This window comes from Saccostrea echinata, unplaced genomic scaffold (assembly GCF_033153115.1).
Source record: "Saccostrea echinata isolate AGI-Se365-2 ecotype Australia unplaced genomic scaffold, CSIRO_AGI_Sech_v1 ptg000016l, whole genome shotgun sequence".
Lineage (NCBI taxonomy): Eukaryota > Metazoa > Mollusca > Bivalvia > Ostreida > Ostreidae > Saccostrea > Saccostrea echinata.
The window spans coordinates 8995236-9139414 of NW_026889765.1; the positions used below are offsets into that span (position 1 = coordinate 8995236).

Consider the following 144179-nt stretch of genomic DNA (forward strand, 5'->3'; position numbering starts at 1 on the left):
GATGATGAGAAAAATTGAATTATTGTCCTCATATTCAGACATATTATGTATGTCTGATAGAATAAGGAAAACTCAAGGTGACTTGCTGATTTGGTATGTGATGCTGTAAACCAGCTTTTATTCATGAGCGAGAAATTTCCACGAGTTTCGTGACCTTCTTCCATTGGCGAATATTTTTTGTTGCGAATTAATTATTCACTTTTGTATTAATGTAGAATGTAGGCTCAGTAATACATTAGTAGTTGCGGATGGTTTCCAGACTGAAGTATCGTGAATAAAAGATGTCGCGAATAATAGTTGGTTTACAGTATACAGGTTGAATAAATGGAATTGCTATCACTTCACTGTAGGTTGGTCTTGGCATCATGTTCAATTCTGAGGTCATTTTGTTCAATTATTGATTATACATGATCATTGCATCCCCCCTCCCATGTATAGACAGTTTATTGCCTTTCTTATTAGCTATCCCAATCACCAGGGTGTGCTAAGGTGAAAAATATAACTGTTTAGACTTCTTATAGGGGACACACCATATAGATCAAAACCAATAACTTGTGTTTGACACCTATTGGCATTTTTATACTGTTTGGCAGATATCTGAGATATATCTCATCAATAAAAACCTAGCCAGAGGGCATCTGCAAGAGATGATGCTGGCCAAGTGTTCGCCCTGGTCTCATTTCATTGTTCCTGGTTCTATTTTATGGTCAGATTAATCTTTTAGATAAGGGAACTTTTTGCCATGTTTAGTAAATCAAAAAAAAAAAAGGCAGAATTATTCTGAATGCATTAATGTGTATGGATTATTTGGAGGGGTCCAACTTGTAGCAGTCCGTGGGGAGAATGTAATTATTTCAAACTGGAGGGCTTGTCTGCCATATATATTGTGTGTGTATTGATAACGATTCCTTGTGTCATCACTGGGAGATGTTTTTGTGCTGTTTTACATTACTTCAAGGTTATTTTGTGTGTTAAGGTGCTTTGTTTCAGTATTTACAGTCACGTGTCTATATTCTGCGACAAATATAATCTTTGTCAAATTGAAGTGTGCTGCTTAAATTGTTGGACCCATGCTTAAGAATCTCATTCACAGAAAATGACTCTTGAATTTACAACCTGAGGATATAACTATTAAATTCTACCACCTATCTTATAGTGATTGATTTGAACCAAACTTAGTTTTAATTGTGTATTGTGTACAAATTCAGTATTAGTTTTGCAACACATAAAGGAAGTGAAAGATATATCTGTAGTATAGAATTGATGAAAAGCTATAATGAATGGAAAATCATCAATTGTGTTGAGATGTGTAGAGAGGTTTATGATGCACAGTAGAGATTACAATCCATTAGCTGACTTTGTAGAAAATAAAGGGCTTGACATAGATATGGGCATCAGAGGATGCCGATTTCTGTTATATGATGCTCTGTCAACACAAGTTTTTGCATAGTGTGACTTATGGTTTGATGGTCCTCGAATAACTGATTTTGTATCTCTTTGTAAGATACCAGAAATTTTTAGAATTATTATATATATTATCTTCTGATTTATAAACTGGTTTCAAAATTTCTAAAAACATTTATAAACCAAAAATATATCAACAATTCAAGTGATTTCCAATAAGATCTTGCACAAATGCCTGGTAATGTACCTCAATTTTTGTGACAAAACTAGTAGTTGCAATATTTCAATCACAAATTCTTGGAAAGAATTATATATTATTGAGGAATGTTTTATCTGAACCTTAAAGTTTTTGTGATGTAATGGTAGTTCAGTTGTCTATAAATAATTCATTAGTGACATCAAAATACAATTGTGTACCAGTTAGATGTCCCCAGCTCTTTGAACTGTGTGGGCAGTAAGTTTATAGCTCCATGCTGGCCTGAACTTTATGACACAACTTAAAGAATTCTAGACTGTAAATGACAATTGTTATTTTTCTGTGGGATCCATTAGGACCCAGCAGGAGGGGGTGTTGATATTGAAGTGTTTCTAGACTTTCCCCTGGTATGAGACCATTAACTTACCCCAGGGGTGGTTTATTTGTATCCATCACTTTGTTATTACAGCACAGTGGGTAATTTTGCATCAGCTATCATTCTGTGTTATTTAAGCATTATGGGTAATTTGGAGGGCCATTCACTAAAATAATAAAATTGGGAATTTACTAGCTAAGGTATTTTAAGAATACAATGAAGATTTATGCATCAGTATTTATATCCACAACAGAATGCCTAATTATAGAGTTAATTTCATTAATCAGGAATAGGAGAAATATTGTGACAAATATTTCCAACCCCATGGGCTAAAGACCAAATTGAGTTATTGACTAAGAACCCTCCTTGTCAATAGTCAATTTCAAGGATCACAAGGGATAACACAGTGTTGACCATAGAATGATGGTATTTATAGCCCACCAGGGGTCCCCCCATGTCTCTTTCACCTGTGCACTAATGGCTGTGCTAACACATTTAAAATGAGCACCAGCTGTACCAGTCCGATTACAGAGGTTAACACAAGTCCAGCTTGGTCACAGTTTGAATTTGGACATTTGATTAAGTGCCCATGAATTTTTGTATATTGGAGATTGTATAATTGGAGATGTTGCTTCGTTAGATGGATGTAAGAAATGTGTTTTCAGTGCATGTGTGCATAATGTAACTTGAAGATTTTTGAGTTTATATGTGAGTTATAAATTATTGATGAATAATATTCTTCCATGTGAATCTGGTCTGCTCAATCTCTTATCAGTATATTGTTTTGAGTGGAAATCATTATTGTGCAGTAAATGATTTTTTGGTGAAAAAAAACAATTCTTAAATTGATGAAGATCAAAATCAGAAATTTGTGCTGATGTGAAAAGGAAAAAAAAAGTAATATTCTGTGGGTAAGAAAATGGTTTACCTAATAGCCTTGAAGCTGAAGACTATTTAATTAAAGGAATGTGTATTGCGATAATTACTAGTATCTTCCTGAAGAATCTGTGTTATTTTTAGCTCAGAGAATTATCGTTTGTAACAAATTTCTAAAAGGTCTTTGGGTGTTACTTAGAAAATTGTCTCTAATCTATGCGCAATGAAGTTGGGGTTCAATTGTGTACGCAATGCATTTGCAGGTTTATAGGATATGATAGTTTGTGTTTCACGCAATTAACAATTAGACGGGGAGCTTGTATATATACACCTGAGGGAAAATTGAAGGTGGCCTACATTCCAACATGTGCTGGGGACTGGATTCCTGGGAGGAAAAGGTTCATCAAAATATCTGACCTTCGCATCCATAGCTAGAAAAATCAATTTTTTTCACAAACCAAGATGGAGAGAATTGAAGCTTGTAGTGGTCTTGACAAGTTTCATTGAGGAATTTACAATTATAAACATAGCTTGTTTCCATGACAATCTGTTTCCCTCTGTCTCCTTGTGGAGAGTTGATGAATGTCTGCAATAGGACTATGTTGATGACATGTAATAGCTTTGGCTTCAATCAAAAGAGGGAGAGGATAATACAGGAATGGGAAAGGAGGACCGTCATTAATCGAGAGAAAAAAAATTGCGAAGGCTTAAACACTGAGATGTAGCCTCAGGAACTGTAACTTGTTAAATTCTTTAAGGCTACGAAATTGCGGGGAAGGAATTATAGAAGACTGATGAAGAATTTCTCTCCCTAGTTGATATTGTGACAGTGACTTAAAGTTGATGAATTTAGAAAGATTGGATTTCCGTGGTAATGGAATGCCATGTCTCGTTTTTGGTGCCTGTACAAAATTGTGATACTGTTTTTTGTCATGATAGTTTCTATTACCATGTTCAGAGACAGTGTGAATAACATTAATCAATGAGGGATTTCCATTTTGAGCTACTGCAGTTTTTATTGCATGGCCGATGTTTAAGGCTATGAAGGATTCTGTTCTGAGCTGTCTGTTTGGGGGATTCTCGGGTCATTCCCAATGTGGACAGGAAGCCACTGTCCCCAGGGATCGCAGCCCTCACCAACGTCAACCCACAGCAGCCATGGACTGGAATGTAGGTCAAGAGAGTAACAGGAGGGGGCCCACAAAAAAGCTCAGCAGGGGGTCAAGCCCAAGGAAACCTGAAACTATTCCACTGATGGTTTCAACCAGTCAACCTCAAAAGCAGAGACCTCAGTATTTGCTGGACCTTAAGAGTGACACTCCATATTTAGAATCTGACCTTGTGATATCTAGATCAAGGACACCTGCCTCAGATGTGAGCCATCAACAACAGCCTCATGTGCTAAGAGCAGAAGCGGATGTCCATCAAAGTTACCATGACAACCATCACTATGATGATCTCCCAGTCAGGGGAATTTTGAAGAAGAAACCTCACTCTTACATGATTTCACCAAGTTCTGTGTCGAGGACCACCTATGAAAATGCTAGATCTCCGGAGAGTCCTATATACTTGTCCCTTCAGTCAAGATCAGGGGCCACGAGTCATGACCCTCAGGCAGCAGACAAACCCATTAGACCAGGGGAATTGTCCCAAGAGTCTATTGACTTCTGGAACTTCCTGCTGAGAGAATTTAGAAAGGAGGTAAATGATTTAGTGTGATGCTTCTAAGAAATTTTATTTTAGCACTGTGTATTGACCAAAGATCATATTGTAAAAGCGAAAAATTGGAGGTTTAAAATAATAATGAGTCCAGTGAGTGACATTTTGTGTTATTTATGGTAGGTGATATTTTAGTCCTCTATAGATATTAAAAAGCTGTGCTTCAAGAAACAGCTGATTAATTGAGTATTTGACATTTTAGAGAGTATTTCTGCACCCAAATCCCTGTTAATTCCGTGATACTGCAAAAGAACCACTAATTTGTGCCAAAATAGATAAAAGTTACGTAAGAGAAAAAAATGAAGCACGTTATCTTTAATGAGCATTATGGGTAACACCTGTAGATGAGTTTGTCTTTTGCCGGGAATATTACAAAGAAATTATGTAACTATATTTGTTATAGTTAATTATTCATTCTCCCCATCATGATCTTGATGGTTTTACATCATTCAGTAAGCTAATCTCCATTCATCAATGTAGTACATGTACCCTGCTAACATTTAACTATTAACAGCTTGATGAATTTTCAGCACTCAGCAGTAGATGTTCCAGTCTTACATATGTTCTTAAAGGATTGATACAAATACAAATTTAAAGAGCGAAAAATTGATTTTCACGTAATATAGAGTAAAAACTGCCGAATCCAACACCTGTGCAATCTGTTTCACTGTGAATTCAGTCCCAATTTACTATATTCCATGTTACATGTATTTACACTGTGTAATCTGACACCATGTTCTAATCTGACACAAAATTTGTCTCCCAGAGCATGTTGGATTAGACAGGTTTCACTATACTCAAGTATGTCTTGTTAGTACGGGAAGTTGCATTATAAATGATATATATTAACCTATGAACATCTTTGCAGGAAAGTGCCAAGAAGAGGGAGGCTTTTCTAAACATGCTTTCCAAGCGATACCCTCAGTATGCCGAGCGGATCCATCGCCCCTCCAGTGAAAGTGGATACCCTGTCCAGGTAAATAGCAAATTTTACTTATATGCATGTATGTGTAAATTACTGAGAGAGGGAGGGGGGATGAGCTAACTTCATCTACAGAAATGACCAAAGCATGTTTAGTAATGATATAGTAATGTGTGTATAAAATCATATATTTAAAACGTCATAGTGACATTGCTGATGGAATACTTATAGCAGTAGTACTGGGTATTGGCTAGAGATTTCGTTTTGGGATATATTGCGATATTTTTAACTGTATTGCAATGTGTATTGCAATGTTTTCAACAAAAATTTAAATGGCATTTTCTTATTATATTATCTTCTTTTTACATGTAGAATGTACATATCTATGATAAATAACCAAAAATAAATATCTTGTTGATTGAATTACAGTTGTTCAACTAAATACACCCATACAACAGCTTTTGTCTTACAGTTCAGCATGATCGCAAACCTTTGTGATAACTTTTCTTTATATTCTATGATAGAATTCCTGAGTCCAAGCATTTTGTCAGTATATCAGTATTACAAAAACGTATTGCAATACATGTACGATATTTTTTGTCAACATACCGCAATATACCAGAATATCGGTATTATTTCCTAGCCCTATTTAGCAGCCATACACTTTACATGAATATTGAGATATATTAAATGTGATGAATTTTCACATGATTTTACAGATATTGCTACAATGTTTAGTTATACATGTGTATTTAGATCTTTCACTTGCTCACTTGCCTTTAAACTTAGAAGATTAGAAGAATGTCTCAGCTGATCATAAATTATAAAGGTTTTTTTGTAAAAATTTCAATATGCTTGAACATGAAGGCTCGTAACAACATTACAATGTTCAGAGTTAAAAAAAAAACAAACGAACAGACAGACAGACAAAGTGGTTTTAAAATTATGAACATGCCAGGGAGACCACGCAATATTTTGCATCATTAAGGAGGAACATTCCTGGTCAAAGAGAGATAAATTTAACGTGTTCCAAACTTGGCAGTGTTCCTACCAGTATAAGACTTGCATCATAGTTTCAAAACTTTGACATTATAGTAATTACATCTTTTTCTTTATAATAAATACAGTCAAACCTTGTTATCTTGAACTCGATGGGACCGGTCATGGAGAAAAAACTTTGAGATATCCAAGGATTCGAGATATCAGGGGTAAATTACCGGTACTTAAAGAAATAGAGTTTGGGACTTTCAAATCACTTCGACATATCCATGGTATTCGAGATATCAGTGTTCAAGATATCAAAGTTCAACTGTAATCAAAATTTATACTTATAAGGAATAGATAGTTTCATTGAGCCTATAATAATTTGATTCAGAAGTTGCAGTACTGTAGCATGACATTATGTGTGAGTATTCCATCACCTTGATAAATTTACCAGAAAGTAGTTATTAAGGATTCATGAGAGCACAGGTATTTTAGAAATGTGTTAAGGAGTACCTGAATATCAATTACAAAGCATAGTTTACTTTATATATTTGATTTATAACAATAACTTATGAAAATGGTGAGTGGTAATAATTGTGACAGAAAATAAATGTGTTTTACAGTACATTATGCCCTCGTTATGAACTTATTTTGCATCAGAACTTGTGCGTTATTGGTTTTTCTCATATTTCCGTGTATTTATGCCACAAAATTTCATAAGTCTCTTATTCAAGTCCAAAAATTGAAGGATTTGTTAGCATTATAATTCATTTATTCCATTAAATTAGCACATCATAATTAACACTTTTCAAAATGAAGTGATAAACATTAATATACCGTTATCATGAAAAGTTATATTGAAATATGTCAGCATATTATATATATTAACAGCTTCTTCGTATTAATTATCAAAGGTAAAATTATATTTCATGATTTATTAAAATTCATAATTAGTCAATGTTCATTAATTAGATATTTAACTTGGCAAAACTGTAGAATTAAAGCCATGAAGAAATTAGCAGATTCTGCACCTTCTTCTAACTCGATCATAGGACTTGACTTGTATATATGGCATTATACAAGGACTTGTCTTAATTGTCACGTAAAATTATTATAGATTTATATGTCGGAGCTTAAATAGTGCACTAAATCATCAACCAATTGTAATTTTCAATGTGTCTATTACTATTAACCAATAGATATGAATTTATGCCCCCCCCCCCCCCCCAACACACACATGCATACACAAAAGTTAGAAAAGGCATGTCCTCAGCTTGACTTGGAATTACAGCTCTGGACTCTTTTCTCTTTCAATTTTCTTTAAAAATATGTCATTCTGAAGAAATTTGACTGAAAGATATTGAAGATCTGTTGGAAGAAAAGAATTAAACACTCCATAGTAGTATTTAATAAGCTGAGAGTACAACAGTCCCAGTGTTCAAGTAGAAAAATTGGTTTTGCTTTTCAGGCCTTGAAAGTTTGTTTAGACACAGATTTTGCTCAGCGCATACCTGAACAAGGTTTTTACCTGCATGGAGAAAGAAAAAAAACAGCCGACACACGCCAGAGATCATTTTTAATTTTCTCGTATATACCAAACATTTTATGACCCATGATGCAACAACTCATTTAATAGCCAATTTATCAATGGATCGTTGACAAGGCAAACATGCCTAGTATTTAATTTCAGGGAGAAAAGTTATTTTTTTGTGCCTTTTCACTCACAATTTATTACTTGTCTTTTGTCTGTTATGACAGATAAGACAAAATCTTTAATAGCCTTTGTATTATTTATTTTCTGTACATAGAATTTTTTCCCCATTGTTTGACTTCCAGGAAAAATAAAAAGATCCTGCCACACAGTTAATACAGGTGGAAATAATTTTAAAGCTTCAGAATTACTTTGCTCTTGTTTAGTATCTAATGCTAGTTACTTTGGTTGGGCTTCCATCATTAAGTTGATTAATTTTGGGGGTTGAAGCAGATTCAAGCCATTCAATGTTTTCTGATTTATTGATCGTACAGATCGAGTGACAAAGACTGACATTGAATCATGCACATCAAAAAATCCAGGAATAAAAGTGTAAATATGAGATAGCCTGCTTCCACAGCAATCACCCATCAACATTGAACTGTGTGTACTTTTGTTTTTCAATCTTTTGACAAGGGGGGCAGTGACGAAAGCTTTTGGAGTCTTATCAGCTGTAATCATTGAAGGAGGAAAAGAAATTGGAGACAAAAAGCAAGATTGTTTGTTTTTTGGTTGAGGAGGAGAAATTATATCCTCTTTCTTGCAGTTCTCAGGTTTAGGAGGGTGGATATTGGATTCTTTCATCCTGGAAATCACAGCAACCCAGACTGCTCCAAGTTTTAATGGGTTGTGGAGTTTATCAGTATGAAACAGTCTAGCAGATATCATCCAGTGACAACCAAGTTGTTTAATGCAATATCTTTGAGTGCAAGGATTAATATATATATATACACTGATGCCTCTGTCTGACATCTAAGTGTTGGAATCAACAGATATCAGAACTTGGTAACTTGAAAAGTTTTCAAGCTTTGTTTAAAGTTAAACAGATCATCTTTTTGAAGTTTTCAACTTTCCATTAATGTGAAAATTGAAACAGAAAGGAGGAGATTAGTTAATGGGGAAAAGAGGTTACCTTCAAATTAAAGCTAATGTGAAAATATGGACAGATTTTATGGCTAATGGAGAAATTGAGTTCGAGGTTGTCAGGCAGATAGCAAGACATTATGATGTAATTCTAAACAGGAAGTGCATCGGAACTCTTAAGGAAATTCAGCCGTCGTCTGTCGGTATTTGTTGAAAAGAGGATTGACTGAATGTAACAGGTGTGTCTCAATGCAGGGACTGTAGATTCTTCTGACAAAGCAGTGTCTCTCAGAGAAGATCCGTAAAGTTATTGCGTAACCCACATTGATTTCATTTGTCTAGGGGTCACTGGAGATTTCACACATTTATAACAATCTGTGGCAATTACTCTGTGATTTACAGGGTTTTGTTGAAATTTCATGTCGGTGTAACCCTAGTTTTGTTGTTTTCTCGGATTTTAGATCAAATATGAATTCGACAGAGAGAGTGATTTGGAACTTACATAATATGGTGAGAAAATATATTTTATTTTCCTGTAGAAAAGATCTTTAAATAAGATTTTTTTGTCTTTTATATCATGTAAATGGTGGGATCAGGTTCAGATTATACATCAATTTTAAAAAATGTTCAATTATTACAGATATATCTAGAAAATAAACATCAAAGAAGGGCTTAACTTTATGCTAATATTTTATCACATTTTAATTTCCAGCAGAAAACATTACTCTAAAGTATGAGCTATAAATCGTAATCATCAGGCCCAGGCATATGATGAAAATATTTCAAATTTTTCTTCATGTAGTATCTTAACCGACTTGTTCCCTCTCTTGGCCTTAATTTTCATATCTTATACAAAACTTTTGCATCATGGTGTTCATGCAGGTCTATTCCCGTACACATCTAAAAATGCACGATTTGTCTTTTTGCTGACATGGGGTACCATTTCTTCTGTAAAAATCAAACAGAGCTGTGACAGCTAAACTAGACAGCCTACAAAGAATTCCTGTATCCATTAAAAGTGTACTTATGTTCCATGATCATCATACAGATGTTTGGGGTTCTTCTTGTCATTTTATCTGATTTTGGGGGGGAATTATATTATTTTTTAGCTCCCCATAGATTTCAAGCCATGAGTCATAGCATTTTTTGCATGTCAATCTTGTATTGAGTTCAGGTATGTTGCCATATTTGAAAAAAAAAAAGTGATATTGATTTATTGTTTGCTTTCTCCGGGGGAATTTAAATGTGTGCATGTTGCATTAAGATAAGACAAGACGAATGTGTCATGTTTTTTTGAAATGCATGCTAGGTTGTGAGATTATGTCAAATTTAACTCACATGACTTCATAAAATTTCAAAGATTGATGAAATGCATATTTATGTTCAACGTTCATTTTTAAATTTTTAAGCAAAAAAATCATTTTTCTAAAAACGTTTTAACATACTCCAGTAACAGAAATTGTTTTTTGATGTTTATGATGAATATTTCCTTTCTACTGTGAAATCACTAATTTTCATGAGGGTTTAATTTTTGTTGTGTTCATGGTATATATGAAGAGACCCACAAATTCATGTCCTCCAGGAAATGCAAAACAACTCAGCACTTCTTCATCCAAGAAATCAAATCCCCATGAACCAATAATTTTTCTTCAAACCTCGAAAATTTGACCCCACAAAAATATATGATTTTACTGTATATAAGAAACAAAATAATATAATGAGAGAGAGAGAGTTGAAATCTTTACATTTTGTGCAAGGAGATACCAGAATAATCTTAAGAACCTATGACAAAACATTTTGCTTTGGATTTCAGTATATGCAAAGTATGGGATACTAGACATTTCACTTTTCAAGATCATGGTGACCTATTTTTTGGACTGTATGAACTGGCCAGATTTGTGAGATGTGAAACGGAGTCCATTACAAACCTAACATACAGATGGTTACACAGACAAACAGGAAACAATACTCTTTTAAACAACCAGACATGGAAAAGTGTTTTATTATCAAAGAATTATAATACAAACTTTTTTAATGACAGTAAATTGTATTTATTCTCTAAAAACAAAAAAAGAAAAAAAAAGAATGCTGCCAAGGATTTTTTTGGGGGGTGGGGGGATTTTGGTGTTGGGTACTTAATATGTTATATAGGTAGATACAGGTAACAAGCCATCCTTGACATTGATATACTGCATTTGGTTTTAGAATCGCCGCCCCAGAGACCCACATCGGCGAGCTACCACAGTGGTGACTTATAACCCGGGCTGTGAGCAGGACTTTGACAATCGGTCAGACACCATGTCCAGCTCGGAGGGACCGACACTGAGGCGAGGGGGATGGATGAGGAACAGCATGCCAGTGATGAAATCCCCACCAAACATGTACGACAAAATGGCAGGTTAGTCACAATGTCCTGAAATCCAGTTTAGAAAGTCAAGAATGAAAAGCAAGGACAGTGCAGCTCATCTGTGTGAGCCTATGAGGCCCCTGCAAAATCTGACAAGAGAAAATGTAGTAGAAAATTTGCCCACCCATAGCTGCAAAATTGTGAAAAGTAATTGAGTAAAGTGGACTGAACAGGTTCATATTGAGGTGCTGGGCTTTTACATTTGTATGGCAAAGTAAGTAGGGATAGAAAGTCAGAAATGAATTGCCATAAACATACTATGAAACTATAACCATTTTATATAGATAATCTGCAAAGAGTACGTGGTGCACATACTTTTTTTGAACAAAAATAACTACAAACCAAACTAGGTCTTTGGAGTTCGGTTTAAAAATATATCTATTTAGACAAAATGTAAATATTTTCCTACATTTTCCCAATCAGAAGAATAGTTAAAGAGACGTTACAATTTGCCAGAAAAGATTATCTGTGTGTAATGAAAAGTGGTCATGAAGTTGGTTATAAAAAGAAACTGAGCAGTCATTATAGGTGAGGGCTGGCTCTTCTCAGAATCTCTGGTGGGTAATTTATCAGCAGTTAAATTCCTACTGAGCCCCAGTGAGAGATCCCTGGTGGTGGCAGTGATACTAGGGTTTTTTTTTCTGAAGATGATAAGACGCTGGTGGGGGGTTGTCAGGTATACATGAGGTATTTCTGTGGGGAGGCAGACAAGAATGAAATATAGGAAGACATTAGAAGTTTGAGGGAATGGAGAGATGTCAGGAATTTCTGAAGATCCAGTATGGATTTTGGGTGTATGTGTAACAATGTAATCTAAAACAGCTTCAAAAGTAATTCTCTGATAATCATTGTTGTTATTAAATTGTGTGGTATGTTGGTATAATGTCAAAGATGATATATAGCTAAGAGTATCATTTTCATAATTAAAAGACACACAAACATTTTGTTGGTACATTGTATATTAATTCTGTAAACGTCATATTATACATTATTGTCTTTGTTGCAGAAAAGATTATTACTTCAATTACAGTAAAACAGTCGCTTATAGCAAACATGCTTATAATGAATTGATGCTTACTGGTACAGTGAATTGATTTTCATTCCCTGTGACTTTAAAGTACATTTGTACTCTTAATGGATATAACAAATAATGCTTATAACGAAGCAAAATCATCTCTTCCAGGCACTTTATTATAAGCTTATTTTACTGTAATGACTTTGTGAACTCAAGACAATGATTATGCAACCCAAAGAATGTAGGACAGTATCTACTTAAGCTGGAAATTAATGGCCATATAAATATATAATATTTCTTACATCATTGTAGATATCTAATTATATTCATAATTTTGCTGATTTGTTATTTAGGTGTTGTATTTTTGGTGGTCGGGGACCAGACAAAGAAAGCGGAACTTCCAAATGAGATAACCCACCTGGACACGGTGAGAGCATTGTTTGTCCGATCATTCCCCAAGAAACTGACCATGGAGTATCTGGCCTCCCCCAAGCAAAAGATCTACATCTTGGACACAATGACAAATATATACTACCAGCTGGAGGATCTACAGTAAGTCTTAGTGGTGGATCAAAGTTTTTGTGGGATGTTGTTTAATTGTATGAAGCAAAATCCTGGAAGTTAAAAAGAAACTCTGCTTCAATAATATAGTATTTTTGCTGGTCAATTATTCTTTAGGGACATCAAGAATCGTACTGTGTTACGACTGTATAATTCTGACAGCGAAGACCCTCAGCAAGTCCGAGAACCACCCCCAGAGGTACGAGGAAAACAAATGCAGGTGTCCAGGGAACCCACTCCTCCCAGAATTCCAGAACAAGTATGGCTGCTAGCAACAATGAATCTGATAATAAAAAAAGTTGTTTCTGATATTTGGGACTGTCAAGTGTTTGTTGGAGTGTTAAGGCCAAAAATATTTGTTTTGTTTATGATGCTGTATAATAGTTTTTTTCTTTATATCACAATTATTGCCAAAACATTGTTAATTTTAATTTGCGTAGTCCTAGTTTTGCGATTGTCACAGTGGTTAAACAGAGTATTTATGTAATACATACAGTGTACAATGAATGCCAATTTATTCGAATTTAATTTTTAACAATCCAAAAATGCTTGCAAAGAAAGCAAAATTGGATCATCACGAAAATAACCAGCTATATGCTATATACAAAAGAAAAGGTCATTATTGTGTCATTCTTTTTTTTCAGGGTAGAAGATCACAGACCCTCCCTACAGGAATGACGCATTCCTATCCCCCATATCAAGAAAACCAGGTGCCACATGGGACAAAGTCAACAGATAGGTCAAGGTCACTGCCCAGAGGTCAAGGACCAGACTATGGATACATTACATATCATTCCACAGACAGAATGCAGGTAACAATGCATTACACATACACAGACAATAGTTACACAATCATTGTTAATGTGTTATTTACCCTATCACTGTATTAAACTTGTGTGATTTTGTTTAATATCACTGTGTTTAACTTGCCAGTGTGATTTTGTTTAATATCACTGTGTCAGTAGAGTGAAACACAGTGATCCTCCATAAACAGCACAATATATCAAGTTAATATAATATGTGTTTATGTATTGTTATTTTGTGCTAGTATTTGCTTTATTTTGAACATGCATTTCTTATAAGAGCATGAAAGCTGAAAATATGATTTACTAAATTGTTAAACATTTTAAATCAGTTTTGTAAAAATTATTACAGGGAATACTAATAAGAGGTTTGATTATCACTTTTGTTTTGTTTCATTGTTCTAAATGTTTTGCATTTTAAATAATATTTTCAGAAAAATCAAGTGATTTTTTTATCTGAATTAATTACTTTCCAGTTTAAACTTACCTTTTTTGCGTTTTTCTCCAGAATTCAGTAGATGGTCATCATTACCCATCCACCTCTCCGGATCGTCCGAATCTTCGCCCCATTCCAGAACATCGTCACTACCTGAATGGACATTCCCATGGTCATGAGATCAGGCGTTCCCCGCCTACTAACAGGAGTCGATCAGCTGATCCATACTACAGGGACCTATCACCCCCAGCACATGCAATCACTGCCCCTGGAGCACCCCCACAGACTTACATAGCTACAGGAGTGAGGGCAAACACCATGGTCTCCCCACTCAGAGCAACAGGCCCCTCAGGTCAAGATTCAAGTGAGTGAATCAAATTGTCTCTTTTTAAAACATATATATGAAAATTCAATACATCGAGTTACATATATTAAGTGCTAGCACAAGATTATTGCTGATGATTCAGAAAAATCAGTGATCATAAAAAATGAAGAATTAAGCCAATGATTATAAATACAAAGAAAAATTAATTACTTTAAATCTTTATCACTGTTAAATATTCCTAAGTATATGCAAGGAATTTATTATCACATAATTTTGCGAGACGCACCAAATAGAATTAATGGCTTTTATTTTTATATTGCTGAAATACACATATAAATCGCAGTCCACTTGCGAATTCATGTTCTCCTGATTTTGACTTCTATTAGTCATTTCATGATAAGTTCTTGCATAAGATTAGGAACCTGCAGTATATGCCATGTGTATATGTGAAGTTTTTCTTTGTTAGGAAACTTAAATCGTCACACTTTGGCTTTTACTCCGATGGGAGAACCCACGAACGGAACCATGCGATCCCAGAGTTACCGCGTGCCCTCAGATTCCAGCCAGCATATCCCTCAGAGACCTAGGAGTGTCACCCCACAACCCTACCCCCAGGAGGAAGTCAACCAGTAAGATTTCTTATCAATACCCTCAGCTGTCACACCTAAAACTGGGACTAGGTAGGGGCCCAAAAATAAAGTTGCAAAAATTTAGTCCAAAATTTATAACATCAGTATTAGTGTATGGAAATGAAAATCATTGTCACAAATGTATCATTCAACCAGAACATACAATATTTATTGGGATGGTTATGCAGAGATATTGTGAGGAGGATAAATGACTGTAGAAAAACATTTTAAAATATTTTTATACTTGAGTCATTCATTAGTAATATATTAAATATTAATTAAAATTCAATAGTATATTTAATTGAAATTGCATCCGCAAGGAACTTCTTATTTTTGAAAAGTACCACATGTTTCTAATCTTTCAGAAAACCCTGCTGACTGACCAATACCTTGATTCAACTGGCATAAGCTTGCTTAAGAATTACAGTACTATGTAGATTCTACACTTGAATTACGATGTAGAATTAAAATATCATTCCACTGGGGTGCCCAGTCATCAAACTTAACTGGATTTTGATCAACTGCAGTGATCACATTTTGACTTCTTTTTATTACATGTATCCTTGTACTGTAGATTTCGTATGGACAAGATGGAGGAGCAGATTGCAAGCCTGGCAGCTTGGGTACAGACCGCCGTGTCCAGTACAAGTCGCACTACCAGTGTCCATAGCAGTCACACCACTACTCCATCTGAGCAGCCTAGCTCAGCTACTAGTAGTAAGTTATCTTGCATTAACACCACTCCATCTGAGCAGCCAAGCTCAGCTACTATAGTAGTAAGTGATCTCACAATAACACCACTCCATCTGAGCAGCCTAGCTCAGCTACAAGTAGTTAGTGATCTCACCATAACACTACTCCATCTGAGCAGTCTAGCTCAGCTACTAGTAGTAAGTTATCTCACTATAGCACCACTCTATCTGAGCAGTCTAGCTCAGCTACAAGTAGTTAGTGATCTCACCATAACACCACTCCATCTGAGCAGTCTAGCTCAGCTACTAGTAGTAAGGTATCTTACCATAACACTACTCTATATTAGCAATCCAGCTTAGCTACTAGTAGTAAGTTATCTCACTATAGCACCACTCTATCTGAGCAGTCTAGCTCAGCTACAAGTAGTTAGTGATCTCACCATAGCACCACTCCATCTGAGCAGTCTAGCTCAGCTACAAGTAGTTAGTGATCCCACCATAACACCACTCCATCTGAGCAGTCTAGCTTAGCTACTAGTAGTAAGTTATCAGCAATAGACAGTAAATTCCTCACAGGAATCAGGTCAGTTACTTTATCTCAGAAAAAAGACAGCTAATCTTTCAGAGCAGTAGGCTCAGCTACAAGGGGTGTACTATATCACCTCTCTCCAAGCAATGTCTGCTCAGTTTATAGCAGTATCTCACATGGTCACTATTACTCCATCCAAGCAACTAAGCTCAGCTTGTAGACATTGTAGTAATTTATCTTACCTAAACATTACCACTCCATCCACCCAGCCTGGTAGTGTGATATAATATCTAGCCAATTCATACTATACTGTCAATTTGGAGTTAGTCATCAAATCACTTGACTTCAAAAACTAGTTCTAATACATGTACATGTAGTTCCAGTTCCCTCTTTTTTAAAATGCTACACATGTAAATATATGTGATTGTAACCCAATGTCACATCATACACAATTTCAATAGTACATCTAGCCCCCGAAGAGCCTTTCTCAGTTGTATGTACATATGTACCTGTAACTATGTAAAGTCTCATTAACCTTATATATGATGATTCTCTTATTCCTCTGTGTTTTCCATAGAAGCCTAGAATATTCTGTATCTTTCTTGCTTTAGTTGAGGAAGCCAGTCTCTTACCTGTCAGTAGAGGTATATAAAACCAACTGTTGTGTACAGCATGGACGTGGGATTTTTAGTTTTTATTGTTTGAGCTTTTGTGAGATGCAGTGAATTTTTTTTCCCTTCAAGTGTAGACTTATTTTACATCACCAAAATTCCAGTTTAATTATTATTATTTTTTTTTAAATTATTTTAAATGCATTATTTTGTTATTGTTCATCAGTATTGTATTTCCCAACAACTGCACATTATGAATGTTCTTGATTATAATGTACATTGTACATGCATGTATATGGTTAATTGAACGTCTTTGAAGTTTTCTTCATGCAATATGATTAACAAATTATTTGAAAATTTGTAATCTGTTCTTCTAATTTTTAATTTTACTGATCAATTTATTATTTTTAATCTGAATTTAACTTTTTAGGATTTTTAAATATTTTTTTTTTAAAGTACATGGTGCAACTGCTTTTTAATTTATGCACTATGACTCGGACAATGATAAAAACAACTACATATACTTATTTTGCAGCAATTTTCTATCAAAATTCTTCTACTCCAAATTGTCTTTCATGCAAAATATGGAAGTGCATGTGATAAATTGATTTATAATTTGTTGATTCAGTGAATGTTGCTTTCTCATTATAAAGCTATACATCATTCCACTTCAAGGTCTTTCTGACATTTCGGGAGTCACACAGAAGGCTGTGACCAAGAATCTGAAGGATGGAATTCTGACGATAAAGAAACAGGCATCTCATCTAAAGGGGGATCTCCGACAGATTCGACGCCTTCATCAGCTGAACAAAGAAAGCCTGCAGGAGTCGATACACGACACCATGAAAAAAATAGCAGTAGGTTTCCATGGTCATGTTCACTAAAAATTCATTTCATTTATAATGGGGAAAAATCTTGTTAACAGTCTTTTATTGCGAAGTCAAAATCAAATGCAAAATTTTCAACCCCCAAAATTGTCCATTATTTTATAGTATCTGAAAAAATGGAGTGAAATTGACTGAAAATAGATTGAAAAAGTCAGAAAATCTATGACTTTGTTGCAGACAGCCTTACGAAGTGTACCTGGTGCAGAACATCAGTTGCTACGACAACACAGAGTGGAAGCAGATACCACAACTCAGAAATACCTGGAAAAGAAATGTCAGGCCAGCAAAGAACTCAGGTAAGGGGCAGGGTTGTCAAGAAAACAATTATACAGGACAAACACTATACACTGCAGCCCCATGTGTATGGCAGGAAAAGTGTTTCATGGGCAATATTTATGTGAAGGATTTTTTCTTGCATATTTGTATCCCCCCCCCTTTCTGTAATTTCCCACACTAGCAGTATTTCAGTATTTTACCTAAGTACCTCCACATGTAAATTTTCCCATTTACAGTATTTCAGTTTTTGTGCTGTGTTTTAGTGATTTTGAGTGCCTCCACATGTTAATTGCCACATACACAGTATTTCAGTTTTGTGTGTGTTTTAGTAACATGGAGTGTCTCCACATGTAACTTTTCAAATTTACAGTATTTCAGTTGCTTAGTTTTACAGTTTTTCAGTTTTGTGTCATAGCTTAGTTTTACAGTATTTCAGTTTTGTGTCATAGCTTAGTTTTACAATATTCCAGTTTTGTGTCATAGCTTAGATTTACAGTATTACAGTTTTGTGTCAAAGCTTAGTTTTACAGTTTTTCAGTTTTGTGTTTTATTATAGTTTTACAGTATTTCAATTTTGTGTCATAGCTTAGTTTTACAGTATTTCACTTTTGTGTTATAGTTTAGTTACAGTATTTCACTTTTGTGTTGTACTTAAGTGTTACTACATTTCAGTTTTATGTGCTGTATTATAATGATCTGGACTACCACCAATGTAAATTTCAACATTTACAGTATTTATTTTAGTTTAATGCAGTAATTAAGTTTTACAGTATTACAGTTTTACGTGCTGTATTGCAGTGATCTGGAGGGAGCTGTAGAAGAGTTGAGGGAGGATGTGATTTCACGTCAATGTCATGTCAACATGTCTGATGTAGAGGGCATGGCCCTAATGCTGAGTACAGTCACCAAGACATTTGGGGAACTCAAAGGTTTGTCCTGAAATGATATTAATTAATTTATCTGATCCTGTATCAAGCACACCTCATAATGGTTCAGATCCCATATAAAGCACATTTCATAATGTATCATATCCCATATCAAGCACTTCTCATAATGTAAGATCCTATATCAAACACATAGTGTAATGTATCAGATCCCATATTAGCACATTTTCAATATCTTTTCCAATCTTTGTAGCTGCTTTCCCAGAAATGCAAAAGGATCTGAAGAAAGTAATGGCTGGAGAAATGGAGATTGTTGTCACAGAAGAAAAGTAAGTGTGAGAAACTGGACAAACTTGATCTTGCTGAAAGTTGTAGTAAATCTAATTAATTACAATAATTTTACTCCAAAATTTTGTTTTAAAATTGTATTCCTTTGAGAGATAAAATGTTAATACAGAATAGAACTATGAAATAATGCATAAACTTTAGTAAGATTAAGTCAAGGAATTACTGTAAGAAAATTCCGTTCGTATTCTGGTTGTTCACAGATTTCTGAAAGAGGAGCCCGAGGCAATAGAAGAAGCTTTAAAGCGATGTAAACGTTTAACTGGTACCCTGTTCACTCTCAAAAGGTAAGTTGACCATGATGTAGTATGTATAAAGTGTTCAAATAAAGGGCCACTTCCTGGAAATAATTCAGAAATAAGGTGGACCCTTTAAAAATTCTTCTCTAGAACCAAATGGTTGGAAAAGAAAGCCCATTATGTTTATATGTTCAAAGTTTTTCAAACCTTGACACCAAAGCTATGGAGAACTGTTGAAAGTTTTTAAGATTTAACAAAACAGGAATTAAACAAAAATTAAAGATTTTTCTCCAGGTCAGCAGACCTTCAAATTACTATTAGTCAAGTTAATATGCAAAAATGTTCATTTAGTTAAATACCCCCCCCCCTTTTTTTTTTTTAAATCCTCAATGGCTAGCAAGGGTAGGCAAAAGATTACAAGATTTTTATATAAGATTTTATACAAAATAATTCATCAAAAAAAGAAATCTTTAAAGATAAAGAAGCATAGCTAAAATGTCCATATCTAAAGAAATGGATCCTTCAGTGATATCAACATGTTTTATGTAGGTGGCATTATGGAAGTTTGGGGAAGGAGGGGAGGGGGAGCAAATTTATTCTCTGTTATGATGTATAGTACCATAAATAATTTACTACTAAATTTTTAGGTTAGCATCAGTGCAAGAGCACAGAGCTCCTCAGGTTCCCACAAAGCGTGTGGGAGGGAAGATTCCATCAGAAGAGGACAAAAAAGCTTTGTTGGAGAACATTAGGGCCATGGTCCCCGATCATCAAACCCGAGTGTTGAAGTTAGAGGTACGTTACATGGAAGTCAGACTGGCTCAACAATAATATCTCTTGAGTCAGAGAACTTTTACATTTCTGAAAATTATGAATGAGAAAATGCAAAAAACTGTATCCATCTGCTTTGATTGTGGAGATTTTAATTAATAATCATTACATAAGAAATTTTGACAAGTCCTATAGCTTTATCTCTTTAAAGATGTCTTCATGTGTACCCTCTTCATAGATAATTTTTGTTTACAGGCAGCTGATGCATCTAGACAACGAAAGAAAAACATTATCACACAACAGGAAGCCCTCAAGTTTGGAAAGTCTTTAGAAATTGCTACACGTCTGCTTCGACCCAGCAATAAGGAGTCAGTATCGTCTGCTGATGATGGAGTCACCAAGTCGTCTGCTTCTGAACAAGTTCCTGCTGGTCAGTCTTCCTCCTCAGCTACCTCAGTCAGCGTGAAACCAAACACGGTGTTGTCATCAATTCCATCCTCAGCCATCACAGCTACATCCATCTCACCATCAGAATCAACTGCTGTCAAGTCAGATAGGTCGCCATCTTCTCGAGAAGTTTCGGAAAAACAGAGTGAGGAGTTTGTTAATCAAGAAGATGACCCCTGTCTACAGGCAGCACTTCTAGCAAAGAAAAAGGATATCGCTAGGGCAGCATTTTTTAGTTCAATGACCACTCCCCCTACCTCACCCTCACCCTCGGATGAATTGAAATCTTTCTCACCACCTAGACCTTTAATGGATTATACAGTTCATATATCACAAGTGAAAGATTCCAGTACTGGTGAAACTCAGTACACAGTTACAGATGGACGATTTTCACAGGCTTCTCATTCATCCGCGACTGCTCAACTAGTGACGTCTACTACAACTGCCACCCCCACAGGAAGTAATGCCATTTCACTGGCGAGTACTCGATTAAGTCCAACAAACATTCCAAGAATCTCCTCTATAGTGAAGTCAACAGAAACAGTGGAATCATCCAAAATCACTAGAAAAATAAGAACCTCCACACCTATTGCTAGTAAAGATAGTGAAAAAACGGTTTCGAAAATTCCTAGCCTTAGAAAAGATGGACAAAGTGAAAGTAGCAGTGGACCAGATGTACGGCCTAAAAAAATACCTCCTCCCCCACCCCCAAGGAAAAGCAGTCGTTTACCAAGTCCTGGGGTCAAAATGGACACTGAAGTTTCTCAAAATGGAAGTGTGTCTATAGTTTCATCCAAGCCAAAAATTCCCCCCAAAGACATAACCATCCTGGGAGGGCACCAAATGCAGGTGAAAGATTCTGGAATTGGTACCTCCACCCCAAAGTCTAGCATTCTTCCAAAACCTTCAAGTAAATTTGAGAAAGGGATTATTGAGGCCATAGCTGTCCAAAATAAAGAGAGTTTTAAGGATAGTGGAACAAAATTGGAGTCCCATGAACAGACATTGTCAGAACAAGAGGCACAAGGGGCCAGAGCTAAAATGCCCCCTCCCGGCAAAAAACCCAAACCACCCCCTCCTCAGAGGAAATCTAGTCTCTCTCATTCTGAAGAAAAATCACAGACTCTGAAAACAAAGGAGGATTTGTAGGGTCTAAACAGAGGAAATTCAGACTTAACACATGGTGCTGATTAAGATGTTGTTTTGCAACAGTTTAACCTCATTCTACAAAATTAGGTCTCTGTGATCTTTGACAAAGTTTGATGTAGTCAAATTACATATTTATAATTTTGTTAATTGATAACTTAATTCAAAGATTGAGTGTTGTTGACATATGGGCTCTTTCTCATGTGTTTTTACATGTTTACATCGACTTAGAATTATTTTTTTCTCACATCTACCTCTGAATAGAAAGGATCCTCCTTGTTCAATTCTAGTCAATTTCATGCAGAATGATAATATGGTGTCTAAACTTAAATGGTTGTGTTTTTTGCATGCTTATTAATGAATTATTGATCAGACAATGAACCATAGCTGAGCTTGAATTTTTTTCATACAATGAAAAAAATAAAATTTTGAAACTGAAATGCTTGTTTTGACTATTTTTCACATTTGCATAAAACTTCAATAATTCTCACCAGCTGCTCATCTAAACTCAGTTCTGGGAAAATAAACTACTAGTAATATTTATATTTTTTGCCAAACTTTGTCAACCCATCAAAGGTAACACATTCTTATTTTTAGGGCCCCGCAAGAATTTGCGGGTGCCCTATAGTAATCACTCTGTCTGTCTGTCCGTCTGTCATTCTTCCGTCCACAAATTTTCTGTTTTTTTCTAATAACTTTTTTTAGGGTTGACCAATTAAGTTCAAATTTGGTATGTTGGTTGAATAAGTAGTAAGACATATTTTGATGCTAATTTTGGTTCTCTGTGTCATCCAGTTTGGAGCTGGGGTGGTGGGGTAGATTCCTTAACTTTATGAAAGAGTGAATCGGCAAAGAGAGATAACTGCTGAGAATGTTCCTATTGTAAACTATGAAAGGCTGCAATGAGTCTCTTGGGATTAATGAACTTTTCTCTTGAAGAAAATCCAAAGCATTTATCTTTATCTGTCACATTGAGATTAATTAACACCTCTGTCTGCAAATGAAGTTTGTTTTGAAGTTAAGGTCAATTCTGAATGATGTTTACATTCTCTGATATGTGGATTTAAATACATGTAATGTTCATACTTTATTTTGGTAAAATACACAATGAGTTATTTATGATTTTATTGAATTCTACAAACAAGATATAGATAAAGATATCTTTTTTATAATTATTTTATTTTTTTTTTTTCTATTTTTCTTTCTTTTTTCTGCCTTAGGTAAATTCAAGAATACTATTTATTTTAAGAGGTAATCGGATAATAACCTCATTCTATCATTGCTGAAAAAGTTCTTGTTGTAAATTTAGCATAATTAATCCCCTGGGATTAATTATCTTGCTGGTCACAGAAAATTTTAGAGGGTTTATTCTGTTTCTGTCACTTTAAGATTAATTAACACCTTTGTCTGCAACTGATGTTTGTTTTGAAGTTAAGGTCAAGCCTGGGTGATATTTGCATTCACTGAAGACTGGCATTTTAGAAAACACATGTATGCTTCATTCCTCTTTAAATATACAATTAATTGAGTCATTATAGATATGATGTTTTTACTGCCTTATGTAAATACAAGGATACTATTTACAGGTTGTTGAATATTTAGCAGTTGCTGTTGCTTATTCTTCTTTATATATTTTTAAATATTTCTAATCAAGTAAAATTCTCATCCCGTAATCTACACCCTTATATTTCTACCCCTTGGCGGGGCCCTTGCTGACTGGTCAGATTTCTAGTGTTGTAGTGCATTTAATGAATTTTTCCTCTTTATGGTGACATAAAAGACAGGAGGTCCATGGGCCACAATGCTCACCTGAGTCACTATGGCCCTGCCATTTTCCAGCAGATTTTTTATCTGTATATATTCCTTTGTGAAACTTTGATCACTTATTATGGCCCAACCCTACTTCTGGTGTCATAATTTGAACAAACTTGGCCATAACTCTTGAATGGTTGGTGCAAGGGCTCTCATATTTTACGTGTATTCCTTGTGACAAGACTTTCCCATGGGCACCATTAATTTTGACCTTTTACCTTGACCTTGAAGTTTGACCTATTTTTGAAAAACTTTAACATTGGCAAAAACTATTGAGCTGGTGCTAAGGTTTTCATATTTTCTATTCCTTGTGACAAGACCTTTCTTTGGGTACCAAGAACTTTGATCTCTTGACCATAACTTGCAAATGAGAAAATTTAACCTTTGCCATAAGCTAATTTGCGGGCGCATCAGTGTTTAAATTCACAAACACATCATTTTCTTTTAAAATCCTGTGTAAAATTTGATCACCTAATACGGCCCCAACCTACCCCCATGGGTTGGGATTTGAACAAACTTGAATTTTACACTACCTGAGGACTCAGTACTAGTATTTATATGTTTAAACATCCAATGCTGTTAATGATAGGAAAATTCTGTAGTTTGTAGGTCACCTGAGTCAATCAGTTGACCTATTGCTGTCATCTGTTGCCCATTAACATTTAAACATTTTCAGCTTCTTCTCTAGAACCGCTGAACCAATTTTGGCATATGGTATCTACGGGCGAAAGGGAACAAAAATTGTGAAATTCATGGCCCCCATCCCCTGGAGCCTGAGAAGTGGGCCTGTATTTCATGATCTGATTCTACACTGTATAATGAAGCTTTCAAATAATTCATCAATTATCCCCCCTGAAAAAGGAAGTGGCTCTTCATCTCAACAAATTTGAATCCACTTTCCCCAAGGCGATTTTGGTTGAAAGCTATAGAGATTCTTGAGAAAAAGGTCTAATTAAAATGTGAAACGTTGACAGACAGGCAGACGAATGATTGACGGACAAACCATGATGATAAACATTCATAAATGAAGAAGCTAACCCTATAAGAGGAAACATAAACTGGGCAAGCCTTCATCATTTCAACTGGACTTGGAATAAGAATCATGGACTAATCTTTATGTCACAAAGAAAAATAACAATATTTTGATATAAAAAAATTTATTAACAATTTTAATGACTTAAATTGTTCATATACATATCTCTCATTACAGTATTTATAATATGTCAATATGATTGCATCAACTCACAGTCTCAAAATGCACACATCACTTAAATAGGTTAAATAAGATATAAAGAATGTGGACATATTGGTTTTTCTTTTGTCAAGGAAGCCCAGTTGTCAACTGTTTTTTATTCCTTCACATACAAGAGAGTTCCTATGTTGTATAATATCAATTCACTGAAAATACAGATTGTATTACATAGTCAATGTGTACATGTCATATACCATACATGTACATCCAGTAGGTGTCACATACATGTACATCCATAATATTAACTCATTTTTTTTCAGTTATTTTAACATGATTTTTTTATAATCTTAAAGTTTTCAAAAAAAAAAAAAAAAAAATGGTACACAACTGACATCCTCTAGCTATACTTGGTACCCTATATTACAAATAAAAGTAAAAAAGTTGATAGGTTTTCGGTTTGCCTTCAAAAGCTGATCTCCTGAGACAGAATATTTGCATGTAAGTGGAATTTTTTCTTATCAATAGCTGTGTTCTGATTGGATATAAGAATACTCATTAATGTCTTTAAAAATCCTACATCGGCTCTCATTCCTCTAACTGTATCACTGCTGTTGGAATGTTTTCCCACTGCAAGTAAATCAAAACCATAAATCAAATCTTCAGTTTTCTGTTCATCAGTCATTTATTGATTTAAATAAATTTAAATGCTTAAAATATCAAGTTTAAAATAGATAAATAGCGTTGCTCGGTCCATTTTTGAACGACCATAAACTGTTTTTCAAGCATGGTAAAGGGAGATAATGTCATAAATGATATATTTAACACAGCCTCCTTCTGATGTTTGGTGACCTACTGACCTTATTGTTTTCTTCTCTTTGCTTTTGACTTCTGGGCGTGCTCTGTTCAGTACTTTTAAGAATTCCGAGGTTTTGGATCTCATACGTGAATGGATATAAGCCTGAAAAAATAGATTTCTTCCATGTTATACTGCTGGTAATCTATGTTTAAAATTTTATAATGACTTCATATCTTTCAAGTTCAAAATAGAGATATATCTCTAATACCTTAATTAGAGCACAATGATAAGGCCGCTATAATTTTGCTATACAGTGGTGTTCACAAAAGACAATGCTCAAAACACCACAAGAATAAATACACGCATTTTTTTTATATATACCTTAGAACACTTAATGTGGTAATGCAGGTAGTCTCGGAGTGTATGAATGAGGTTAATTGTGTTGTCCCGAGCAGCCTTGCTAGTGTGGCGAGGAAATAAAACTGAAAATAAATATAAATCATTTTAGTTTTACTATTCACCATGACTATCCATTCAGTCATTCTGTAGACATGATCACAAAACTATTAAGTTCACATCACAGTGTTTTTTTAATCAGATTCCTGACCTAGGTTTGAATTTGCTCAATTTTACCCATATTTTTCTAAACACAGTGTATTCTATTTAGTGCCTTCGGCGGAAAGCACTTTCCACTTTATCAAGTACATCGCTAACTGTTATGCATGTACATATTTATCCTTTGCATGTTCAGAAAGCACTAAATAAAATCTTGGCCAACTTGCTGTAAAATCAATTTCCGCTAAATATCGTGCATGCTAAATATATTTACAGTATTGTTTTGAATTTGTGTGTTCTTATACCCATTTCTTTATTAGTCTATCATTTAAGATGCTTAACTGTAGATTTATAGTTTTGTCCTACCATAAAGTGAAACCCGAAGAAAAAAAAAATGAAGTAAAAAGAAAGTTGTATTCAGAAAACAGTCGTAATTAGGAGTTGAGTAGTTATGGAACAGAGTAATAAAACAAGCCCAAAACTTATTCAGATTTACTGTACTCTGCTTTAAACAATATATAAAATATTTTATGAAAAAATAAAACTTCAAAGTTCAAAATTGCTTCCCTTCAGTGATAATACTGCTCTGTCAACATACCGAATGTAATGTAACCTATGTTATCCCCAACACGTGCGTCAGTGCCTGCTAACTCTTGGGGAGGATCCCGGTGAGAAAATAGCACCTGGGGTGCCTGCTGGAACTTCCTACGACCCTCCTTAAACTCCTGCAACACAACAACAGATTTAGAAACTAAAAGCAGAGAAGATTCACTTGCCCACTTACCTTTCAAATAAAATCCCACATATAGAGTCGCCTTCATTTTCTTGACATACATGAAGCTCATTTAACATCTGTCAATTGAGAACCCTTGTGTCAGATAAGAGTGAATAGTACACCAAATTATTTCTCTATTTCTCAGGGTTTTCCTTCAAAGTTGGCACCAGGTGAATTCCTGCCTCCTATTTAGTGTATGTATGATTAACTCACAAAGACTCTCCTAGTGGATTTGTACTTTGTGCTCCACGTGGAAATGCCCCCACCCCCACCCCCCAATTCATAAGAATTTATTGGCTACTGTTTACGTTTGGAAAATTAAGTTAAGGAGTACCTTTTCCCACATTCTCCCACTTTACTAGTTTTCATTTGCCAAGATTTATTTTCCATTGGCTTGGTGACTGTATAAGAAAAATATGAAAGTGAAATGTTTGATTTTGTGTCAGTGCATCTCTGTACATACCTGCATAAAAACTTTTCCTATAACAACATCGTCATCATCCCTAAATATTGTGCTAAAAATAACTGTCACTCTGTCCTTCTGTGCATCTACATACCTAATAAAGAGTAATAAATGGTTAATACTCCAAAATTTGAAGAGACCTGTATACATATAAAATACATGGTTACTGTCTTGAAATATAAGAGATACTGGGCGAGATAGAAGGCGAGGCTTGCCTGGCCTTCTTTGCATTTTCGATCCAAGTCCAAATATCGCTTATATTTCAAGACAGTTATCATGTATTTTATTTATCCTGCAACATAGATTTACAGTTGAACTCCAAAATGAGCTACTGTATACAGGGTTATTTTTGCCCCCTGTTATTTTCGGCCTTTCACACTTCCAAATAATTTTGCCCCATTTTAAATTCGCCCAATCACAATTCTGTTTAAGAAATTATACTGTGTTTCTTGAATTTGCTCCATTTTAAATTCGCCCAACTGTGAGTAGGGCGAAAATAAAACGGGGGCAAAAATTTCCCTGTATACATTACTTTTAACAAATTTTGGATCATCTCTGCAGTTGAAACTATGATGCCATGGTATAAACAATGCAATATAGATGATGTGAAATTAAACCCATTCTGAATACTATCATTAGTTTTTAAAAATGTTTAAATGCTTATACGAAATTTAAATCAATTTCTTGCAGTGTGAAATTAAAACCACCGCGATTGGTACTTTTGAGAAATCGTGAAAATTTAACACCATGGAATTAAAATGACTTACAGTATATAATTTATGAAATCTCAATTGTGTGGGGTTTTTTTGAATAGGGAGGGTGCTTTTTTTTCTCAAAAATTTTCTATTCAATATTTTTTAAAATGCTGTTCTTTGTTCATTATGAAACAGAAAAAAAATCTGTGAAGGAAATAAATTCATTTATATTCTAATCTGTACTTTAGGAAGTAGGAAATTAGTCTATAAGTTAATTTTCCTTTAACTTCCTTAACTTAAACAAATTTTCAAGAATAAAGTTATGTTTTATTCTAAATATTTGAAAACATTTGTCATGCTATTATCAAGAAATAAACATTGGAAAACTTTCCTCATTGCACTGAATATGCTATGACAATAGGTATAACACACCAAATATTTATGCTTTAAAAATATGTTTAGAAAATATGCCATTACAACAATATGCCAATAAAGAACATATGGAATCATTTCCTTTGTGCACTGAAAAACATCACTGATTTCATCCCATCTCAAATCACCTTAAAGTTAAGACTTTTAGTGCAAAGGGAAAATATTCTAATAAAATTGGTGTCTCTATTGTAAGTACATTCATTTATCAGAAGTTTAGACATACATTGTCTCGTCATTATATCAGAAGTTTAGGCATACATTGTCTCGTCATTTTATCATCAGTTTAGACGTACATTGTCTCGTCATTTTATCATCAGTTTAGACATACATTGTCTCGTCATTGTATCAGAAGTTTAGACATACATTGTCTCGTCATTATATCAGAAGTTTAGGCATACATTGTCTCGTCATTTTATCATCAGTTTAGACATACATTGTCTCGTCATTTTATCATCAGTTTAGACACACATTGTCTCGTCATTGTATCAGAAGTTTAGACATACATTGTCTCGTCATTATATCAGAAGTTTAGACATACATTGTCTCGTCATTATATCAGAAGTTTAGACATACATTGTCTCATCATTTTATCAGAAGTTTAGACATACATTGTCTTGTCATTTTATCAGAAGTTTAGCCATACATTGTCTCATCATTTTATCAGAAGTTTAGACATATATTGTCTCATCATTTTATCATCAGTTTAGACATACATTGTCTCGTCATTTTATCATCAGTTTAGACATACATTGTCTCGTCATTTTATCATCAGTTTAGACATACATTGTCTCGTCATTGAATCAGAAGTTTAGCCATACATTGTCTCGTCATTTTATCATCAGTTTAGACATACATTGTCTCGTCATTTTATCATCAGTTTAGACATACATTGTCTCGTCATTGTATCAGAAGTTTAGACATACATTGTCTAGTCATTATATCAGAAGTTTAGGCATACATTGTCTCGTCATTTTATCATCAGTTTAGACATACATTGTCTCGTCATTATATCAGAAGTTTAGACATACATTGTCTCGTCATTATATCAGAAGTTTAGGCATACATTGTCTCGTCATTATATCAGAAGTTTAGGCATACATTGTCTCGTCATTTTATCATCAGTTTAGACATACATTGTCTCCTCATTATAGCAGAAGTTTAGACATACATTGTCTCATCATTTTATCAGAAGTTTAGACATACATTGTCTCGTCATTTTATCAGAAGTTTAGCCATACATTGTCTCATCATTTTATCAGAAGTTTAGACATATATTGTCTCATCATTTTATCAGAAGTTTAGACATATATTGTCTCCTCATTTTATCAGAAGTTTAGACATACATCGTTTCATCATCCCTGTACTGGATAACTGCCCTTTTGTTACCAGTGGCTCCCTCTTCTTGAAACTGGAAGTATTTCTCAAACACTGATGCAAAGCAGTTCCGCTTCAGTAAGCCGACCTTTGTGACCCAGTCTTCCCAATCTTTCGGCACTTTTTCAAGGTCAAACACCACTGACACATTATAACCTTAAAAACCACAAGAAACAATTTTTTGGATTTTTTTCCCCCTCCTAAATTCAAACCGATTTCAGAAATAATGAAATTTGTGATCTTATCCTTTGTGAATTATCAGATGGCATAAAGTTTCAGTTTACTTAAGCAAGGATATTAAGCAGTTAATACTTTGTTAAAACATGTTTTCCAGAATTGTAATGTAATCTATGATAAGTTTCTTTAGACAGGGATATTGAACGGGGAAGGAGAGGACAAGCTGAAAGAAAAATTGCTTAAACTGATTTTATTCCTTAAAATAAAAAAATCTGCCTCCAAATTAATATGGGAAAAAACATTGCTGAATACTATACAGTATATATCCAGAAATGATTAAACTCTTGATCACTCTATTAGTCCTTGATATTTTTCACAAAGACTGCATACAGGGAATTTTGGGCCCCATTTTCACCCCTTTTGCCCTTATCATCAGTGAGACAAAGACAGATTTATATCTCTTTCAACACAACTGTGTCTTGATGAAATTAAAATGGGTCAAGTCATCTTCCAAAGGGTGAAAATAACACAGAGGAAAAATAACCTTGTATACAGTACATGCTAATCCTTTTTTAACATTTTTTCCCCTAGAGGACTTGGGATAAGAGGCTGACCTTGTAAAGTCAAGATCATATATTAATTTTTTTTTATTTCCTGTATAAATAATCTGATTGTGATGAAATAACTTCTCTTTAGGTTTAGATATGGAACAACATGTGTCAAATTTTTTGTGCTAAATACTGATAAAAGGAAGGGTTGTTTTTTTTAAATTTGAATATATGAATATGCATGGGGACACATTAAATATAAGCCTGAGTATCAAATAAATTAAAAATTACCTTTATCACCTACACAAAATAAATTAAAATAATTTAATAAAATGTAAACATGTACCATTACTTAGCACATTGCTGCAAAACACACAGACACATAACTTATCACATGATAAAAGCAATTTTATGTAATTTTTAAAGCAAAATTTATACATATATGTCTAGCAATAATGTTTATTTGTATTTTTTAAGTCATCTCTTAAAATTTCTAATGCAAACAAAATATCTTTACTAAAAACAGAGAAAGATTTACATCGGCTGTTAATTAAACAAACTTCCAGCTAATAGCATGTAAAAGAAAAGTAGGCAAGCCTTAAACAGATGACATTTTCTTTTCTCAGAGAATGAATTATGCCTCAGTAACAAAATATGACTGCAAAATAGATAAATTTTTGATAATTCTCAGATAATTTCTTACCCTCCTCTGGGGTGGCTAAGTAGTCTCCGTAAACTTTCTTGATGAGCTAAAACAAACCAAGAATAAATCTGTTAAAGTGCCTCCACCCTCAAACTTTTTATGGATTCAAACTAGGAAAAATGCACTAATTTCAACTTCATATACATCTACATAATTGATAATCACAGAAAATGTATAGGGCGTCATCTTTTTAAAAGATGTCAGGCATACATAAACAGACATATATATAAATGTGTTAACATAAAAAAATCACACATTTTTTGGTAAACAGCATAATCAGAAAATGTGTAAAAACTGGTTCAAATGACATGTAAGTGCTTCTAAAAGTTTCATATAATTGTTTCTTTAATATGTGCATATTTAAATTGTGGATATCAGGGAAACCATTATATGACAGATACAATCGATAAAATACACGAATTCATTTTAGAGCACTATAGCTCTTTGCACAATTTTTTTAAGAGTAAATGACTGGTTAATTATGAAAAATATCAATTTTTTTACACTCTGTACTAAACCATATTTTTTTTATCGTACTTGCTGGTAAACAATCCTACAAAAGATATGATTCTATTGGGCAAAAAGTTTTATTAAAATTTTTGCAAAAAATAAAAAAACTGTGTCACATGAGGGTTGAGGAAACTTAATCAAAAGCAGAAAAAAAAATTAAATCTTGTATCAAAAAGAAAAAAAAAAATCATGGGAAATTCATCATACGTTGTAAATATCTCATTATTTTCCTGCAGAACAGGACCATGAGCTCCTCATAAAAGGGTGATGCATGAAAATTTATACTTGTCATATTATAATTTTATTTACATCATCCCCTCTCGTCCCTTTCAATGGAAACACTTCTGATCATTGTTGAAAACGGAAATTTCCTCTACCTAAGGTTATTTCTCCCATCCCCAGTTTTAAAGAAGAAGCTGCTAAAGTAATTAACTTTAAGGATAATTGAAATGATTCAGATGATGCAACACACTTCAGGCAAGAAAAACAATTTTTTTTCAAGTCAAATCCTTTAACTTCAAAATATTCAAACCTAGAACTTGACAGCTATAGATTAGCTCATCTTCACTGCAAAGGGTGATGATCTGTTCCTCTTCTATTTTCACCAGAAGAGGAGTGGATCATCACCCTTGGTTAGCAAAGATGAGCTTAGCCCAACAGAGAATGCCTCTGAAGAGTTTACTGTTGTCAGACAGTCTTTGATATTGAAAATAAATCAGAAAATTTACCTCATCTGCTCCATGTCCCTGTAAATCTTTGTAAAACTTCAAGGATATGCTGACCTGAAAGAATATTTACCATTTTACTTATCTGATTTATCAGAGTATTTATTATTGAATATATTTTCATAAACAGCATATAATTCCTCCTGAAATATATGCAAGATGTTTACAAATTTCTAATTTTATAAATATTAATGCTATATTAATTGCAATGTCAAATTTATACATGTATAAGAAACGTATCAATGTAGACTCAATTTCCAGGAAAAAAACTTAAGGAAAAAAAAGGTTTCTACATGTATATATATACATGTATACAAAATGCCTCATCCTTTTCTCTTCACAGATTATGATATAATAAAGTACTGGAAAATTGTGCTATTAGTCACAATGTTTCTTTGCATTTATCAGCTAACTAAAACCATATCAGATACTGTAAATCACACTTTATTTGCAAGAACTTTATTTTCCTGTAATTATGTGAGACTGTCTGCTCACAAAAATTTCATTCTTGCATATAATTCCACTATTTCAAAAATTAATATATATAGAGCAATAACCAAAATCCGTGAAAATTTTGTTTCGCTTATAAACACCAAAACAACAATCTTGTGAATATAAGGTGTCATGAAAATTTAGTGATCTATAGTAGTTTTTTTGTTGGTTTTTTTTAGAAAACATAAACATTAGCTATGACACTTACCCTTATTTTACCTTTATCATCATTGGGATTAGAGATGTGATACAAAACACCATCAAAGTCTGAAATAACATTTTTTAAACAAAATTAATTCAAAAACTTTTTTTTTCTTTTTAAGGAATAATATTATTATCACAGACCATTGTTGAGAATTTACGGAAGCCGGTAGGTGCCAGGTAGAAAAATATTTTATCTGGCGGCCGCCAGAAAACTTTCTGGCGGCCGCCATATAATTATCTGGCGGCCGCCAGATAAACAACTGGCGGCCGCCAGAAACCTATCTGGCGGCCGCCAGAAACTTATCTGGCGGCCGCCAAATAATTTTCTGGCGGCCGCCAGATAAGTTATCTGGCGGCCGCCAGAAAGTTATTTGGCGACCGCCAGAAAGTTATTTGGCGGCCGCCAGAAATTATGTGGCGGCCGCCAGATATTTATTTGGCGGCCGCCACATAATTTCTGGCGGCCGCCAAATAACTTTCTGGCGGCCGCCAAATAAGTTATCTGGCGGCCGCCAGATCTTTTTATCTGGCGGCCGCCAGAAAATTATTTGGCGGCCGCCAGATAAGTTTCTGGCGGCCGCCAGTTATTTATGTGGCGGCCGCCAGAAAGTTATCTGGCGGCCACCAGATAAAATATTTTTTCTACCTGGCACCAACCGGCTTCCGTAAGAATTATATAATATCTGGTATTTTCTAATAAAACACCGAACTTGAGGACTCACCTGCAACTGTTATATCAACATTATCTGGTTTATTACTGTAAATAAAATTAAAAAAGAAAATAAGTGAGTAGCATAAAAGTATTCTTGTAGCCTTACAGAAAAAATTACAAAGATACGCATCTAACATTTTCCAAATCCTGAACTAGCCTCAAAGCATATAATAGCAATCAAGTGCCTTTAAAGTTTTCAACCAAGTGTGAATTCATATTCATTTCCAATCTAATTAAAATTAGATGTTCCGAATCCGCTATCGCTTCTCAAACATCTAACAACATCCCATTCGGGGTAAAGTCAGAGAGACTTTTCGATTATGAATAAACATAAAAATTTTTGCCAATCAGATTCAAGCTTCTGTATACAATTCTAAAATTAGTTGTATGGCTACATCATAACATTATTGATGCTCAGTAGACTGTCTTACGTTGAATTAAAGTAATTTTGGTATAAATTGAACTTATAGTCCGCCAAACTGACATTCTTACCTGAATAACGCAAAACGAAAATGCGCAAACTAGGCATATACGTCTATATATTCTGCACGTCACATTCATATATAGCACGGTCTTTACCATCCATATTTTGTTTACTACAAAACACCTCAGGCGTTTAGGTTTGGCAGTAAAAAAAGAAACGCATTCGAACTATAAGCCAAGATTTTGGAGACGTTGATTTCATTGGGTAATCAAAAGGTCGCTCTGACGTGACCCCGAATGCGATGTTGTTAAATGTTTGAGAAGCGGTAGCAGATTCGGAACATCTAATTTTAATTAGATTGTATTCATTTCATACAGTTTAACGCGTCATTTACCAGTAGACAATCGTTATGTTATCTTTATGAAAACATCGATATCCGAGTTTTGTTAGGCTAATCCTATTTAAGATGTTGGTAAATCAGCATTGTCTTTAAAATATTAATTCATCAGCTTTATCAAATGAAAATAATATATTGGACCCGGTGTGCAGAACACGGAAGTCTTTATTGCCTGGGCTAATTCTACATACCCCGCTACTGCATTCTGGAATTTTAATGTCAGCGTTTCTTCTACAATCCTGTTGTTGATTTCCAGTAAAATCATTTTCTAACTATCAGAAAATCACCCCAATAATTGTATATTGAAAACTTTTTTCCTTGGGGTGTTACCATCTAACTTCTCACAGGAAGTTGATTCACGGAAATAAAACGGAAACTCTGATTGGTCAATATTCTTTATTTAATCCGTTCGTACTTGCACTTATTCGTTTTTTTGGGAAGGGGGGATCTCTTTAAATTACGTAATATGACAGCTAAGCGTATTTATATCCTTTTTGAAAAATAAGGATATAAAAAAAAATCGATTACCATGAAAAGAATCGCTTCGACATTTCAGAGAGAGAGAGAGAGAGAGAGTCTTAAGAAGATTTATAAATATTTGAGATTTAAATGATATACTTGTAGAGGCGTTAAATCAAAACAAATAAAATAGATTATGTTTTATTTAATGCCACATTTTTTATTCAGTTCAGAATTCGAGTTTCACATTCTCATGGTGGTGAAACCTGTAAAAGGTGCTGATATGGTGGTGATACCTGGAGGGAAAAAAGCACTGACCAAACTTTGGATGACTGCACTTTAGGACATGCGAAAATTGCGACAAAATAAACTTTCAAAACAAGCATTTTTCTTTTAATTGCAGGAATATTCAACATGTATTCTACAACTTTACGTAATTACATTAAATAAAAGTATGTATATACGAAGTACATACATAATACATAAAAGTATGTATATATACGAAGTACGAAGCTGTTTTCAAAGGTGGGGGTCATCACAATATCTTGAATCTCCGTAAGATAATGAGGACGCCCACTTTTTCACTGACTTTGTACATAGTCAGCGCATGTTTGTCTATTTTTCTTCGTTTAACAGTAGTTGTATATATGCATTAATAATATTGTGTCAAAAGAAGATTAATAGACAAATATGCGCTCATGGTTTAAAGGAGAAAAAACTGTTTCTTCTTACATTCGCTCTCACTAATGTAACCAAGGAATACGGCATGTTGAATATTATAATTCACCACGTGATTTCTTATCTCGGTTAACTCTGTGAATACTTAATTTCGTCACGTGACTTGTAAGATAGCATGTTTTGTGCTAACTAGGACACTGTTCTCGAACACGTTGAATTGTCAAGCATCGATTCAAAATATTCTTTACTTACGTGTACGTGCTCATATTGTTAATTTCGTTTTGAAACCTGTGTAAATACTATAGCAGTGTACTTGTGCCATAAAGGATAAAGAGAGAGATGGGAAAGAGTGATCATGTATTTTAATACATGTCATGGTTATTTATCTAGTCTAATTTTAGAGACACAATGTTAGCTCCACCTCTCATGCATACCTAATGTTTAATCAAGGGCAGGTAAGTGTAAAATCTCTATATTTGGAAAGGAGTAGGGACAAAAAACATAGAATTATTCGATTGTATCACAGTCTAAAATCATTTTAACATTTAAATTTGTTGCCAAATTGATAGAATTCCATAGTAAATATACAAAAGTGAAATAAGGTTAAGATATAAAAGCAGCAGAAGCGACGGAAAAGACCCAAAACCGGGTGTTAAGTGCAGTTATCCAAAGTTTCTGGGTATGCTTAGCAGAAAGACAGCATACATATACCACATATATGATATTTTTGTTAATGTAAAATATTTTACATTTCAACAATTATTTGAAACTCGGTCAGAAAATATTGAAGAGGTACACAATCACATTTAGATATATGCATATTAAAATAATAGCAGCATACTATAATATAGTGTAAAAGATGCCTTGAATACAGAGGGTTCCAATGGACGATGCCTTGTCCAAGACACGATGTAGTTACGATATCGACAGATAACTTTTATATAATTTTCTATAATATTTTTCTAGTTTTGTGTGTGTATAAGAATACTTTATGTTTTAAGAAGTTTTCCTTGCTGTCAATATCCATGATATCGTACCGATATCGAATCATGATTGTTCAAAGGATTATGATTTCCACTGTTAATATTGTGTTTTTAAGTATGTGAGTTACTTGAAAACTATCAGCTATAATGCTTTCCCTGTAGTGTTGATATCGTCGATATCACGATGTCGCTTCGATATCGAATCATGTTTGCTCAACCATTGGTAAGTACCGTCCCTGTTACTGTGTATGTGTGTCTATATTTAAATACTTTACCTTAATTTACGAAATTGTACTTTCCATCGATAACCTCGATATCGTATCGAAATCTAATCATGATTGTCAAAAACATAATGTTTTACCAACTTTCACCCTACCACAAAACCTTTTAACCTAACCCTAGACAATTACTTCTCAAACTGTATTTATTAATGCAATATTTGTGCGTATTTACCAACTTTCACCCTAACCCAACACGTTACTCTAAACCTAACCCAAGACAATAACAACCCCTAACCCTTTGTATGTCATCCTAATTTATTTTCATATTCATGACAATACTGAGTCAATATCTACATCGCTTATGACCTTGTAAAATTATGTTATACCTCATTTTGAAAATGAATTATACAAAAAACATAGCACCAAGTCTCATGTATGGTATCAAGTGTTTCCTATTAATAATTACTGATCAGGATCGATATCGATACGATATCGGCATAATATTGTCGATATCGTCGATATCGACATCTTATTCGTTCGTGGACATGTATGACTGACTTGCACCAGAATTTGAAATATTTGACATTTCCACGATTGTCTAAAACTGAGTTTAAAAATTGGAGAGGTATACAAACCTTTTTTCCATGTCACTTTTAAGTGCATGGGGGGGGGGGGAGGGGTGGAGAGGCGAAAAAAACGTACATTACGAATAATTATGTACCTTACACAAAATTAATAGACCATAATGATGAAATGAGTTACTGACATTTTATATTCCAGTTTTCAGAATCATTTTACTGACTTGAACTAGTATTTGCACATCACTATTGGTCATAATCCAGGTTATCTTATTGTCACTGTCCAAGTTAAGAAAATTCTTACAGGATTTGTTTATTAATTAATATTAAACATTTCCTTCATCTTTAACATGATGACATGAGAGTAGAAAATGTTTCTCGTCGTCAATTTTATTATTGTTACATCTAGTACAGTTTCTTTCTTGTTGGGGAATGCTTATATTCCGTCCTCTTTATTTATTAACTCTTTACAACTTACTGAACTGTGACGCAACATACACTTAATGTTCACGTCACAGAAATATGACGTTACCTTTTCCTCGCAAGCACTTTATAGCGAAGGTACAAATTTCTCTAAAGTTTAGCTTAAATAATTATGACGTAATATTTTAATAAGATTATATCTTTTCTTATTTTATGAGATTTTAGCAAGTATAAGTGAGAAGGGAATTGGCATTAAATTGAAGATTACATTTACTTTTGAAAGTGCGTGAAAAATGCGTGATTGCGGGGAAACTGTATATGCGTGATTTTGCGTTAGAAATAGGAAATGTTATATGCGTTAAAATGCGTGACTGCGGGGAAGAGGGTTAAGTCTATGGACTGATATATGCGAAAAAGTGTAAAACTTTTCCTCTGCTCAAAGTTTGTCGGTAATTTAGGGTATTTTTCCTGACCAAAAATTTTGTTTAAAAGTGCTGTAGCAACTTAGCTTTTTGTCAGAATGAAATACAAGTTAAGAATTCTATTCTTTTAGCATTATTTAAGTAAATAATCTTTAAGTGCACATTTGAATTTATGCACTTTGATTATTTTATCATTAAAACTTTCTATAAAACATTTTTATAAAAAATAAGAATTTTCCTTTGGATCATCATTGAAGACGATTTTTATAGAATGTATTTGAAATCTGATTAATAACATTTCAGTCTCTATATTTAGTATAAATCTCTGAATTCATTATTTGCATTCAAAACATATTGGCAGAATCGAGGAAGAAAAACGCCCCTTCTCCGAATAAAACATGGTACGAGTTAACTCTTTCAACCGATAGATGGCGATGCCTCACAAAAGAAGGATTGTGATTGGACAATTTGACTTGTGGTTCAAATACTAGCGGGTGTTGAGTAGTCATGAAGTGGGGATAGTGTTAAGTGTAACGCCAGATTGTTTATATATTTTTTAAAAAAATTTTGAGAGAAAAGATGCCAAAGGTATTCCTTTGTTTTTTATCTATTGAAAAAAGAAGTGATTTTAAAATTGATCTTTGTATTTGAGTGATAAAATGAGAGACAAATGTGTCGTCTTTTTTGTTCACTAAATCTTGATCAACCATCATACCATGTTTTGTTTTTCCAAAAATAACATCTAATCGTGGCTTTTATATTATTCAGATGGAGGGAAAATTGTCACTTTTGGCGGCATACGATGATATTATGAGGAAGTCCAGAGTGCTGCAGGCAGGAGATGAAATAGGTGAACCACCCTTGTAAATATTGATAGGGTCGCTTTGTTTGACAGGTCTGGTACAATCACTAGATTTAGCTACGTAGCTTGAATTACCTACATAGCTTTATTTACCTACCAGAAGTAGCTTTATTTAGATACTAAATAGGTTAACATGAGCACAATGTAAAGTAATCATACTTATCCAGGTAACGGGACATTTTGCCCCGAGACCATTCGCCCCCAAAGACCTTTCGCGCCGAGATGTTTCGCACTATATTTAATCTGCATTGTCTATAACCATATATTACGGTGTTTTAAGATAAATATTTATATATAAGGTTAATATTGACTTTATTAAAAAATGTTCTAAAGTTAAGTAAAAAAACCTTTCATGTTTAAATTGTTGAAAATAGGCTTATACCGTAATTAAATGTATAATATCCATGTGCAGATATAATTATGTTTATTCAGCAATCATAATTGTCTGATAAAGTTTTGTAATTAAGGTGTTATAACTAGAATTTGGAGACTCTCCGTGTCAAGATAAAGAGGAGAATTTAATTATGAGACGGATGTCAAGTTCATTTTAGCGTTGCTCAATAGGATGCACACTAACTCCAATTTTCTTTGCTATTTTGAGTAATGCTATATAAGTATTTATCAAAAATATATGTCTCAAAAAAATCTTTTGATATGGCTCTAAATTCGCTTTTGAGTACATCTGGGAGGACAAATAAAGAATTCTGTAGACATGGTTTTTTTTTCCTTAGATTTCTTTATGTGTATTTGAAGTTCTGACTCTAAATAGGACAAAAAAATGTTTGAATAGATAATTAAGTCAAAAACAAATATTTTATCGATGTTTGAAATGTGTATCACATAACACATGGCAGACATATAACGTAACATTACAGACGTATAATAAAACGTGACATGATTAAATTACATTTCTGATGAATTGCAATACAAATAATCTGTAAAAAATAAAATTAAACAATTCCTTAAACAATGCAAATTTTTTTTCACTCTTACGTAGAAGAAAAAAGATTTTTAAGCTACTTTTGATGCACAAACTGATGATCGTAACACTGACAGACTCCTCTACATAGCCAGCCAAATCAACCATAAATTTTCATTATTTTATCAAAAAGATAATGTTGCCGTAAGAAATGGACATTATTAGGTAGGTAATTTTAGCTACGTAGCTAAATGTACTGATTGTATTGGACCTGTTTGAATAATTATATCATGATTATTTGTTTTACTCTCATAGATATAGAATATATAGAGGATATTCAATGTTTTGTAGATGAATATGGAATTTATTTCACGAGTGGGACAGGATTTTTTGATATTTTCACGAGTGCGAAGCACGAGTGAAAATATCAAAAAATCCTGTCTCACGAGTGAAATAAAATCCATATTCATCTACAAAACATTGAATTTTCTGTTTATTACATTTTCTTTGATTTTCCATTTGCCTCTGTCTTTTCTTAACACAGTGCCATAGGCTTGACGTCATAGTTGAGCGGTTGAGACGTCATAGCTTAGCATGCAGAAAACATTACATAGCATGGATTTTAGCAACATATTTGGGAAAAAATTTGCAGTTTTAGCTCTATCAAGATGCTTAGTTACTATCTCTATCTTATGACAGGCCAGAAATTATTTTTTACCTACTTTGATATCCTTTCACACTGTGAGAGAATATCATTTTGGTATCCTTTCACACTGTGAGAGAATATCACTTTTATTCAATAAATAAATCACAGTATTTCACTGTTGAAAATGTAATAAAATCCCTTTCCATTTATTTGGTAAAATGAAAGACAAATGTTTGTGATGTCTTTCTCAAAAATCATTATTTAGAAATTCAAATCAAAGGTTTTCATTCCATTTCATTGCTTAAATCATATATTATTTTTAGTTTGTTGATTTTAAGTAGTGAGAGTAAAGCAAGATAATTATATCAGATTCATATGTAGTTCATATGCAATAAATTTAAAATGACACATAATTTTGAAACAAATTGACTGAGTATTTTGTAATTATTATCAGAATTTCGAAGATTTGTTCAGAACCAGGAACAGTGCAGAATCAAATGGCAAAGTTCAGAAGTGGAGGTCCAACATCTTCATGAAAGAATTCGCCAGTTAGAGTCGGATAACAGTGGGCTAACTTTTAAACTCAAGCATGCTAGAGGAGTGATCGAGGAAGAATTAGAAAAACAAAGGATTTTAGAACAAGAAAGAGATGAACAGGTATTAAAGGGGATTGAAACTTGAAGTGTGCTTTTGATAACTAACAAAGGGTAGTACATTATATTAAAATTGGACATGAACAGAGACTAACCTAGACCAAAAATGTAAGGAGACATCACTTCTTCCTCAGGAAAATTTAGAGAAAAGTTTCAAATTCTAGGATCACTTCTTAATGCTTGTGTTATGAAGTGCACATATGTTATTAAACTTAGAATTATTAGATACATGCCATTGATGCCAATGTATATGTACCTTAAATACATGTACATGAATTTCTCTGTGTTAATTTAACATCCAATTCCGAAGAATTAAAAATCAAAGAGACAAAAAAGGTAGAAGTTCTTTATAGAGCTGAAACGAATACCAAAAATCAATATTTGAATATTCGGGACTACTATTCGATTTGTATTCGAATATTCGTCGATGTTATATGTAAAGTATATCTTTCTAAAATGTTATAATACCTATACCATTTGCAGACCAAAAAAAAATTGTATATTACGTATATAATAGGAGTGGGACGATCCACCGGTGCACCGATGCATCACAGTATTCACTTTGACGATCTACAGATCGATTCATCTAATTTAGTATCACGATACCTGACCGCACTTTGTTTTTAATTTCCAAAAATGTCCGGGCTTTAGAATTCGAAATTTTTAGTCCTTTAGTCTGTATCATCAAGACGTTTAAACAAACACAAATAAAGTACAAACGTCTTGCTGATACAGAATTCAAGATATAAGCGTCAAAATGGAGTCAGACACGCCGGATTATATTAAATTAACTAAAGATTTCTGATTAATTTTAATATAATTGACTGTAATTTGAGTCAAGAAACTTGAATTCACAGTTCATTTGTTGAATTAGTTTATTTTCATACACTGTTATGTTCCAAATTAAATGTTCTAAAAAAAATTTCTAGTTTTACTTGGTTTTAAATGTATCGTGATATGTATCGTATTGCACCTAAGGTATCATGATATGTATCGGATCGGCTAAGTTCAGTATCGTCCCAGCCCTAGTATATAATAAGAAAATTTATAACGATATAGTTACCTGACTTTAAACTGTCCATTGTTAAAGCTTTTTCTCAAAGAAAATGGAAAACAGATGATATTTTTTCAACAATGTTCAATGGTGCGGATCTTGCCCTATTTAGTATAGACCTTATTATATCATGCAAGATAGATTGGTGGGAAAATATGTAAACGTGCTAAAATAGGAAATTATCTTTACATGCTAAAATTTATTAAAAAAAATCTTTGCATGGAAAATACAGAAAAGTCACAGCTTGATAGTAAGAATGACATACATGTATGCTGTAGAAAAAGTCGGAAGTGTGAAAATCTATGTCACCGTGCGTTACTGGGGTATTCACATTACGCATTACTGAACATGCTTATATCATTTTAAGAGGTCAGTGTGTAAATAAACATGTTTCAAAGAAATTAAAGTCAGTAATTAGTTTTTAAGATTATTTCTTTTTAAAAGATTTAGTGACACCCGTGATAGAAAATGGCGGGGCCCTTCTGTCATTCTCTGATATCACCATAGAGATTTAAAAGAAAAATATTGGCCATATTTACCAGATGTTTTTGATAGATTTTCATGATTTAAAGAAAGAGAGGGTTGAAAATTTTAAGGCAACTTAAACTTTGCTTTTGTGATAAAGTTTGGAGCTCAAAAGCGACTTTTTTGCCTCAGCTGACCTCTAGGTTAGTTCTTGATGAAAAAAAAATGTATGTTTAAATACATTCATTATCTCCTCCTGATATTCTGTAATTGGTTTTGAAAATACATCTACGCCTTTCAGGAGCGACAGATTGGACTAATCCGAGAACTTCTAAATGACCGTAATGGGCGGCGAGACCTGAATGAGCAGGAGAGAGAGAAACTCTTCATGCTGAGTACCACTCATAGGTCACATCTCGAGGGCTCGCCTTCTAAAAGGTAAGGTATATTAGAACCAACATTTTGTAGGACTTCAGGGTTGTCCCTGGGAGTTGAAATAGCAGGGGGCATTAAAAAAGTAGAAGGGTGTGTGGGGTTCATCCCCTAACAGGGGGTTGAGGGGAAATACCGGGGGATTACTTCATTATACATGTAGGTGGGGAAATTCCCCGGGTCTTGGGGACAACTCTGAAATTTATCCTCGCAATGGATTTACTTCATTATGAAATAAAAGGCATGAAACAAACAAAAAGGGGTTTAGTTAGAGCTAGTGACAAAGGAACAGAAAAGCTCCTGCAACTTGAATAATAAAATGATATTAGCCCTGTCAGATTCAATTCTTGTATAAATATGAATATTTTTCTGCGAATTAAAACATCATTTTCATCCGACCAAACTTTCTATATACATAGATTAGTCACAAAATAATGTCCTCTTTTGTTTGGATTTTCTTTATGTATAGGAAATCGGAAAGTTCTCACTGGGAAAGAAAACGGTAAACTTTGTCTGCCTTGCATGTCTGTCAAGTTTTGAAATTGTAAAACACATTTTCAGTCTGCTTGTAGATGTACTCTTACTTTCAGCACTGAAATGCTTTGAAGTGCATCAGATCTTTGACATGGTGCTTTTTTTTTTCCTTAAAAAGAAAATTATTGTGTAGATTTACAATATTTCTTAGTGTATTAAACCCTTGCAGAATTTCTTTTTAATGTTTAATTGAATGCTTGTATGGCATTTGTACTGCCTTAAAGAGCACGAAGAACTTTATTTTTTTACAATCAGATATAGAAAGCTAATCAGTATATGTGATTTGAATCATGCATACACAAGTGCAGTTATATCTACATGATCTACATTAAATATATTTTATATATAGATGCATGGATTTTTAATAAAACTTTGCCCCACTTCAAAACATCCTAGTCCCAGTTTCCAAAATATAAAATTCATGGATAATGTGAAGTGGCACTGCATGTATTATCTACCTTGCAGCTTGCTGCTCTTTTCTAAGACTTAAATAGTTACCGGTAATATAAGATTGAAGAATATAATTGGAGTTTTAAATTAATACAATTAGAAGTGTTTCATTAGCTTTGAAGAGAGAGGGATACGATGTATGAATTTAAGAGGTACGTGCCAAAGATGGCCAGGATTCTTGAAGCATGTACTTTATTTGAACATTGTTAAAATTATAGCTGTTAAAATTGATTATGAAATGTGTGCTTGTAATATTTACTCTTGCAGATTTATCATTACTAATAAACTCTTTATATTGATAATTTTGCAAACCTATTTTCTTAAATAGATTGCGTACCATCAATGAGTCTGCTCATTCAATGTTGTCAGATGACGAGTACGACAAAACTGAAGATGACCTACATACCAGTCGTCTACGAAGTGGTCGCACTTTTAAGCGACCCTCAGCTCCACCACTGGAAGAGGAATTCCCCAAGAAAAGGAAAAGTGGGGATGAGGTATCCATACATAACGTGTTCAAATTATAATGTATTGGTGTTCAGGCATCGGATAAAAGTGGGTGATCTAAGCCCTCAAAAAAAAAGAAAAAAAAAGGAGACATATTAGGCTTCGAATTAAACAAAAATGCTAATGCTAACCAGATTTCTCTCTGAAAATAGGCTTTCTCTGTTCATTGCAGAAAGACAGTTCTATTATCACCACGACGACAGTGACAATTGGAGCAGACGGAGCACCTGTTGCTGCGGAAACAGAGGTCAAGACAGTGAAAACTCTTAACAAGAGCTTCAGTGAGCCGGCCCTTGACAAACACATGGCTGCCCCTGACAGAGATGCAGGTTGGTGACAATGAATTTTACAGGCAGATGTTTATTTATGATGATTTGTGACTATTATCAGTTAAGTTAGTCATGCTAGTCAAGTCCAATATAACAAAAACAGAACTAAGATGTGTTTAGAAAAAAAATGGTCATTTTGGTAATGTTGAATGGTGATCTTATAGACAGTGAACCGGAATCGGAGGATTCTTACTACGGCACACCCAGGAATAACAACAACAGGAGGAAATCCAGGGGAATTCTCAAAACCACACCATCTGAGTATGTATAACAAGGGGAAAAATGCCCTAGTTCTAGTACTGTATAGTTAATGATTAAAATTGTCAAAAAATCATTGACAATCGTTTGTACTATATCTTTATATGTATACATATTGCATACATATAAAACAACATACTGTAACATAAACTAGTCATCACAACATGATAATGGGCCAATGAGATGGTAAATATCTTTGCTAAAATACTTTTTAAAAAAAAATTGAAAACAACCTGCTTTTTACAGAACACCACAATTGCGTAAGGCCAATTCTGCCAGTAAAGGATTGAACCGAGTCCACGTATTCATGTCCAAGACGGTTATCAAACCAGAAACCTGTGTTCCTGTAAGTTGTTTAATTTGTCCTCTTATTTCTCCGTCCATTAATAATCTGAATTTTTTGGAAATGGGGATTTGACATGTCATTTCCTCAAAAGACATTTTCATAAGTATGTTCTGAATGGTAAAACCCATAGGGTTTGGAATGGATCAAAGGACATTACTGTAAAAATATATTTAAGCTGTATGATATTTGGTGGGAAATGTACGATATTTGATGGGATTTGAAATGTAAAAAAATAAAAGTGTAGATTTGATTTGGTACATTTCTTGATGTTCTAATTTATTTGTAAATATATTTGTATATGTGCAAGACATTTAGCGTTGTACTTGAATTAACAGAAGTTGCTTTCCGCCAAAGACACTTAAAAGAATACATAGCCAAATGTAATAAATTCACAGTATCTTTGAGACAGTATTTTCTAGATGCAAAATCAAGAAGATAAGATATTAATTATGGGGTAATTCATTGGAAATATTGGCATTGGATTCATGTAATGATTTGTTCATTTATTTTTCAGTGTGGAAAGAGAATCAGATTTGGTAAACTAGCAATGAAATGTAAAGGTAAGGGCTGAATAAGAAGAAAGGGTTTCATCTGATCTAGTCCATTCAATTAAGAATGTATTTAATAGCTACCCTATTTATATGGTATAAACTGGGTTGGGGCACAATATGCTTTATAAGCCACAAAGTGAGTGATTTCCTTGATAAGATAACTAATTTACTTCAAAGAAATAGAAATGATAGGAAGGTGTAAAAGGTAAAAAAAACGGATAAAGGACGAGATCAAAAGATTAATTACTGACAAAAAAAATTAAATAAGTCAGGGAGAAGGGGGGTGGGGGGATAAAGAGTCAAAAAAAGTTTCCAAGCAGTGTCTGTAATCAGGTTGCAGTAGAATACTTGGGGTTCATGTTTACAATATTGTGAAGTATATTGTGCATCTCTATCATCATTAAGTTTACTAAGACATGAATTCAGCAGTTGTATACACTATGCTGCCTCTTTTGCACTGTAGACTGCCGTTCCACCTGTCATCCAGACTGTAAGGATAATCTCCCCTTGCCCTGTATACCCTTAGCACCTGGTACACCTGGTGGCCACAAACTTATCGGGGTGAGTTCCTCCTCTGTATGGACCCTAAAGTTCCAAAATTATTTACTCCATGCAGAACATAGAGTTTGTTATTGATAATTAGGGCTATTCCAGGAAAAATTGTATGGGAGGGTTGGAAGGCACTTTTATTTTTACCCCACCACCCATACATTTTTAATTACCTTCTATCCCACCCCCCATCAATTTAAAATTGCTTTTGATACAACCACCCATCTAAATTTAAAAAAAAAATTGTGTCACATATATATATACAATAAAATTTTATGTACTTTTTTCAGGTATTGTAATTTATCTGACTTCGAATGAGTGTTGGGTTTTGACATCTATCCAACCATGGCCCGTTTTACAAAAGAACTTATGACTAAGATCAAAATGTTATTATGCAAGTAAATTTCTTTTTTGCATTACTTTAAAAATGTTTTAAATTTTTTTTTTTTTTTTTTTAAAAATAAGATAGTTTTATGCCAACAATTTTTTTTTTACAGAAACATATGTTTTGTAAGATTTTATGAACAACTAAAGTTTTTAGTCTTAGTAATAAGTTTTTTTGTAAAACAGTTCCCTGTGTTCCTGCTACAGCTTAGAAAAATTTAATATGTTCCTTTAGGCCTATGATACACACCACTGAAAGCCTTTATTATAGTGATTTTGTATATCTGTTCTGATGCATGACTTTGTAGTCTGTAAAGCTAAGTTAATAGGTAAAGCTTTTACAAGTATGTATACACAATGACATTCCTACAATTAATTAAAATTAATATTGTAAATTATAGCCTAGCTATCCTTAACAATTGTTGTTCACCTTGTTCATAACAAAATGATTCCTGCTTTTTTGGGGGGTGGGGGAGTAAACTTCTGTAGGCAGTGTCTGTGAAGTGAAAACTTTGATTAAAAAAATATATTTAATGAATTCTAAATTCCATCTAACAACTTAGACCATTGGTGCATACAAGTTCACAAGTTGACACTTAACAGGTAAAGGACTAGCATGTTTTTGACATAATATATTTCATATTGTTTTCAAACTCATATCTCATCTTCCTTTTACTCTGTATGTGGTATAAAGTAAAATATTTGACTTGCAAACTCCGTAGTCATGCTCTAAAACGTTCATTATCAGATACGTTTTTTTTCTACTTTCGGTTTAAAATAAAACGATCTTTCTGATTGTTTCTAATATCATTTAATTTACCAATGTAATCATGTTTGATTAAACTGGCGAAAAGAAACTGGGCCAGGGAGTCCAAAGCACAACTAATCCGTTTTCCAATCCCCCACTCTCATTGCAGTCACAGTTGCACATGCTTTTATGGTTATCTGCCCTTGTTTCCGTTTTGTTCGATTCTGCTTTCACTTTCAATGTAAACACACTTCACAACTGTTTAGGACGAAAATATCAGTATTTACCGATTTATACAAAATGAGAGGGAAGAAGTACTTTGCACTTGATTATTTGTGAGGGTAAATACAACCACCCATCTAAAAATATATCGAATGAGGACAACCACCCATACAAATTTAATTGCTCCAGACCCACTACCCATACAAAAATATATGAAGTGCCGTCCAACCCTCCCGTACATTTTTTCCTGGAATAGCCCTTATTATCCTCAGAGTAGCATCAGACACTTTGTCAGAGAAGGGTCTGTTAGGCCTTAAATCTCTTGTAAAGAAAGACAAGAGGGTTTTTCTATTAGAGATAATGATTTCAGGACTGAAGAATGTTTATTGTAAACCAACTTTTATTCACATCATCTTTTATTCGCAATTCGTCAGTTTGAAATCAATTCGCGACGATTAATTTTCACGACTAAGGAAACATCCTCTATAAATACAAAGCAAAATAAATGGTTCGCGGCGATTAATATATTCATGAGTTAAAGTAGGTCGCGAAACTCACAGAAATTTCTTCCACAGGAATAAAAAGTTGATTTACAGTATTGAAATTTAAACATGTTTTAATTCAGTTATTTTTTATGTATTGTCAGGGAATCATAAGTGATTATGCTCCTCTAGAGAAACCCATGATCCCTGCTATTGTGGTAAGTACTAAAGATTAACGTTACTTATCTCTGAAATTTTATGAAATTTTAAGCAGAATGTAATGTAAATTGTAAGTTTGTGTAATGTTCACATTGTAGGTACATTGTGTGAATGAAGTAGAAACTAGAGGACTCAATGAAGTGGGAATCTACCGAGTCCCTGGGTACGTATCGCTAAGGTTTGAGGGGGTGGGAAGAAATTATCATGAAGTTGTTATAAAAATGTCTATCTGAAATGTTTTTCTTTAGAGAGTCATGTGACTAACAAATGAAATGAGTAAAAATTTATCTGAAATGAAGATACATGAAACACTTTTTACTTAAAGATCTGACTCCCAAGTCAAAGACCTGAAGAAGGAATTCATGAAGGGAAAAGGTGTGCCAAATTTGGTAAGTGAATAAACCCAAATGAAGAATTTGTGATTTTTTTTCCTGATATAACACATGTAAGAGATTAATAAAGAATTCCTTGTGATATTTCAGTCCCACATTGATGATATCCATGTGGTGTGTGGCTGTCTGAAAGATTTCTTAAGAGGAATGAAGGAACCTTTGGTTACATTTGGACTCTGGAAGGATTTTGTCAGTGCTGCTGGTAAATAAAAGATAAAGATCTGGTAGTTTTGAGAGAATTGGAGATGTATGTACAATTAGAAATGTAAAAATCTGATCTTTTTATCTGGGCCTTACAGAGAACAGGGACCAAGCCCTGGGTCTGTCGGAGGTGTATCAAGCCATAAGTCAGCTCCCTCAAGCCAACAAAGACACCCTGGCCTTCCTCATTCTTCATCTGCTGAGGTACAGGGACTCTCAAGTCCTTAGCTTTTTTATATACCAGGAAAACTTATCATAAGGATTGCACATGTCCTGGGGTCATTGAGGTCAATTTCTGTTGTGTTTCAGAGTTGGAGATAGCCACGACTGTAAGATGCCTCACAGTAACTTAGCTAAGGTGTTTGGACCCACGATTGTAGGGTACTCTGTTCAGGACCCAGAACCATTACAGATGATCAACGAGACCAAGTACCAGGCCATGGTAGCTAATCCTTTCACAATACTACTCTCCTTGCTTCTTGTGTATCTCATAGCAAAGAATTTGTTTTGAAAATGAACTCTGTCGAAAATATGAGATATTATTATATAGTCTAGAAATAGTCCCTATATAATCTATACAAACGCAAACAGTTCATAATACTACATATTCACTGGATTTGAAGCTGAATTCACCGGAGGGTCAGTGCGCGTGCAGCGGCATTGTGACGTCACAATCAATACCTAAAACAACGCGTTGAAAACAATGGTTGCAACGGCTGGAGCCAGCTGCATATGCTGTATATCTGAGCAGGAAAAGTTTTAGGCAAATTTCTCGTAGGATTATTTTCAAAACATTTCTATGTCTTGCACCCAGCGGAAGGAAAACACGAAAGTTATAAGTTAAAATCTGGAATTTTTTAAAAATTGTTCTACGACAGAAGTTCGTTAACGAAAATGGAGTCATCTTGCAGCCTTCGATGTCTTATTCATTCAAATCCTGACTATATAATAAAATAATTATGGACTCTTTTGGTGGTGAATATGGTTTGTTATTCACCAGAAAAATATCAATATTGACCGAGGCTTCGCCTCGGTCAATATTGATATTTTTCTGGTGAATAACCTCGGTCAATATTGATATTTTTCCGGTGAATAACAAACCATATTCACCACCGAAAGAGTCCATAATTGTATAATATTAAATATATTTTTTGTAATTACTGAAAAAATGAATATTGTTTGCTTTAATGGGATAAATTTTTACCTCAGCATCAATGAATTCTAAAGATAAACATGTTATTAGAGTAGGTAAAATTATTCTTGCTCATCATGTGTAATCATGCTTGACATTAATTTTTGTATGTGTGATGTCTGTTTTCAGGTGATGGAGAAGTTGTTCCAGATTCCTGTGGATTACTGGGAGTCGTATTTGAATGTGGACGATGAGAACATTTATCCTAATCAGTACAACACACCACAGACACCAGAGGGAACGAGTGAGTTACTGTAATACATCATTTTAACCCCCTAGTGAACCTCTGACAAAAATTACCCCCTAGTGAACCTCTGACAAAAATTACAGATGTTAGAACTTAAACTATTCAGTCAGGTGACTTGATAAGAAAATTTTCAGCATTTGACAGATTAAAAAAAGTCATGAAAATGTAAATTTTTTTTGGTACTTTGTAATGCAGTGCCCCACAGTCGATTGGGCCCACTTCATACACCAGGGTCACATGACTTCAGGAGCAAGACCTGGGGAAAGAATTCCTTCACACCAAAGTAAGTACTCTGAGGAAAACAAACTGGATATTTATGACTATATGTATAAATGTTCAGGTCTTAAATTTTTGGATTGTAAACTGTCCTTAGAAAGAAAAAGCAGTAAAAATTTCTGACTGATACATGCATTTTGAATGAAAACATTTTTATAAAATTCAGTTGTTTTTGAAATGAACTTATTGTTTTTAGCTCACCTGAGCCGAAGGCTCAAGTGAGCTTTTCTGATCACATTTTGTCTGTAGTCCGTCTGTCTGTCTGTCTGTCCGTCCGTCCGTCTGTAAACTTTTCACATTTTCGACTTCTTCTCAAGAACCACTGGGCAAATTTCAACCAAACTTGCCACAAAGTATCCTTGGGTGAAGGGGATTCAAGTTTGTTCAAATGAAGGGCCACGCCCTCTTTCAAGGGGAGATAATGAAGAATTAGTGAAAAATTAGTAGCATCTTTTAAAAATCTTCTTCTCAAGAACCACAAAGCCAGGGAAGATGAAACTCATGTGGAAGCATCCTCAGGTAGTGTAGATTCAAGTTTGTTCAAATCATGACCCGTGGGGGTAGGGCGGGGCCACAGTAGAGGATCAAAGTTTTACATAGAAATATATAGGAAAAATCTTTAAAAATCTTCTTCTCAAGAACAGCAAAGCCATGATGAGTCATATTTATATGGAAGCATCCTCAGGTAGTGTAGATTCAAGTTTGTTCAAATCATGACCCCCGGGAGTAGGGCGGGGCCACAATGGAGGATCAAAGTTTTACATAGAAATATATAGGAAAAACCTTTAAAAATCTTCTTCTCAAGAACAGCAAAGCCATGATGAGTCATATTTATATGGAAGCATCCTCAGGTAGTGTAGATTCAAATTTGTTCAAATCATGACCCCCGGGGGTAGGGCGGGGCCACAATGGAGGATCAAAGTTTTAGATAGAAATATATAGGAAAAACCTTTAAAAATCTTCTTCTCAATAACAGCAAAGCCCTGATTGATCATATTTATGTGGAAGCATCCTCAGGTAGTGTAGATTCAAGTTTGTTCAAATCATAACCCGGGGGGGTAGGGTGGGGCCACAATGGAGGATAAAAGTCTGAAATAGAAATATATAGGAAAATATGTTCTGATGAAGAACTGCAAAGCCATGATTAGTCATCTTGATATGGAAGCATCCTCAGGTAGTGTAGATTCAAGTTTGTTAAAATGATGACCCCAGGGGATAGGGATTGGCCATAATGGGGGATCGAAAATTTTACATAGGAACATATAGGAAAATATCTTCTTCTCAAGAACTGAAAATCATGTTTAGTCATTTTGATATGGAGGCATCCTCAGGTAGTATAAATTCAATTTTGTTCAAATGATGACCCCCGAGGGTAGGGTGGGGCCCGATAAGGGGATCGAAAGTTTTACATAGGAACATATAGAAAAAAATTTCTTCTTTAGTCATATTGATATGGAAGCATCCTCAGGTAGTGTAGATTCAAGTTTGTTCAAATGATGACCCCTGGGATAGGGAGGAGCCACAATGGGGGATCACATTTTTACAGAGGAATATATGGGAATTTTTTAAAAAATCTTCTCAAGTACAACGAAGCCATTTGTTAAAACAAATTAAACAAATTATATATTGACATGGAAGCATCATCAGGTAGTTTAAAATTCAAGCCCCCCCCCCCCCTCCCCCCCCGTAATCTTTTCAGTACTGAACTGATTTGTGCTTTTGCCTTGCCAATGTGCTCAGGTGAGCGATGTGGCCCATGGGCCTCTTGTTTAAAAATGTCTTGCAATGGCTAAAGCTGAATGCTTTGGTGTATATATCAGAATAGTAATATAAACAATTAACAAAGCTACAGTACTTGTACATGTATTCAGAAAAGTATGACAAACTCCTATTTATTACTAGATGGTCTAGACTAATGTTTAGTTTTCAAACATCATACACTGTATACATCACTATATCATACACCTCATCATTAAATAGAGCTTGTGCAATTACTTCATTATCTGTTGGATTTTTTTGTTCCTGGTTTAACAGTGTTTCATATTATTCAAAGTCTAGCCAGGGTTTTATTCTGAATATGTTGATGTGTTGGCAATTCTGTTCTCTCTTACTCCATAAAGTAGATTGCTTCTTGAAGTTTGTAAGACTTCATTTTTCATACAGAAGTGATGATTAAAATGACATCAATATGTGATGGGTCTTGTATGTTTTTTTTTTAATATTTGACAAAGGTATGCTCTTTGGACAGAATTCAGTTGGTTAAGGTACATTTGCAACTCTCTTTTAGCTGTTAGAAGAAGGTATGTCTGTTCTGTGTGCCAAAGAAACTTAGTTGAAAATACCAGCATGTTGGGTGAAAAGCACAAGGAGACATTAATTTAAACTTTGATTTTCCATCAGATTCCTGATAGTTTACTCATCAAAGGACCCTTTATCAGTGGAGTTTTCTTCTTTAAAACTTTTATTCTGTGAACGCCCATTGTCCGCTGCAGTCTATTTCCTATTTTAAACATTTCATTAGTTCTTTTCCAACCTTGTATGGAATACGTTGAATTCTTTTTGGTGGTATATTAAAGATGATTTGTATGGCCGCATCTATGTAATCATCATACCAGCCCATTACATGTATTAAATTTGTGACTTTATGTCTGATAATTATGTATAAAGATTTCAAAATTACCATGCTTGCTCATTGCATTTACATGTACGCACAAAGGAATTTCATAATTTTCATCATGTCATGCCTGCAAATCTTGAAAAAAAATGTGTCTGTACTAAAAAATCCTATAGTTCCATCCATATATATAACTATATGTTTCTTATGCAGTCAAACTTCATTATCTCAAATGCATAGGGGATGAGAAAAACTTAACTAAAGGTTAAAATACACAAAGGAAGAAGTGGTTGGAACCTCCAATTCACTTTGACATACCAATTTGAGACATTCGAGATACTGAGGTTCAACTTTTGTAACTTTATATTTGATTCTCATATCTAGCTAGCATGGCTTGGGAAATATATATATTCAGTGAGTAGAAATAAGAAATATTGCATATCCTTGCTTGGCAGCTCTATATTTGCTGTCATATATAACACTGTATATACATGTACTCTATATGTCTATTATTCTAGAATCTTGGTAGAAGGAACATATTAGCGTACATTTTTGTGTTTTCTGTATCTTTGGTGTTTTGTCTGGCAGCTTCTTATTGTTTGTGATTCGTATCGTGTGTTTTGTGTCTGGCCAGAACTATGGGCCATTGACCTCTGGTATCTTTGTAGTAAGGGCAAGAAAGGTCGCCTCCTTCCTCCTCTTGTTCCAATGCCACGTTCTGTCAGTGAGTCCAAGATATAAACTTCAAGGTATTGAGATGTCACAGGGTAAATAAATGGTACATTTTTGTAAAGGAATGAGTAACTTTGTACACACACACACACTCACCCTCACATACGCACGCACCATCACATGAGGAAAGAGCTTGATGATAGATTAAATGCAATGAATAAATATGGAGGTAGTTTGTAGTCTTGGGAATTAAGTGCCCAAACAAATCTACAAAGTAAAAAGTAATAAATATTGAATGTCTGAGAAATATGTGTGTGAGGTAAGTTTTGGAATTATGCATAAAAACCTAAATTGTATTTTTTTTTCTATTTACATGAATTAATGTTGCACTTTTCACAATGTCACTGGCTATTGGTCATAAGCATTTGTTATAAATAAAAAGTTTTTAAAAAATTTCTCTCTCTAGGTTCTCCAACAAAAGCAATCAAGTCAGTAAAAAGCCAAGTCATTTCTTTTCCTCTCCAAAACTCAACTGAGCATGACTTAGAGTGCAGTGAATTTGCAGCCACTTTAACATGTTATGGAACGTCACTGGTCAAATTTTAGAATTGTAAAAGAATTTTCTACAGCAGCGGAGTGAATCATGAATTTTCTTGTAAATTAAACATTTTGTTGGTAGAAAGCACCATTTGTAGAAAACCATATCAGGTAGTCTTTGCAACCAGCATCTTTGGGTTTCATAACCAGCTGTACAAACTTGTAAAATTAATTAGATGAAGTATCACATTGTAGTGTATTTAGGTGTTTAAAGTGTAAATAATTGTACAGAAGGAACTTAGATGCCACCATATGTGTTCATGAAAGTCAGAATGACATCTACAAAGTGTGTGATTGCCCTCAGGGACACTGGAAGTGTAAATACTGTATATGTAGTGTCAGGGCCTGTACTGAAAGTTTGTTTGTTTCCGCCCTATGCAACACACCCTTTTCACATTGGACTATTAAGCAAGTATGTAAAAATTCTTTCTTGTATGTTTGGTTTTTTTTGGTACCAATATGTAAAAATAAATATACCTGATATATGATCATTTATAGTTTTCCCTTGAAAATTTAATGTTAAAGAGCACTGAATGTTTTTTTCATGGGAAAATCTGGAAACAGAAATTTTTTTTTTATTTATCAATCTGGTATATGTGTTGATAATATAAATAACATTCACAGACAACATGATTCTAAAACTAATGGCAGTTAATAAATTTTTACTCCTAATGACTTTATAAGAAACTCATTTTTGATACTAAATTAAAAAAAAAAACATAAAACAAGGCATTGTATACATTTTTTTTCTTGATTGTTATATAATAAACATAAATATACAAAGTGGAAATATGTGTTTTCTTTTCCTTTTTACCTATTTTAATGAATTTTAGAGCTTATTTTAGATAAAAGTATATCTTCAATTCTGATTTATATACAGTATGAAATATCCTGCATATGTATTGCAATGAGAAAATAAATATATTACTGATTATTACATTTTATCGTCATAGATAGGTAGCCTAAAAATTCACTATACATTTTATACTGATTTTATGGTTAGGAGTGACAACTAGATATTGTTTTGAAAGATATACTACTGGCATGTATATTGGTAAGTTTAACAAACTTTCAATTCTCTCTTTCTTCTTTCCTTCATATCTGTTGTAAACTACAAATTGTGAAGATGAAAAAAATTTGCTATTTTGTGCTTTGATGGTTAAAAAAAAAAAAATTAAACATGTATTTTGTCTTTATGCATTTTTTTTAAAAAAAGAAGATTTTAGCTCTTGTGAAATCTGTTAAATAAATATAACCTGGAAGACACAAAGGAGTTGTCTTGTTAATTGAGGTTTCACTCTGAAAAGTCCCAGGTCAGTTTATCAAGGAAATTTTAAAATTGTAATCCATGGCTTACATAGAGAGAAAAGGTGATATGGCCTCAAAATCTATTGGTTCTTCCTCTTTTGAAACTTGATTTATTGCATCACAAAAGAGTGTGACTGTCATGGATATAGATACAGTGATATGACCCCCAAATCTACAGTTTTCTTGTTCTTATAGTGAAGTATTTGAAAGTATGTTGAAAACTGTATGGATTATAGCATTACAGAAAAAAATTGTCATGGATATACATTCAGGCACATACAAAGTGATAGGACCCTAAATTCTATGTCCTACCAAATTTGACAGTACTGTATTACTTTGAAAACTTTTTAAAATTATCGGGTCGCAACAAAAGTATTAATCACAGACCAATATTGTGATTAATATAGGGCTCCCACATTTTGTGTGGGGTTCTACTAAGATGTTAGAGAAAATGATCTGAAAAAGATGGAGAACTCTTTAAAACAAGAGGCCCATGGGCCACATCGCTCACCTGAGCACACTGGCTAGATTAAGGCACAAATCAGTTCAGTAATGAACGTGGGGGGGGGGGGGGGCTTGAATTTTAAACTACCTGATGATGCTTTCATGTCAATATAACAAATGAATTTGTTGTACTTGAGAAGATTTTAAAAGAATTTTCCCATTTATTCCTTTGTAAAAATTTGATCCCCCATTGTAGCTCCTCCCTATCTCAGGGGTCATCATTTGAACAAACTTGAATCTACATTATCAATCCCCCATTGGGCCTCACCCTACCCCCGGCAGCCATGATTTGAACAAAATTGAATCTACACTTCCTGAGGATGCTTCCATATAAATATGACTCTTCATGGCTTTACTGTTCTTGAGAAGAAGATTTTTAAAGATTTTTCCTGTATATTTCTATGCAAAATTTGGATCCTCCATTGTGGCCCCGCCCTACCCCCGTGGGTCATGATTTGAACAAACTTGAATCTACACTACCTGAGGATGCTTCCGTATAAATATGACTCTTCATGGCTGTACTGTTCTTGAGAAGAAGATTTTTAAAGATTTTTCCTATATATTTCTATGTAAAATTTTGTTCCTCCATTGTGGCCCCGCCCTACCCCCGGGGGTCATGATTTGAACAAATTTGAATCTACACTACCTGAGGATACTTCCATATAAATATGACTCTTCATGGCTTTACTGTTCTTGAGAAGAAGATTTTTAAAGATTTTTCCTATATATTTCTATGTAAAATTTTGATCCTCCATTGTGGCCCCGCCCTACCCCCAGGGGTCATGATTTGAACAAAATTGAATCTACACTTCCTGAGGATGCTTCCATATAAATATGGCTCTTCATGGCTTTACTGTTCTTGAAAAGAAGATTTTTAAAGATTTTTCCTATATATTTCTATGTAAAACTTTGATCCTCCATTGTGGCCCCGCCCTACCCCCGGGGGTCATGATTTGAACAAATTTGAATCTACACTACCTGAGGATACTTCCATATAAATATGACTCTTCATGGCTTTACTGTTCTTGAGAAGAAGATTTTTAAAGATTTTTCCTATATATTTCTATGTAAAACTTTGATCCTCCATTGTGGCCCCGCCCTACCCCCGGGGGTCATGATTTGAACAAATTTGAATCTACACTACCTGAGGATACTTCCATATAAATATGACTCTTCATGGCTTTACTGTTCTTGAGAAGAAGATTTTTAAAGATTTTTCCTATATATTTCTATGTAAAACTTTGATCCTCCATTGTGGCCCCGCCCTACCCCCGGGGGTCATGATTTGAACAAAGTTGAATCTACACTACCTGGGGATGCTTCCATATAAATATGACTTCATGGCTTTACTGTTCATAAGAAGAAGATTTTTAAAGATTTTTCCTATATATTTCTATGTAAAACTTTGATCCTCCATTGTGGCCCCGCCCTACCCCCGGGGGTCATGATTTGAACAAAGTTGAATCTACACTACCTGGGGATGCTTCCATATGAGTTTCATCTTTCCTGGCCCTGTGGTTCTTGAGAAAAAGATTTTTTAAAGATGCTATTCATTTTTCACTAATTCTTAATTATCTCCCCTTGAAAGAGGGCGTGGCCCTTCATTTGAACAAACTTGAATCCCCTTCACCCAAGGATGCTTTGTGGCAAGTTTGGTTGAAATTGGCCCAGTGGTTCTGGAGAAGAAGTCGAAAATATGAAAAGTTTACAGACAGACGGACTACAGACAAAATGTGATCAGAAAAGCTCACTTGAGCTTTCAGCTCAGGTGAGCTAAAAAAGAGAAGAAAATAAAAATTTCTGATAACTTTTATTTATACATAAATAAAAACAAGCAATAATAAGAAACTAAAAATACCAACAACTGTATACATAACAAAAGTCACTGATTAAAAGTTACACTAAGCATACTCTGGTGCCCCTGCCGCAACCATCTGACGTGACAACCACTCGATGCCATCTTGGAGCCCAAAGCCACTCTTTGCGTCACATGCTTGGATGTGCCAACTACGATTACAGCACAACTTAAAAAGACCAAAGTTCCCTGTGATTGACTCTATGCTCACACACGTTTCCACATCCTGCAATGTAAAAACAGATTTCGGTAAGTGTTGGCTGATGGTAAATGAACCTGTCGAAATACATACTGTGATTTCATCATTTTTCATTGATTACTGATTTTGGTTGTGTTCAAGGTTGAGTCAGGCCACAAAATTAGACTTCATGTAATCATGAACTACCATTACAAATTTTACAACTAAAAGAATAGAGCAATGAAGTTCTTTATGATTTTACATATCAACGAAATACTGTAAAATCCCATATTTTTGTGGGATCAAATTTTTGTGGTTCGAGGAAAAAATATTGGTTCATGGGGATTTTATTTCGTGGATGAAGAATTGTTGAATCGTATTACCTGTGAAAAATAACATTTTGTGATGGACATAAATTCATGGGACTCATCATACCTCAAAAAACCAGAAGTCTCTGATGAGACTGTAGCTCTACTGGTCTGTACATATAACAAAGGAAAAGTAGCACTTGGTTTTGAAACTTTGCAACATGCAACAATAAATAGAATATATATTTTAATGTAGTCTACTTCTGTGCCAAGTTATATTGAAATAAAACGAAAACTGTTGGAGGAGTAGTGTTTTGAAAGTATTTCAAAGAAATTTCTATTTTTAGTAACCATGACAACACCAATCACTGAAATCAAAAACCGATATACATAATATGTATCATAGTGTGTGCCAAATTAGATTGAGATCAGACCAAAACTGTAGGAGAAGTAGCATTTTAAAGGAAATTTACAGAAATTTCTATTTTTAGTTACCAGGGCAACACCCTTCATCGAAATCAAAAACCAATGCACTAAAATATGTATCTTAGTGTAGTCTACTTGTGTGCCAAGTTATATTGAAATCAGACCAAAACTGGAGGAGGAGTCGCATTTTGAAAAATTGTTTACAGACGGACGGACACCTTACTATCGCATAAGCTCTTCTGGTCTCTGACCAGTAGAGCTAACGAAAATAAACCCCCCCCCCCCCCCCCCCCCCCAAATTAGTGATTTCACAATATTTTTTTTTTGGCCAAGCCATGAAATTTGATCACCACTAGAATTAATGAAACCACAGACAAAGTACCCCCCTAACTTTGAATTGAATGTGGACACATAGAAATACATCAGAAAAGATTAAAAGCAAATAACACAAAACTAAAGTTACTGACCTGTTTATTGGCAAAAATGAGTAATGAGGCTTCTTTGAGCTCCTTTTCTTGGACAAGTTTAGCGAGCTCATTGAAAGACTCAGCAAGACGTTCTCTGTTACTGCTATCTACCACAAAAATGACAGCTACAAGAAGAATTGAAACAGTTTTATACACATAAGATGTAGAACAGATATGATAGGACCATGTACACTTTATATTTATTTTTTATAAAGCAAACAGTGAAATACGGGAATTCTAAAATAAAGATATTATAATGTACCCCAATATCTTATGATCTTGCCATGAATAATCTTATTAAGAACTCATGTAATTTTGACATTTACATAATTAAAACTTTGAAGTTTACAGAACATGTATTATTCCATATTGGAAGAGGTAGGGGACATGAGCAGGGATAAAGTTCAATAGGGAAATGGGCAGACTGTCCATTATCAATCCTGTATTTATAAAGGAATTTTGTACTTAGATTTCTTAACTCTTTTACAAGTAATAGCTTTTCAAAAAGCTTGCCTGACTAATCAATCAATATCTATGGAATGTATAAGCAAGAGAGGTGCTAAACGTTTCCGTCATCAAGAAGCGACAGAGTTGTGAAACTTTTTTAAACAAGATGTACAATTGACTTTCTAAAATGTCATAATCAAATACTACAGATTAACGAATATTTAAGACATGCCACTATTTGGTCATTTATTAGTTAGCCCACGGGCTGACTAGTTACGTTGGGATGAAACTGCAAGTGAGCTAGCGTGCATTGGAATTCTGGTAAAAATAGTCTGTTTTCTGTCATTCTCCACGACTAAGTAAATTGTGAACAGTTTTAACAGGGAAAGTTGTCTTGAAGTGTTTGAGACAAAAATGCTTCAATGTTGCTCTAGGACCCAAAGTAGACAGCCTGTACACTTTATAGCTAGAGCAAAACATGATAATAATCCCCCTCGGACAAAACTCGCGCAATGATGGTCTTACCATATACATATATTATAAATGAATTTAAAATATGTCTTTTCGTACAGTTTTTAAATTGTTTAGTTTTTCTTTTCAATCAATTTCAGGACCTTTCTCATTTCTTCTATAACAACGTGCTTTTCATGAAATGAAAACCAGATCATGATGTCTTCTTCATTTTGCCGATTCTTTACTTAGAACCTTATGGGAGTGAAGCTCATTTCTCTACGGGTACTGACATACACTCTAGTCACTGTATTTAAAGGAAACCCTTGTTTATCACAAAGCATGAAATAATATGCTACTGGCTGACTTTCTTAGCTTTTTAAAAACCTAACCTTGTAACGTACATTATTAATAAATGTAATATTGAAAGAAATGGTGGAAAAGAGACTGAATCAAGAAGGGATGACCCATTTACTAGGTTGAGGGAGTTTGTTTATGATTGGACTAGTCCACTTAATGGATAACTGGGAAACAAAATAGTAAGAATAATCAGCAAATCCACTGCTTTAGTGTTGCCTGCCCATATACATGTACAATGAGTTCTTTTAAAAAATGAGATAAAATTTGCAGGTAATATAAAATCTGAAGCTTAAGAATCAGGTTAAAAGAACAAACTTTATTTCCATAGAAGTTATCACACCCATTCAATAGAACAATTCAAGAAAAAGGTGCAAAGATAATTTATGTGACATTTGGCGCGAAAAGATTGTGTCACCCCTTTTGTAGAAGAAAAATGGACTGATCCAGTAGTTTAGAAACGCAGAAAAAATGTTACACGGACATGCCCGTACAAAGAATAAACATACATCCGAAAAACTGAAAAAATTAAACACATCATTATTTTGCATCAGTAATATGATTCTTTCTTCTGCAAACCGTATTTGTTGAAATGCAGGTAACAAATTCCGATGTAAATCAGCTTGCACAAAATCTAGTTCATTAAGAATGATCGCTTAGTTTTGGACAATGGAAAAATTAATTATATTGCCTGATGCACATGGCGTCAGGCAATAAATAGATGCACATGTATATAATGCCATGCCTTGATAATTTCCTATATTTAAAAAAGAACTGTTTATCAAGTTTTTTGATCAAAAGCAGAATTAATCAATTCCCAAACTTTCATTTATGGAAGCATTTTTAAAACACACTCAGTGAAAGAAGCACATTTTCCCCTACCTTGAGTATTGAAGAAGTAGTGCTTCCAAAGAGGACGGATCTTCTGTTGTCCTCCGACATCCCAGATTGTAAACTTAACATTTTTATATTCCACAGTCTCCACATTAAACCCTGAAAATGTATTTTGAAATGAAGGAACAATACAGTATTTTACCAATAGATCTTTAATTCAAGGGGAATAATATACATCATAACAAATGGTGTCTCTGATAATCTTAAAGCCTGATATCAAATCCTATAGATTTTAATTTGATTAATTGGTGTCTGAGATTAAATTATATTGCTTTCATTTCAGATATTTATTCTTTTCCAGAGAGAATTTATTTTTTATGCAAACTGCTTCAAAAACATTTTATCATGGTATCTTTTGCATTATTCTGCAATTTTAGTGGAATCTTCTTCCATCAAAATAAAATTAATATGTGTATACAATAACACACACTTATAGCGAACACACTTATAAATAATGAATTGACGCTTATAGCGAAGTGATTTTCATTCCCCATGGCTCTAAAATATGATGTGAACTTACTGGACAAAACGAATTACGTTTATTACGAAGCACTTAAGTATGTCCCTGGCACTTCGTTATTAGCGTGTTTTACTGTACATTGTATCTTTCTAAAACTTATTTACCTATGGTAGGTATGGTGGTGATGAATTCATTCTCCTTAAGTTTGAATAAAATGCTGGTCTTTCCTGCTTCATCCAAGCCTAAAATCACAACCCGCATCTCAATTTTTGGTCCTATGTGAACTCGGTTGTCCTGTTAATAAACTTGATGATTCTTTTACAAAATTACAGCATATAAAAATAGACCTATAATATGACCAAACACTAAATTTACTACTCTTCTTTACAACTTCGAATTTTAATGATTTTGTACCAAATTCTTAAAATTGATAAACCAAATCTTTGCAAAATTATCTATTTACAATTATGAATAAAGAAATTAAAATCACGGTAGTTTCTTATAAATAGTTTCTAGTAAATTCTTAAAATACAGAAACATAATCAAATGAAGAGATAGTTTATGCTGAAACTCAAAACAATAATTGAGAGGACATTTCTTTGTTTCTAGAATCTCTGAAAAGGTATAAAATATATTAAGAATGTTGTGAGTATTACCTTGGTAAATGTAATCGGAATGTTGTGAGTATTACCTTGGTTAATGCAATTGGAATGTTGTGATGTATTACCTTGGTAAATGTAATGGGAATGTTGTGATGTATTACCTTGGTAAATGTAATGGGAATGTTGTGATGTATTACCTTGGTAAATGCAATTGGAATGTTGTGATGTATTACCTTGGTAAATGTAATGGGAATGTTGTGATGTTTTACCTTGGTAAATGTAATGGGAATGTTGTGAGTATTACCTTAGTAAATGTAATCGGAATGTTGTATTACCATGGTAAATGTAATCGGAATGTTGTGATATATTACCTTGGTAAATGTAATCGGAATGTTGTGATGTATTACCTTGGTAAATGTAATCAGAATGTTGTGATGTATTACCTTGGTAAATGTAATCGGAATGTTGGGATCTAATGGCAGTTGGTCTGGTATGTCTGAGAACTGTTGTTGTTGTTTCTGTATAGTGTCAAGTAATGTCTGTACATCATGTTTTGCCAGCAAGACTTTGGTGTCATCCTGAAATCAATTTACACACTATTTTTTAAGACATAGAACGATGCAAATAGGAAATCATTCTCCAAAAATCCAAAAGAAAAAAACATTGGTGGTTCCTCTTCATATACAGCTGCTGATCTATAGTTCATTGGTCTGAATTTTTTTAAAGATTTTTTTTTTCAGTCTAGCAAACAACAGGTCTTTAACTAATTCTCATGTCCTGTTTGAATACCTGTGTTTCACACCAGTGAGCTACATATCTACAGCTACAGTAAAAGATGTTTATAACAAAGTACCATGGACGACCAACTTTGATTCGATATAAACATAATTTGATTATATCTGTTAAGTTCACAATACAATTTAAAACCGTGAATTCATTATAATGAAGTCACCTATAAATATGTTTTACTGTACTTTATATATGCTCACAGTCTCTTGATAGGATACCAGTTCAAAATAAAGAAAAAGTATGGATATAGGTGTAACCTGTTGTAGCGTTCCCTCACACTGGTGACAGACGGCAGACACCTGTGACAAGAGTGTAGCCATGTCCTCCTGCTGCTGCCTCAACATACACAACTTCTCTCGGATGTGAGCATCCACCGTGGTGAAAGCAATCACTTCCTGTCGATTCAGAGCTGTACGGAGCTCATCAAAATGGGACTTGATTTTTTCTCTGGCAAGTTCTGCTGTTCCCTGAACCTAGAGAAAATGGTTTTTATCATTCTAGGTATATAAACTGAGTTCTTAATCTTAACCATTCTAAATAATTACAATTTATTTTATACTGCAGATGCATATATTGCCTGAGTTGTGAAACTGGAGTCTACAACCCACCCCTTGAACACCACTGGTTCCATCATCATTCTGAACTAACTGTGCACCCCCTTCCACCTGTTGAATGGTTTGACCCAGCTTCCTGGCTGATTCGGCAACTTCCTCTCCAAAAGATCGGATGTGAATGACAGCACTGGTAATGGATCGTCGTACATTCTCTGCCTCTGTCTCCAGGAGAGTGTGCTGTTACATGCAGAATAGTTAGAATTTGGTGGATTTGGAATTTGCTAGCATTATATCAAATAAACAGGTATCTCCATAAGGTATAGAAATTATTGATGTATAATTGATGACTTCGGTATCTCAAACATCAGTATCTCAAATACTATGGAAATGTCAAAGTGATTTTGAAGTTCCAACCCCTTATTCCTTAAGTATTTTACGATATCTGGAATCCTCCGATATCTCAAAGTTTTTTCTTGGTCCCATTGACTTCGAGATAAGAATTTGATTGTATCACCTAAATATCAAGAATATTTACAATAAAATTCTCAGAAAACTCTGACAATGGTTACCCTGTGTTTGACATGTCTTCCATAATCTTTACAGATGTAACACATCAGTGGTGAGTTTTTACATTCCTCCTCCAGACAAGCAAACTCCACTAGATGCATTGGGTGGAATGCACACTTCGGATTCTCTCTGGGTTTTTCTGATATTGGAACTCTTTTGTGTTTAGTGAGGGTTCTTGTAGAGTGAGTCTGTTCTGAGCACTCCACACATAAATGGGTGCAGCAAACAACACAGAAGACAATTGCTGTATGGAGTTCATTCTCGTCACAAGCAATTCCAAACTATATAAAACAAATATAATATTGATGTTTATATATATACAATTTAATTCATCAAAAACTTGAAAATGAACTGGAGAGATATAAAGTTATACATTAATTATTTAATGGATGCATGTGCATTCATAGATAAAGAAATATAAATAAATGACTGAATAAGCAATAAAATTTGTAAGATAGTTCAATAAAACTCATAATGTATATTGTTGAATATTATATCCATGTTAATTTAGTGTATAATTTAAAAAATTCCCAAATAATCATTCAAAAATAATAATTATTTTAATAATAGTACTTGTCTCTCTTTGGCTAAGCTTTCCTCCGAGAAAGTTGTCTTGCTAGTATGACTTGCAACTGGGTATTTGAGTTTTTCTAAGAGTTCAAGAAGAGCAAAGTTTTTCTTCAAACCCCAGACACCGGAATCTCCAATCTCAGTTGGTTGTCGATCGAATGGACAGTGGAGTGCATTGCCATTGAGAGGAATTCGTGTCAGGCATTGGTGACAAACAGTGTGACCACAGACTAAAAGTCGAGGGACTTTGTCACCTTGGAAACGGAATACTTCATTGCAAACTCTGCATTCCAAGATGGTCTGAAAGCATTAGCCACTGTTAGCAAAGAGAGTTATAATTCCTTTGCTGAATTTTGCTAGAAAATTTCAAGTTACCCTGTTAAAAACGCAAAATTATCCGAATTGAACACAGGTATTTTTTCATTGTGCACTATCAAACCATCATTTTCCCTACAAGTAATTACTTTAAAGATATTGTAAAATTAAAAACAATTAAAATATGTAATGCAGTTCGAATTTCCTCGAAATTATTGGGTGTTAGCTTTGCATGTGACAATTTCAAACAAGTAACAGATCAAAAATGTTTTTCATGTTTACATTATCTGTTGACTCATCACTTGATCGTCCGCCTGTCACGTAAAGCCCAACATTAGGCGATGTTCCACAAGCCATTTGACATCCGGAAGTCCCAATCTGGCCAATGGCTCCTGTCTAATTCATCACCAGTTAATTCGGTCCGTAAAGTTTCCATGGTTTTATTTATGTTATTGGTTTACATGTTATAAATTTTCAGTTAGTCAATTTTAAATAATTATTTTGTCAATGAAACAGCCAAACCTCGATGAATTTAAAACAAGAAACAATTTTGAATCAGAAGACTCGAAAGCATTGCGCCTACTCAGCTACTGACCAAAACAAAGCCATGTGTGCAGAGAAAACAGTCGTGATTGACGGTTTCACAGGTAAAGATTAATGGCATCTTTTGAAAATATATGATTGTAAATTAAACATAATATCATTTTCCATGATGTATTTTCCAAAACCCAGATGTTCAATAGTGTTTTAACTTTGTGATGCTCAGGCCTATATATGCATTCGAATTTCCTCATTCCATGTGAAAATCATTACTATTCAAACCTTACATTTAGCTGCAATTGGTGCCTTGAGAAGTATAGGTAAAAAAAGTGAAAACTGTAATTGTATTCCGTATATTTCCTCCTTTGAGTTCAGTTAATAGGTACAATCTTATGATTGTATCGAGGTTTTACCTCCACATGCTCCATCTATGTATAGACCATACGTGGCCAAAATAATGATTTTAGATATTAATGTCTCTTACCAAGTCTCTGTCAAATATATACAGTATACCACTGATTTAAATCACTAAAGCTGTCATTTATGGGCTTGTTTTGATGTACAACACTAATTTTTTTTAAGCTTGATAATAAATAATATATAACATTAATCTTCATAATATATACATCATGATGTAAGAAGTTGATTTTTTCTAGTGTTACAAACAAAGTTTCAAGAGTCGAGTAAACCAGGACACAGCCTTTATGTAAAGGAACACCAGGGAAGAGCCAGTACACGACCTAAAGACAAGACATTGTTTGTTGTAAATGTACCGCCATACTGCACACAGGTATCTATTCAAAATATGCTCACTGTTTCAAGTAACTCTAGGGATTAATTAGTGTATAACTTGGTTATAAGGAATGTGTAATAAGTAAAACACACTTATAGCGAAGTGCAAAGCACAGACAATTTTGATTCATTATGAAAGTAATTTGTTATATCCATCAAGTTTTGGAACCACCATGAATGAAAATCACTTCACTGTTAGTGTAAGTCCATGATAAGCATGTTTGCTATATCTGTGTTTTACTGTATAAGGAAATCTTGATTATCAGGAAACTAAAATTTTAAGCATTAGAAAAAGTGTGATATAATCCGAATTCAAAGTAAATTTTTTCCTACCAATTTGTGTCACAATCAAAAGATGCTCTATCCTTTTCCTTTTGAACACAGTCAAAATTAGAGGAAACTGCTTTGATGCCATTTGTGATTTATTGGAGAATATAAATGGCCATTGCAGCTCTTTGATCTTTGCAATAATTTTATAAGAAAATGATATAATTATCCACGAAATGTTTTTTATCATTATAATTTCAGGTGAGCATAAGAAAGGTGTTCTCTGCGTTTGGAGAAGTGATCAAGGTTTATATGTATGACAAGCCTCACAATGAGGATAAACAGCTGAACCAGTCCAAGTATTTTCCAGACACCCCACAAGTCAAGGTAGAGTATATCATTGTCAGTAAAAGTCTATCTAATAGCCGGCTTTAGAGAATCATGTCAGTATATGAATGTAAGTTTATATTATTTGAAATAAAAAAAAAATCTGCTTTGTAATTTTTGTACACTGTGTATCATGTAGGTTTGTACATAATGGTACAAACATGTATAATTACTTAATTTTCATTTCAATTATGGTAGGTTAAACTACATGTATGTTCCATCATTTTTTTTCAACAGTTTAACAGTCCTACCAAACAAAGAAAATTTTTATTCATTAATGTTCAATAGAGGCCAAATTTTTTGTAATAAATGGTACTGTATAAGTGGAATTTTTAGCGAGACCCATATTTATTTATTCCAATAAATAAGTATATATTTTTAGCGAGAAAAATTATTTAAGTGATTTTATAATGTTAAGAAAGATATCTTTAACAACCAATATGGAATAAATTGTTAGCGATCTCAAAACCCTCACTAATAATGCCAAAATTGGATCCTTGCTAAAAATTCTGCTTATATGGTATTAAAAGAAATTGATTATTTGACAGGGATGTACAATCAGAGATTTGATGTCCATCACTTTTGCAGGGTTTTAAGGTGGCCTACGTTGTCTTCAAGAAGGCTTCGTCAGTTCAGAAAGTCAAGTCTCATCCTCACGACAAAATTCTCACCCTTTCCTCCGACGAGGCCCCTATTCTGACTGGAATCAAAAGTAAGAAATTAAGAGGAACGCACCACTTAATTCTCCTATGTGTACATTGGTAGCAAATACATTCTTTTGTAGATTCTTCAAAAGTCTATTTTCCTTAGTGTGACAATTTTGATCATTATTTAACCATTCTCTCCAAAAATTTTATAATACAGTCTTATTAGCATTCATTACATACACATATATTGTTCATGTACAGTGAAATCATTTTCATGTCCCCTAGTTGAAGATTCAGGGGTGTATAGTTTTTGGTCTGTAAATCCATCTGTCTGTCCACAAAAATGTTAGCCTTGCCCATAACTATTGAAAGGTTGGTTCTAGGGCTTTCATATTTCACATGTATATTCCTTGTGACAAGACCTACCTTTGGGTACTAACATTTTTGACCTCCTGACCTTGACCTTTGATTTTGTTTTGTTTGTATGTTGTTTAACATCCCTCTCGAGAATTTTTCGCTCATATGGAGACGCCACCACTTGCCGGTGGAGAGCTGCAAATTTTGTCCTATACTCGGCACTTACGGCCATTGAGCAGTGAGGGATCTTTTTCGTGCCAGCTCCTACTGTGACAAGGAACCTAAGTTTATACGGTCTCATCTGAAGGACCAGTCTCCACGTCCCACAGTGGGATTGGAATTGCGACGTAAGGATCAACTCCTTATGCAGGGACTCTAGAGCAGACGCTCTAACCACTGCGCCACACGGGCGACGACCTTTGATTTTGACCTATATTAGTAAAACTTTATCCTTCTCTATAACTTTTGAACAGTTGGTGTTAGAGCTCTCATATTTCACTTATGTATTCATTGTGGAAAGACTTTCTGATGTCCGACCTTGACCTTGGAATATAACCTACTTTTGAAAAACTTTAACCCTGGCCATATTTTCTGAATGGTTGTTGCTAGAACATTCATATTTTGTGTATTCCTTGTGACAAGGCCTTTCTTTTGGTACCAACATTTTTGAACTCTTGATCTTGAAGTTTGACCTATATTTGAAAAATTTTAACCTTGGCCTTGAACTTCCATATTGAGGCATCAGTGTTTCACATAACATCTTGTTTTTTTTATTAGTTTAAATTTAAAATAATAATTAACAGAATGGCAGAAAGAGTACAGAGATAATGTTTGTGACACACAAGAGCTACAAACAGAAATAGATGAATACATGGCAGCTCATGATGAAGAACAGGAGAGAGAGAAGAGGCTGGCTCTGGAACAGGAGGGGGTGCCGGACGAAGACGGCTGGGTCAAGGTGACCCGGCACGGCAAAAACAAGGGGGCCCCTCGAACAGAAACAATGGAAAAGAAGGTTACAGCTAAAGACAAAAGGAGGCAGACGGAAAAGGTGGGGGCATATTTTTGTTGAACTTAACAATTAAATATATGAATTCTGCGGATTTGTTTTATAATTTATGTCCTGTGACTGTATAGTGTCATTTTGTGTAATATTTTAGCTTCATTTGCAAAAAGATATAAAAAAAAACTTTAACCATTGAACACAAGAGTTTCAAAAAAAAAAATCATTTGTAAATTGTTTGGAAACATTCTCTCCTGGTAATTTAATCTGGATATTTATTCTTGAGTAGTTCTGCACTTGTAAATGTGTTTCTTACATTGATTTTATGATGAACAAATTCTTGCAGACAAGTACTATTACATCATGTTTGGGCTACATGTATAATGTAAACCTGCCATTTCTTTATTTTCAAGGAACTGAAGAATTTTTATGCTTTTCAAATGAGAGAGTCCAAAAGAGACAGTAAGTTTTTATTTTTTTTCCTAACACATGGATTACTAGTATCATGATGCTGTTATTATCCCCTCGAAACAAAGTTGGAGAGGAATAGTAACATGCTTTTATGTGGGTGAGTCCGTACCTGGGTAAGTTAAGCAAGTTATAATTGATATTGGGTTCGATGTGCTCATTTGTGAGGGGATGCTCTGCTTTGAGGAGCCCTTGTTATTTTTTTGTGATATGAATATACATGTTCATTCCAGAAAACATTTCATTCTGAATTTTTTTTATACGCCCGTCTTAAGACGGGACGTATTATGTTATAGCCTTCATGTCCGTCCGTCCGTCCGTCTGTTAGCTCTTTCGTGTCCGGCTCATAACTTTAATACTATTAGACCTAGAATTATCAAACTTTTTCAGCTGATACTTCCTGTGTAGAAGGTGTGTCGCGCATTAAAAGTAGGTCGCTCTGACTTTTAATTAAGATGCTATGGCCAAATATGGAAAAATCCTGTCTGGCTCATAACTAGAGAACTATTAGACTTAGAATCATCAAACTTGGCCAATTTATGCATCTTAGGTAGAAGGTGTGTCGCAACCTATTTCAAGGTCACTGTGACCTTTAATTTAGTGAAATTTTTTAAAAAAAACTGTGTCTCTATTCTGTTAAATTACACAATCCCCAAAAATGTAAGAATTTTGCAGTATCCTTATTAAAAAAATGTTAAATCAAGAAAATACTTTTTTTTTTCATTATATACTTTACAGCAATCTATAAAAAATGTAATGTTATAAGAGAAATTCCACCTCTCCCATGGGTGTAATCATCAAGCACTGGTCAAGGAGAATTTTGATAACAGAAAATTACATGTCAAATTAGAGAGAAATTAATGAGTTTAGTGTGAGGAACTAACTGGTAGAGCATCTCTGATCAAACAGGTGTTATCTATATCTCCTGGGAATTGGGCAAAGGAATCAGCCTTGGATGAATCTAGTTGGCTAGCCTTTTAACTTTGGTGAAAAGTAATTAAAACTAACTTGATATTGTATAATAAACTAATTTGATATTATATAATATACTGGGGGGGGGGGGGTATTGAAATCAGCATGTTGGGTTGTCTGTTTGTCAATATGAATTGCAGCTTAAAACCAGTCTGACATTAAATCTCAAAGAAATCATCAAGTATTTTATAAAAAAAATGTTTTATGGTAGATAGTTCCTACAAATCTAAGAGTCATGCAGTAACCTTATTAAAAATACTGCATCAAGTTTACACAAGTTTTTGGTTTTTTTTGATAAATCTTTGTAACAAGTTAAAAAAAAAATCTGTTTTCAACGGAATGACATAAATATATGCATTTTTAGCTCTTCTGAGCCAAAGGCTCAAAGAGCTAATGCTATGGCCATTTGTGCGGTGTGCGTAAACTTTTTAGAATATGGGCCATAACTCAAGAACCCCTTGGCCAATTATTGTCAAATTTGTCACAGGGTATCCTTGGCCCAAGGGCTCCCTTTTATACTAAAACTGGGGTTGTGACCCTTTAACAAGGGGAGATAATTAGGAAAATAGAAAAAAAAAACTGGTTGCTAAAAAATCTTCTTCTCAAGAACCACTGGGCAGATTATCACCAAACTTATACAAAAGGATGAGGATATGTTGTAGATTAAAATTTGCATGGGGATTTACCCTGGGGCAAAGAGCGTGGTCTCAAGGTCACTTCAAAGTTGACCAAAAATTACATTTTATTAAAATGTTGATATTTTGCTTACTATAAGGACTAGGATCATCAAATTTTGTCAGTTGGTGCATCTAAGGACCTCATATCATGTTGACTCAAAAGTAGGTCACCGTGACCTACTTTTTAAATTTTGCGGCCATTCTTTTTCAAAATGATTTAGAGGCATATTTTGAACAATTTAAGGCCTATGATCATCAAACTTTGTCAGTTGATGCATCTTGGGTCTTCAAAGTACGTCAACTAAAAAGTAGGTCACCTTGACCTACTTTTTGAATTTTATGGCTAATCTTTTTAAAAACAATTAAGGTTATTAATTCGAATACGGGGAGGCTTAGAATCATTAAATCTTGTAAGATGATGCATCTTGGGGCCATAAAACATATTTATTAAAAAGTAGGTCACAGTGACCTACTTTTTGAACTTTTGCAGGCATTCGATTTCAAAGCGTTTTAGAGGCATAATTTTGACATTTTAAGGCCAATGATCATAAAACTTTGTAAGTTGATGCATCTTGGGTCCTCAAAAAAGGTCAACTGAAAAGTAGGTCACCGTGACCTACTTTCGGAAAATTTATGGCTTTAATAAAATATTTCAGGTACTAATTGGCTTAGAATCATAAAACTTTGTCAGTTTATGCGTCATGGGTCCTCGGAGTACAACAACTGAAAAGTAGGTCACAGTGACCTACTTTTGAAAATTTATGGCTTTAATCAAATATTTAGGGTACTAATTGGCTTAGAATCATTAAACTTTGTCAGTTGATGTGTCTTGGGTCCTCGGAGTACAACAACTGAAAAGTAGGTCACGGTGACCTACTTTTGAAATTTTATGGCTGTATTTAGTATTTTCAGGAATTATTTGGCTTAGAATCGTCAAAATTTGTCAGTTGATGCATCTTTGGTCCTCGGAGTAGGTTGACTGAAAAGTAGGTCACGGTGACCTACTTTTGAAAATTTATGGCTGTAATTAAATATTTTGGGTACTTATTGGCTAGAATCATCAAACCTTGTCAGTTGATGCGTCATGGGTCTTCGGAGTAGGTTGACTAAAAAAGTAGGTCACCGTGACCTACTTTCGGAAAAGTTATGGCTTTAATAAAATATTTCGGGTACTAATTGGCTTAGAATCATAAAACTTTGTCAGTTTATGCGTCATGGGTCCTCGGAGTACAACAACTGAAAAGTAGGTCACGGTGGCCTACTTTTGAAAATTTATGGCTTTAATCAAATATTTCGGGTACTAAATGGCTTAGAATCATTAAACTTTGTCAGTTGATGCGTCTTGGGTCCTCGGAGTACAACAACTGAAAAGTAGGTCACGGTGACCTACTTTTGAAATTTTATGGCTGTATTTAATATTTTCAGGAATTATTTGGCTTAGAATCGTCAAAATTTGTCAGTTGATGCATCTTTGGTCCTCGGAGTAGGTTGACTGAAAAGTAGGTCACGGTGACCTACTTTTGAAAATTTATGGCTTTAATTAAATATTAACAGGTACTAATTGGCTTAGAATCATCAAACTTTGTCAGTTGATGCATCTTGGGTCCTTGGAGTAAAACAATTGAAAAGTAGGTCACTTTGACCTACTTATAAAATTTTATGATTATAATTTTAAAAAACATTTTAGGTATTGATTGGCTTAGAATCATCAAACTTAGTTGATGGGTCCTCAGAGAATGACAAGTGATAAGTAGGTCACCATGACCAACTCTCAGGTACTAATTGGCATAGAATCATCTTGGGTTCTCAGAGTGTGAATTGGAATTTCAAGGGTTTATGTAAATATACAGGATACTTCAAAGCTTCAAATAGAAGTGATAGGTTGTACAGTTTATCAGAAGAGCGATTCAAGGCCCATGGGCCTCTTGTTATTACAATACAGACTATTAAAGCAGATAGTGCAGATCCATTCATCCCTTGGGAGTAATGAATGGACATGCATCCAGCTGAAGATTATAATTAATTAGTTCAATGTATAGGAAGGCTAGCTGTCTCAATCATTTCTGTTAGAGCATCTCTGATCAAGCAGCTCTTATCTGTATCCTTTGGGAATTAGACAGAAAACCTGCTTGTCAGTTTATAGCATATGTCATTTGATGGCCAGCCATTTATTTTCAAAATTAATTTGGTATAGATTAAATTGTTAAGACTATTTTGATATTGTTTAATTTGAAATTTTTATTTAATTTTTTGAAAATATCAAATAAATATGAAAGATGGGGGGAGGGAGGGGGCTGCAGATGGGCATTTGTCAAGGTGTAACACAACCAGTTGAGAAATTTGTTATAATTAGTGCCTGCACTACAGGAAATGTATAAACATCAAATATTATAAGGAATGGAAAAGTCATGGAAATCTTTGAATTAAGGTTGACATGATTTTCTTGCACCCTAAACTGTTTATGATAATTGAACAACATTTGACGGGTGTATCATGCTGGGGCGGGGCACTTTATTTTAAAATGGATTTATGTCTTACTTTAATTCAAAATCAGTCTAGTAAAATTCTATCATCATTTGTTTATGTTCAGTTGACTTTGAAATATTTCTTTATTAAAGACAGTAATTTTTATATTTTGGTAGAATAATCTGTTACTATTCATTTTGCAGGTATTGCTGAATTGCGCAAGAAGTTTGAAGAAGATAAACAGAGAATTTCTTTAATGAAAGCATCAAGAAAATTTCGACCTTATTAAAAACATGTATGCATATAAATAAATGTGTTTTGTTTTGTGTAAATTCTAATTGTAACACACTTTCTGGATTATTATCTTCTTGCAGTGAAGTTGGAGGGCTGGGAGATAGTAATTTGTCGTTGAGTCATTTGCTTAAAATCGAATATGCGCTCTTGCAAGGGGATTCCCAGCATTGCAGTGCCCTTGTCAGGCCCGTAGGAAGCAATTTCAGTTGGGGGGGGGGGGGGTACAGCCAAACATTTTTAGTTGAGGGGCACTATCAACTACCAAAAATTCCTTGACAAGCAAAAATAAAAATGTCATCAGACGTGCCCCCCCCCCCCCTTTTCCTATGACCATGGTTGTTACATTTTATATACGCAAAATCTAATGATACACTTTATTGGTTTAATATTGAAATCATTATTGACTGATTTAAAACATGTATTACAAAAACTCTTTGACAGCAGCTGTAACAATCCTATTCCTTTAAATGAAAAATATTCTTAATTATTATAAGAACAATGGCTCAAAACAAGAAATTTTGAATGTATCTTAATCATTCTGTTTAAGCGAATAACAAGGATTATTGTATTTTTTATTAATAATCTTTGTGTCGTGAACAATGAAAAACGTATATCGATAGGAAGTAAGAATTTATTGTTTGTCAAAGGTCTTATTAATTAAAAGATTTTAAAAGAATTTAAAATGTTTATCAAAATCTACATTACATGGAAATTTCAAGTCTTTTGGTGTCCTACATGTACCATAGGAGAAATTGCTAATTTGTCCCAAAAATGGAGCCGTAAAACAGAGTCCATCTTATTTCATAAAAGGAATTAAAAAAACATATTAAAAAATATAGTTGGAAATGACATTAAGGTTTGATGTCTTTGACATAATTTCTGTAATGCCCTTAAATTAATGTACAGAATTTTTTTTAGATCGTGAAAATGTACGTTTTTTTTTTGTTTTGTTTGTGTGTGTGTGTGTTATTTTAAGCCTCTTTAGACATGAAACGCAAAAGCATGTGTTACTATAAATAGAACAAATCCTTGGTTCTGTTATTATTATTATAGGTTTTAACCTTTCATTGACCAAAAACTGCAAAATTAACATTTTATGAAAATCTCCGACCCTCCTTCTGATATTTTTCATTATTTTCTCTGAGACACTTAAATATTTAATTAATCTTCTTTCTTAATATCTGGCGAATGAAGGGCGTTACTCTATAACTGAACCTTACTAAAAATCAAACTAATAAATTTACAGGTTCAAATTGAATGATTTTTCTTTGACTATGTCTCTTTCTTTCAAATCACTGAAAAATAAAACGACAGTGATTATTATAAATCTCTATGAAGTCAAATCTCTGGTTACAAATTGAAAAAAAAAAATGAAAACTGAATACTTGTGATACCTTTAAAATGAAAAGTTAATAAGTCTGACTGATTGCTGTCCAAATCTCAAATATCTCGTAAAAAATCCCGATTATATTCATGTCTTTCCAAGGTGATCATCATTTACAGAAATTAGCAATTTCCTTCGACAATTCATATTAAAAATAGAATATCAGTTATAAGAGACCAGAAATATTAGATTCCAAAATGAATTGTAAAATCTATTCCGTCGTCGCTAGCCACTTTATATTTGATCGTCAAGTATTGTGGATTTACATCTATAAAACAGTATAAAACATAAAATAGCCATGTGTAAAACATGTGATAAAAGGAATCTCCCATGGTTTGTGGTTGGATAATTTATGATTTTTTTTAAATCCAACTTGTGTGTTTTTATCCCCTCGCCAAGGCTCGGGGATAAAAACACACAACTCTTTGGATAAAAAAAAATTATATCTAACCACAAACAATGGGAGATCCTATATAGATGTGACAGTAATATATTTTGCCACAGGAAATTTTTCCGAGAGATTTGCACTGGATATCGCGCTCGAGCGATAGACAGTTTGCTAACACCTTAACGTAGTGTTGTGTACAGACTATGGTGGCATATTTCTGCCCCATGTGTGGAAGTTATTTTTCTGTCAAATATGTCGACATGCAAGATAAATATGTTGGCATGCAAAATAGTTATGTCGACATGCAATTTAGCTATGTTGACATGCAAGATAATTGCAATCAATTAAGAATTATAAAATTTTTTTAAAAAAATCTCAAATATTCCCCACATGTGACTTCCAACATGCTAGATGCTACTTATTCATGTCGACATGCAAGTTATTTATGTTGACATTCGAGAAAAATATGTTGGCATGCAAGTTATTTATGTCAACATGCAACTTATTTATGTCTACATGCAACTTAGTTATGTTGACATGCGCGATAAATATGTTGACATGCAACTTAGTTATGTTGACATGCGAGATACATATATTGACATGCAACTTATTTAAGTCAACATGCAATTTAGTTATGTTAACATGTAACTTATTTATGTTGACATGCGAGGTCAATATGTTGACATGCAACTTATTTATGTCAACATGCAACTTAGTTATGTAAACAAACTAAACATGCCACTTATTTATATTTGAGACTTTATTAAGACTCTATACGCAAGTTTCTTGATATTTTATGTAAGTGATCATAGATTTTAATTTTTTCCCCATATTGCCAATTTTTTTAAATTTGGTTGCAATAGTTCAATGAGAAAATTGTTAAAAAAGAGATAAAAAACCGAAAACACACGAAATTTGAAAGGGTTTTTTTTGTATTACATTTTAGTTAGTCTTGTGATTTATCAAAGTTAAGGATACTTAACACAAACAAAAATTTGATGCATGGACTGATATATGTTTTTTGACTGATTTTGATTTGAAATGACATATATAGATAATAAATTCCAAAAATATAGAGAAATCGTAAGTTTTATTTGGTGCTTTGATATGAGACTTTGTGTCGCTTATATATAATTCTATACAAAATTTTGCACAACTTTTTAACCTCATGACAAAATCTTATAAAATTCTCCCACTACACCTGGTAAACATTATTCAGGTAACCAATTTAAATATAAATCTATGAGAAATATTGCTGATTTCTGAAAAAAAGTTTGTGTTATTTATCCTTAAGCAACATTTAATTTTTTTTTAAAAATAAATCTTAACAATTCTTGTTTGAATTTTTTTTAATTAAAATCAGTTATGCTTCCAAACCGTAAAGATTTTTTTTTGCAACAATCATTATGCATAGATCCGTCCACAGCATTGACATGCCTTCATTTACACTTCTCGAATCACGGTATTTACTTTAAATTATCAGATTATTTTGTTAAAAAAAGAATTGTTTAGTTAAAATTGTTGTCGACCGCATTGAAATAGTAGCGGATATATATATATATATATATATATATATATATATATATATATATATTAAAAAAAGTAAATATCCAAAAATGAAATCACAAATCGATGCCTGAAGACCCAGGATTGGCGAAAAAGTTTACAGTGAATGAAGATCGCTTTGCGATTTCATTTTGGATATATATACTTTTTAAAAAATATGATCGATTTTCAAAATGATAAGATTTTGAATTAAATGATTAAATTTAAATGCATAAGAAATTATGTGATACACAACTTTGAACATTTGTGCGTAAGTGCTGATTTGTTACTACCCAATTGAGTTCTGTTTTTTTTTCTGTCGGTAAAATTGAAGTTGATTTTAATGATCGAAAATTTATTCAAGCAGATGTTGCAGTTTAAATTATTTTCTTATGAGGTGGGCAACAAAGTATAAATTGCATTTCCTTAGATAAAATGTCCTGGCGATTTAGAAACGTGACTGTAGACTACAAAACGTTTATAGGGCCCCTCTCTGCGGGCGACCTATAGTAATTAGTGTGTCCGTCCTTCCATCTGTCCGTCCGAGGTCTCTTTTAAAGGGTGAAACTATGTTTCAAGGTCAAAGGTAAAGGTAATAGCAGAATTGTATATGAGAAATCTTTGTCCAGAGCACGTCTTTTCTCCCCTTGGTCCAGTCTGGTTCATACTTCACCCACAGAGTGTCTGTGGTCAAAGGGTGTGCAGTGACCTTGAATAATATTTTTCATTTGCTTAATCTTGTTCAGAACCAAAAATAAATGGCTTTATTTTAGGTAAGGGGTAATGAGACTGAAATAAAATATTTATGCCAGCTGGACAATTTCTAAGTTATATGTCAAGGCCAAAGCAAAATTCTCTGAAATGCTTTTCATCTTATTGTCCATTATTTGAGCGGGGCCCTTTGAGATGGTCACCGTCTCAATAATGTCTAGTTGAATTCATGAATTCAGTGATGTTCTACATGAAATAGTTTAAGAATAAAAGGTATAAAGCGCAGTAAATTAATTTGATATTTTAAACAATACTAATTGGAATATAAAATATGACCAAAATCGTAACAATGTCATTTTTATTGTCAAGTAGGTATGTTCTGAATGAGGGAAAATAGATCTAGAGCTTTTATTATTTACAGGTGCATTACATATGATAACTTCAATAAAAACGAACAATTCTATTTTAATTTATACCTTGAAATAAAAGTTTGACCTATAGTTATCTAATGAAATTGCTGACCAAATGCATTGTTTAATTCATAGGAAAATACGCTTTTGTACTCTAACCTCAACAGTATTCATAACATTTTTTTGAATTTATTATGATTTTTAACCTTGATGTTTAAAACAGATTTTAAAAAATCAACAATTACTAGTATTATGTACTATTTACTTTACTAGTAATACGCATTTGCAATTAAATACACAAAGCCTCGCAAAGATACAATTTCTCATTCCTTTTTCAAACAATATTCGGAACATAAGAAAAAGGTACCTCCTTCAAACGACAAGAGTCAAGTAAATGTATGTAGATACATGTAATTTATAAGCGGTGCACATAGTCTGTTATTCGGATAAAGAGTTCTGTTGGTTCTTCTACTGTGTTTGGTGGGTAATTTAAACCGTTTTCCATTCTTATTTGAGTACCAATAACTTCAAATTCCATTGACACACCATTTGCAGGAGGGTAGGCACAATAATCTTGTTCTATGACATTCAGATTATCAGGTACAGGCATTTTATAATTTCTTGTTTGGTAATTTTCGGGCTGAAAATACATAACATCTGGTTTTCCAGACGGACAATCTGCATTGCGGTTTCTTCTAACTGTGTGTTCATTCCAATGCTGTATAACTCTGTTCAATTCTCTGGTGATAATTGGTAAGAAACAATACCTAGCACACTCCAGGTGAACTATGTCGGATGTGTCAAAACACCTATATTATCCATTTCCTTAAAGTAATTTATCTTAGAATTACCACACATTTCTCGTAAACACCGCCAAAATCGCTCTATTCTTGTATTTCTATATGACGATCCATACCTAAAACTTGATAGTCCTTGCAAGGGATCCTGGTGATTCCATCGCAAAGCGTTTTGCAAATCTTGAACTATGGCGTACTCCTGTTTGCGTATACGACTACAGGAACCCCGTTTGTTTCTTTGATATAATCTATATAAAATCTGGATATATACTCGGGGTTTTTGTTAGAATTGCAAGCTCTGAGCCAGAGAATACGTCTTGAAAAGCTATATACACAGCCATGAATGGAAATTCCGAATTGTTTTAACTTGTCCCAGCCATCTAGATGAACACAAAAATTAGGCCCTTCGTTAACGTACCTTCTACACTGAAGACGACGTTCAGACGTTGTCTACGCCTTATTACACCATCTGCGTCCAAAACATTCCTCATCCCTCTAAAGCCCGAGCCTGAAAGTTCATTAGAATAGCCGTTACAATGTCCTCCAAAGTGGCTGGTTGTTTCATCTCGTCAGATTCATTTCCCTTAAAACTCGATGAATTTGTCTCGCACTAAGAGCAATGTTATGTCTGCTCGCAAGAAATCCAATGATTTCCTGAATAGTATAACCAGAGTGGTAATAAACAGCAGTCATTTCATTCCTACTGAGTGATAGTCCGTCCACAACCAGACGTTGAGCCAGAGCAGGTGTATAGATATTTTCACCCATAGTACATGTATTTCTCTCGCTGAAAAAAATTAAAAAAAAAATACTTTATACACAATGAATTTTTGTTTTGCTTTCTACATGTGTAAATGTACATCAAACTAAATCATTCTATAAATACACCACGATTTGGCTTGTAAGAGTTAATTATATTAACAATTTGCAATTCAATTAAACTTAAGTAAGATAGTGAAGTACTAAAAGTACTATGTTTGATCAAATAATAGCTACATGAAGTACACATATTTAAGAATTGGACACTGACCAAAAGAGAAATTGACACCAAAAATTATTATCAGTTAGGATTATACATAAGACCGGATTAATCAACCAAAAGATCTTCATTACATCCAGTATCAGTTTTTTATCAGATCTAAAACAAAGTTTTATCTCGTTAATTGTGTAAAGACAAGATGAACGTTCAGAGGTTAAGCTTCTCATTCACTGCAACCACATATTTTGATTAAACTATACCGTCTTTCAAACAAACAGCATGCCATCATAAATAAGTTGAATGTCGACATATATATGTTGCATGTTTACATAAATAAGTTGCATGTCAACATATTCATCTTGCATGCCAACATAATTAAGTTGCATGTTTACATAAGTAAGTTGCATGTCAATATATTTATCTCGCATGTCAACATAACTAAGTTGCATGTCAACATTAATAAGTTGCATGTAAACATACATAAGTTGCATGTCGACATAAATATGTTGCATGTCAACACATGTATCTCGCATGTTAACATAACCAAGTTACATTTCGACATAAATAAGTTGCATGTCGACATGAATAAGTTGCATGTCAACATAAATATGTCCACATATTTATCTTGCATGTCAGCATAACCGAATTGCATGTTGACATAAATAAGTTGCATATCAACATATTTATCTCGCATGTTAACAATAAATAAGTTGCATGTTGACATAAATAAGTAGCATCTAGCATGTTGGATGTCATAAATGGGCGATATTTGAGATTTTTGAAAATTTTTATAATCATTATTTGATTGCAATTTATCTAGCATGTCAACATAATTATGTTGCATGTTGACATAACTATCTTGCATGTCAACATATTTATCTTGCATGTCGACATATTTGAAAGAAAAATAACTTGCACATAAGGGACAGAAATATGCCACCATAATTTCCGCCCCTTGTGTGCAAGTTATTTTTCTATCAAATATGTCGACATGCAAGATAAATATGTTGACATGCAAGATAAATATGTTGACATGCAACATAACTATGTTGACATGCAAGAAAATTTCAATCAAATAAAAATTATAAAAAAATCTCAAATATCGCCCACATGTGACATCCAACATGCTAGATGCTACTTATTTATGTCAATATGCATTTTATTTATGTTAGCATGCGAGATAAATATGTTGATATGCATCTTATTTATGTCAACATTCAACTTGGTTATGTTGATATGCAAGATAAATGTGTTGATATGCAACTTATTTATGTCGACATGCAACTTATTAATGTCGACATGCAACTTGGTTATGTTGACATGCAAGATAAATATGTTGACATGCAACATATTTATGTCGACATGCAACTCATTTATGTTTACATGCAACTTATTAATGTCGATTATTATATGTATATCCGCTACTCAACATAACTAAGTTGCATGTCAACATATTTATCTGGCATGTCAACATAACTAACTTGCATGTTGACATAAACAAAGCAGAGAGGGGCCCTAAAAACGTTTTATAATCTACCGTCACGATTCTGAATCGCCAGGACATTTTATCTAAGGAAATTCAATTTATACTTTGTTGTCCATTTCATATTATAGAAAATAATTTTAACTGCAACATCTGCTTGAATCATATTTAATTTAACATATTTAATATTGAATCATTTAAATTAACTTTAATTTTACCGACCAAAAAAAAAAAAAAAAAAAAAAAAAAAAAAACAGAACGTGCCTCATTGCACGTATCTTGGGTAGTAACGTACGAATCTGCACGCTCGCACAAATGATCAAATTGTGTATCAAATCGTGTTTCTTTTGCATTTGAATTTAATCATTTAATTCAAAATCATATCATTTTGAAAATCGATCATATCTAAAAAAGTATATATCCAAAATGAAATCACAAATCGATCATATTCACTGTAAACTTTTTCGCCATTCCTTGGTCTTCAAACATTAACGTCGATTTGTGATTTCATTTTTGGATATTTACTTTTTAAAAATTATATGTATATCCGCTACTCAACATAACTAAGTTGCATGTCAACATATTTATCTCGCATGTCAACATAACTAACTTGCATGTTGACATAAACAAATTGCATGTTGACATAACTAAGTTGCATGTTGACATAAATAAGTTGCATGTAAACATAAATAACTTGCATGTCGACATAAATAAGTAGCATCTAGCATATTGGAAGTCACATGTGGGCAATATTTGAGATTTTTTAAAGATTTTTTTATCATTCTTATTTGATTGCAATTTTCCTGCATGTCAGCATAGTTATGTTGCATGTTGACATAACTATCTTGCATGTCAACATATTTATCTTGCATGTCGACATATTTGACAGAAAAATAACTTGCACACATGGGGCAGAAATATGTCACCATAGATTTTTTATCATTCTTATTTGATTGCAATTTTTCCTGCATGTCAACATAGTTATGTTGCATGATGACATAACTATCTTGCATGTCAACATATTTATCTTGCATGTCGACATATTTGACAGAAAAATAACTTGCATACATGGGGCAGAATTATGCCACCATAGGAAATATGCCACCATATAACATTGAAAGTTTTCACCCCAAGAAAACCACTGTCAACCGAGGCGCAGCCGAGGTTAACAATGGTGTTCGAATGGTGAAAATTTTCAATGTTACACTCAACTACATGCAAAATTTCTTATATTTTACTGAATGTTTTATACAAATACATATTACAGTGAACCTTGCGCGCATAAATTCTGCGCAGTCAATATTTTTGGAATATCACCCGTCGTCAAGCAATGTTGACTGTTGCTACGCTGGGAGGCGTGGCTACATTATTCAGCGGGTAATAGTGTTTTTTAACGAATCATATTAAACTAATTTACATGAAAGTATAATTTCATAATTTATTTTGCATGTAGAGGGAAGAAATATGCCACCATAAACATATTTTTGTCTCTGGTCCAGATAAGAACATACAGTCTAAAGAATACAGCAAGTAAGGCAATTCTTCTTTGAGAAGTTGACGAAGCAGAGAAAAATTCGAAAAATACATATATCAGTATGAATAATTTATTTTAAAAAATACCTTCATGGACATATGTCTTATTTATTCCGAAAATTAGACCAAGGAGACCTGACAAACTTGCATTGGAGATGCATTGAAAAAGTATCGACAATAGTTAAAAAAAAAAACAAGATGTGTTTGTGAAACACTGATGTCCCCGTATGGCAACCAATAACGAAGGTCAAACTTTCTCAAATGCAAATTAAATATGCTGGTACCCAAAGTAAGGTCTTGTACCGATGAATATACCTGTGATATATGAAAGCCCTAGCAGCAACCATTGAAAAGATACGGAAAAGGTTAAAGTTATTCAAAAGTAAGTCAAACATCAAGGTCAAGGTCAAATTGTCAAAATTAATGGTGCCCAGGAAAGGCGTTCTCACAAGAAATATACATGTGAAATATGAAAGCCCAAGCACCAACCGTTTAAAAGATGTGGCCAAGGTTAAAGTTTTCAAAAGTAGGTCAAACTTCAAAGCCACGGTCAAAGGGTAAAAGTTGTTGGTATCCAAAGTAAGGTCTTGTTATGGTAAAAATAAATCTTGTTATGGTGCCCAAGGAAAGGCGTTCTCACAAGAAATACACATGTGAAATACGAAAGCCCTAGCATCAACCGTTCAAAAGAAATGGCCAAGGTTAAAGTTTTTCAAAAGTAGGTCAAACTCCAAGGTCAAGGTCAATGGGCTATAATTTGTATATAAAGGAAGGGCTTATCACTAGGATTACATATGTGAAATATGAAAGCCCTAGCACCAACCGTTCAAAAGTTATGGCGAAGGTTAAAGTTGGGTAAAATTTTGTAAAACTGTGTCAAACTCCAAGGTCAAGGTCAAAAGGTCAAATATGATGATACCCAAAGAAAGGTCTTGCCACAAGAAATACACATGTGAAATATGAAAGCCATACTTCCTACCAATCAAAAGTTATGAGTAGTATTAAAGTTTTTGCGGACAAACAGACAGACAGCTGGACAGACGGACGGACAGGGCAAAAACTATATATCTCCGAATCTTCAGGGGCATAAAAATAAACCAATAAACCGCGGATTTTAATATTATAAATTAGTTTTTGAACAGAAACTTGATGCGTGGACCATCAATACACTCGGAAATCAACTTTGTTTTCAAATGTTTATTACACGAGTGTGTCCCATAAATTTGCAATATTTTAAAACTGGAAGTAAAATGGAACATTATACACCATCGTAAACTATACTTGTTAATTATAAGGCGTAAAATGCAAGAATGAATTTAGATAATTGATACATGTAATTTAATCCCAGTTATAAAGGAACTTTTTATTAAATTTGACGTAGGGGCCTATATAGTATAAATTAATGGGTTTTTTTAATCTTTAGTGAACTATTCTCCATTGTTTATTGTCCTTTTATTTCTTTTTGAAGACTGAGAAAAATGATGAATCATTTATTTAACTTCCTATTGATCTCTTTCTTTCGTTCTCTCTCTTTCTCTCTCTCTCTCCAAATACACCTCCTTAGACAGAGAGTTCCATAAAGTTTGTCGTCTAGACATGTTTTGTGAAATGCTCGTATACGTTCACGTTAACTAGATGATTTTGCGATTTGTTAGTGAAATGGTCGCCAGGCGCGTACCCATAGCCAGAACGGTAATGAAGTGTACGCACAGAACTGCACTGGTTTTGGGGGCGCCGTGAGGCCCCAGTGGGTCCAGTGCGAAACCTTGGTGGGGCACAGGGCACCCCCTTATTGTGGTAAAAATAAGTAGGGGTGCCCCGTGTACGAAACAAGTGCCTGTGGCACAGGAGGCGAAGCAAATATACTGGACTCTCTTCTCTGTTAGCAAATCCAAAGGGGGGGGTGCAACCCCCCCCCCCCCCTTTACATCCGCCACTGAGGGGGAAATTTTGAATAACATCTGAAATCTTAAGCTAGTATAGTCACTAGTTTTAGATTTTAGCGGTGTATAGATTTGGTTGGCGCCTAAATGTTTTCACTGCTTTCATGATCAGCCTCGGAAAGTGAGGTGTATTATATATTTGCAGATCGACAAATGTCATTTTCATCTGTAAAAAAAACCATTCTTCAATTTTTGAGGTTAGTGAATGTGTTTCAAAGAATTTCTGTTTACATGTACATTTCGGTAGTAAAACATCAAAAAAGGCTTATATCATTACCATGTAACTGTACAAATGTGTACATCTCAAAGTAAATGCATTAAAAAGCTCGTTAGTACTTATTAAACATGTTATGATAAATTTACACGAAGCTTTCAGTGCATAGGAAACAAAGTAGTCCTTTGTGTCATGTGTACGCAAGTGGTTATACATTTGCCGGATGCCTAACATGAAATGAACTGTGATCGACCGAAGCCGATCACAATAATGGTAAAAAAAACCCCTCGTGATATTAAAATCTTTATATAAAATTTCATCGGCACCAAAAGCAAGTTTTTTGACTTGCCCAGATGGCCCAGCTGTCTAGTGCGAGCTAGCGTTCCTGTACTGCTAGGAGACAGATTCCGTCGAGAGTTGGGGCGGAAGTGGGTATCCTTATAAAAGTGAATTTCTCTGTGCTTTCTACATTAATATTTCTTAACTTAGGGCAGTTATGCTAGTTTAAGAGTTGTTGTAAATTAAATATGCTTTAAACATAAAATTAATTTCATTACAATGTGTATCGGTAACGATTCTCAAATAAAACTAATGTCAAAACTGTATCTCACTTCCATTCTCAATGAGCGTGTAGTGTAGGGCGACGCCTCGAGAATTCCATCGTCATCGAAAGCAAGTTTTTGACTTGCCAAGATGGCCGAGCAGTTAATGTGCCCCATGCCCACCACATATCAAATCAATATGCCCGCTCCACGTGCCATAATGTTCAGATCATATTCAATATGTTGTTTTCATTTGAACAAGCAAGAGGCCTAATAACTAACGTCCCATAAGTATCAAACGACGTCACAATTGTTACGGAACGGTAAAATTTGCTAACTCAGAGAAAATGAAAGGATAAATTTGTTACATGTATGTAGACACTTAGAGGAGTGATACTGAAATATACGGGGTCTTTGAAAAAATGCATATTGGGCTCCGCTTATGCCTCGTCCAATATGCATTTTTTCAAGGATCCCATGTATTTCCGTATTACCCCTCTAAGTGTCTACATTACTAATAATGTAGGATAGAAAACCCAAACTCAGCTTAAATGAAATTCAGATTAGATTTAAATTACATGTAAAATGGACTGCGGAGGAGGAGAAAAATAAAACGTATATTAATCAAACATTGCTACAGGGGAAAAACAACGGCGAAAATAAATACAGTGTTCTTTTTAACTTTACTATTACACAAGTAAATAAAAATATTCAATGTGGAAAGCTTAAAACAAATTTCTTAGAGAGAGTAAAATAATTATAGAGCTATCACTTGAGCGAATACGGGTTTAAAAATTATTGCTTTCGTATTCGCAAAAGACTACTTGTTAATTAGCAAAAATTAGACTGCATCCAAGAAAGGAAGATACCTGTAAATCGATGGAAGCCCTAAATCCCTACTTGATATTTTTGAATACCGTGAAGCAAGAAATTCAGATGGCATATTACATTTTATAACTTTCAAAACGCAATTGATTTAATAGACAAAGTTTTTTTTTTTACTCGAACAATGATTTAATGTAGAAAATATTTTCATAAAGTAAACAAATCCCTTTCTTAAAAAAAAAAAAAAAAAAAAAAAAAAAAAAAAAAAAAAAAAAAAAAAAAAAACAAAAACAAAAAAAAAAAAAAAAAAAAAAAACAACAAAAAACAAAAACAACAAAAAACAAACAAATGTTTAAGATAAGAATTATGACTGCCTCTTAAAACTTTCAAAATGTCAAGAGACATTCGGCATGAATATCCTATTTTTCCTCTTTTATAATAAAAAGATACCTACATATAGCATTAAAAGACGTAATATCAATTAAAAACTATGACTAGTTATTTATCTCTTTGATCAAGATTTCTTTTACATGACGTTCTAAATTTTGTATTTACTCCCACCCGGTAAATTCAAAATTTAGAACCTGACATACACATGCACAGAATCCTTATCTAGATGCAAAATATTTTGTCAATTTGAACCTTTATGTCAATTAGAGATAATTTGCTTTACTCAATATATCTTTGGTTATTATTCTAGAATTATATAATGAAATATTTCATATATCTTTTATCTATCTTGGGGCACATTGAATTCTTTGTTAAACATTATTGGACGACGACATATTGATTGAGATATGTTTACCTCAATAAATACCAGAAGTTCTATACGGCATCTGTTTACAGCTTTCAGAAATAACCTGAATTGAAACTACATGTATACTGCAAATCGCTGAAACATTTTTGCTCGAAAATATGAATCACTCCGACATTTCTGGAAATCTTTCTGATTCATTTCAGGGAAATGACACAACCACAGGCATTTCTTTGCCCGTACCCATTGTGTCAGATTATATGATTGTTCCATTAGGAATGGTTATGGTGATTGAAAACCTTATTTCTATCGGCTTGCTGTATGTCAGTAAACGCATTTTGCTTCCAAATTCGAATCATGTCTCTTAATTTGGCTTTATCTGATTTTCTGACGGGAATTGTCGTTAGCATACCAAATGCCCTGCTTTATGAGAAGTATCACTGTGATATTAAGAATATTCCAGGTTTTCTCTTCAGCACAGTTTCACTGTTTTTCATCACCATGATGAATGTGGACCGCTGTTGTGTTTTCGTCTTGGCAATGCGATATTACTCTTTCATAACAAAGAAACTGATCATCAAAATTTCTGTTGCATTATGGGTAATGGGCCTCTTTATAACTTATGCACTTTTTTCGATTTCGAGGACAAATACGGTCTGTCCTGCTTGAGAATGGCCGTTGCGAAGAGAAATGCGGTGACATATACATACAAAGTATACTTTTAATCATACTGACTCTTAACCTCATCATGTTTCTCTATCTAATTTACCAGATTCGACAGAAGTTGAGTAACTCCGACGCCAAAGACTCTACCCAGTCTATTATGGTTGCTCGAGAGCAAGCAAGGATTTTCAAAAAAAATATCCATAATCATTAGTGTGTTTTTGATGGCATTTTTTCCTTTTATCATCACAATAACTTATCCTTTCGATTCCGACACAGAAATTTTCAAACAAATTTTTGCCATTGTTTCAATGATTTTGCTTTGCAACAGCGTTTGTAATCCCTTTTTTTATGTCTGGAGATTCAGCGAACCGCGATACCACATGAAAAGAATGTTGTGTTTCCCAGCGAAAAACAGGGCAATTAAAGGAAAAAATGCCTATTACTTCATGGATGGCAAGAAAAAGAAATACAAATACGCCTTTCATTCGAACACTGCAGGGAAAATACATGCTATACCTTCTTTCGGAATAGATGGCTTACCTCTCAAATACACTAGAAATGATTGTAACTAATATTATACTATTATTGTACCAATTTTCTGTATACATAAAAGTGTGTTTTACTTATATTTGTATCGTTCCCGTAGCTTTAGTTTATAAACCTATGATGTCAGTGTTACTGTTACCCCCCCCCCCCCCCCGTTTGCATACCTTCAAAAGAATTTCGAAATTAAAGGGTAAGCACGATTTTAACACTATTATTAGTCCCCTACCGGTGAAACCGGAGGGGACTATAGCTTTCCTCTGAGTCTGTCCGTCCGTCTGTCGGTCTGTCTGTCTGTCTGTCCGTCTGTCTGTCTGTGCCTCTGTCTGTCTGTCAGTCTGTCCCACTTGGTTTTCCTCACTTTTTTCCTAAACGCTTGCAGATATTGAGCTGATTTTTGGTATGGGAGTGTATCTTGATGAGTTACAGATCAAGTTTGCATTTCGTTCCGCTTCATTGATTTTTGACGGAATTACGACCTTTTCAATTTTTAAGGGTTTCCGCGATTTGCTTCTAAACGCTTGCAGATATAGAACTGATTTTTGGTATGTGACTTAACCTTGATTACTTATAGATCAAGTTTGCATTTCGTTCCGCTTCAATGATTTTTAAAGGAATTATGGCATTTTCAATTTTTAACGGGAACCAGATTACACTTGCCGGTAGGGGACTAGTATTGCTAATGCAATACTCTCAGAATGCTTGTTTAAATTATTCTTCAAACCGAAAGAAAATCTGTATATCTATTGAATGAAATCAATTCTAAAATTGACCAGTTTTTTTCTTTACTCGAAATTAACTTTGGCCTGTGCTTGAACAGCTCTACATGTACAGCCATATTGTTTACTAATGCAAAAAGAGCTACGATTTGACGAAATTTTCCCGGAATGCACTATATACTCTTTAGAATTTAAAAATTGTACCACAAAAATGTTGTTAGTTACTTGGTAAAACGATCAAATAAAATAACGTTTTTTAGAGACGAAGCCCGAAGGGCTTCTCAGAAGATTTGATATCATCTCGCTGTGTGATTCGGTCACGCCATGACCTCTGACCCCCTAATAAGTTCATACAGAATTGAACATATTTTCCCTTCAATAGGTTCATCTAAGAAAGCAATAAAAGAAAGGAAGAAAGAACTAATGATCATTTGTTGAACTAAGAATAACATATATGTTTCAATAATTTTATCTTTTTCATCGCTTTAACGGCTTAGAAGTTCCGAAACCAGTGTCACCGTGACAGAAATATGTAGACAAGATATCGTCTCGCTGTGTGATTCGGTCACGCCATGACCTCTGACCCCCTAATAAGTTCATACAGAATTGAACATATTTTCTCTTCGATAGGTTCATCTAAGAAAAATATTTGCAAATGTAAATAATGTAATATGTATTTGTATAAAACATTCAGTATAATATAATAAATACTGCATTTTGTTGAGTGTCGGCTGCGCCTCGGTTGACAATGGTTTTCTTGGGGTGAAAATTTTCAATGTTACACTCAACTACATGCAGTATTTATAATATAAAACAATAATGCGTGTAGTTGAGTGTAACATTGAAAATTTTCACCCCAAGAAAACCATTGTCAACCGAGGCTGCGCCTCGGTAGACAATGGTTTTCTTGGGGTGAAAAAAGGTCAATTTGAATTGATTTCAGTATTCAGTATTTCGAATTGATCTTTTTTAGCAATGTAAATTTTTTATATTTGAATAGTAAGGAATAGAAAGTATAATTTTTAATTATTTGATTTATTAGTATTTCAATTTTAATTATTTTAATTTTTATTGTAGTGGAGACACCTAGCGCTAACACGGGTCATCGTTCTTTGCTCCTAGAGGCAAAATGCTGTACCCTTGACAAAAAAAACTTTAGGGTTAAAAAAGAATGCTAGTAATAAGCTTCTTTATCTTGAACTAGGTAGATTTCCCTGCCATATTTTAAGAAAAATAAAAATTATGAAATATTGGTTAAAGCTGAGAAAAACAGAAAATTGTATTCTTAAGACGTGTTATGAAGAAATGGTACAGGAAAATGATGAATGGATTGTAAACATTAAAACAGAACTGGATAAATTAGGATTAAACTTCTTGATGCATACATATTATGATGAAAAATATGCATTTAAACTTATTGAACAAAGAATGAAAGATATTTACATTCAAGAATTAAGAGCAGAAATTAACATTATGCCCAAAGCTAATTTATACAAATATCTTACAGATACGCATTGCTTTCAATATTACCTAAACAAGCCTTTAAGTGTTAAAAATCGAGAAATAATTTCAAAATTTAGGATGTCTGATCACAATTTATATATTGAAAGGGGTAGATACACGAATACTAGTAGAAATGATAGAAAATGCATATTATGTAATCAGGATGAAATAGAAGATGAATTTCACTTTATTTTACAGTGCCCAACATATGAAAATATAAGAAAGAAATATAATATTAAAAGATATTATTGTCAAAATAGTAGTGTATATAAATTAATACAACTATTTAGCGCTCGAAATGTAAAGGAATTAAGGGGTCTTGGAAATTTTTTAAGAGAAGCAAGTCATATACGGGAAAGTAAATTAGAACTATTATATTAATTTTTTAAGAGTGATTTACTATGTCACAACAATTTATATACAAAATATATACATTTAATCTCAATGTCATTTTAAATTGTGTGAATATATTGTAATATATATTATATATATTTTCTTCTTTAGCCATGTCAATTATGTATATACATGTATGTAATTGTTTATCTGATGTATCTGTTGATACAAGGAATAAACGAACTGAACTGAAAGGACAACCTGTACTCCTCCGCTGGGACCCGAGCGTTCCCGACACTGTCCGCCGCAATCGACTTTTGTCTTAAGTAGAAAAAAAGAAGCAATTACACATGTATTTTACAGGAGCCTGACTCCATATAACTTCTTTAAACTCTTATTTACGGCTATCGATTTACCATATTTTTGCATCCATACCTAAATTCTTTGATCCATGACAGTAATAATTAAACTCTACAAATCTACAGGAATTTTCCACTACACGTTCTTTTCTACATGTTGCTTTTGTTGATTCTTATCATTAATAAATTCTATTGAAATTCAATGAAGGTTTTTTTATTTTTAATTTTTTTTATATCTTGACTTTATAACAATAAATTTTTTTTTATTTTTATTTTTAGGTCACCTGAGTCACTCAGGTGACCTATTGCTATCTGTTTTCGTCCGTCGTCGTGCGTCGTCCGTCGGTCGTAAACTTTTGAACATTTTCAGCTTCTTCTCTTGAACCACTGAACCAATTTCAACCAATTTTGGCATATAGCATCAATGGGTGAAGGGGTACAAAAATTGTGAATTTCATGGTCCTTGCCCCCCTGGGGCCTGAAGGGTGGGGCTAAAACCATCAAAATTAGTGCTATCTTTAAAAATCTTCTTCTTTACTCCTGGACATCAAGCAGTCAAACTGTTGGCATGATTGTAATAAGCATTAAGCCCTCTACCAAAATTGTGAAATTCATGGCCCCAGGGTCAGGGGTTCTGGTGCTAGGGCGAGGCTATATAGATCATATAGTGAAAGTGCATTATTTCTTTGAAAATCTTCTCCTCTACTCTTGGGTATTATTGAAACAAATTAAATACATAGTTATGATAAGCAAGAGTGACTCTATCAAAATTGTGAAATTCATAGCCCCAGGGTCCGGGGTTCTGGTGCTAGGGTGGGGCTATATAGATCATATAGTGAAAGTGCATTATTTCTTTGAATATCTTCTTCTCTACTTCTGGGTATTATTTAAACAAATTAAATACATAGTTATGATAAGCAAGGATGCCTCTTCCAAAATTGTGAATTTCATGGCCCCTGGATCAGGGGTTCTGGTGTTAGGGCGGGGCTCTATTTATTATATAGTGAAAATGCATTTATGTTTTAAAAATCTTCTTCTCTGCTCCTAGGTATTATTTAAACAAACTAAGTACATTGTTATGATAAGCAAGGATGCCTCTTCCAAAATTGTGAAATTCATGGCACAAGGATCGGGGTTCTGGTGTTAGGGTGGGGTTATATAGATCCTATAGTGAAGGTGAATTATTTCTTTGAAAATCTTCTTCTCTGCCCCTGGGTATTATTTAAAGAAATTAAGTACATTGTTATGATACACAAGGATGCCTCTTCCAAAATTGTGAATTTCATGGCCCCAGGGTCAAGGGTTCTGGTGAAAAGGGGGGGGGGGGGCTCTATTGATTATATAGTGAAAAAGCAAAATTTCTTTGAAAATATTCTTTTCTGCTCCTTGTTAAAAAGCAAAGAAGTTAAGTGTATAGTTATGATAAGCAAGAGTGCTTCTTCCAGAGTAGTGAATTGCATGACCCCTGGGTCAGATATGCTGGTGTAAGGGTGGGGCTCTTGATAATATAGTGAAAATGCATTAATTCTATTAAATAATCCTGTCTGCTCTTAGTTTAAGCAGATAAACAAAGTGATTACTTATGATGAGCAAACTTCTGGTCCCAGGGTGAGAGGTTCTGGTGTTTCTCACTGGGGAGGGGGGGGGGGCTCTATTGATAATATAGTGAATCTGTAATAAAATGCATTATTTCTTTAAAAATCTTCTCTGCACCTGGGCATATCAGAGGCAAAAAGAGTAAAAGTTTTAATAAGGAAGAGTATTTTTAACAGATTTTTGAACATTGGACCATTTGGCCAAGTGTTCTGGTCCTTGCCAGGGCTCTATTAATTTGTATTCAACTGAGAGGAGTTATTCCATTTTGCCATTTACTTTTGATAATTAATCACTGTAAATAATGTACTTGAAAGGTTCATAGACTAAGAGAATTTTGCAAGATTTTTTTATTGTATAATACAAAAAGTACTTTCATAGTTTTAATGATCAGGTAGACTTGTAAGTAATAGATAAATAAAAATGAGACAAAAATAACTTGTCTTTTTGAATGTTCATCAAAGACCAAGAGAGGCCAATGTAAGAGATTTCAACAAGGAATTAAAATAGTACAGAAGCACTGATAGATTGTTAATATACTGTATGGTGATAGTGATAAATGGGGAACAGATTAGAACCTAATTTATGAACTGTTAATGAATACTAGACTAATTATTTTGTTGATCATAATCACTCTATTTTTCTTGCTTTTGGGCAACAAAGCTTCACCTTTCAGTTCATTTTATACTCTATGGATCCTCTAAATTGTTGTATTATACTCAGGTGACCGTTAAAGCCCTTGGGCCTCTTGTTTATTTACATAATGACTCGGGAAAAGTAACAGTCATCCTGTTGCAGTACAATGGACTTAATGATATTTTAATATTGTATGGAACAACGGACATCAACCCTTAATTATGCACTTGTTTAGAATGGATACGTCAGTTGAGGGAAATTAGTTTTTATACGAATGTGTTGTTCTCGATCATTGACACTTTCTAATCTGATATTGTGCAAATCTACAGCCCTCTAATTAACTATAAAAAAACATATTATACAAATTGTTAATGTAAACAGAGGAGTTGCCTTATCCTATAAGGGAAAAAGAGACAGAGCGACTACAATTATTGGAAGGGAATTACCGCCAAAAGTCTTGCTTTTATTCTTATTCTGCCTACTTCTTTATTCTTTGTTATTATTGTAACTATATGTCACTTTATTGTTTTCTATTGCTTACAGCTGCCAACTGCTCACTACTTACCGCCAACTGCCAGCTGCTTACTGCCACTGCTCAAATATGATATTACATGCTCTGTTATCTTTTATATCTTTAATACGCATGGTTGAATAAACCCTATGATAGCAAAGTATTACAATAATAACAAAAATTATTCAGAAATTTTTAAACGGTGAAGGCGAGGAAGAATTAATTACGAGGAAGGAAAATTTCTTCTTAAATACCAAACATTTAATTCCCACATTCCCTTGCAGGCAAATGTAACAGGGGTATGGAATGACACAAACACAACACTCCTGTCAAGGTTCTTCAAAGATTTATTGCACAGTGGAGTGATCGAGTTATTATATGTAGTATATTGTAAGCCCTGTAAATATCATTTTATTATTCTTTATTTGCTTAATACATACGTATTATCACAATTTTATTACATTATACACAGAAAAAGTCAGAATGGTATGGTATGACGCTTCTGTACATGAAAAGCAGCGCATGCATTTAAGAACAAATTTGCATGGTTTGGCGCTTCTATGCATGAAAAGATAGTACAAATATTGTAACACATAATAAATACATATATACAGACAGGACAAATGAAGAATGGATCACAGCTTTTTTTCATTTATTAACTTAAAAGCTAAATGCAAAAATTTTCCGAAATTACAGAGCTCAGAAAAGTTTTGGACACTCAGTAATTGAACTAGTTTAAATGCGGATGGTTTTTTCCAGTAATAACTTTTAATATATTTACTTCTCAGTTCTTTGTATAAGGGACAGATCAAAACAAAATGAAATTCATCTTCTATGTTGGTTTTACAAAATTCACAAAATCTTCCCTCTTTTACAATATTTCTATGACGCCCGGTTTCAATTGCAAGGTTATGTGAAGACATTCTTATTCTACTTATTTGTTTTTTGTAAAGAGGAGGTATTGACTTTCTTAAATAATACTGCAATGTTAAATTATCTACAATATATCTGTAAAAAATACATTTTGTTGAACAATTAATTTCAGCCATGAGATTTTGTATGAAATTATCTGTTATTCTTTGTTTGATAATAGGAAAATGTTTATTAATCAATTTCTTGTCTTGTTCAAACCAGATAAATCCAAGTCCATTTTCAAAAAGTTTTTCCTTGATATTTACAACCCTGCTGTCAGAGTGTTTGCTGGAATATTCACATTTATCGAACAAAGATTTATAACACATTTTCAGGATACAATTATCAGTTTCTAACAACTTGAACCAAAATTTAAAAGTACGAAAAATGCGAACAGTCTTCATCGGAAGTCTACCAGTTTCAATATAAATCATAGCAGTATTTGTGCTCTTTCTTACACCTAAGACATATTTAATAAAGTCCAAATGTACTTTTCAATATCACTAGCATTGTGTCCGCCCCATACTTCGCAGCCATAATTCAATATGCTTGCAACATAAGTATCAAAAAGTGAAAACATTGTCTCAGTATTTAAACACATGTGATTGATTTTTGATTTCAATGAAAACATTGCTTTTCTACCCTGGATTGCCAGCTGTTTTTGAGTAACATTAAATTTCCCATTGTAATTCAAAGGTACACCAAGATATATAAATTGGTCAACAACCTCAACTGATTCACCGTTTAAATGCCATTTTTCTTCCTTACGAACTTTGCCACCGCTTCTAAAAATAACAATTTTTGTTTTCGATATATTTACAGAGAGGTTCCATTTTGAGGAATAATCATATAAAGTGCTTAACATTCTTTGAAGTTCATTTACAGATTCTGCAAAAATGACCATATCATCTGCATACATTAAAACAAATAAATTCAATTCTTGCAAATCAACAGGCACATTTCCTTTTTTCAAGAACTCTAGTTCAAAGTCATTTACATATAAAGAAAATAAAATAGGAGACAGAACCTCACCCTGCAAGAGGCCGTTATTATTCTTAAATAATTCTGATAGCAATCCCGCGTATTTTACACAACATTTCATACTAGAATACATCGACCGTATAATGCCAAGTAATTTTCCCCTGATTCCATATACACTAAGTTTGTACCATAAATGCGCACGTTCGACAGTATCAAATGCTTTTGTGTAGTCTATAAAACAACAATAGAGTCTATTTTTCTTACTTAATGATTGATTTATCAATGTATGTAGACAAAATATTGCTTCAGCTGTTCCACGTTTAGGTTGGAATCCAAATTGTGCATCTGTTATAACAGAGTTCTTATTTGACCATTTTAATAATCTTTGATTTAATACAGTAATAAAAAGTTTGCAAAAACAACTGAGAAGACAAATACCTCTGTAATTATTTGTATCATTTGCATCACCTTTTTTTTAATACAGGCACAAGAATTGATTTTGTCCACATATATGGAAAAATACCAGAATGAAATATTCTATTAAATAAGTTATGTATAATAGGCAGCAAAATAGTTTTAAATTCAATGAAATACTCATTAATAATCAAGTCAGTTCCATGACATTTTTCTCTCTTTAACTTAGTAAGTGCGTCTAGTATTTCTTTATTAGATATTTCACAGTCTAGTTCTTCGAAAACTGTCGTATCGCCACACGGTATATCACTTACATTGGCACTGACGGATGTTGCAAGCTCTCTAAAGTGTTCATAGAATCACTCGGGTTTAACCACTGATTGCTGTTTATTATTCTTATGGAAATTTTTGTAGAAAACTTTTGGGTTGTTTTTACGTAAATATTCTAACATGTTCCCTTCAATACGCTGGTAGTTTCTCCGAAGCTTTGCGGATAGAGTCTTGTATTCTTTCTTTGATTCGATCAATTTACGATGAGTGTCCGCTCCTTTATTTTTATTGAAAATGCGAAGATCTGTCTTATACATGTGATATTTTCTTTTCAATTCAGGTGTCACCCAAGGTTTATCAATCGGGGTTCTGCATGAGTAATTTTCTTTACTAGACCGTGTCGGAATGTTGTTTTTGATCTCAAAGAAGGGTTCCATGGCTTTAGATATTTCTGACGTAAATAGATCAATATATTGATCTATCTATTGATTCTTGATTTTCTTTCTCTGGACATTCTATACAGAACTCTAATACATCTAAATGCGTTAAAAGACTATTTTTGGCTTCTTCTAAATAATCTGGCTTCCACCTAATTGTTCTAGACTGGGTTCCTCGCGTATTTGTATATTCATTTTTTTCTTCACATTTATCAAAACTAGTAATTTTCAGCTGTACATGTAAAGGTGCATGGTCAGAAAACGTCGTAAAGTTTGAAACAATAAATTTTTCGATAAGGTCAAAAACATCTGGGGTAGATATACAATAATCAATAACACTTAGCCCCTTCGATCCCATAAAGGTAAAATCTCTATCCAAGTTTCTATTGTGTCGTCCATTAAGTATTCTTAAACTACTGGACTTACATAGAGACAGTAACTTAATTCCATAATCATTAATTCCTCGGTCAGGATTAATACGGGGAGGTAATACAGAATCCATTTCGTATGATAACATTTCTGTCACTTCTTGTAGAATGCCGTTATTCAATAAATCATTTGCAATAAAATCATCCCTGTCTCCCGTTCTAGCATTAAAGTCACCTATAAGCATAACTTTACCAATGGACATATATGAAATAATTTGCGTTTCCAATTCCAGAAAGAGGTCACAATCATATTACAATCATACAATTACAATCATAAAACAACAATAAATATAATGTAAATAATTATCACACACACAATGTTCATTATTTTACATGAAGATAATTATTGAATTATCATCGTTTATATTTACATTGTCATCAAAGGGAGATAACTCTCGAATACAAAAATCTTTACATATTACTCCCATAATAGCCATAAAAAATATTTAAGATTAAAACATATAAATCTCAATCTCACCATTCTATGGGAACAGGCTTTCCCAAATATTTGTCTAAGTACAATGTCTATATATGAATGGCGATCTGTAATTTAATACAATGATATTTAAAAATATTTTCCCTTTAAAAATATATCAATTGCTCACTTTGAACAATATCATCAAGTATATCCTTGATCATCATAAAAACATATAATCTGATTAACATCAAATTACTTCTGTCAAATACTTAATAGCGAGCGACGCAAAGCGCCGCTCGTCACTGCAAGCTCTAACGACAACGAAGAGAAAATTCGGACTACTGCACATTCATTCAATAGGATTTTTTCCACGGTAACTTTGGACCCACAATGCATCATTAGTTAAGCTACGTTCTCGCGAGAATGAAAACAAAGGTTCAACAAAAAATAAACTCGTCTTGATTTAATGGATATATTGTAGATAAATAGTAAATATAATATTTTTTAATTAAAATCTGCCAGCGTTCAGGCTTCGGTTTGGTAATGCAACTTACATCCGACGTCATGTGACGTCAGAGTCTAGACGTACCAATTGTCACGTGCGGTTTGATGAGACGGGTCAAAATACAGTTTATAAACAGTACACTGAAAAAGTATCTGCGCTCGCCCTAACGGTCGCACCGTCAACATATTATTGATCTTGTAATCTATAATAAATATACATCATAAAATAACTTTCTCTCAAATTCATTCATTCACTTTAGTAAGTGCAAATGGAAATGGCTTTTGCATACTATAGGATGAACATTTAAAATATGAAATTAATATTAGTAACTTACCAGAGATGGAAATCTATGTCTTTTTGGATAATATAAATATGGTCTGGTCTGAACAACCATTGAACAAAGAATGGTTATGATAAAGCGGGAAAACTCCAACCCAGTCAATAAAACCAATAGAATCAGACCTTTCAAATCAATAACCAATAAAAACCAAAATATAACAATGACCACTTCAAAACACCTGACCAATGCCCTCAGGTAATATATAAGTATGTACAGCTAAGGGAGAACTAAGGGGTGGATCTAGGTTTTAAATAACAAATGTAAATAAAAGTTAAAATATAATTCTGGTAAGTTCTGTAACTTTATTTTGCACAAATCCAACACTATTACACAAACAATTCAATAGCTTTTTTGACAGGGGAGAGATTAAAGGCTAATATAACGTCAAAATGGGGAGGGGACTTTTAGTAGGATCTTGGGTAACATTTGTTGGTATAAGCATTTATAGCGAGCGCGGCGAGGCGGCGCGAAGCGCCGCTCGCGTAGCGAGCTCCGTAGACAACGTGTTCGTGCGAGGATATTCGGGTTGAAATCTGCACATTGTTCAAAGAAATTTTTATCAGTCCACGTGAAAAAATTCCAAACTCCCAATAATCCTATGCGGTGCATAGCAACATGGTGACTAACCATGGTGGAAAAAAATTACCAACATCGATTTAAGAGCCCTATATACACTGCACACTAGAGAGTTCTGATCTTGTGGTATTTTTATGCAGATAGAGTGATCTGCCCTTTGATCAAGAATAATTGAAATGTACAGTTTATTACTGAATTATTGATCAAATCAAGCATTCATAACACTTTAATAGGCCAAGATGAATAGATAGAACACTTCATTTGCAAGTATTTTACTCACTTAAGTAACAACAGTGATTTATGTTCATCAGTACTTCATTGTCTTTGTTTTCCTGGGGGTAAATGCAAGGCACCCTATGTTGAAAATTGTGATAGATAAGCTCAATACTTATACCTTTACACACTTTAATTTTCTCAATGTCCAAAAAATATTTTCCTCTAGTGTATAGAGGGTCCTTAATGCAATTTCCATGCCACAAAACTATCGTTTGCGTCCTCAGTAAACATGACTTTGTATGTGACGTCATATTTTCGTCATTCAACGGCACGGGTATTTCCGATTTTGTCGGAAAAGTTGTGGAGAAGTTAGGAATCTCGATCCCGATGCATTTGGAGTCAACAATCACTCTCTATCATCAGTTCATACATTCACCTTATTCTCTTTAGAGAAGTGGACAGGCTTTCGCCTACATCCACTTCTCTTCGCAAGCCTTCATGTTTTGATTCTGGAAAACGTGTAAATCTCGAACCGGTGACGGTTGTACTCATAGCTGAAAGAAAATTGATCCGATTGTCGGTGAAATGTGAATAAATTTGTAAAATGCTTTTCATTGTATATTTCAGGAATTTCAAATTATTTTTTTTTTAATAACTAATATAAATAACTAATGAGATATATCCAAGACAAACTGGCTTTCCTGGAATTGGTTTTAAACTCATTTACAAATCAATACTCAATGTAACTTTTTTCAGATAGCCTACGCCATATCTTACTTTACTAAATAGTTTAATTACTTTGATTAAATCGAAATTTAACCTCATTTGGTAAATTATCAAAATGATCATTTCATTTGAAAAAATCCCAAGATTTTTCATATATTCAAACCTTAGGTGAACAAGTCTGCTTCAGTTTGATGATATATTCTAATTTTGCTTGCATATATGTATATTACATACATTTAAATGCACTTGTGATAGTGTATTACTAAGATTGCTTTCTTTTTCGGGGAAGGAATGGTACTCTGAAATAAAAGACAAATATTCAAGCATTTTTTTGTTTAATCCAGTATTCTTCATTAAGTGTTTAAAATACTTAAAGTAGGTCCCTACTCAATTGACGTCATTATTACTGTACTAAAGATATATAGTGATTGATCATAGAATTAAATAGAATTATTGCAGAGCTTGTTTTAATAATATCGCATTTGTAGTAGTGCAGTGTGTTTCACGACATGTTAAAAAAGGTTTTGATCTCTAACTACATTAACATTAAAAAATAAACAGGTTTTGATCTCCAACCACATTGACATTACAAAATGTTGTATATGTACATACATTGTAGTATATACATGTACAGTATATGTATTGTAAAAATACGCTATAGATATTTTCAATACTCCCAACGAACAAAATGAATTTGTTTCAATTTTCATACTTTTATTAAAAGTCCTTACACAGAAGTTACACTGGGAAATCAAGTTAATATTTACCAAGCCTCTTATTTTTCCCAAAAATACTAATTACAGCGAAGGTGAAACTTCAGTGGTACTAAGAGAAATTTAAGAAGTGGTGCTAATCAGATGCGGATACAAAAACAACTTCCAAGAAATTTTAACAAAGTCAATAGGACCAACATTGTAATCTTCCATTAGAGAACTATTCCACATGATAAATTATAGTTCAGACTTTTCGACATCATAAACATTGACCTTGCTAAATTCTATTGACTGGTGATCAATAACCTCATTTAAAAAAAAAAAACATACCGGTTCCATATGCAAGTACTCTGCGGTTGATTATAAAAAGATGCTTGAGTTCCCCTATGTGTCTAGTAGTCTTTGGAGACAATCTAAATGTTCCAATTGTATTGTTCTCTATCTGACATGTTTTGTACGCTTAGGAAGCACAAATTATACAAAAGCTTCTTCATGAATAAATAATTTTACTTGCTCTGGTCTTCAATTTGAAATTTAGGTTTAAATTTTTAATAACACTAGTAATGAATAATCATTTTCATTGATACGTTTATCGATAAACCCCACTGAACTCAAAATTGATAAAGCACGAGAGTGAGTTTAAGACATTGATGGCAAACTAAAGCCAAACTTAATGATAAGCGCGATAGTTTCAGCTTTTCCATGTCAACTTCTCTTGTTTATATAGGAATTTACTGTAATTAATTCCATGCTGTGGTCATAACAATAGGCGAGAGCATGTTTTATGTGCGAGGAATTTACCAATCCAAACAACCGATAATAAGTTGATGTGCTGCATTGAAGCTAGATTGTCTTGAAATAGGGACTATTCATTACTAAATGTTGTAAAAAATGCAAACAGGTGATATCACCCATTTGTATAATGAAATATGGAGATAACGAACAGTATTAAAGCTCAACGTCCATTAAAACAATACAAATCGGGAGCAGAGCAAACACGGATCTCCAAAAACAGAGGTGGGATCAGATGCCATTGAGGAATGAGCATCCCCTGCCGACCGGTCACAACCACAAAGTCATCACGTTTATCATAGAGTTTTGTTGTTAGATTACCATTAATGTCTTTTCTAGTAAAATATCCAAATATGAAACAGATGTTTCATACTCTGTGGTATCTTATTTCAAGCTCACTGGGATATATCCTTTCTACATATGAATGAAAATAACCATTGTCAATTGATAATACGTCGTCGATATATCTAAATGTCGAGTTGAAGGCCACAGCAAGATATTTCTTTTTCTCGTGTATAAGATTTTGAATAAATTCTGCTTCATATGAATACAAAAATAGGTCTGCTAACAATTGGGTGCAATTGGTACCCATGGAAATTCCAACAGATTGTTGGAAGACCTGGTCTCCAAAAACCACATAGATATTGTCAATCAGAAATTTAAGCATTCTTTTAATATCAACTTCAGGGTACTGGTGTGTACAATCAGAATGTTTTTTTAACAAAATGCGGGTGACTCTCGATCTCTCGAAGTTCAAGGGACCTCAAGAAAAGTTAGAGAGATCGGGGGGTTCGAGAGATAGAAAGTGAGTAAAATCCGGAATTTTCAGTTCCGATCATCATTGTTCTACTATTATACGAACACCTATTATACATACCGGAAGTATATGTTGATAATGTCATTACACGTTTACATTCGTATTTTACAGGTAATTCACTTGATTTCAACAACAATGATCTTGTTTTTGAATAAATAAAATGATTAAGTTTCAATATTTATTTGTTCTCATTTCATGATTACATGAAACCTGAATAGCAATTTTCGATTTTGCTAACCCCCAGGCGCGGGCATGATCGGTCCCTCACAAGATTGCACGGTATACAATTCTTGAGATAGGATTTCTTGTGCAATGTTTGCCAAACTGGGATTGTGTAGACTCTAATAATATTAAAGTTCATAATCTATGGAAAATTCCTGATACGTCCCTAAATTATTTTCTCAAAATTATCGTCTCGTCCAATCAAAATAAGTTGTGAAGCGATTTGTTTATAATTTACCAATTAACCAATTAATTATATCAACACTCGGACGACTCACAGGTGTAGTATCATCTATGTAAACACCCAATTAACACTTCCATCCCAGCCCCAGGCGTTCACTGTTATCCAGATAAGTCCAAGCTGAATTAATTTTACGCTTGATTGACGTGTATACATGCGCAATCAAAACTTCGAGAGATAGAGAGTAAAAATATGGGACCCAGGTCTTGGTTCGAGAGATAGAGAACTTCGAGAGATCAGGAGTAAATTTGCTAAGTTATATAGATGAAAAAAAAAAACGGGACCGGAGGTTCACTTCGAGAGTTCGAGCCATCGAGAGTCACCTGTAAGTTTGCAAGTAAACAATGACAAGGTAAATAAAAAAAAGTTCCATTTTTATTGAAAAAGCAGATGTAAATGCTGTCAAAAAGCCTGGACTTTAATTTATCGCGGGGAATGGTTGTATATACAGAGTTGAAAAGTCGTAAGATTTATGTGATTGATTTTGATAAAATTTTGTGATTTCAAATTTTCAATAAGCGATTTCAAAATCCCAAAAAAATTAGTAACATCTCCTATTTGAATAAATAATATCACCAATTCAAATAAATGATATCACCTATTTAGTTTTATAGTATACAATTTTTATTTCATAGTTGTAATGATCAGGTAGACTTGTAAAAATAGAAAACAAGAAGTCTGTGAGCCAGTGCTCACTAATAATACCCCCGCTTTGATGTGAATACACAAGTTCAGTTATGGACAGACACAGTGATAATCAGGAAATTGACATCGGATTTGGAAAATGAATCCCAACATATAGCATGCCTAAACAAAGAGTGTGTTAAAATTTCAAGCATTTGCGATGAGTAATTGCTGAGAAAACTAGTTAAACTACCACCCAAATTTGTTATGTATGTACGGACAGATGCACGGATAAACAGGAAGTTGACATCAGATTCGGAGAAAAATGAATCCCACCATATGGCATGCTTAAGCAAAGGTTGTGCTAATTTTTCAAGCATTTGCGATAAATAGTTGCTGAGAAAACTGCGACCAAAATTTGTTATGTATGGTACGGACAGATGCACGGATAAACAGGAAGTTGACATCGGATTCGTACAAAAATGACTCCCACCATATGGCATGCCTAAAAAAAGGGTGTGCTAAAATTTCAAGCATCTGCAATGAGTAGTTGCTGAGAAAACTGCAACCAAAATATGTTAAGTATGGTACGGACAGACGCACGGATAAACAGGAAGTTGACATCGGAATTGTAAAAATTGTAAAAAAAAAAAAAAAAATGAATCCCACCATAAGGCATGCCTAGACAAAGAGAGTGCTAAAATTTCAAGCATCTGCAATGAGTAGTGAAAACTGCGACCAAAATTTGTTACGGACAGATAGACAGACAGACAGACACACAAGGGTAAAACAGTATACCCCCCTCTCCTTCGGAGCGGGGGTATAATAAAATGAGATAGAAATAACTTATTTTATAAAATGTTCTTCAGACTACGAGAGGGCAATGCGAGAGGTTATATATGGTAAAAGGATTTTTATCATGTCTCAAAAGTTTTGATATGAAAAAAAGTTCCCATGCTATTAAAATCTTCCATGTAAATTTCTTTGCTAGAAAATTAATATTTTTTGATGATTCAACGATTAACATTTTTTATTTCTCAATATACATATTTTGATCGGCAATGTTATGCGCTATTGCTCTGACGCAGTAGGTGTCAATCCTGGTCAAGTTTAGTACTTATTATGTTTACAAAACAACCCATTTATTCCGTCTATTAAACCTGTTTGATAATAAATAAGTGATAATCTGACAATTGACAGCTTGTCAGGTATAATTTGCGGAGTTTGGATACACAAATGTGCACAAGAAATGACTAAGGGAGTTTATTGTATCTTTAATTTTATTATTATTATTATTATTATTTTACATTTCCTGGACGTGGCCGGGAGGTGAACTGGGGCTCTTTTCTGCAAACGCGAGGGCTTTGTCCCATTTCAGAATGTTTAGGCCTGATCACGATTTTTTTTTGTACTAATGAAACATTTTCAAGAAATGGTACTTTTTATTACAAAAATGATAACCAACATGCATTTTTTAAAAAATTGCAAGGAATCTAGCAGGAATGTTGTGAAATTCGTAATGGTGTACAGCGCCATTGAACAGTTGAAGCAGTGTCTTTTCTAGTACAAATAGAAGATGTACAGGATTTTTTTATATATATAATTTATTAATAAAATGAAAGAAGGAGAATTCAAAACATCCATATTTATAAATATTTACGAAGTCAAACTGTGATTATTCCTTCTTCTCACTCGATGTCCCTAGATGTCAACGGCTTTGTCTTTGCCTTAACCTTTTTGAAAAGGTGAAATTTGCAATTAAAATGGTTGGGCTGCTTGTCATAAATAAAAATAAATTTCTGATGACAATAGAACAGCAGATTTACAAAAACAGTTTGATTCCATTTATTTGTATATCATGATTCAGATATAGACTTACGTGTATATCAATTATGTCTTATATGACAATCACAGTCAAGGTTCCTTTGTAATTCTTGACAACATTATGAAATGCAAATATAAATCAGAAAAAAAACCATTATTCAGTGAACATGGTTGGACATGGCGTTATGAATAGCAAATGCTCTGCTGGTATATATTCCATAATGTGCTAATTCATGCGCATCATTGAAATTGGCAGCAGAGTAATTGCTATTCATAACGTCATGTTCTCTGAAAATCAAACACAATATTCACGATATTTTTACGTTTACATGCCGTATGTCTTGTTTCAGTTCTACTCTTTAAATTTTCATAAACATTCGATGTATTTACCTCTGGCAGATAATTATTGCAAAAGAAAGAATTTTATGTCAGATTTTGCATGTTTTTTATTTTATGGAGTTTAAATAAATTTTGAAATACAACAATGTAAAGTTCATATCACTAACTATGTCTTCATTTTGCTGGGACAGAACTACATATATCTATAACTACAAATGAAGATCGAGTTATTTTTTTTAATGTGCAAAATTATACTTGTTAATTATTTATTTCATTTGTTATAAAATGTACAATTTTGAACGTTGCTAACAACAAATAAACATTTGAAAATACTGGCAAACAGCATTTATTGTATTTAATTTTTATGTCCCGCCACGGATATGGCCTGGACTTATACATTGTCATGTCCATCTTCTGTCATCCGTCAAACTTTGTCTTGAGCTCAGTTTCAAAGATACTATTCAAAATATTTTTATCAAACTTCATATGCTGATAAGTATTGATGAGGGCCATTCAACTGCATCAACATTTTTTGACTTTGACTTAAATTTTCTTGAATAAGTGTTTAGTCAACTTTTAGAGAAACCATTCAAGATATTTTTATCAAACTTCATATACTGATACATATTGTAAAAGGTTATTCAACTGCATCAAGATTTTGTGACCTTTTCCTTTGACCTTGACCTAACTTTTCTTAACTATGTGTTTAAGTCAGTTTGAAAAAAAATTATTCGAGGTATTTTTATGAAACTTCATATGCTGATACAAATTGCGGAGAGCTATCAACAGCATTAAATTTTTTGACTTTGACCTTTCTCTTGACCCTGAACTAAATTTTCCTGAATGAGTGTTTAGCTTAAGTTCAGAGAAACCATTCAAGATACTTTTATCAACTTCATATGCTAATACAAATTGTAGAGGGCTATTCAACTGCAACAACATATTTTGATATTGACCTTACCTTACCTTGGCCTAACTTTTCTTAACTAAGTGTTTAACTCAGTTTGAAAGAAATCATTCTAGATATTTTTTTTTTATCAAACTTCATATGCTGATGCAAATTGAGGAGGGCTATCAATAGCATTATCATTTTTGTGCCTGACATTTCCTTTGACCCTGGACTAATTTCCTTCAATGAGTTTTTAAGCCCAGTTTCAGAGAAACCATTCAAGAGAGTTTTATCAAACTTCATATGCTGATACATATTGTGGAGGGCTATCAACTGCATCAACACTTTATGACCTTGGCCTTTTTTTGACCTAAATTTTCATCTTAGTGTTTAGCCCAGTTTCAAAGAAACTATTCAAGTGAAAAGTAGAAAATTCAGATGGTTAATTACATTTTTTTAACTTTCAAAAAGCAATTAATTTAGCGAAGGATTTTTTAAACAAAAAACTCTTACAATATTTTAATGTTTTAGGCATTTTTTTTTTTTTACATTAAATCAGCAAAAATTGTCTTTGAAAACCAATTTTTTAAGATAAGAATTATGGTTGGCCTGCAAAATATCATGAGACCTTCGGCATGACTATCCAATTTTTCTTCTTTTATAAATTTGATGCCGAATCAAAAGCTTTTAAACTGTGATTAAAATACATATATATAGCTTTAAAAGACGAAATATAAATGAAACACAATGACTTATTTATATCGTTGTTTGAGATTTATATTGCATATGCACAGTATCCTTATCCAGACTCAGAAAATACAGTCCATTTTAACGTATCTGTTACCGTTTGGCAGGATCTTCAGCGGGATGCTAATTTTCACTTATATTTTAGCGGTTTGGTAGAAGCCGGCTAAAATTTTAATAGCTAAATTTTCATTTTTGTGTGTAAGAACTAAACACAAGAAAAATAACATTGTTCTGGCTATTTACATCTAAACATTATTACACTCTCTGATCTCTTGATAATTTGGTATTCAAAAAAAAAAAAAAAAAAAAAAACATACTGAAGAGTCATCTTAAAAATATATCTACGTATCTAAGGTATCTTAAGAAGTCTTATGTATAGGCCAGGGTACCAATTTTTTTTTACTGATTTTCAACTTCATGGAATCTAATGAAAAAAGTTTATTGTGTTGCAGGGTATGTAAAAATATTAAAGTGTAGAAAATTACATTTAATTGAACCCGTATTACATTAAAAACTTTTATATCTAAGGAAATACAAAAATAAAAATTATTGGCATATCTGAGAGCAAGCAAAACGCCAATTTTTACACCCGCTAAATAAACCCGCTATACGGTATTAAGTGATTTTTGCTTTTCTCAGTATATCTTTTGTTATTATTCATATTTATATTTATACCTTTTAGTCACACTGAATGCTTTCTTAAACGTTATTGAGCGACGACATATTGATTATGTTTACCTCAATAAATACCAGTAGTTTTGCTGTATCCGTTTACAACTCATAGCTATAACTTGAATGGAAACTATATGTATAACTTGCAAATCGTTTAAACATATTGTGCTCGAAAAAATGAATCATTCGGACATTTCTAAAAAACTTTCTGATTCAATTCAGGGAAAGGACACAACCACAGGCTTTTCTTTGCCCGTACCGATTGTGTCAGATTATATGATCATTCCTTTAGGGATGGTTATGGTGATTGAAAACCTTATTTCTATCGGTTTGCTGTATGTCAGTAAACGCATATGCTTCCAAATTCGAATCATGTCTCTTAATTTGGCCTTATCTGATCTTCTGACGGGAATTGCCATAAGCATACCAAATACCCTGCTTTACGAGACGTTTCACTGTGATATCAAGAAGTTTCCGGGTTTCCTCTTCAGCACAGTTTCACTGTTTATCATCACCATGATGAATGTGGACCGCTGTTGTGTTTTCATCTTGGCAATGCGATATTACTCTTTTATAACAAAGAAACTGATCATCAAAATTTCCGTTGCATTATGGGTAATAGGTCTCTTCATTACTTATGGGACATTTTTCGATTTGGAGGACAAATTCGGTCTGTCCTGCTTAAGAATGGCCGTTGTGAAGAGAAATGGTGTGACATATACTTGCAAAAGTATACTTTTAATCGTTCTGGCTTTTAATCTCATCATGTTTCTTTATCTAGTTTACCAGATTCGACTAAAATTGGATCAAGTCGACATCAAAGCTTCAACTCAGTCTATTATGGTTGCGCGAGAGCAAGCGAGGATTTTTAAAAAAATATCCGTAATCATTGTTGTGTTCTTGATGGCATTTTTTCCTTTTTTCATCACAATAACTTATCCTTTCGATTCTGACACAGAAATTTTCAAACAAACTTTTGCCATTGTTTCAATGATTCTGGTATGCAACAGCATTTGCAATCCTTTTTTTTATGTCTGGAGATACAGCGAGCCGCGATATCACTTGAAACGATTGCTGTGTGTCTGCAGCGAAAAACAAAGGCAGGCAATTAAAAGAGAGTATAATCAGAAAAATGCCAGTTACATCATAGATCCTAAGAAAACGAAACACAAAGACGCCTATGGCTCGAAGAATGCAAGAAAAATACATGCTTTACCTTCTTTCGGAATAGATGACTGAAATAGAAATGAATGTAACTTATATTGTACCAATATTCTGTATTCCTAAAATTGTGTTTAATTGTATATTTATCGTTTCCATGGCTTTAGTTTATGTGATATCAGTCTGACCTGGGGGTTCTTGGCCTTTTTTGTTGAAAACCCTATGAGAATCACCCCTTTCCCCGTTTGCTTACCTTCAAAGGAATTTCGGAATTAAAAGGTAAGCGCAATTTTAACACTATTATTCAAACCATTCTTAAAAACGAAAGATCTGTTAAATGAAATCAATAATATTCCAAATTTACTCGAAATAAGCTTGGCCCCTGATCATCTACATATATACAGGCGGTGTTTAATTGCATAGTACATTGTATGTGCATAATCGTTGAACATATCTAAGTTAATTTTTTCCCCACAATTCCTTAAGTTTAAGTTTGTAATAATAATCCCTTTGGTGTAAAAATATAACAAAGCGTCTGCTTGAACAGTTATACAGCCATATTGTTTATTAATGTAGAAAGAGCTACGATTGGACGAAATTTTCCCGGAATGCTACATACTTTTTAGAGTTTAAGAATTGTTTCTTTCAAGTAAAGGAAAATAGGTCAATTTTGGAATTGATTTCAGTATATGTTGGGAAGTACAGGTATACAGAATTTCGAAATGAAGTTTTATGTGAATAGTTAGAAATGGAAAGTATAATTTTTAATCGTTTGATTTATTATTGTTTCATTGGTGAGAATGAATACTCTATCTGAGAAGTTCCACACCTTTATAATTTTTATACCTCCAGTTTGTCAGTCAGATTAAAGCAATCAGAAGGTCGTGGGTCACGCTATGACTTCTGATCCCCTCGATAAGTTCATACAGAGTTAAATTTGTACCAATATGAAGAGTGGGTTGCTACCAACATTAAAGTTGTAATATGATCACAGAAAGCAAAGTGAAAAGCATGAATGTTAGCAGCAAACGCATGGAAATAGTCTAAAGGGAAAGGTTGTAGAATCTGAGTTCCAAATACGCTACTGATGCGCGGTTTTATGTTTGTTTGTTTGTTTTGATTTTCAACGTCCTTCTCGAGAATTTTTCAACCATATGGAGATGCCACCACTTGCCGGCGGAGAGCAGAAAAATTTGACCTATACTCGGCAGTGAGATGTCTTTTTCGAGCCAGCTCCTACTGCGACACGGGACCTCTGCTTATACTGTCTAATCCGAAGGACCGGTCTCCACGTCCCACAGTGGGATTCACCCCACAAGGATATATTCCTTACTCCGCAACTCTAGAGCAAATAGTCCAACCACTGCTCTAACCACTGCGCCACGCAAGTGACGATGCACGGTTTTAAACCAACATTTGTATTGATTTCCAAGCACCGAAAGTACTTATATTAATAGTTGTATTTTTTGATAATGATGTTGAAACATCCAGAAAATTCTTAAATAAACAATCCTTGTACATTGCATTTCACGAAACATAATGAGGCCACAAATTATGATTGTAATCAAAATACAAAATATATAAATACAAATACAAATATTTATTGGCACAAACACAATTACAATAATTGGCAAAGGCACAAGACATTATAAGAATCATCAAATGTTCATACATAAATATACAATATTTTAGTATAGAATGTGAGGCTATAGATAATTATAAATCATACCATCATTTGTATAATAATTATGTAATGCAATCATTTCTAGATACAAGACATTTTTTAAATATAAATAATATAAATGTAATATTTATGTTATAAATAACATAACATATTTTTGTATTGTAGTGGAAAAACCTAGTGTTAACGCGGGTTATCGTTCTTGGCTCCTATAGGCAGAGTGCGGTTGTCATTGACAACCGGTACTCCTCCGCTGGGATCCGAGCGTTGCCGATGTTGTCCGCTGCAGTCGAGTTTTGTCTAAGTTGAATACAGTCGCAATTATTTTTGAAGGAGCCTGAGATACGTTTCTTTACTTATTTACGGCAATCGATTTACCATATTTTGGCATCCAGGCCTAAATTCTTTGATCTGTGACAATAATATTTACCCCTATAAGTCTACAGATAATGTCCACGACACGTCCTTTTCTATTTGTTGTTGTTTTTTTAATTCTTATCATTCACAAATTATAATTAAATTCAATCCGTTTTTTTCATTCATTTTTATCATGACTCGGCATCTTGTTTGACTCGGGGAAAAGTAACAATCATCATGTTACAGTACAATGGACCTAGCATACAGTTATTGACTGGGTATGAGGGCAACATTTTCACCTTCAGATCCAACAAATTATATGTTGCCCGAATCCCAGTCAATAAATGTATAATAAGTCCATTTTACTGTAACATGATGATTCTATAACTGTTTTGTTCACTTCAGATAGAACAAAAAGAACAATTAGAATGAAAACATTTAAACATATTTAATCAGTATATAAAATCAATTACTTTCTTTGGAAAATTTCTGCTTGATCAATAAAAATAAAACAATAGAGGAGAATGGAAAAAAAATTAAAAGTATAATTATTCTATCACCAATATTATTTTTCACAAAACACACTCTTTCATATAGCAAATGACAACTCTTGCAGCTCTAAACTTCTGCTATTTCCGTGTCGCCGATATTGAACGACGATTAATTACTTGTGACGTAGCAGTGACGTTGCGGTCTAACAATTCGTATGGTGGACTGGCAGGCCGGTCAACAATAAAATTGTTAGACCGATGCAATAAACATTTCTTTTGTTTGACTTTTTTATTAGTAATAAATATATAGAAATATATTTATAAGGGTATAACAATGATGATTATCATCCCCAAACGAAGTTTGGTAATATATTGTCTTATATTGTCTCACCGAACGAAGTCGGGGGAAATATTGCTATTGTACTCTATATAATTTTGTCCGCGGATTTTCTCGCAGATGGCTGGGACAACCTTGCTGTAACTGTCCACAAAAGATGATGACCAACTGAAGTTGTACAGTGAACACTTTCAGTTTCAACATGGCTACAGTTGCCATAGAAACGTACGAAAAGTGAAGAATTTTGTTCGGGAGTGTTCTCGCTGATCCCATAGACAATCGTAATGAATCTTCATAGAAATGATAATCAGTATTTGTAGTTGTGCAGATGGCTTTTAGCATTTTCAAATTGCCTATCGTTGCCATGGAAACAGAAGAAAAGGAAAAAAAAGAGTTAAACTTCGATTTTTACACCAGCTGCTCAGGCAATTTTTTTTCAAACTATTAAGGATTTTTATATATAAAAAAGAAGAAGATTCATTGGCAAACATTTGCCTTAGAAACGAAACAGAAAAAAGGTCAATATAGCTCACATGTGTTCTCCGATGTGGCTTGGACAATTGTGAGGCTATCAGAAGTTTCTTTTTAAAATAAAAACACGTTTACGATCCCACGCCAACATATTTTTTGTTATTAAATAGTTTTGATGTGATTTTTATGTTTATTTACAAACTAAAAATTACATATTTGCTGTTTCTTGATACAAGTTTCAAAAAAAAAAATATACAAAAAACCCCTATGGAATTCCATATAAGACAGCCAACTGCTTACTGCTCACTGCTTACTGCCAACTGCCACTGCTTATAGATGATGTTGCCTATTTTGTTATCTTAATAGCTTTAATACGCATGTTTGAATTAATCATATGATAGCAAGAAGAGAACTGCAAACGATAGTAATGTTCTGCCGCCTATCTCCTATTCTGCCGCCTATCTCCGAGTTAATTTAATAAGTTAACATTTTTAAATGTTTTATTAATATTTATACATGTATAGATATTTATGTGAATTTTCATCATAAAACATAACTTATTTGGGAAAACAAAGAGAGATAAGCCTATAATTTTGGTAAAACTTGTGTTTTTTTACTTAAGAAATCAACGGAAAATATTTTTTAAACACCCCCACCTCCCGTGAAACAACAATTCCTCTTTACATGTCATGTATTATGAATTTTTATTTCACAAATTCATACCAATGGTTTTGTTGTTTCAGGGGAGTGGGGGTGTTAAGTAGGGGATGGGTGGGTTAGAACTTACGTTTACAGAGTAAAAGCAGCAAAAGTAGTCATTTTCTTGCCAATTTTAATGAGATAAAATATTTAAAAAAACATACTTTATCAATCTGATATGTTGACTTTTACATAAGTTAAATATACGGAGAGATTTCAGGGTCATTTATCCATCTTCATGAGTACTAGATGAAATCCCGCGCAAGCGCGGGGAATTGAATTTACACCACTACCGACAGAAAATATATTGTAGTTTCTACTGACAGCCTACAGGCGTATAGAAGGAATATTTTGTTCAAAATCCCACAGGAAGTAAATGTACGTCTCCACCCCCACCCCACCGCCCTTTTTGTAAAATCTTGAAAAATAACAATATCATTTAATTGACATTTTTTGTGAAACCTGTTATACAATGTTGTGGATACTGTACTTCAGATGCTCTTATTTCATTTCCGCCAAGGATAAAGGGAGTGAATATGCACAATTTTATTGATAAATTGATTTTTGCCCGGGGGGGGGGGGTTCACAGGTACTTGGGTCTTGGTTTATAAATATGTATGCACCTTATTGTTATGTAAAAAATGTACTTTACCTTTTTTACATATCAATAAGGTACCCGGTACATACATATTTATATACCAAGACCCAAGTACCTGTGTAAAAATTAGCTGTTTAACGCCCTATGAATAGGCCGAGTATTTGATACAAAAGACTGTATTCAGAAAAAAAAAACTGAGATGTATTGATTAAAGCACAAAATTTTACAGCTTTAATTATATTTGAACAATACCTTATTCATTAATTTTCTCCTTTCATGTAAGCAAGTTTATTACGAAGTACAAATTGTACTTCGGGTTCGTTGCCACGATGCTCCCAGTAAGGAAAATACAAATTTTACCGATAAATTTACATATTTTACCGATAAATTAATTAGAAAAACCTACTACATATATGTAACAGTCTTTCGATATATAAATATATTCACAACTTATAGTGTTATCAATGATTTACCATTATTTCAATGACCATTCACACAAAAGCTTTTTTTTATGTTCATGCAGCTACAATCGCCTCGTTTTTCTTTTTAACATCGGGCTCGATGCTATATGATGTTCTAGAAGCTTCCGTCAATATTAAGATTGGCGAATGACGAAAATAATTTGCTCATTTCCCTTTTTAATCGGATATCACAACTTATTTCTTTTATATCATTTAAATCCAGTTTTGATTGAATGATAAAGTGATGACGTTTTATGAAATAAATGAACGATTGCTTGTTGTCAGTTTCATTAAAAACTGCCAGTAACTTAGATCCGCCAACCGGAAACGCCACCGTACTCACGTTTTTGCTATTTCATGTCTGTTTATAGAAAATAAAAGTAGACTTTTTATTTAATGTGCGACACTTACTATGCGAGTGAAATCTGAATATAGTTTACGGACATCATCTTGTATATAGGGTATTGTTAGAGGAGTAAGTAAGAACTCTGGTGCACCCGTTTCGGAGTTTATTTGCAAAACTTATTAATTTATAAGTATAGATTTCAAAATCTGGTTATGTTTTAAAGCCCGATTTCAATTGATAAAAGTCGCCCGTGTGGCACAGTTAGAGCGTTTTCTCTAGAGTTGCGGAGTAAGGAGTTGATCCTTACGTCGTGGGTTCGAATCCCACTGCAGGGCGTGGAGACCGGTCCTTCGGATGAGCCCGTATAAACCGAGGTCCCGTGTCGCAGTACATGTAGGTGCTGGCACGAAAAAGATCCCTCACTGCTCAATGGCCCTAAGTGCCGAGTATAGTCCTAATTTGCAGCCCTCCACCGGCACGTGGTGGCGTCTCCATATGAGTGAAAAATTCTCGAGAGGGACGTTAAACAATGTAAATAAGAACAATGGACTTTTTGACACTGGTATTTAAATCATAAATCCATTACTAATGAACTCTTCTTTGCATTCAAGCAAGTTTTAATGGACTAACTGCCATTAATATTGAATTAAATGGACATATTTACATTTACTGTGTTTTTAGGCGAGAATCGAGAGTTAGTGTGGATAGTTCATACAATACTTAAATTGGCAGATTCAGGAATTTTTAAACTGTAAAGGCGAGGATGGAGTATATCGGAAGAAGGAGCATTTCCTTATAAAAATATAACATCTAAATTCCACATTTTCTTGCAGGCAGATGATTCAATTTTTGAAGGGGGGGGGGGGGAGGGTCATATACGACAAAGAAAAAACTTTTAGTAGTGTCTTGGGTAATATTTGTTGGTATATGTATTTATACTAGAAATTTTACCAAAACTCATAATAACACAACTTGCCTGAAATAAAATATCGAGTACACGTAATATCCTTTGGTGTTTCTTTTTACCCTATAAGAAAAGTACATATATTTGTGATTTTTCATATGTGTCGTATTTAATTCGAATTAATGGATAATGTCAGGTCTGTAGAAGCATTAGTGGTGGTGGGGGTGGTTGTGGAGGGGGGGGGGGGGGGCTAGGGTGTTCACAATAAATTGCCAACATACACTATACACTTACCCCAGTAATGACGCTGTGGCCTTTTTTAATTACTTGTTAAGGGAATTGTGTTGGGTTGTGCCCCCCCCCCCCCTCCCGCACTGAAACTGCTTCCTTGCCTAGGATCTACTAATTTTTAATAGAGTAAAATGCCTTGTATTATGATTTTCAGTGGTATTTTCGTATAAATACATTTATCAACAAATTTTACCCAAAGATTCTACTAAAAGCCCCCCCCCCCCCCCCAGTTTTAACTCTTATAGTACGCCTCTTGCAGTTCTTTTTTCCCTATGATTTGTTCAAGCATGCGCATTGAAACTATTAAGATATTAAGATAACAAAATAGGCAATATCATCTATAAGCAGTGGCAGTTGGCAGTAAGCAGTGAGCAAATGGCAGTAAGCAGTTGACAGTAAGCAGTTGGCTGTCGTATACGGAATTCCATACAAACCAAAACCAAAAGGAAAAAAAAACCCTTGTATATAAGTTTATGCTTGATCTTTTTGTTTAAAAGGCTGTACATTATTCAAAGCGGTTTATAAAAAAGCATAAACTGTTCCAACGCAGGTTATACCAGTTTAACTTGGGAAATATTATATTCATTCCTTATAATTTAATTTTTAATCATTAAGTGTAGTATATAATACAACATCTCCTTCAAAAATGCCTTCAAATTGTATTTTTATATTTTGAATTGCGAATATTTATTAAAAACACCATCAATCTATTAAATTGAATATTTTATGATAATAGCTTTATTCATTATTTCATTCTTGTTTAAATTTAAATGTAAGAGGGGAAGTTTGAATGTGCGAGAGAATGTGAATTAAAATTTTCATTATGTAACTTGATATAACATTTTTTGAAATGAAATCGTTTTGCTCAAATATAAATCATTTCTCGGAAGTTAATGAGTTTGTTAACATTAAAAGGAGCTGGAAAATTTGCATTTATTTCGAATGTTTAACATACTGAAAAGTCTTGCTTTTTTTCCGCATGATAACATCGAAAAAATGCTTCAAAGGCTTCTTTGATAAGATATTTTGAAGAAAATTTGCATAGATATGTAGTAAGACTTTTTGAATGGTACTGTCAATCAGCAATTCCATGTTTCATTTTGTGGTTGGTTAATAAGCACTGTTTGTGTCCGATTACGTTATCACAGGCATTCATAAAAGATTTTCATTTACATGATATTGGGCTTTCGGTCTGTTATCTAGCTCTCAACTGTATTATACAAAAAATATTCTGTGAGAAACCTGAAGTGTAACAATGCAGTTTTTCACAAATTTATCTTGAGTATTAAGACTTCTTCCGTTTACAAATAAAAGTACAAAAGTCTTTCGCAGGACTTGTTTCTGTGCCTATTTTTTTCATGTTATTTCATTTTCTGCGATCCAAAACTCACTATTGCTTTTCACTTTCGACTCAGAAATATAAATCTGAGTTTCAATGCCATGTACAATCTTATTTTATTTTCCATGATTTAAAATTTGCGAACATATCGAGTTACGCTGGAATTACAACTACACCGGCGCCAATTTGGTTTTTAAGAGAAAATATGGGGCTCCCTTAACTTAACCTGTCTTGAACTTTAATCGATCCCCAAAATTGATTATAACACATGACAAATTAATGTCAGCTAATTTTGTAACACCGTCCTCTATTCTCCTGTGATTGCCAACTACGTCATTTTCTCATATCAACGTCTTTTTACCCAATATTTTGCGAGAGATCGGATAACAACATGCTATGTTTGATACACTCTTAGACCTGAATATAACTCCATATGACCGACCGTAGTATATGTCAACATTCTCCTAAGTGGCAGTTTTGACCATTAGCGTTTATCCAAGTAATAAACAAAAGTTGACTTAAAAATTTTACATCACTGAAATAAATTGTGTCTCTTGTTACCTCATTTTTACGGTAAAATGCTAAACACACAGGATTCTGACGTCATTCTTTGAGTTATTACGTAATAAAAAAATTAAAAAATGACTTCGCGAGATGTATATATTGTTGTGCTATGTCTAGAGATATAAAACTCGGTAGTTTCCGTTAAACGGTTAATATTTTATCAAACAGTTCTCAGAACTTTTCAAATGCCTCACGTAACATCTTCACATCCTCTAGGTATTTAACAGACAAACTAATTGCATGGTTATGATGAGCAAGGATGCCTCTTCCAAAATTATGAAATTCATAGCGTCTGGGTCATGGTTTCTATATAGTAAGAAGGGCTCTGTTAAATATATCGTGAAAATGCATTAGTTCTCTGCTCCTGGGTTTTAGTAAACATTCTAAGTACATGGTTATGATGAGCAAGTACGCTTCTTTCATAATTGTGAATATTCTCGGCCCCAGATTCCAGGGACTCTGTTGAAGCTATAGTGAAAATGCATTATTCTTTGAAATTCCTTTCGGCTCATTATAAAGATTATTTATCAGAATGTTCTTTCCCTTTATAAATTACGAGATACACAATATATTTACTTCCATAAAGTGAATCTGTAAAAATATAAACGTTTTTCATATTTAATATATAAAGTTGCTTATCATTTACTATCGAAAAAAACGACAGGTCCCTTTTTTTAGAACATCGAATTTTACTTATCGCATAAAAACGTAAAAACGTACTTTACACAGTTCGTGTTTTATATTCTTAATGTGAAAGACATTTTTGAAAATAGGTGATGCATGTGTCTGGTTTCAAGTTATATTTTATGCAGCCAACATTTACTTGAGGAATTGATAAAGTTTAAAAGGGTATCGTTTTGTTCGATTTTTATCCGACTATAAGTTTTCAAAATATTCTTGACTATCGTCTCCATCATTTAGACACATGCCTTTTTCACACATATCGAAGCGGTTTGATGATCAAGACTCATTTCCATTGTTTACTTTATTTATTTCCCGGGCGACAATTGATGGTTACATCAATGTTTTCTTGTTATACTCATGTGACAGATAAGGTTAGTGGGCCTTTGTTTTTTATTCGATGCAGTTTACATTCTTTTTTGATTGTGTATATACTCCTGGTTTTGTATAAAAGTAAGAGAAAAGATATTTACAATTTTGTTCTGTTTATTTGCGATTTTGACAAATAACTGATAAACACTAAAATTTGGAGTTTAACATCTATTTTATGAGGCATTTTTTTCATCTTAGCGCTTTTTTTAATACCATTGTTCGATTTTTTTCTTTCATTTCAGATAAATTTTTCCGACTGAATTAGAGAATACCATTTCTGTTCATGTAAGTACCATTGATATCTTTTTAATGTGTTTTTGATTGCTTTTTTTAATAAGTAGTTCGTGTATATTATGTTATATTTGATAGCATTAGTATGTTGAGGTATTTGAACTTTTGGTATTGGGTTCATGTGTTTTCAGTCCTTGGGTTAATCAGAGGATAATGTTTGGCCTACTTTTCAATAAATCACACTCAATTGAGAACCTTGGGGGAAACATATTATTATTTAGATAGATGATTAGACTGTTAAATGTTTATTATATACTCATGGCAAAATTATTTTAGGGGAAATGTGAATGTGTGAGAGAATGTGAGCAAAATTTCATTATGTAACTTGATATGTCACTCTTTGTAATAATAATAATAAATTTTTTTTAAAGATAATTGATGCAATTTTTCTGTCTTTTGGCATGCTTATGCTATCAATAATTTCAAAATTATTGTGCAATAAAAGATATTTATTAAATTGTTAAAAAGGGTACCACGAGTACATATAAAATGTGTATTATAATCTCTCTCTCTCTCTCTCTCTCTCTCTCTCTCTCTCTCTCTCTCTCTCTCTCATTGTGTCTCTATTTGATTTAAATAAATTACAGGTGCGGACGGATCCAGGAAGTTTTTCGGGGTTTTCATAAAAAAAACTAAACTACTTTCGTATCAAAATATCAAACCGAGAAAATTTCTTGAAAAGCTAAAAAAAAAAGGTAAAGTCCATTACCAAACATGAAAAACGCCTATTTCATGGTAGTGATGGTGGTTGTGGGGTCCACGTTTTCTCTAGATCCGCACATGGATTAAGATGTTTAAACATTTTTGTACCAGCAAAACCATCTAAATTCACTTTTGATATCCTTTTTCCAATTTCAATATATATGCTATACTTGTTACTATTAAAAAAGTTACCTACCACTTCCACTGCGAATGTTTATATTATTTATATTCGAAGCATAAGATATAAACTGTGCTGGATAAATCTGCCACTTTCAAAGAGGCAAATCTTCCTTTGTCACTAACAAGAGATTTGGTATCCTGAAACTCTGAGTATCTAGATAAATGTTTTCGATGTTAGGAATGCACTGTTACAAGATAGTCTTCGCAGTTGAATGCGATGATATCAAATGCAATTTTTGTCTGAGGTCTTCCTGTTACTTCATGTACCAAGTGTCTCTTTAACAGCTTTTCATCCAAAGTTCAGCAGCAGAATATGTTCTCACCTGCTCGATGCAGGCTTCTTTCCACCAAGTTAACGTATACAGTAAAAATATAATGCAATTTGAATGTTTTTTTTTTTCTTTTTGATGAGAAGCATGCCGAAATTGTATTTTGTTTGCAAGTCTGGATACACCCGATAGGACACTAAGGATTTAAACTTTTGTTATTGGGCTGATTTATTTTCATTCCTAGGGGTAATAAAAAAAAGTGTGTGGGCTAATTCACAATAAATACACAATATATAAAGAAAATTGAGGGAATCTCTCTATAATTTAGATAGCTGATTAGACTTTCTGTTTAGCTAGAAAACGTATAATCACAAGGATCTGACAAATAAACCTATGTTATATGATATTGTTTTATCTCTTGACCAGCATGCATGTGCTTGTAATAATTTTATTTTGAGCACTACAGGATTTTTTTTTTGCCTTAAGTTAGAAGTGTAACAATTTTACACATTTAAATGTGAATTATTGTTTTACATCGTCATTTCTCTCTCTTTCGTTTCAGAATTGATCAGCAATACGACTTAGAAACACTGTTGTTATCCTTTCTCCAAATCACTATTATTATTGATTATTTGATTGCTTAACACACCTTCTGCCAATGTTAATATTATTTAAAAATCAAGTGATATACTGTAAACCAACTTTTATTCGCGTGCAAGAAATATCCGCGGATTGAATTAAAACGGACTAATCGCGAATAAAAGTTGTCGTAAATAATAGTTGGTTTACAGAAGTCTCTCTGAATCTTTCAAAAAATTGTAAGTAAGAAACAGTTAAAAAAAAATTAAATATGCAAAGCTTGTTGCAAAGCAATGTGCAGGTCTTCCGTCCGATTTTTTGTATAAATGCCCGTAATAGAATTTATGAAAGAATGTTTTTCGGCGAAAAATGATGTCAGTCTGTCTAAGTAAGTTTTAACTATTAAAATCTACGCCTATATATGTGATATAAATCAATAAATAATTACTTCCGGTGTGACCGGAGTAACATCAATCAACTAAAAATGAGGTCAGAAGTCTTCTGCGACACTGATCATTCAGTTTTATATCGTTATCTGCAAAAGCAATTTTTGACTATTAATAATGAGACCGGAGGTCTTATGTGACATTCTTTATTCATTTCCAAGCTAATACCTGCAAAATTACCCATTGTAGACTACTTCCTGTTTGGCCGGAAATGACGCCATTAGAAGGTTTTTGATTACCTTATTAGCTGCTACTTGTCATTAAAAACAACTTAGCTTCTATAATGTATAAAAAAATCTCAATAGTTCTTGAGATATTGAGGATACAGTTTTGGCATCTCAAGATCCCTTGTTCTAGGGGTCAAACATTTTTTCTGAAACGAGTCGAAAGAACATTTAATTTTGAACAGTTTTCATGTCTTTTCAAAATATTCATAAGTACTGAAGAAAACGTCTCAAAAATATTTAAATTCTAGATATGCAATTTTTCGAGCCATATCGAGCGTCAACGTTTAGCACTTTCGGTGGAATTAAACTACGTTCTACACATCTACATATGTTGCTCTATCTTTCCTGAAAATTTCACGTTCCCATGTTAAGTTGTTTATTAGGAAACATGCGGACAAACTGACCCCCCCCCCCCCAAAAAAAAAAAAAAAAAAAAAAACACTAAATCGCGGAAATCTCCGAACCGGAAGTGAAATAAAAAAATATACATTTTTAGATTTTTATGTTTTATCGTACATAGCGAACCTTTTCCGGGAACTCGCTTGCACAAAACTGGAAAGAAAAAGAAATAGTGAAAACAGAAAAAAAGAATTTTTAAGAAAATGAACAGTTCTGAATAATGTCATACAAAACTTATGTTCACATGGATAATTGACAACAAAAACAACCATCTGATGCACTTCCAGTGTAAACTGGAGGTAGTCGAGAATGAAGCTTTCTCTCTAAAATCATTAGAAATATGACAAAATGATTTGTAAATGAGTTTTAAGTTTTTTCTGGCCTTTTTAACCTTCGACATCAACCGGAAGTGACGACCAAATAGCCGGGGAAAATGTTCTTGTGTAAGTTTCGTAAATTTTTCTAAATTTTATTCTAATTAGGATAAAAACTTTAAATAAATTACTTTCGACGTCCATCGTTCGTCCGAAGACCTTCTCGTTGCTTTGCAACGAGCTTTGCTCTAGTTATTATTATTAGAGAGGTTTAGCAAACTTACATGTACGTGCACTACAAGATAGAATTGCAAGTACATTTTTACATTATTTTTCTTGTTTATCAGTGTAGAAACCTGTACGGGTACTTGTAAGTTTTTTTTAAATGTAGAAATCCTTATCATTAAAAAAGAAAAAGAAAACAAATGAAATTTAATATGTAATTCACTGTTTTAGATAAATATATACATATTTATAAGAGAAAAAAATGAAAAGAGCTCTTATAATCTTAATCCGTAAAAGCATGTTTTGAAATCTAGATGTTGTGTATTTAACACTCTATCAATTATATTTTTCAAATATAGACGTTTAGTTCTTTATATCGGTATTTGCATTAAGTCTTCAGGTTTAAGAAAACTTCACACTTTTATTGAAATAAACAGCAGGTAAGGGAATAAAAGCGACTAGTTGGACGTACGTGTACTCGGCTATCTACACTTATATGGATACGTGTAGAAAATCGTCAAAAGCAAAACTGATGACGTAAAGCACATATTTCGGGGGAGTGGGAATCCCCTGCTACACTCTCTTTGGTTTGCAAAACCTCTATTATCACCCAAGTTTTTCATTATCGTAGATAAATAATCTTCTCTCAATGTAGAATGAAAATACCCTACATAATCAATTGTGCATTTCCCGAGCATCAGAAACCCTGACCCTGTGGATATGAATTTTACATATGTGATAACAACACCCTTGCTTATTACGACTGCAGAAGAGAGAATAAGATTTCCAAAAATTTAATGCATTTTTACTATGTGATGGGTAGAGTCATGCCCAAAGACAACCCCTCTCCCCCAATTTTTTGCTTTTTCTTGATTATCTCTGCTTCCAAGAAGGTATGGTCCTTTAATCGAAGAAATTGAATTTCCTTTACTCAAGGATGCTTTGTGTCAAGTTTGGTTGAAAATTGACGTTCTGGAAAAAAGTTCAAATATGTGAAAAGTTTACATTGACAACAATGGACAAGTTTCAATTAAAAAGACTCACTTCACACCTTTGGTTCAGATGAGCTAAACAAATGAATGCTAAAAATTACTTCAAACATGCTTTTTAAATGTAAACATGAACTAATTCAGTTCTCTACAAATGCAGGATAGGGATATGTGATATAGAATGCTAATAATCTGAACGTATGAGAGGAACTTCTTGTCACATGATCCTGAGATGAATTCCTAAAGGCACTACCAGCTTAAAGAAATGAGCAATATACTAGTAACCTAAAGCAAAAGTCTATCTACATGTACCGTTGTCACCCTTCTACTGGACTTAATGCACAAGTGATAGGTCTGTTCCAAAGTGCTTCTGTCCCTGTACACACGAAAAGAAAACGTAAAGATATTAAAACATCAGTCAACTTCATTGCTACACATGGTGTATTTGACCTTATGAAGCTTATTTAGAGCACTATTTCAAGAACAAGTAAGACATTGCTATTTAGAGATACTTATATTATCTTTACCATGGTTCAAAAAGGGATTTTTAAAGAAAGTTCGGTGGAAGTTCACAAACACGTGACAGTAGACAAATTAACTTTTGATCTGAACAAAAAAAGTGTTTTGTACTGGAGAAGAGCATTGCTAATTAGATACTTTTTAGACCTAGGAGATAATGAGAATGTGAATATTGAATGGTCAGACTTTGATAAGAAACCCTCGCCATTATCTCTGAAAGACGAGAAGCACCCTTTTGAGGAAAAACTACCACACCCGGCACTTGCAAAATCTATCGTTCAAATAAAAAATAAAGATGTGAAAATTATTACAATTACATTGTATTATACCACTAATCGTTGCCTAGTACAGGGAAATATGTGTCAAAAATGGATACAAAAAGAATTTGAACAAATTCGGAATACCATTGATACATGTACAAAGGGAAGTAACCCCCAAAAACTGGTTGACAAAAAAAAAATCAGAAAATTGCCCTCTCTTAAACTGCCCAACCTCCAAGATAGCAAGACTACATCGGGCCAACGTTGGTTGATGGTTGGTAGGTTGGTATAGTGTTGGCGTTGGGCAGTAAATGTTGGCCCAACATTGGCCCAACGGATGATATGTTGGCGTGAAAGCTGGTCCATCAGTGTTGGGTATGCGATGTTGGGCCAATGTTGGTCCATTGTAGTAAATGTTGGCATGAAACATGACCATTATATGTTGGGCATTTGATGTTGGCCCAATGTAGGTCCAACCAAGTAGATGTTGGCTTAAAACAAAGCCACTGTGTGTTGGGATGTAATGTTGGCCCAACATAGGGCCAACCAAGTAATGTTGACATGAAACACATGAAATGTGTGTTGGGCATGTAATGTTCGTCCAGTGTTGGCCCAACGTAGTAAATTTTGATTATAATGTGGTATTGATATGGCTTTCAACATTGGCCCAGCGTTGGTTCAACGGAGTGAATATTGGGATAAAATCAACTTTCATTAACATACATGTTGGTGATCTGTTAATTACACATTAAATTGGTATCTTTTAGAACCAATTAAGCTTCTTTCAATAGAGACATCTCATCTTTCGTTAAAGTATTATGAACAATGGATTATCTTAATAGCCCATTTATTAATAATTTACAGTGTATGTGTTCAAAAAAATGAAAAATTATTCCAGAACCTAATTTATGAATATAAGATTTTAATACTGATTAAGGTTTGTAATTTGTGTCCGAGACCATTGCAAATACATGTAGAAGTTTTAATTATTCTGCACAGTATATAATTTTGTAGATTCTATATTTAGCATCATGGAACTTAAAGTGCTGAATTATAGAGCTCCAAATAATTAGGTCAGTGGTGAAATCCACTGGCTCAGCAGGTGACTGGCCGGTTTTCTAGGAAACAGGCATCCTAATCAGCTCTGTTTCGTAAACTCGGAGTGGTCACATTTTATCACTTGCAACACTTGAACAAAGCATATACATGTGCGTGTCCGTTTTGAATCGCAAGACCGAGAAAATGGATTGTTTTAGCCCTTGAAATGTAAGTATATAGTCGTTTTAGGTGTGATTGTTAGAATTTTATCTCTGTGAAAGTTTTAACTTGAGCATAGTTTGTAAAATTGAACAAGTTATTCAAGAATTGCAATTTTCAAAATATACATGTATATTTACTAGTAATCTCTTTAAGTTATAACTTATAAGTAGTAAGTGGCATCATTTTTGAACGGATTAAACTGATATATTTTTCATATCATTTATAGCATCTGGTGGGGAGAAAACCCTTTGTGTTACAAGACCATTGATGTTTGGAATGTAATGGACAGTGAGTGATTTATCTCAATTATCAGTGTGAGAGACATGGATTTTACAGACAAAGAAACAATAACATGAACAGGAAAAAAAGAGTGAATGGTTCAGAAGTAATATGGGCAGGAGAACATTCCAAAGTTTCACAAATTTGAACACTGGGACTCTTATTCAAGAGGAATATTATATAGTGACTGAAGTGATATGGGATAGACTTAAGAAAACATTGAACTACCTTTATTTCCCTCTGTTGATTTCATTCCATAGGAGTGACAAAAAAATAGAACATTTGTTTGAGGAACAAGATAATTAACCATGCAGGATTTATTCAATCAATTGTGTTTTACTTGTAATTATGGAAATAAAAAGGTTACGGGAATTCATATTGTTGAACTGAAATAATTCAATCGCCGATCATTTGCCAACATGTTTATAGAACGTAGGGCCAACGTTGGTCCAACATTCATTCTTAGCTTTAAAAAAACATTGAACCAACATTGGGCCAACAGGAAGTTAAACGTTGGGCCATTGTTGGGCCAATGCCAGATAACCAACCATTGAATGTTGGCCCAACGTCGAGCCAACATGTTGGTTGAACGTAGGGCCGATGAGCAAGATGATGTTGGGCCAACGCATAAAACTGACAGAGGGCCAACGCAATTTTCACCGTTGGGCTTGCGTTGGCCCAAGGTAAGCTTGCTATCTGGATGGAGAATCGACTTTAACTGAAAAACCAACTCTAGATGATAGTGAGTATACAGTTCAAAATGAGAGTCAATCCACAATTCTGGACGATAGTCAATCTACACTTCCTAATGACAGTCAACCTACAATTTTAGATGAAACTAGTGAGACATTGCTTAAAGGATTTGATCAGATCGTTGATAATATAGAACCAGAAGTTGATGTTTCAAAAGAACTTGAAGTGAATAACAAAACAAATGAAAAAGATGAACCAACTATGTCTGTAATATTACATGCTCTTCACAAGATGGAAATGAAGCTAATTGAGTGTCATATGAAATACAGTGAAAAAATAAACGCATTAACAGAGACAGTTCAGAGATTAGAAAAGAAACTAGACAAAACTTCTGAAGGAGAGCGTGACAGTCCCTTCTTGAGAAAATGAAAGAGAGCAAATGAAAGAGAGCTGAAACTTGAAAAAATGTTAATTCAAAACAATGCTACAACTGAACAAGTGAAGCAGAGAACACAAGTTATTGACATAAAAGTGAACAATTTAGAAAACAAGCTTGACGAGGCAGCAAAATTAACAGCACAGAAAACTTCACAGGAAAAGGAAAGTACAGTGGACTCAATAAAAGATCATGCAGAAAAAAGTAAGGTTCATTATGTTTCCAGTGATGATGAGATAAGTAACGATCACTCTGTTCCAAAGAGACAGAACCAGGCTTCTCCTAAACTACCTATCGAGAAGGCAAATCATGAAAACGATATCTGGATAGTGGGGAGTTCAATTGTACGAGACTTAAAACCAAAACTTATCTACAAGTACAGGAATACCAAAGTTACAACCCTTAGAGACAAAACTATTTATGGGGCAATGAAATTCTTAGAGGAGGGAAAAGTGAAAGCTCAAGTGATCACATTACAGATTGGATCTAATGATCTTGAAAATAAAGACCCAGATGAAGTTATTCAGGATTTTGAAGCCTTGGTACAGAGGACACAACAACTTCTACCAGAGAGTGAGATAGTTGTAAATGAAATAATACCAAGATTCTATGAAAATACAGCCCAATCTAGGATATATGAATCAAGGAGAGAGAAGTTTAATGCTATGTTGAAGGATCTATGTGCAGAGAAGGGGATGAGATATGTAAGTCACAGCAACAGATTCCACATCCATTTATTTGATGGCATACATCTAAATAGACACATCGGAACTAGTCAATATGTGAAAAATATCAAGGAAATTGTGAATCCTATAATAGGTGTGAAAAATGATCATGTTGCTAACACCTTGGAAAGAAGCCACCAATTTACAGAACAGATTGGGAAGAGAACATTGGAAGACATTTATTCACATAAGGATTCCTCCTTTAACAAGTCTAGTTCCTTCCCCTACCAACGTCGTCAAAATACAATACCTCGAACCTGGACTGGAAGGTTTCCGAACCGTTATCAAAGCTCTAGAAATTATGGTGAAAAGAGGGGCTCATACTATCGCGAATCGAACAGAATTCCAAACGATATTGATGTGAGACTTTTACGGTTAGCCTTGGGACTGGACTATAATTAATCCATAATTATGAGTTGTTCTTACGTTGTAACTAAAAAATATGGCTATGACATACATACATACATACATGAATTACATGAATGTATACCATATACCCACTATTACTCTGTTATTTGTAATGATGTATTAAATTGATCAACAAAGCATGTATTTTACTCATACATGTAACATGCACATAATGTTATTTGTAGTTAATATTTCATTTTTGATATTATAATATATTTTACTACAGCTTACCTAGTAATACACTTGTTCAAAATTTTTACTTTTCATATGTACAGGGGTACTAATCTAGGTTTCATCATTTTAAAGTGTATTTCTCTCTTTCATACGTAAAACTAGGGAGATTCTTTTTATGTGTAAAATTTGTACACAGGGGATGTACGTATTTACTGTATTATTACATGTTCTATATGTATATCGATGACAATATTTCTTAGTGTATATGGACTTGAAAGTGTATTATTACTTATTACATAATTTTAATAGATACACCAATGTTTCATGATTGTGCCATATAGTACTAAAGAATATTTGCATTAAGTGATGCATATACACGATTTATCAATATCATCTTGGAATGTTCAAGGCTTGGGAGACAAATGCAATGAAGATTTTTTTTTCTTCTATCATTTCTGAAACATGGCATCAATATACTTCTTGAAACTTGGAAAGGTACTGATCCTAACATTTCTATACCACAATAGAATATTTTACAAAAATGTAGAAAGAAGAAAAAAAGATCTAAGAGATTTAGTGGTGGAATCATCATTGCATATAAAACTATATTACATAAGGAAATAACTGAAATCAAAGATGCAACATCTTCAGAAAATGGATTATGGTTGAAACTAGACAAAACTTTTTTTAATTTTTCAAAAGCTCTTTATGTGTGTGCTTGTTATATCCCACCTGTGAACTCTGTCTACTACAATGATGATTTTTCTGAACTTGAAATTGAAGTATCAAAAGTATCAAAAATATTATCTAAAAATATCTGCAATATTCTTATTCTTGGAGATTTAAATGCACGAATTTCAGATCATGATGACTGTATTATTAATGATAATTGCTTATCTACAAACTTAGAAGACCTATTACCAGATAACTATAATGATATTCCTAGATTCTCGGTAGACAGAGTCTTTAATGCTCAGGGTAGACAATTACTAGATTTTTGCATTGCCTTCCAGGTTCGTATTTTGAATGGTCGATTTGTTGGCGATTCTGTGGGTAATTTTACTTGTTATAAACCTAATGGAGCTAGTACTGTTGACTATGCTTTGGCAGATGTGGACCTTTTAAATAATACAATTTTTTTTCAAGTATCTGATCCCACATATTTATCAGATCGTGCTCAAATATCTGTCTATATTCAGTGCAATAAGCTAAATAGTGAAGTTACTTCTAGCTCAAGAGCTTTACAGTTGAAATTTCTGAAATGCTCGTATAAATGGGAAAATATTTCAGAAACTAAATTATTAGATGCTATGTGTGATCCTAAATTATTAGAACAAATTTTATCTTATGAAAATACAAATTATGAACAAAATGCAGAAGGTATAGATAAAGCTACAGAAGCACTGAATTCAATTTTACAAGATTTAGCAATGAAATCTTGTAAAATCATCAATTGTAAGAAAAAAAGGCTAAGAAAAAAAAAACAAAACCATGGCTTGACACTCAGCTTAAAGATTTGAAAAAAAACTGTGATAATGTTAGGAACTAAGATGAAAAATGAACCTTTTAATTCAAAAATTAGGCATGATTATTTTACTCACTGTAAAAAATGAAAAAAATGGTAAAACAAAAAAAAGTATTTATTCCAGAAAGAATTATATGATAAATTATTGAATTTGAAAGAAACAAACCCCAAACAATACTGGGAAGTGCTTAATTCTCTCAAAGGAAATAAAAGCTCAAATAATACAGCAGACATATTAGTTAACATCAATAAAGTTATAAACCATTGTAAGACTCAAGGTATATGTTAAAAAAAAATAAAGAGTTTCAGAAAAGGATTGAAGATCATATAACTCAGTATAAAACTTTTTTAGAAGAAAACCTAATTACTGACCAACCATTTACCATCACTGAAGTTAAGAACTTAATTCATAAGCTTAAAATCAATAAATCTGCAGGACCAGATCTTATTCCAAATGAAATATTAAAACATAGCTCAGTGGTTACTTGTAAATCTATAGTTAAACTATTTAACTTAATATTGCATACTGGAGAATACCCATCGGCATGGAGAAAATCATTTATTGTTCTAATCTATAAATCTGGAGATAAGATTGACCTAAATAATTATAGAGGTATCTCACTTCAGAACTGCATAGCAAAACTTTTTAGTGCTACACTTAATAAAAGATTAATGCTACATTATGATAAATTATTCTCAAAACAACAATTTAGCTTTAGAACAGTCAGGCGTTTTGTTCTTAAAACTTTAATAACAAAATATATTGTTCGAAATAAAACAAAAATATATACATGCTTTGTAGATCTGCGCAAAGCATTTGACACTGTTTGGCAAAATGGCCTTTTATACAAATTAATGAACAATCAAATTGGTCAAAAATTTTTAAAGTTATTCAAAGTATGTACAGATCATGTGAATCAGCTGTTAAATTCGAAAACACTCATTCCAATTATTTTAAACTTGATAGAGGGGTAAAACAAGGGGATAGTCTAAGTCCAACATTATTCAACTGTTTTATTAATGATCTACATGACACACACATTTGATCAGTCATGTGATCCACTTATTCTCAAACACACACACGTATCTAGGTTAAGCTTTGCAGATGACCTTGTTCTGCTCTCAGAGTCCCATATTGGTTTACAGAATACACTGAACAAATTGCAGAATTATTGCTTAAATTGGCAACTAACTGTTAATACTACAAAAACAAAAGTTTTAACTTTTCAAAAAATATATAAGCCAACTCCTGTTTTTTTTTATTATGATAATCACCCTCTTGAAGAAGTAAAAGAATATAATTTCCTTGGAACAATAATTGATCACAAAGGTAGTTTAAACAAAGGAGTATTAGAGCTGTCTAAGAAAGGTTTAAAAGTAATATTCTCCCTAAGAAAAATCTTCTCCAATTTCACACAATTACCTGTGAATTTGTCTTGTAAATTATTTGACACTCTTATTCGCCCTATTTTATGCTTTAATAGTGAAATCTGGTTTATGGATGCATGATTATCTTCCTTCATACAGAGCAATACTTAGAGCAATGAAAAATGACAACTCATGTGATAATCTCGCTTTACAAGAAAAAAGTACATGCTAGATATTGTAAAACAGTTCTAGGACTCAACAAAACAGCATGCAACATTTCATCATTGTGTTAACTAGGTAGACTTCAGTGGCAGATTCAGGGGGGTTGGGGGGGGGGTTCCCCCCCCCCCCTCCCGCCCGATCAAAAAAAAAAAAATTACAAGTGTCATTTTAACAATATATTGCATAAATGCTACTCTATCCAAGCCCATTGTTGTACACAAAGAGGTGAAATATACAGCCACCATGCGAAATCCCTTTCCGCTTGAGCGCACACAATACACAGGGGTAATCAACAGTACAGAGATCATGATAGTCCGTGCAGCTAGTGAAGACACAAGGTCATACACAACAACCAAAACTGCACATAGTTATTACGGTTTTGTTTTGGTATTGCTGAAGTAATATTGTTTTGAGAATTTTCTTCTTTCTTCGATAATTGAATGTTACTTTATTGAACTACGTGAATAAACTGTGATTATTATTTAGAAAAAAAATTAATTAATACATCAGGGACGTATACTGTCTAGTTGTTTACGTTGTGACATGTACCAAAAAGCACATTGAAAGTATTCCTTTTGTAGATGGAAGTTACAATGCAATTTTAAAAAGCAAAAGATCTGCATTTTTTTTAATTACAGTTGAATGATGTTGAATAAAACCCAACTAACGGTTACAACTTTGTATAATGAATTGTGGTAAAACTGATGCGTATAAATTAGAGGTCCTGTCAAAACAAGAATTGGTCACTTTTTTATTGATTGTTTTTCAAGACTTTTTTTTCAAAACAGGTAAGTGGGTAAAAAAAAAAAGAATTAAAGAGTGCATTTATGTTAGAAATTATAATTACATCCCCCCCCCCCCCCAATGAATAAGCAATAATTCCAACAATTTCCCAAAATAATTTATATTCATTCTTAAATATGAAATATCATTATTTGTTTATATTGCAAATTATATGAACAGTATAGTCAAGTAGTTGAAAAAAGTACTTAGGGTTTCTACACAGAATTCGAATTTTGTAAGTGTTGGAAAATTGCACATAATGCAGTTGTATTTTGGTAGATAAAGCTTCACATGCAACAGTGTGTTGGACGTGCATTTAAAATGAAGAATTGGATATTATATATCAAATGGCGATATTTCTAATTTTATCAGATTTGAATTTAATTTTTTTTCTTTAGAAGAAGTCTCATTTTTCAAGTTAACATGGAAGTTAAAAATAATCCCAAATTTTTTTTTTGTTTTTTTTTTTGTTCATTTTCTTGAAAATTTGGGTTGGTTGGTCTTGGAAAACAACTAGAAAAAAGTGGTCAAAACTAACTAATTCAATCTAAAATGCTGGAAAATGCACCATTTGGAGCCATTATTAAAGAAAATTTCTAATCACCTATGCCCCTCCCATGCCCTCCCCCTTCGGCCCTACGGGCCTCAACCCCCCCCCCCCCCATGGACTTCTGGATCCGCCACTGGACTTCCAGTTTCTTCTTTTATTAAAACTCAAGTTATGATGTACTTTGTACGACTAAACTCTCAGAATGTAAACCCCATGATTGAAGAATCATATAATATCAATATGTCTTTGCATGAAGAGGGATTTTACTCGTGGCATACCCTCGCACTGTCTATATTTAAGGAAAATAATTTAAATAGCAATGACTACAGGAAAAAAAATGAAAAATTTGACAACATTCGAAATTCGGTTAAAAAGAAGTTGAAGAAAAAAGTACTAGATAATTATATAGGCAAAACTATGGAAAAAATATCCAAATTCACAGAAAACTCCAAACTGTATTTGTACAGTAAAATAAAACACAAACTTAATATGGAAGAATATCTTATGCTTGAAAATAGTTTCAAGAATAGACAATTACTAACTAAGTTTCGAACAAGTGACCACTGCCTACTGATTGAAACTGGTAGACATAAGAAAATACCTCGACAACAAAGATTATGCACTTCATGTAATGCTATTGATGATGAATTTCATTTCTTTTTACAATGTAATTTGAATATACAAGCAAGGAATATACTTATAAAAACCATATTAGATAATTGTTCCTCATTCTATCTCAAATCACCCATACAGAAGCTTGAATATATACTTAGCCCAACAATTGAAGTTATACCGGCTGTTTTCACTTTTATAAAACAATCATTAGAATTAAGAAATAAAAAGTCCACATCGGTGTAACATATAAGGAGTAAATTACTTAAATTGCGCCTATTGTATAAATACATTCATTGTTCTTCGTTTTTTTCTTATTATGAATTGTATTGCTTGACCCATATGGGTGTATTATGCAATAAAGAATTAATTAATAGTATCGGGGGCGGGGGGGGGGGGCAGGGGGGTCTGGCCCCCTTTCACTGTTGAGAATGTCCAATGAAAGGGTTGTTCTCCCCCTTTATTTGTTGCAGTAGACCTACGCGCATAGTCAATATTCTTCGTAATGTGGTAATGTATGAATAAAATTTGGTTGTGAAATAAGTCCCCCCCTCCCCCCCCCCCCCCCCCCCGAAACGAAAGGATTTTCGAGTTTGGACAATTTTTCTTTTCTTTTCTCTTCTATTCTTTTACCTTTTTTTGCTTGTCAATTTTTTTTTTTTTAATTCTTTTTATAGTTAAGTTTCTTTTTTTCCGGACTACCCCCCCCCCCCCTTCAAAAAGATTCTCTTCTATTCTTTTACCTTTTTTTGCTTGTCAATTTTTTTTTTAAATTTTTTTTTATAATTAAGTTTCTTTTTTTTCCGGACTACCCCCCCCCCCCCTTCAAAAAGATACTAAGTGCTGTTAGGAAGGAAAGTAATTGAACTTTTACATACTGTATTAAGTATTTAGGTCCGAGGATAAATATTTCTTTCTAGCTGAAGTTCTATACTGTGTAAATAATTCAAAATGGTTAGACAGCGAAATCGGGAAGAATATTTCCTTACTTTTAGATTTTAAATTTACCGTGCTGTTAGCATTTCCAGTATACAGTGCGATTAAATTCTGAATTTTGCATTTTATCAGAATCTGTGATAACCTCATAAAGAAGATTCAATTGATGCATTTAAAAGGTTTTTTCAGCAAGTATTCATTAAATCGCAGTCTGAGTAAATAATGGAAATTATATCTTTAATTCTTAGTACATGTTACAACCATATCTTCGGTTCACTCTGTCACTCTTCTATACACTGAACTAAGACTGAATAGCACAGTTGAAAACTATTGACACCTAGTTTATATATATAAAATAAATCATCTCTTGATAAAAGTGGGAATTGAATCTGCCAGGATATTTTCAAACATTAAATCTGCCAGTATTTTCTCATTTGGTAAAGTATATCAATTCTTTACCTTTTCCTTTTCCCCATAGACAATGTCGAAAATCTTGAAGAAACTAAGTTATCTGGATTTTCCTGAGAACTCCCGGCAGGCCCTGCAGTATGTGGCTTCCTGTTACTCAGACGGTTCAACACATCATCATGGTTTGTCTATACCTGGTCTAGAGTCAGCCTCCGAGAACTGGGCCTATGAAGTCTGTCACGAATACATCTATTTCAATTCCTCTTCTCGACGAGGTACACAGGTAAACCAGATTTTTAAAATTTTACTGTTTTTTCATTTGCGAATGTAATTATAAATTTAAATCCTGTGACTTTGATCAAAATCATATTTTTAAAATCTTATCCAAAATATTTTAGATTTTCCTTGCAATCATTGAAAACATAATGATTTTTGTTAGTATGCCATAAGTTTTATTAGTGCAGTTTATTTGTGAAATTTTGCACATAAAAACAGTATGAATCAGTGTCTCTTGCTTATATTATAAAAATTCACAAATTATGAAGTAAAGGTATAAAAAACAAATGGTCGCATGGTTTTGATTAATCATGAATATAGAAACATGATCAATATTCTGTATACAATATATCACCAGCATTTGTGTGATATTCTGTTTACAAATCGCTTTCTTTTGTACTGTTCTTATTTATAAAGGAATTATTCCATTAAATTCCAGAAGGTATTTTCAAAGCTGCTGTCTGAAAAAAAATTATTTACCTACCTACCTACCCAACTTGAGATTTTAGGGTCGGGTTAGGGGAAACAAAGATATTTTTAATGATGGCCTAAGGTTCCTTTGGTTAACTTTTCAAAGACTTGACACTATTTGTAATGCAGTAATCTAGGCATTGGGGTGGTAATTCTCTTACAGTCTGATTTTCAGGTAATATTTCATTATTTTGCTGAAAAGGTATATTTTTATAATTGACAGTTATTCACTATCTGCATATTCCTATTAGCAGAACTTTTTTTATGTGACAGAAATTGAATGCTGTTCAGGAGCTGCAGCTTCTTGAAATGTTAAGCAGTTGTCTGAGTGAGGCCAATGAGGGGTCCAGATACAGTATATTTAATGCCATTTTTGGAGGTTCCCCTGAAGCATACAAAATTATTCTACTGACCAAACTGGTGTCCATGGCATTATCAGTCAGTGTTAGTTCAGTACTGGACTGTGCTGCATTATGGATGCAGGTAATAAGAGTTTTGTGGGTTTTTTTTTCCCAGGGTGAAATTTAATATTGCCTTTCTTGTTTGTAAAACCATATGGCAACCATATTTTACTTCAAGTCCAGCATTTATCAATTTGAAAGAATTAGATGATTTAATAAAGCAATCTGATTGTAAAAAACAATATTTATTTTAAGTATGTTAACTAGGACAATACTTAGTACAATGTACTATTATTCATGACCAAGATAGAGCCATGAAAAATTAATAGAATATCCTAGTAGCCATTTATTTTAATATTTAAGTATTTTAACTTGGACAATACTTAGTACAATGTACTATTGTTCATGACCAAGATACAGCCATGAAAAATTAATAGAATATCCTAGCCATGATTGCTCTCTGAATACCAAATTATGGGTCAAAAAGGTTAAATGAGGTCTCTCACTAATATAACCTAAAATTAAACAGAAGTGAAAGGTCCTGAAGCAAAATATGTTGTGCTAATTTGTATTGTCTGATGGTAAGCTTTTAACTTTTCCATATTCTTGAAGTTTACAAGACTGTGTCTTTTATTGTTAATTCTCCATTTAGGAGCATGGTTGTCACAGTAAGGCAGCTTGTGACCTCTCCCACAGTCTTGTGGAGGATTACTGTGTTCTTTTTCCTGAGGTCAGTCAGACATTTCAGAATCTCCCCAAAATCTCACCCCTCTTCACATGTAACTTCATCACAGCTGTTGCCACTATATACCCATTTGATGGGAATGGTAAGACAAAATTACAATTTATTAACTTAAAGTATTTAGCTAGTGTTCAATTGTATTGTACCAGTATGTTGAAATTATGAGTTATTATTATGAATGACCCATGATAATTATTGACCCATGAATTGAGTTGCAAAATACTGCCTTAACCTGACAGCTTTTGATAGAGATCTACATATTACGTTAATTCTTTTCTATGAAAGTAGACATTAACTAAAGATGAAGTTAAATCATGTATTCATTATTTGTTTGACTTAATATGCTCAATTATTAAAAGCCTAACCCCTATAAAAGTCTGTAATTAATATGTAATAAATGCTATATTTCACTTTGTTTCAGCCTTCCAGAAGCCTCCTCCACTGTCATTACTCCGATACATCACGGATTGGGTTTCCTCAGATCCCTGTTTGTGTTCAGAGTCCGTCCGTCTGTCACGTATACAGGCTAACTTCTCTTGCCCCTTCATGGGCCTCGTTCAGTGGTGCATTCTGGGACACTTATATACACAGTGTCAGGTGACCAATGAAACAGAAAAAACTGAGGTTCTTGGTCTTCTCTCTAAGCTCCATTTTGGAATTCTTCAGAGCTTGTTAGCTTATAAAAGCATGGAACTGAATCAGGCTCTCTTTTATATGCCCCATTTTGTGTCATTGTCTCAAGCCTTGATGCAGTTGAATAAAGGATGCAGGAGTGAAGAAACTTTGCATTTGTTGATAGAAAAGATTGGACAAGTGATTCAGGTTGCCATGGTGACAGGGAGTCTGAAAGAAGAGAAAGGTACATGTACTTTGATAATTTCTGATAAAGAATTAATTTCAATGAAGTTTTTGCAACAGTGACTACCAAACTTATTTAACCAATGATAATTTGCTTAAATATGAACAGACTTCTTCCACTTAATTAATGTGTCTCTTCTAAATAAACTTTTTTTGTAAAAAAAAAAAATTGTTTTATTTTTCAGGCTTCTTTGGTCTTAAACAAATTTGCAGCATACTCCCACAGAATAGGTATGATAAGTTAACAATAAATGTGAAATCACTAATTTTTGTAGGGGGTTAATTATCGTTGTTTTCGAGGTACGAGGAGACCCACAAATTCTTGTCCACCACGAAATGTAAAATTATATTAACATTACTACTCACCACTTTTCTAAACTCGAAAAAAAATCCCCTTGAACCAATATTTTTTCCTCAAACCTCAAAGATTTGACCCCACAAAAATATGTGATTTCACAGTAATTAGAACTAAGAAAAATGTGTAAATGTTCATCAAGTCTATACATATCATCTCTGGTAAATCTTTGTCTTGATAAGTTTTGGAAAAGCAATTGACATTAAAGAAAATTTTGACAAGTTTTTAAATTTAAATTTTTTCATTTCATCAATTTATGAAGATTGCTCATAATACCAATTTATGACGGTGTTATTAAGGCTGTACCATTTATGAGAAAAGAAATTGATATGTCTGACCTGTTTTCAGATTATTGGAAATCATTCAAAGGCATCATCTTCCCCAGAGCATGGAGACGTCTTAGTGAGGACAGACAACATGACATAGTGAGGACAGACAAAATGACATAGTGAGGACAGACAACATGACAGAGTGAGGACAGACAAAATGACATAGTGAGGACAGACAAAATGACAGAGTAAGGACAGACAACATAATATAGTTAGGACAAACAATAAACAACTTGTCATAGTGAAAATTATTAGTAACGTTCTTTTGTGAGGTCAGCAAGCAATATTGGTGCATAAATCCAGCTAAACTGAAAAAATGGAGTCATACAAACGTCCACTGCTGAGCAGGGAGAATTGTGTAAAAGCATGATGAAAGAATGAACATCTTGTATTTTGAATATTAATAAGTATTGTTATAGAACTTTGAATTGAAGATACATTACTGTATGTTGTTAGGATTTATTGTGTCATAAATTTTATATATTTAGATATTCATATTAAAAATACAATAGTCAATTATGTTGCTAACTTATTAAAATTTGCAAACGAGAAAAAAAAAACATCACTGATGATGAAAACTGCACAGCATAGTTGTTGATTTTACCTGATTTAAAGATTAATATTGTACACTTAACAAAATTGAGTTAAATGGTGATGAGTTGATGATGAAATACGGATTTTGGATTTTGAAACAACAAAGGATCTTGAATGAAAAAGTGTTATAAGGTGATGCATGGTTATACATTGTATTTAGCAAATCATTTTCCCATTAAAAGATAACGCCATGTACAACTTTACTATCCCCCCCTCCCCACTACACACTCATAAAGGATGAAAAATAGAATTAAGGTTACCGGAAGGGTGTATAGGCAAACAAAACTTATCAAAGGATTATAAAAATGCGTTTATTATCGATACCAAATAGAGCAATGAGAACTTGGGTCTGTATTTAAGACGGGGGTAATTGAATAAATAGTAATTTGTATATGTTACTGCAATATTGTACAATTATTGCTGTTTTTAGCTCATCTCAGCTGAAAGCTCAAGTGAGCTTTTCTGATCACTAGTTGTCCGTCGTCCGTCTGTAAACTTTTCACATTTTCAACTTCTTCTCAAGAACCATTGGGCCAATTTTCACCAAAGTTAGTACAAAGCATTCTTGGGTAAAGGGGAGTTTAAATTGTTAAAATGAAGGGCCGATGCTTAGAGAAAAAGCAGAGAAAATTCTGGATGCGCTGGCTGAAGTTATTCCCCCCCGATGGTATTAACAAACTGAAAGACTTTACCAGGATGAACTTGAATTAGGCGAAAATGTTTGACAATACCAAGCAGGACTTTTCTCTCCAGATGGGTTTTCACTACCCAATTAATGATTCTAATTAGGCGAAAATGTTTGACAATACCAAGCAAGACTTTTCTCTCCTAATGGTTTTAACAACCCAATAAATTCATATCTTTATTACACTATTTTAAATTACCTTCTTCTTTTCACCTTTTTTACTTCCTTTTTTTGAACACCATTTCTTAATAATATTGTTTATTCGGTAACATTTTTAAAATAATGTAACAAGTCGAGTGGACCCTTGTCACAAAATAAAAACTCCTTTGTCATGCAGGCATAACAAGTTTTTATTTAGGATGGCAACAATCAAGAACAATAACAACGAGATGCTAACCATTCAGACAATAGGTGACCCGAAAAGGGGGGGGGGGTGAACTTGTCTGGCGACTACATTACACAGTTAATTTATTTCAACAAGTATCTGCAAATCCTTGTTCTCGAACTCAAAGTAAAACAACTTTGTGTAAATACGTGTGTTACTTATTATTAAGGTATTTATTAAAATAATTTTACATGCGTCAATCCGGACAGTACCTAACTACATGGAAATCTAAACTATCTTTGTAATAAACTCTTAGATATTCCTAATATTAAACTTTAATGCCGCTTAACTTATGAAGAAATTATGCGTAAACTATTCAGAACATGTGCATACTCTCAAAATGAATTTATTTTCAGCTCAAGCTAATCCGAACAAATACTACCAAATCCGGACAAGCCATTCCGGACAAGAATAACCTAAGTGAACTTGACTACTGAACTACTCTGGACATCCAAACAAACAATCCGGACAACTATTAAAATATAAACGTGACATAAACTATCAAATAAACTTCTGAACTTGGAAACGACTGACTCATAGAAATGTTCCGGTCATAAGTCCTAATTAATAACTCGAACTGTAAACAAATTAACTACTGGTCTACATGACTGGAATAATTTCTCTACTCATAATACTGTCCTAGCTGTCCGGACGCGCAAGTCCTTATAGAATTAGCATCATCCACTACAAGATTTATCATCTTGAATACCTTGGACTATCTAGGTCTTCCGTTGAGACGGAAGACCTTAATAATAATTATAGGGAACTAGATACTCATTGCTCGCAATGAGAGGTCTTCCGTCCGATTCTGAAAAAAAAGAAAACTCGAGCTGAAAAAGTGATAAAAGAAATTCAGACACTCTGGAGATTTAACCCTGGTCGTCAGCCTGAAAATCCAACGTGATAACCATTAACCATTCCTTTTTTTGCATCACTTCCTGTCACAGCCGGAAGTTACGGCGATACAAGATTTTGTCACGATTCAAATAAACTGATGACTGACTATCAGTCCTGAAAGTTTTAGACTTCAGCCGTTTACTGTTGCCGAGCAATATACCGGAAGTCGACGTTTTATTTCCGGTGGAATCTAACATATTTCAAAACAGCGAAAGAGATGCAATAAAGTGATGCAAGTTTTAGTTTAAAGAAGAAAGAAGAGAAATAATATGAGCGCATCCTCTGATCTAAAAAATGAAACAGGTTTTGTAATCCTCAGAAATGGCTCTATCATTTAATAGTTACATATTTAAGATCAGAAGTTACGTCCTATATTAAATATCGAAAAAATAGCTTTTTAAAAATTGGCTGTTTTGTAGAAATTTTCAGGATATGGGGAAAATGACGCATTTCATGACGTCTTAATGCATAGGTTAGCCAGAAAATTACGTCATTTTCGATAGATACGCAGTCATCAAAGGTCTAAATGATATTTAATGCATTGTCAACTAAAACCAAGTAGTTTCAGTTTTTCTGAAATTCACAGGGCCAAAAAAGGCCCTAAGTGAACCTTGTTCTTTAATATTGAAACCACTACACTAGCACAATGTACCAGCCCTCATTGATGTTTACCTTGCACTCATTCCCTGAAGTAACGAGTGCCAGGCAGGTTATTTTTTTTCTTATAGTGCGGAATTATAGGATGAAAACTAGCCAGCTAAATTTTGTGCAAGTGCTAGTAGATTTACCTCGGATTTGTTACTTGAGTTTTAACAATAACTGATAGCAGAGAAAATAATTTGTTACTGATAAAAACTAAAAAAAACTATTGTGTTTACTTCCTTTATTCTTTATGCATTCAACTTTCTATTCTATGCAATTCCAAATACAGACATGTCCGTGTAATCTTTTTCTGTACTTCTACACTACTGCATCAGACCATTTGTGAAAGGCGGGTCACGATACCTTATTTCGCGCCAAACGTCACGAGTAAATCTTCACACCTTTTCTTTGAAATGCGTCTTCAATTGAATAAGTGTACGTGATAGCTTCATTGAAATTTTAAAAAATATGTTGCTATAGCCTGATTTTCGAGCCAAAGAATGTTTATTTATCACACTGTACATATAACATATCGTATACGGGCAAGTAACATAAAGGCAGTGCTAAGTTTTCTTACACATTTTATATTCCTCTTTACCCCCAAAGTGGACTATTCCAATTAGTAACACATTAATGAAAAGACTTGAATGTTTTGCAATAAACACGTCTCGCCATATAACGCTCAAGGAATCTGATACCTATTATGTTCGGTAACTTGCATCTATAAAGGAATATAACCCTACTTAAATCAAAGAAAAATATTGAAAAACGTAAAAGTTGAAAAAATTGACTTTTTAAATTCGCTTCCGGTAGCGACCGGAAGTACTCCCGACGCACGAAAAGGCAAACCCGCACATCTAAAAGTCATGTTCTATGCTCTCCAACAATTCTCCAGTTCATATCTTTAGCCTTTCTTTAGATCTCGGGCGGATAAAATTTCATTTCAAAATCAGAAAATGTCCATAATTTGG

At 33.6% G+C, this 144179-nt stretch overlaps 6 protein-coding genes and 1 pseudogene across 12 annotated transcripts in view; 4 read left to right on the top strand and 3 right to left on the bottom strand.

Moving 5' to 3' along the window:
• LOC133188402 (coiled-coil domain-containing protein AGAP005037-like) overlaps window positions 1–22534 on the top strand; it is a 34065-nt gene extending 11531 nt beyond the window's left edge. The window contains exons 1-17 of one of the 4 annotated variants that reach the window (XM_061323802.1): window positions 3234–4553; window positions 5440–5547; window positions 11297–11489; window positions 12867–13065; window positions 13192–13333; window positions 13719–13886; window positions 14386–14677; window positions 15105–15267; window positions 15842–15984; window positions 17100–17132; window positions 17775–17956; window positions 18164–18282; window positions 19061–19191; window positions 19400–19475; window positions 19695–19778; window positions 20378–20525; window positions 20757–22534. In XM_061323802.1, coding sequence (XP_061179786.1) covers window positions 3882–4553; window positions 5440–5547; window positions 11297–11489; window positions 12867–13065; window positions 13192–13333; window positions 13719–13886; window positions 14386–14677; window positions 15105–15267; window positions 15842–15984; window positions 17100–17132; window positions 17775–17956; window positions 18164–18282; window positions 19061–19191; window positions 19400–19475; window positions 19695–19778; window positions 20378–20525; window positions 20757–22097 — 4194 coding nt within the window. In that variant the 5' untranslated portion in view covers window positions 3234–3881 and the 3' untranslated portion in view covers window positions 22098–22534. Of the gene's footprint in view, window positions 1–3233; window positions 4554–5439; window positions 5548–9026; window positions 9602–11296; window positions 11490–12866; window positions 13066–13191; window positions 13334–13718; window positions 13887–14385; window positions 14678–15104; window positions 15268–15841; window positions 15985–17099; window positions 17133–17774; window positions 17957–18163; window positions 18283–19060; window positions 19192–19399; window positions 19476–19694; window positions 19779–20377; window positions 20526–20756 lie in introns of those variants that run through there. The other 3 variants (XM_061323805.1, XM_061323804.1, XM_061323806.1) reach the window with 3 other exon arrangements.
• The window catches only part of LOC133188404 (actin-related protein 2/3 complex subunit 2-like), a 136168-nt gene extending 100714 nt beyond the window's left edge, over window positions 1–35454 (bottom strand). The window contains exons 1-11 of one of the 2 annotated variants that reach the window (XM_061323815.1): window positions 35272–35454; window positions 34270–34304; window positions 33552–33610; window positions 32855–32908; window positions 31617–31662; window positions 30158–30344; window positions 27688–27781; window positions 27048–27174; window positions 26276–26376; window positions 25956–26056; window positions 25694–25725 (exon numbers count right to left, since the gene is read on the bottom strand). In XM_061323815.1, the coding sequence (XP_061179799.1) occupies window positions 25701–25725; window positions 25956–26056; window positions 26276–26376; window positions 27048–27174; window positions 27688–27781; window positions 30158–30344; window positions 31617–31662; window positions 32855–32908; window positions 33552–33610; window positions 34270–34304; window positions 35272–35345 (903 nt within the window). In that variant the 5' untranslated portion in view covers window positions 35346–35454 and the 3' untranslated portion in view covers window positions 25694–25700. Of the gene's footprint in view, window positions 1–25044; window positions 25726–25955; window positions 26057–26275; window positions 26377–27047; window positions 27175–27687; window positions 27782–30157; window positions 30345–31616; window positions 31663–32854; window positions 32909–33551; window positions 33611–34269; window positions 34305–35271 lie in introns of those variants that run through there. The other variant, XM_061323814.1, reaches the window with a different exon arrangement.
• Window positions 35455–39370: 3916 nt separating this feature from the next.
• LOC133188399 (rac GTPase-activating protein 1-like) lies at window positions 39371–56435 on the top strand. 3 transcript variants are annotated; one of them, XM_061323798.1, is made up of 21 exons: window positions 39371–39432; window positions 39613–39694; window positions 41726–41928; window positions 43745–43881; window positions 44345–44377; window positions 45188–45356; window positions 45539–45695; window positions 45860–45956; window positions 46200–46299; window positions 46814–46859; window positions 47314–47411; window positions 49400–49453; window positions 49553–49617; window positions 49780–49843; window positions 49937–50048; window positions 50146–50251; window positions 50357–50489; window positions 51369–51483; window positions 51682–51769; window positions 55045–55125; window positions 55515–55586. In XM_061323798.1, the coding sequence occupies exons 1-20, from the start codon at window positions 39424–39426 to the stop codon at window positions 55115–55117; spliced, it is 1941 nt and encodes a 646-aa protein (XP_061179782.1). In that variant the 5' UTR covers window positions 39371–39423; the 3' UTR covers window positions 55118–55125; window positions 55515–55586. The 3 variants fall into 3 exon arrangements, with proteins under 3 accessions (XP_061179782.1, XP_061179783.1, XP_061179784.1); XM_061323799.1 differs by lacking the exon at window positions 55045–55125 and having other exon boundaries at window positions 55515–56435; XM_061323800.1 differs by lacking the exon at window positions 44345–44377.
• Window positions 56436–59250: 2815 nt separating this feature from the next.
• LOC133188401 (E3 ubiquitin-protein ligase TRIM23-like) lies at window positions 59251–67112 on the bottom strand. Its single transcript, XM_061323801.1, has 10 exons — window positions 66979–67112; window positions 66385–66681; window positions 65814–66092; window positions 65299–65481; window positions 64948–65163; window positions 64345–64479; window positions 63464–63593; window positions 62828–62938; window positions 60692–60816; window positions 59251–59538 (listed from the first exon to the last, which is right to left on the bottom strand). The coding sequence occupies exons 1-10, from the start codon at window positions 67051–67053 to the stop codon at window positions 59359–59361; spliced, it is 1731 nt and encodes a 576-aa protein (XP_061179785.1). The 5' UTR covers window positions 67054–67112; the 3' UTR covers window positions 59251–59358.
• A 149-nt stretch (window positions 67113–67261) lies between these two features.
• On the top strand, window positions 67262–75578 carry LOC133188887 (ribosomal RNA-processing protein 7 homolog A-like). The gene is made up of 7 exons (XM_061324371.1): window positions 67262–67343; window positions 67893–68026; window positions 68557–68682; window positions 69271–69394; window positions 70490–70737; window positions 71103–71151; window positions 75476–75578. The coding sequence occupies exons 1-7, from the start codon at window positions 67304–67306 to the stop codon at window positions 75559–75561; spliced, it is 807 nt and encodes a 268-aa protein (XP_061180355.1). The 5' UTR covers window positions 67262–67303; the 3' UTR covers window positions 75562–75578.
• A 4841-nt stretch (window positions 75579–80419) lies between these two features.
• On the bottom strand, window positions 80420–81569 carry LOC133188888 (uncharacterized; annotated as a pseudogene).
• Window positions 81570–136288: 54719 nt separating this feature from the next.
• Window positions 136289–140488, top strand: LOC133188889 (integrator complex subunit 15-like). The gene is made up of 7 exons (XM_061324372.1): window positions 136289–136344; window positions 136644–136856; window positions 137594–137803; window positions 138374–138548; window positions 138885–139322; window positions 139507–139552; window positions 140025–140488. Exons 2-7 carry the CDS (start codon window positions 136647–136649, stop codon window positions 140077–140079), a joined length of 1134 nt encoding a protein of 377 aa, XP_061180356.1. The 5' UTR covers window positions 136289–136344; window positions 136644–136646; the 3' UTR covers window positions 140080–140488.
• Window positions 140489–144179: the final 3691 nt, after the last annotated feature.

What these genes read in the sequence shown, in the direction of transcription:
- LOC133188399 (XM_061323798.1), top strand. An exon ending in AACCAGAAACCTGTGTTCCT is followed by an intron (nt 46,300 to 46,813) that starts GTAAGTTGTTTA and finishes TTTATTTTTCAG; the next exon opens with TGTGGAAAGAGAATCAGATT. An exon ending in ACTAGCAATGAAATGTAAAG is followed by an intron (nt 46,860 to 47,313) that starts GTAAGGGCTGAA and finishes TTTGCACTGTAG; the next exon opens with ACTGCCGTTCCACCTGTCAT.
- LOC133188401 (XM_061323801.1), bottom strand. Translation starts at nt 67,053, where the DNA reads ATGGCTTGTGGAACATCGCCTAATGTTGGGCTTTACGTGACAGGCGGA. An exon ending in GCTTAGCCAAAGAGAGACAA is followed by an intron (nt 66,093 to 66,384) that starts GTACTATTATTA and finishes TGTTTTATATAG; the next exon opens with TTTGGAATTGCTTGTGACGA. An exon ending in TCATTTTTGCCAATAAACAG is followed by an intron (nt 59,539 to 60,691) that starts GTCAGTAACTTT and finishes TTTACATTGCAG; the next exon opens with GATGTGGAAACGTGTGTGAG.
- LOC133188887 (XM_061324371.1), top strand. Translation starts at nt 67,304, where the DNA reads ATGTGTGCAGAGAAAACAGTCGTGATTGACGGTTTCACAG. An exon ending in CGTGATTGACGGTTTCACAG is followed by an intron (nt 67,344 to 67,892) that starts GTAAAGATTAAT and finishes GATTTTTTCTAG; the next exon opens with TGTTACAAACAAAGTTTCAA. An exon ending in CAGACACCCCACAAGTCAAG is followed by an intron (nt 68,683 to 69,270) that starts GTAGAGTATATC and finishes TCACTTTTGCAG; the next exon opens with GGTTTTAAGGTGGCCTACGT.
- LOC133188889 (XM_061324372.1), top strand. Translation starts at nt 136,647, where the DNA reads ATGTCGAAAATCTTGAAGAAACTAAGTTATCTGGATTTTCCTGAGAAC. An exon ending in GTGCTGCATTATGGATGCAG is followed by an intron (nt 137,804 to 138,373) that starts GTAATAAGAGTT and finishes TTCTCCATTTAG; the next exon opens with GAGCATGGTTGTCACAGTAA. An exon ending in AGCATACTCCCACAGAATAG is followed by an intron (nt 139,553 to 140,024) that starts GTATGATAAGTT and finishes ACCTGTTTTCAG; the next exon opens with ATTATTGGAAATCATTCAAA.